Source organism: Vidua chalybeata, chromosome 28 (assembly GCF_026979565.1).
Source record: "Vidua chalybeata isolate OUT-0048 chromosome 28, bVidCha1 merged haplotype, whole genome shotgun sequence".
NCBI lineage: Eukaryota > Metazoa > Chordata > Aves > Passeriformes > Viduidae > Vidua > Vidua chalybeata.
Window position 1 is genome coordinate 4,107 of NC_071557.1, and position 118,966 is coordinate 123,072.

General features: G+C 42.4%; 6 protein-coding genes across 13 annotated transcripts; 4 read left to right on the plus strand and 2 right to left on the minus strand.

Annotated features, from left to right (window-relative positions):
• The first annotated feature begins 3,062 nt into the window (after positions 1 to 3,062).
• POLB (DNA polymerase beta) lies at positions 3,063 to 12,413 on the plus strand. The gene is made up of 14 exons (XM_053966445.1): positions 3,063 to 3,690; positions 3,768 to 3,825; positions 3,900 to 3,966; positions 4,491 to 4,565; positions 5,108 to 5,166; positions 5,854 to 5,903; positions 6,314 to 6,365; positions 7,349 to 7,403; positions 7,492 to 7,564; positions 8,049 to 8,119; positions 8,793 to 8,879; positions 9,760 to 9,821; positions 10,356 to 10,495; positions 11,111 to 12,413. The coding sequence occupies exons 1-14, from the start codon at positions 3,630 to 3,632 to the stop codon at positions 11,203 to 11,205; spliced, it is 1,005 nt and encodes a 334-aa protein (XP_053822420.1). The 5' UTR covers positions 3,063 to 3,629; the 3' UTR covers positions 11,206 to 12,413.
• A 1,257-nt stretch (positions 12,414 to 13,670) lies between these two features.
• VDAC3 (voltage dependent anion channel 3) lies at positions 13,671 to 26,197 on the plus strand. 2 transcript variants are annotated; one of them, XM_053966447.1, is made up of 9 exons: positions 13,671 to 13,931; positions 15,324 to 15,412; positions 16,520 to 16,569; positions 20,580 to 20,732; positions 21,784 to 21,836; positions 23,145 to 23,372; positions 24,310 to 24,460; positions 25,360 to 25,417; positions 25,708 to 26,197. In XM_053966447.1, exons 2-9 carry the CDS (start codon positions 15,346 to 15,348, stop codon positions 25,797 to 25,799), a joined length of 852 nt encoding a protein of 283 aa, XP_053822422.1. In that variant the 5' UTR covers positions 13,671 to 13,931; positions 15,324 to 15,345; the 3' UTR covers positions 25,800 to 26,197. The 2 variants fall into 2 exon arrangements, with proteins under 2 accessions (XP_053822422.1, XP_053822421.1); XM_053966446.1 differs by having other exon boundaries at positions 13,848 to 13,931; positions 15,341 to 15,412.
• Positions 26,198 to 26,467: 270 nt separating this feature from the next.
• IKBKB (inhibitor of nuclear factor kappa B kinase subunit beta) lies at positions 26,468 to 36,914 on the minus strand. 3 transcript variants are annotated; one of them, XM_053966436.1, is made up of 21 exons: positions 36,796 to 36,914; positions 36,629 to 36,723; positions 35,786 to 35,903; positions 34,951 to 35,020; positions 34,453 to 34,541; positions 33,907 to 33,996; positions 33,423 to 33,547; positions 32,985 to 33,092; positions 32,590 to 32,719; positions 31,934 to 32,128; positions 31,555 to 31,669; positions 31,093 to 31,216; positions 30,700 to 30,851; positions 30,525 to 30,586; positions 29,971 to 30,080; positions 29,663 to 29,712; positions 29,048 to 29,147; positions 28,715 to 28,862; positions 28,399 to 28,526; positions 27,577 to 27,667; positions 26,468 to 27,032 (listed from the first exon to the last, which is right to left on the minus strand). In XM_053966436.1, the coding sequence occupies exons 1-21, from the start codon at positions 36,898 to 36,900 to the stop codon at positions 26,964 to 26,966; spliced, it is 2,274 nt and encodes a 757-aa protein (XP_053822411.1). In that variant the 5' UTR covers positions 36,901 to 36,914; the 3' UTR covers positions 26,468 to 26,963. The 3 variants fall into 3 exon arrangements, with proteins under 3 accessions (XP_053822411.1, XP_053822409.1, XP_053822412.1); XM_053966434.1 differs by having other exon boundaries at positions 29,642 to 29,712; XM_053966437.1 differs by lacking the exon at positions 33,907 to 33,996 and having other exon boundaries at positions 29,642 to 29,712.
• Positions 36,915 to 36,983: 69 nt separating this feature from the next.
• On the plus strand, positions 36,984 to 52,055 carry PLAT (plasminogen activator, tissue type). 3 transcript variants are annotated; one of them, XM_053966438.1, is made up of 15 exons: positions 36,984 to 37,100; positions 38,705 to 38,941; positions 43,161 to 43,262; positions 44,272 to 44,311; positions 44,717 to 44,848; positions 45,239 to 45,352; positions 45,726 to 45,900; positions 46,471 to 46,562; positions 46,834 to 47,008; positions 47,347 to 47,432; positions 47,874 to 48,069; positions 48,538 to 48,674; positions 48,763 to 48,903; positions 50,314 to 50,462; positions 51,306 to 52,055. In XM_053966438.1, the coding sequence occupies exons 3-15, from the start codon at positions 43,182 to 43,184 to the stop codon at positions 51,462 to 51,464; spliced, it is 1,677 nt and encodes a 558-aa protein (XP_053822413.1). In that variant the 5' UTR covers positions 36,984 to 37,100; positions 38,705 to 38,941; positions 43,161 to 43,181; the 3' UTR covers positions 51,465 to 52,055. The 3 variants fall into 3 exon arrangements, with proteins under 3 accessions (XP_053822413.1, XP_053822414.1, XP_053822415.1); XM_053966439.1 differs by lacking the exon at positions 38,705 to 38,941; XM_053966440.1 differs by lacking the exon at positions 44,717 to 44,848 and having other exon boundaries at positions 36,986 to 37,100.
• A 1,729-nt stretch (positions 52,056 to 53,784) lies between these two features.
• On the minus strand, positions 53,785 to 61,581 carry AP3M2 (adaptor related protein complex 3 subunit mu 2). Of its 3 annotated transcripts, XM_053966441.1 has the most exons (8): positions 61,225 to 61,578; positions 59,746 to 59,917; positions 59,127 to 59,264; positions 58,506 to 58,591; positions 57,830 to 57,963; positions 56,813 to 57,020; positions 55,921 to 56,065; positions 53,785 to 55,487 (listed from the first exon to the last, which is right to left on the minus strand). In XM_053966441.1, the coding sequence occupies exons 1-8, from the start codon at positions 61,495 to 61,497 to the stop codon at positions 55,387 to 55,389; spliced, it is 1,257 nt and encodes a 418-aa protein (XP_053822416.1). In that variant the 5' UTR covers positions 61,498 to 61,578; the 3' UTR covers positions 53,785 to 55,386. The 3 variants fall into 3 exon arrangements, with proteins under 3 accessions (XP_053822416.1, XP_053822418.1, XP_053822417.1); XM_053966443.1 differs by lacking the exon at positions 55,921 to 56,065 and having other exon boundaries at positions 55,431 to 55,487; positions 61,225 to 61,580; XM_053966442.1 differs by lacking the exons at positions 53,785 to 55,487; positions 55,921 to 56,065 and adding an exon at positions 56,072 to 56,630 and having other exon boundaries at positions 61,225 to 61,581.
• Positions 61,582 to 62,822: 1,241 nt separating this feature from the next.
• On the plus strand, positions 62,823 to 99,642 carry KAT6A (lysine acetyltransferase 6A). Its single transcript, XM_053966424.1, has 18 exons — positions 62,823 to 62,927; positions 64,776 to 64,818; positions 64,933 to 65,700; positions 76,446 to 76,554; positions 77,121 to 77,236; positions 77,489 to 77,570; positions 78,335 to 78,470; positions 80,325 to 80,638; positions 81,817 to 81,935; positions 83,479 to 83,594; positions 84,438 to 84,579; positions 85,024 to 85,185; positions 86,118 to 86,211; positions 87,470 to 87,701; positions 88,807 to 89,017; positions 89,658 to 90,350; positions 91,057 to 91,375; positions 94,571 to 99,642. The coding sequence occupies exons 3-18, from the start codon at positions 65,098 to 65,100 to the stop codon at positions 97,150 to 97,152; spliced, it is 6,030 nt and encodes a 2,009-aa protein (XP_053822399.1). The 5' UTR covers positions 62,823 to 62,927; positions 64,776 to 64,818; positions 64,933 to 65,097; the 3' UTR covers positions 97,153 to 99,642.
• Positions 99,643 to 118,966: the final 19,324 nt, after the last annotated feature.

Below are 118,966 nucleotides of genomic sequence, written 5' to 3' on the forward strand. Positions count from 1 at the left end.
CTCCAGGGGCCTGTGACCCTGACTGGCCGGACACCTCCAAAAATCCAAATGATCGAAGATGTGTCACAGACCCAAGTTGCCCCCACCTCAAACCTGTGCTGCCCTGACAGTCCCAAGGGAACCCTACAAACTGACATCAAGAAGATGGGCTGGCCACTTTTCTTTCCGAAGGAAAAAAGCTGATCTTTGTTTCCATGGGCCTGTGGCCCTGAGTGGCCGGACACATCCAAAAATTCCAAACGATCGAGGATGTGTCACAGACCCAAGCTGCCCCCACCTCAAACCTGTGCTGCCCTGACAGTCTCAAGGGAACCCTACAAACTGACATCAAGAAGATGGGCTGGCCACTTTTCTTTCCCAAGGAAAAAGGCTGATCTTTGTCTCCAGGGGCCTGTGGCCCTGACTGGCCAGACACCTCCAAAAATCCAAACGATCGAAGATGTGTCGCAGACCCAAGCTGCCCCCACCTCAAACCTGTGCTGCCCTGACAGTCCCAAGGGAACCCTACAAACTGACATCAGGAACCTGGGCTGGCCACTTTTCTTTCCCAGGTAAAAGGACCGGTCTGTGTCTCCAGGGGCCTGTGGCCCTGAGTGGCCGGACACCTCCAAAAATCCAAACGATCGAGGATGTGTCGCAGACCCAAGCTGCCCCCACCTCAAAGCTGTGCTGCCCTGACAGTCCCAAGGGAACCCTACAAACTGACCTCAGGAACCTGGGCTGGCCACTTTTCTTTCCCAGGGAAAAGGACCAGTCTGTGTCTCCAGGGGCCTGTGGCCCTGAAGTGGCCGGACACCTCCAAAAATCCAAACGATCGAGGATGTGTCGCAGACCCAAGCTGCCCCCACCTCAAACCTGTGCTGCCCTGACAGTCCCAAGGGAACCCTACAAACTGACATCAGGAACCTGGGCTGGCCACTTTTCTTTCCCAAGGAAAAAGGCTGATCTTTGCCTCCAGGGGCCTGTGGCCCTGAGTGGCCGGACACCTCCAAAAATCCAAACGATCGAGGATGTGTCGCAGACCCAAGCTGCCCTCACCTCAAACCTGTGCTGCCCTGACAGTCCCAAGGGAACCCTACAAACTGACATCAGGAACCTGGGCTGGCCACTTTTCTTTCCCAGGGAACAGGACCTGTCTGTGTCTCCAGGGGCCTGTGGCCCTGAGTGGCCAGACACCTCCAAAAATCCAAACGATCAAAGATGTGTCGCAGACCCAAGCTGCCCCCACCTCAAACCTCTGCTGCCCTGACAGTCCCAAGGGAACCCTACAAACTGACATCAGGAATCTGGGCTGGCCACTTTTCATTCCCAGGGAAAAAGGACCGGTCTTTCTGTCCAGGGGCCTGTGGCCCTAAAGTGGCCGGACACCTCCAAAAATCCAAACGATCGAAGATGTGTCGCAGACCCAAGCTGCCCCCACCTCAAACCTGTGCTGCCCTGACAGTCCCAAGGGAACCCTACAAACTGACATCAGGAACCTGGGCTGGCCACTTTTCTTTCCCAAGGAAAAAGGCTGATCTTTGCCTCCAGGGCCCTGTGGCCCTGAAGTGGCCGGACACCTCCAAAAATCCAAACGATCGAGGATGTGTCGCAGACCCAAGCTGCCCCCACCTCAAACCTGTGCTGCCCTGACAGTCCCAAGGGAACCCTACAAACTGACATCAGGAACCTGGGCTGGCCACTTTTCTTTCCCAAGGAAAAAGGCTGATATTTGCCTCCAGGGGCCTGTGGCCCTGAAGTGGCCGGACACCTCCAAAAATCCAAACGATCGAGGATGTGTCGCAGACCCAAGCTGCCCCCACCTCAAACCTGTGCTGCCCTGACAGTCCCAAGGGAACCCTACAAACTGACATCAGGAACCTGGGCTGGCCACTTCTCTTTCCCAGGGAAAAGGACCGGTCTGTGTCTCCAGGGGCCTGTGGCCCTGAGGGGCCGGACACCTCCAAAAATCCAAACGATCGAGGATGTGTCGCAGACCCAAGCTGCCCCCACCTCAAACCTGTGCTGCCCTGACAGTCCCAAGGGAACCCTACAAACTGACATTAAGAACCTGGGCTAACCACTTTTCTTTCCAAAGGAAAAAAGCTGATCTTTTTTTCCATGGGCCTGTGGTCCTCAGTGGCCGGACACCTCCAAAAATCCGAACGATCGAGCATGTGTCACAGACCCAAGCTGCCCCCACCTCAAACCTGTGCTGCCCTGACAGTCCCAAGGGAACCCTACAAACTGACATCAGGAACCTGGGCTGGCCACTTTTCTTTCCCAGGGAAAAGGACCGGTCTGTGTCTCCAGGGGCCTGTGGCCCTGAAGTGGCCGGACACCTCCAAAAATCCAAACGATCGAAGATGTGTCGCAGACCCAAGCTGCCCCCACCTCAAACCTGTGCTGCCCTGACAGTCCCAAGGGAACCCTACAAACTGACATCAGGAACCTGGGCTGGCCACTTCTCTTTCCCAAGGAAAATGGCTGATCTTTGTCTCCAGGGGCCTGTGGCCCTGAGTGGCCGGACACCTCCAAAAATCCAAACGATCAAAGATGTGTCGCAGACCCAAGCTGCCCCCACCTCAAACCTCTGCTGCCCTGACAGTCCCAAGGGAACCCTACAAACTGACATCAGGAACCTGGGCTGGCCACTTTTCTTTCCCAGGGAAAAGGACCGGTCTGTGTCTACAGGGGCAGTGGCCCTGACTGGCCTGACACCTCTAAGAAATAAAAAAAAAACCCAACCCCCCCCCCCCCCAAAAAAAAAAACAAACCAAAAAAAGACTAAAAAAACCAGCACAAAGAAGTTTCCTCAAAAGAGTTAAGTACATGCCTTGTCTGAGTTCCTGACCAGGCATCGTGTCTTGAGGCACGGATAGACTTGCCTTGAAATGCAGTTTTAAACCCTTAAAATGCTGAAAAAAAGCAGAGCTCCCTTCAAGGGAAGCCTTTAAATTGCGGAAAATCGGGCAGTGATTTCTGGTGTAGAAATTATTTTTCCCAAAATTATCCTTGCATTGTATTATCTTAAACCCTTTCCATTGGGTAGGTATAACTGGGAGTGCTGAAAGCCCCGGAAAGCTGACCCATTGATTACTGTGAAAAAGGAAGAGGAGGAAGTGTTGGTTTTACAAACTGGGTGTGTGGCTGTATTTTGGAACTTGATAGTCTGGTATTGTAAAACTGGATTACTTTGGTATTCTGGAACTCGGTATTCTACTGTTTTGAAACTGGGTTACTGTGGTATTAGACCACAGCTGCCGGTGCAGCCTGGAACAGTGCCGCTAAAGCAGACTAGCCAAAAATCTCATATAGGTGAGGGAGAAGCGTGCGCGCTGTGCGCGAAAAGAGGCGTGTGAGTGGGCTGGGTCGGTAAGTACGGACTTTCGAGACCCAGGTGATGTCACCTGAAGCCCATGATACTTGGCTACTTGGGCAAAAAGAGCTACGATTGCATCAAGCCGTGAGGAGGGCCAGGGACACGGCAGACTAATGTCGAGCAGCACACCGACCGCCGGCCGATCCCCTCCGCTGCCCGCGGCCCCAGCCGCGCACCGGGACCGGACGCGCCGTGACGCCACTGCCGGAAACGCCTCCCTGCGATCGCTGCCTGCCGCTCCCGCGGGCGTTCTGTGCCGGTGCCGGCCATGAGCAAGCGCAAAGCTCCCCAGGAGAGCCCCAACGAGGGCATCACCGACTTCCTCACCGGTAGGTGTGTCCGCTCGGTCGGTTCTGTGGGTGGGAAGGGCCGCGGCCCGGCTGCTCTCACCGCGGTTCTCCTGCAGAACTGGCCAACTACGAGCGCAACGTGAACCGGGCCATCCACAAGTACAATGCGTACAGGTACCGCTTCCCTCCCGCCGCGCCCCCGTCCCGGGCCCCAGCCCGTTCGGGCGCTGACCGGCACTGTTCCGTAGGAAAGCGGCCTCGGTCATTTCTCGGTATCCGAGCAAGATACAGAGCGGGGCCGAAGCCAAGAAGCTGGTAGGTGCTTGTGTCGGGGTTGCCGGCTGGAGGATCTGGGGCAGCCGGAGCGGGGACGACGTGCCGGGGGTTCCTGGGAAGCGTGGGAGCAGCCCCGCTTCTGCCAGCGCCTCCTTCCGGTACCCGAGTCAGAGTTCGGGGACGCGGATGAGGTGTGGCCACTGTGGGGGTTTCAGAGCTGGAACTGGGCATCCCATCTGAGCCTCTGCCTGTAAAAATATCTTTCCCCTTTGCCCTCGTATTCCTTTGTTAATTCAGAGATCTTGAGCAGTAAGAATCAAAGCCTTGTTCAAACTTAATGCTTCGGGGAAACTTGATATAGCCCTTGCATTACAGTGTTTATGCCATTTATATTGTACCCTTGAATTCTTGTGCTCTTTTATGATCCAATATTTTATTGTGGTCTTGGGTGCCCCATAGTTCTTTCTGGACTCTAAATTCTAGGGAGTTTTCCTTGCTTCCAACATAAAATGACTTTAAGTGATTTTTAAGTTAACTTGTTTGTACTCACCCCTAATATTTAGGATGGAGTGGGTGCTAAAATAGCTGAAAAGATAGATGAGTTCTTATCCACTGGAAAACTACGTAAATTGGAAAAGGTGAGTTTCTTTCTCCTGTTCTGTATTTCTCAATAGCTGCTTTTCTTGATAACTTGCAAAGTAGCCTGTTTGTTCTGCACATTGCTGTTGTTGTTCCTGGAGAGTCTTAGGAGTGGTGAACACAGGAGTGTATGGTAAGTAGAAATCAAGGATTGAGAAGCTCAGCCAAAGCCTCAAAACTGTCTATTTATTAAAATATTTTAGCTTACATAATCAGCATGTGCAGATCTTCTGTCAGAAGTGGAAATCTGTTGCTGGAAGGCTGTGGAGTTTTGTGCTTTAGGCCTGCTGTTCACCTTAGCATGGCCAGTTGGGCGGTTTTCAGGCTAGTTACATGTGGCATTATTGTGATGCGCCACACTGCCCTTGGTACTGTTTTGCAGTGACTTATAGTGAACCTCCAAACCAGAGTCTGACTAAGCTATTTTATCTTCTCAAGGCTTCTTTTTATTTGTTTGTTTATTGCAAATGGAGTAAAGAAGGATTTGGGTTGCACTGGTTTGTTTTTTTGGTTTTTTTTTTTTTTTTTTTTTTTTTTGTAGATTCGACAAGATGATACAAGTGCTTCTATCAACTTCCTGACACGAGTCACTGGCATTGGGTAAAAGTTTCTTGGGGTGTTTTTTGGGCTTTTTTTCCCTGTTTCTGTTCATTTGATAGACTTAGGAGCAGAATTTGGGTGATTGCACATAATGAAGAGAATGAGCCTGAGCTGATAATGTAATGCCCACACTAACACACTGTAGTCATGATTAGGGGATGGAATGAGGCAGAAGGGTATAGAGTGATGATCTACAGACTTTGTGGTAGAGGAGTGGAAGTGGGAAGCTTCCTGAGAGGGGAAGGACAGATGCAGGTCAAGAATGGAACTGTGGAAGTGAGACTCTGGCCTTAGGGTTTTCATAAAAGGAGAAGCAGAGCCTCGAAGGAGGCAACAAAACAAAAACAAACAAATAAAAAAAAAAAGCCCATCAGAACTCTGCTGCAATGTTATAATGCATTTGGTATTACTGTCTGAAGCAATATTGCCTCTTTGCTGTGACTTTTTAAATTTCTTATACATCACTGTATAGTTATATCAATGCTAAAAAATGTGCAGGCCAAACTTTGGATCTCTGCTGACCAAAAGCATAAACTGAAAATGAGTATGCTGAAAAGATGTAAGCATCACAAGGAACCTCAGTCTTAGTCTTTAAGAACCTACACAGTTATAAATCATTCTGATGTCTTGTTCAGTGTTGCAAGATTCTTGCTGTTCCTGATGCCAGGTTGCCTTGTCTCTTTGCAGTCCTGCTGCTGCTAGGAAGTTTGTCGAGGAAGGAATTAAGACTTTAGAAGGTAGGTGTGAATATGGGGCCTTGGTTCACACTCCAGTAATCTTTTTTTCTGTCAAGCTGCCTCTCCTACAGTGGTACTGTGTTAGCATATATGCCCTAGGCTTTGAGGGAGGGCGTGTAAGATGCTAAAGCTAGTACACAGGCTTAAGGCATTTCATACATATCCAAAGTAAGGTACGTGCAGGTTACATGAAAGGTAACAAGGATTTTGGTGGTCTATTAAGTCTCTGTTGGAAGTGCTCTGTGCATTTGTGCTCATCCTGTCAGCTGCTGTGTAGGTAGTTTGAAATTCCCTCCTTTGAGGTTGTATTCTCCTTACGTATTCTTTACGTGCATCATCTTTGCGCTGATAGAAACTTACTGTAAAATTTTTAGTCCTCAGTTAACTATTTTGTTTGGATTCTTTTCTAGATCTAAGAAAAATTGAGCACAAGCTGACCCATCACCAGCGAATTGGGTTGAAGTAAGCTTTCTTGGGTACAAGTGGTGGTGTTTCTAATGACTCCTTCAGACCAACAGGATGTTGTAAGGTTACACAGGCTAAGTAAGGTTCTCTTCTCTCTGTGCTCTACGTGCCTTTTCAGCAGTTATTTAGAGCTTTTGTTTCATTTGGGTTGGAAGGCTTAGTCTCCATTCAGAGGGAAGTTAATACCAAGTGACTTCTTCAGTTAGCTCATAGAGAGTCACTTCAGCAAGGTTGTGGAGTTGTTTCTTCACAATCTGCATAGAAGTGGCCCAGGCTGGTTTTTTACGTGCTGTGAACAGGGTAACCTTTGCATGTCTGAACGTGAGAATGCTGCGCAGAATGTGTGTTTGTCCCTCAGTATTCATCAGCTTGATTGCTGTTTGTTGAGTGTCTCTTTGGTGTGGTAGTTCTGGAAGAACTATAGCTGTGTTTGTCAGAAGCTGCAAGTGAACCAAATAAAGCCAAATGGTGTTTCACTTGCCCTCTTTTTCTCCACAGTCAAGCAGCATGCTGACAATTTGAGTTTTACAGTGGAAGGCAAATCTATCTGGAGCTGTATTTGAGTTGCGAGCTTCCATTTAGCTCCTTCCAACATAGGTCACCTCTGACCATGGGTGGGGAACCTGTTCCTCCTGCTCGCTGGTCGGCTGAATTGTGTCAGAAACCTTCTATATTTTCAGAGGGCTATGTAAATATTAAGCATTTGGTTATATAGTAATACTTCTCCTACCTCATAACAGCTCTTTGCATACAGTGGAAATACTGAAACCTTGTTCTGAGCATTGTCAAACTCACAGTTGTGAGTCTTTACTGTCACCTTGCAAGATGTTTTCTAAGATGTTTGATGAGAGTCAGGAGCTTTTTGTGATGTGACAGTAGTGTAAGTTACTGTTATTTCCTCTGATATACGTTTAATTGACTAAAATTTTAAAATGCTGCCCCAGCCACTCTTTCAGATACTTCTATTTTTATATTTACAGATACTTTGAAGATTTTGAGAAAAGAATCCCAAGGGAAGAAATGCTGCAAATGCAGGTAAAAATCTCATTGTTAAGAATGTGATGTACTGATGGCCAGTGAATGACTGGCCACCTCTAAACATGCTTCTTTCCTTTTTACATAGGAAATTGTGCTCAAAGAGATAAAGAAACTGGACCCAAATTATATTGCTACAGTCTGTGGCAGTTTTAGGCGAGGTTGGTACTCTGTGATCTTGTTATCTTTATTTTGGGATAGTAAGCAAGACAAGTTACTGTGTAGGTTGTTCTTCTTGACAGACTCTATGCTGGAACCTGGCCTTTCCTGTTAGTATTGTCTTGACTAGCTAGTTCAGTGATGAGACACCTGCATAAATCCTTGCTTCTCCATCCTTCCCCCGTAAAGGGTAGTATCTTGTAACAAATTGTTTGCTTTGTTTTGGACAACATTAACAACATTTGTGTTTCATTGCTGTAGAGTACAGCAAGAAATTATTGGATATTTTCTTATGTATGGAGAATATAAACTTTTGATGAAAGAACAAGATTCTTTTACTTTAAGATTATTTTTTGTTTTGCTATCTCTAATAGTGACCATTCCCTGCTAGAAAAACATGTTTATGAGAAGAGGTAAGATGTATGTACACCAACATCAGTATACTTTGCCACACACGGGATTTTTCTTTGCTTCTTTCTTGCCTAGGTGCAGAGTCAAGCGGCGATATGGATGTTCTCCTAACCCATCCCAGTTTCACATCCGAATCATCCAAACAGGTGCATTTCTCAGATGCCACAGATCAGAACTGTACATTGCATATAATCTTAGACTTGTATTGCAGCTTTTTGTGGTTTTGTATTTACTGTAATATAGACCTTTTCTCTTGGATCGCCATGTTTATTTTGAGGAGTTAAAATTACTTCTCAGGTCCATGTATTACGTTGCATTCCTCTTACGGAACTAGTCAATATACTTATTTTTACCCTTCTCTCCTTCCTCTTCCTTCCCCTTGAATTAATGTGCTTTAATAATGCAGAACTGTAAAGCTAGCTGGATTAAAGGTAGACTGACTATTTCTTTATGTAGCCATAATCATTTAGATGATAAGAAACTGTCCTGCTGCCCTTGTCATCTTTTGGCACTAACGCTGAAGTAGTATTAATGATAGTGGGGTTTTTTTTCATTGCCTTCCTTCTATAGATTTGTTGTTTAGAAGCTGAATTAGATTTTTCATTTCCAAAGGCGATCTCACTCGGAGGTATTGGTGAAAATTTTTTCTTATGTTGCACAACTGTAATTTTATTAGCTTTTTTCCAGTATTATTGTTACATATTTTTCCGTTTGGGTCAAATTTCATGTAGAATAGTACATATAGGAGCCTCTATCTAGTAAATAGGTAAGACAGTCTTTTATTTGTAATTTCTTCTTCTTTGTTACCATTGTTCCTAGTCAAAACTTTTGCATCAGGTTGTAGAACAGCTGGAAAAAGTCCACTTTGTCACAGATATGCTGTCTAAAGGTGACACAAAATTCATGGTAAGAGCTTTTTTGGTGGTGAAGGATGTTTTGGGGGGGATTAGTTTTCCTGCCAGAAGCTAGGATGAATACAATTGCTTGGGTTGCTGGAACTGGGGGTGATGTGTGTTTGTTTTTTTAATTCTCCTGCTTGCATCTCATAAGAATTTCCTGCAGTTAACTCTGAGGGAATACATTATGCTAAGATTTCAGTATTAGAAAGTGTACAGATATTTGTGTAGTTCTAAACCCTGCTGACATAACCTTCATCACATATTGTCAATTGCGTCTGTATTGCTGGATGTTTCCTGGAACCTCAGCACAAAATCACTTCTTCAATTGCACCAGTGACCACTGCTGTAACTGTCTCCTCAGGATCTTGGAAACATTTAGCTTTGATCTCAGAATTATGTTTACCTGATTTTGTCTCATGTAGAATATATTTTAGTCTCCTTTTGTGTCAGTTTTGCTGCAGAACAGATTAAATGGATAAGCTGCTAAACTTAGGATATAATAGGGATTATGTGGGATGCCTAAAGCAAGTAATGAATTACAAGAACATTAATTTTTTATATCCCATGGGGCAACCTGCTGATATTCGTGCATGCTGAAAAGCCTGATAATAATGAGGACAGGGAAATTAGGGCCCTTCCTGGTGCAATAAAAATGTGAGCAGTTGTATGCTATAACAGTTCTCACAACAAAGTGTAAAATAGTGATTCACTGTATGCTGATATCTGGCTGTTCTAGTAAAATATTTATTCAATTCAGCAGGGATTTAACTTTGCTTTCCAGGATGGCTGAGGACTATTTAGAGGTTGTTTAGGGGTGGGGAGGTAAAGATGGTTCTCAAATCCGTTTAATTTCATCTGAATTTCTCGCTTGCCTTAATTCCTCATAGGGTGTCTGTCAGCTGCCAGATAAAGATGGAACAGCTTATCCACATCGCAGAATTGATATCCGGTACATGCATCAAAATCCCCCCACCCAAACCCCTAGTTTAGTTGTCTGCTACAGAGTAGGCATTTGCATCAGTTTTTTTCATTCAAATCTCTACTTCCATGTTCAGAACATGGCATTTACTAGGTTTCTAATGTCTTTGCAGTGTGGCAGCCACTGGACAACTGCCAGTAATTACAACAGGTTATTAGCAATAATGCTGTGCTTCAAATCATGATAGTCTGTTCAGATTCAGAATTGTGTCCTATTTTATCATTCTGCTTTGACACTGATTCTCAGCAGAAGTGCAAGCACCATAACCAGGTAGTGGCTGAACACCAGTAACTTCTGGTGTAGATACGCTGAACCTTTCTTTCATATGCAGTTCCTTTCACTTTCGCATCTGGCTTGTGGGAAAATGAAATGTACGGAGTTGCAGAATGTAGATGCATAAATACAAAGTAAACCTACAAGCGTCGGAACTACTGAATTCTAAATGGCTTGTTACTTCTTTGTTGTATATTTGTTCTAAGTCTTCACTTCTACTTTTTATTCTAGGCTTATCCCGAAAGATCAGTATTACTGTGGTGTACTGTATTTCACAGGAAGTGATATATTCAATAAGAACATGAGAACTCATGCTCTGGAAATGGGCTTCACAATCAATGAATATACAATACGCCGCTTGGGTGTTACTGGTCAGTCTGAGTTTTTGCACAGAGTATTCTTTCCAGTTACGCACTTTGTGTGATCTCCTTCAATGGGTTGCAATTGTTTCGGAAATACTTCTGATAAATGCTATAGTTTGTGAAATTTTTCACGGTGTCCTTTTTGATTATTGGGCACCGTTACAGCAAGAAGGGGCAGCCTACTTACATACAGGCAGCTCTGTGGCACAAAGTTACCTATTGGGCCTCCTAATCTACTTAAAGTCTTAGTGATTTAAAGATTTTTTTCTGTGCCATGCACAGCACATATTTGGTTTCCTACTCTTTTCACAGGGTATGTCATGTCCTTCAGTTGCTTTGCTTTGGAGGAGATGTGATTATATATACCCATGCACAATTATAAATTTATTTAACTGCATAACCACTTGGCCCCAAAGTTAATTCATTACCTTATTTCCTTTGACACTAATAAGAATCAGTATGTAAACACTATGAAAATTTCACAGAGGGTGGGGACGTTGTTCTGGGTGGATTCTTCAGGGTTTTTTACCTACAGCAGTTTTGTCTTAATCTTGCAATGCATTTGGCATTTCTGAATGGTACAGACTTTCCACCTTTCAAATATCCTGTGTAATTTGCTTGCAGGAGTTGCTGGAGAGGCCCTGCCAGTAGAATGTGAAAAAGACATCTTTGACTATATCCAGTGGAAATACCGAGAGCCAAAGGATCGGAGTGAATAACTAACTGCTTGTCTAGGTTTATGGCCTACAGAGATATTTTCATAGCTTCTTATGAAGATGTGAAAGTGCACAGTCTTACTTCAAATGTTACTTGAAAAACGGTATATTACTGATGTCTAAAGCAAATCCATGGCACTTGAACAGAATGTGTCGTGAAGATAAATCCTGTGAGATTTCATTTTCATATAGTCACAGAATAATTTGGGTTGGTAGGGACCTCTAAATGTCATGTAGTCCAGTCCCCCTGCCATGAGCAGGGCCATCTTTGACTAGAGGAGATTGCTTAGAGCTCAGTCCAATCTGACCTTGAATGTTTCCGGGGATGGAGCATCCAGCATCTCTCTTTGTATCTTCTATATATATATATATGTAGATACCAGAATGAAAAAGCGGGCTATATCATGAAGTATTCCTGAAGAGTACCATTTTCAACCACTCTCTGTGTCTTGTCATACCTGTGTTAAGTGTCTTGGTGCAGTGCTGAAGCTCATGACGAGTTGCTCCTGTGTACTGACTTCTAAAATCTTTCCGTATGGGCTATTGGCTAAGGTGGCCATTCTCCTGTTGCATGTGAACTGTGAATTTCGTTACTAGATATGTTGTAGTACTATTGATTGCAGTGCTCTGTGTTTCGTTCAGCTTGGTCTGATTAATTGATGCATTGCATTTTACACCTCCCCTTTAATTGTTGGGAAAAGTAATGAGTATTTTGGATGTGAGACAAGGTCTCTTCAAGAATGCATTACTAGGGATTGTATTTGGGACAGGGATTCTGTTGGTTAACTTAAAAATTTTCAAAGTAGTAAGCTACTAGCTTCCATGTTTTACAGAGCATGAGCATGGAATATATTGGTGCTATTGTATTTGAATACTATTTCTTATTTTCATCTCGCTTAAGCCTGCAGAACAACTAAATTTTCAACTTGTTCTTATACAAGGAGAGTTGATCAATCTTAGTAATGGAGATTACCAGCTGATGCTCTTACTTATCCATTTATTTTCTTCCATTTTACTTGTTAGGAGTTTAATTATTTTCTGGGAATGTTCCCCTGTGCTAATGCATGCAGTAGTATGTAAGAAAACTAGAAGTTAACTTGGTACTATGTGAAGTATTCTGATGCCTCATTGTAAAAATATATATATAGCTGATATATTTAGTATTTACTTCAAATCAATAGGAATAAACAAATTGAATATTCCATCATGAATATGTGATATGTTTTCTCCTCGAGCCAGGTCTTATGAGCTCTCAGAGAACCTATCATACCCAAGATAGCCCAGCTACTTCAAATGGCATAAAATTAGCAGGGTGGCTTCCGAGATAGTGTTGGAAACAGAAAAGTTTAAATAAAAGGCAAAATAACAAAGCTCTTACAGAGAAAAACCCGAACCAGGGGTAAGAGGTTCTTGCTCCTGCTAAAACACCCCACAAAAGCGATTACATCTTTTGTTCTCTTCTTTTTCTAGTGAATTACTTAGGTGGGACCTTTTGGCTTCTGTCCAGTTGGCAGCCCTAGGTTTGAGGTGAAGTCCCAAAGGTCCATGAGGTGTCTTTTTACCAAACTGAGGAGAGAAACTTCTGGGCTTTTTTTCCTTTTTGAGGAGAGAAAGGATAATTTGGCCACTCTCTCAACAGGGGGTATATTTGAACAAATGTGTAGTGGTGTTGATTATTATTTTATTCACTGTCACTTTAGAAGATTAAAAAGCAGTTTACCACGTTTACAAATGTTTCCTGGACAGCACACAGCATTACACTGATGCATTCTCCATCATCTTCAACGGGTAGCCCAGAAGACTACTTTGTCTTGGGCCTTGACACAGAATTCCTTGGCTTTGCAGTCTCTCTCTATAAAACTGAATTCTTCTATGTGCAAAAAAAAGAAAATATCTTCTTCAGAGAGCTTGCTTGTTTTTTGTGAATTATATAAATATACATTGTGTCTTTTTTTTTCCCTCTCCTTTCTCTCCCCACTCCCTCTATCTCAGTTCGCTGGCTTTTCTTCTAGACTTGTACTAGACCGCAAGATGTCTGGTAATCGTGGGAGGCAATAGCTGTGAACTTTATCACTGGGAATCTGTGTAATTGGGCATGTACTATACTCTGGGTGCATACACAACCTTATTTATGTGCAGAATAACAGCTGAGCTTTGTCAGCGATACCAGCTGCAGCATTCTGTGTTTGGTTTTGTCCTAGTTGCAGTCTTACCTTAAGATTGGGTGGGCCTGTCTCATTCCTTCGATTCAGGGCTATAGTGGCCCTAAGGGGTTTGTCTGTGCAGAAGTTCCAGACGGGGCTGACAGTGAGTTACGGAGGTTTGCTGATAAGGTAGGTGAAGGGTTTGAGACGATCTTTGGTGCCCGCTGGAGTCTCGTACCGACTCTGACAGGCTGGGTGAGGCGGGGCTGCCCTGCAGCTCCCTGGGCGCGGGGCCTGCGGCACTGAATACCTCCGCAGGCCTCCTCCGTCCCTCCGAAGCACAACTCCGTATCGCCGAGAGCGGAGGTGGCTCCGGCTGCAGTGCAGCCCTTCGTCGCACCGGCGGGAGGCCGAAGCGCGCTCCTACGCGCGCTCCCGCCACGCTTTGACCGCGCGCAGGACAGAGCGGGGCCGTGCGGCGGCAGCCCCGGTGGGCGGGGCCAGAGCCTGGGCGCGTGCGCAGTGGCGCCGCGCATGCGGGCGTGGGGGCGCCGAGAGGCGTACCGGAGGCAGCGCGGGCGGCAGGTAGCGCCGGGGCCGCGGCGGGGGCCGGGCCGGGCCGGGCGGGATGGGATGGGATGGCATGGCATGGCATGGCATGGCATGGCATGGCATGGCATGGCATGGCATGGCATGGGATAGGGCCTCGCGGCGCTGTCCGGGTGGAGCCCGGTGCCGTCCTCTGGGCCTCACCGAGGCGGAGGCGGGCGTCCCCCGAGTCACCTTGCCGCGGCGGGGCTGGGCCAGAAGCCCGAGGGGGCGCCGGCCCCTCGCTCCAGCGGCAATTCCTCGTCCGCAGGCCCCCGGGCTGCTGAAAGGGCAGCCCCGGGCCGGCCCTCCCTCTGAGACCAGGCGGCCGGAGGTCTTGCCAGCTGCTCCGCTTTCTCGGCCGGGAGGCACGAACTTACGGGGCGGCTGCGACCGAGTGTTCCCACGGCGCCGGCATTTCATAAGGGAGAGGGAGAGGCGCCGGAGCGCGCCCGCTCCGTTACCCGTTGCGTAACGCGGGCAGCGCCGGGGCGGGGGCGGCGCTCGCGCTCCCGGGGCCGCGCAGCCGTCGCCCCTCTGGTTCCACCGCGAAAGGTGCGTGGCGGTGGTCGCGGACAAGGCCCGCCGCATCCGTCGGGAAACATGAAACCGGCCTCACGGTTATTGTTATTTCTTTTGCGGGGATGGGGTGGTGTTTAAGGGAGTTTTTTGTTTTTCTGCAGACTCATTTTAGAAGAGAAAGTCTAATTTTCCGCCGGGGAAGAGTTTGCCTTTTTTTTTTACTTTTTTTTCTGATGCAGAATCCCTAAATTGTAGTAACTAATAAAATGTATCATCTATGCTGCAATATTACGTGCCCATCCGTTTGAGCTATGGTCTCCTATGTAGTTGTAACAGTATTAGGAAATGTACCCCTATTAGCAAATTTAGTTTTTGCTGCTCTGTGTGCACAGTGCAGAAATACTTACTGATGGCTACTGGACAGTATACAGAGATCTCTTTCCTATTTTTCACATCTCTGAAAAAGCTTTCTGTGGAGTCACAAGTGCAGATGGAAGTGACACCTGTTTTCCTTTGGGATTGTTAAGCATTGACATTGTTTGCCACTTGAGGTCCCTTTCAGAAAGCAATATTTCCTCATCAGAACAGCAGTAAGGCTCCTATGAGTTCTTTTTGCAACGTAAGACTGTAAGGCCAGCATACGTAGTGGAATGTAATAGCTGGGGTTCAGTGATTCTAAATGGATTGGCTTTTATAAATTTTTTTGAATCTAAGCTTGTTTTGGACAAAGCAACAATGATGCAAGGATGACTTTGATGAACATTCTTCAACAATCTGGCAGTTCTGTATCGGTGACGTACTCAGAGACTACTAATCATAGATGTTTATTAATGCTTTGGATATAGTTTACATTTTATGCTTTTACAGCTTGCTGTGTGTTTCAGATCCAATGGCTGTCCCACCGTCATACTGTGACCTGGGAAAGTCTGCCAGGGATGTTTTCAACAAGGGATATGGTAAGTAAGATGAGGATGGTTTGATCGCCTTTCATATTTTTCCCTTAGGCATCTTGAAAATGAGAGATTCCCTAATAGCTTACCAGCAGAGCCCTGGAGCATCTAGTCCCTTCTGATTCTGAACTTTGGACATGTGTTATGATAGTACTGCAGTGGCAAAGAGTTCAAGGGGAAGAGTGCAAGTTTGACCTTAATATGCACTCCAGAACAGTCTCTGAAAAATGCTGTGTCCTTTTTTTACCTTGTGATTTTTCTATTTAGAGTCATTAAATCAGGGATACTGATGTAGATTGCTGTAGGAGACCACATGTGGCAGTAAACAGGTTCCTGAGGAAGAGTGATCTTTATGTTAATCAGAATAGCTTATTGTTAAAGCTGGAGTGCAGATATTTTCACAGTATTTGCATTTGTCCCTTTTCTGGAAACAGTACTAGAAGGTGTTGATTTTGTGTGTAATAAAGATTTCATTTGTATCCTAAATCCATATGCTGCATAAAACTAAAATGCACTATGGTCTGGTCTCTCCCACCCTGCAGTTCAGGCTTTGCTAAGAATCAACTCAAGTTCCCTGCTTTAGAGTCAGTTACTTCAAGCTTTTCTACTTAGTGCAAGGGCCAGATATTTCCCTAGATTCAGAGCAGATAGAAGAGGAAGAAAGCAGTAGTACTTCTGTATATGGCACTGATTGAAGTAAGTTGAAACTTTTTTTTTTTGGAGTAGAGAAGAAAAATTTCCTGCCTGAAATCAGAAATAAAATGTAGACTAAGTAAATCAGAAGAGATGGTTAACTGTATTGATGGGTCCTAGACTGCAGGTAGCTACAGAAGGTGGAGGTACTTCATGGTTGGTATCTGTTGTGACTATAAATTATAGTCATATTATATGTTATGACTATCAATTATAGTAAGGCAACTTACTTTGAGTTGTCAGAATTCCTTCAATCATTCTTCCCATAATCCTCGTAACCCTCACTACGATCAACAACTGTTTAAACATGAAAAATGTTTCAGGTCAGTGTACCCTACCTGGCATACTTTAGGTGTGTTGAAAATAAGCCTTGTTTGTATCTTTCAGTGAAACAGGTGGTGTGTGCTATTTTATTTTCAGGATTTGGAATGGTCAAGTTAGAGTTGAAGACCAAGTCTTCCAGTGGGGTGGTAAGTATTTGGGGCTTTCAATATCACCAGCATAGCAGTGGAAGGACAAATTCCTGAACTGATAACAAGTATTAAGTTGGTAGCAGGTGTTGCTTCTCTCTTTCATTTCTCATTTTAAAACTCATAGCTGACTGAGATATTTCTACAGTAGTATGAAGCTGATGTAGCAGTACTTTTTTTCCTGTGGCATGCAAGAATTTTTGTACACCTTGTTGTTACTTTCCTGCCTGTTCCATTGACGTATCCCAAACATGAGTTTCTTCACCTTACATAGCTCTCATTTCTACTTATGAATGCAACTGAGTTTCCCTGTGGTTACTAGTTTTCATAGGAATTTTAGTCCAGAGGGACTTTTATCCAAAAGGTCAAGGGACAAGTAAGCACCGGAGTTTAACTTAACTGTGTTTTCACTCATTTCCACTGTGCTTAAAATTCAGGACTTAATTAAAACTGAAAACAGTCCTGCAGTACCCTGTATGTAGAATTTGAGAGCTTAAGTAAGCTTTAGCATTCCAAGTAACAAGAATATCCTGTGATCCCCATTTTAATGATGGAGAAGTGGAGCTTCCTCACAATTTCACAGGAGGGCTGGCAAAACTAGGAATGAGTGTCATAATTTTGATCTTTAACCACAGGCATACATTATTTACTAGATAATATTTTTCTTACACTGACTTGGAGTTCTGCACGTCTTACCGCTCAGTGCTGTTCTGATTGGTAAGACGAGTCGCTTCTCAGCCTACTTTGTAACCATATTTGCCTGAGCTCCCTCCTTCTCTTGCATTCTTATTGTGCAAATGGTGTAAGTCCTTACTTCTGTATTACTGCATTCTGTCTCAGTTGAGCTTTTGATGATTGCTTGCATTGTGCACCAGGAATTTGTGGCCACGAGGAACTATGTGGTCTCCATACTATGGCTGCCTCTGCTTACTGACATCTCTTGATAGGCAGTTTTCCTGGCTGGAAGTTTTGATTCTCAAATAATATGCTTATAGTTAATTATGCTGTCTTCTGATTGTGATGGAACATGAACAACTGTATTAAGTTCTAAAATGGGCTTTTTCTTTTCCATGCAATTTTCTCTGGATGTTTATTCAGTTGGTAAGAATGGTGACTGTTTTGACATGTTGGCTCGTTATTGCTTTGTCTGACAAGCCTTTCTGTGCTGCATACTAAGTCATTTGTAAACTGTTGAATTGTTTTTAGTCGTGTTGTTATTCACGTTGTACAGTTTGACTGTGTCCATAACCCTAGATCTGCTGTATGATCCATGTGTGTAAAGCCATTTGCAATCTTTGTCCAACAATCCACAAGAAGAAAAACAGCAAGAGGGAACACAAGATAGATATGGTATTGGTACAGTTGTCTGTTGCTTCGGGTTTTGAGCTTGTTAGTGATTCTGATGCAACAATAATAGAGTTTTGGGGATGGAGATGAAGTTAGGAACAAAGTGTGAGAACTAGTTCATACATGGATATTAATAGTACCTCAGATTGTTGCGACACAAACGTTTGGGTGTTTTTCCCGTGGACTTAGAAAACCACAGTGATAGTGTCTATTGATTATAACTGCTTCATAGATTGCAAGTGGCTTTGCCTCCTAAGTGCATGGCATTCCTGCAGAAGCCGGGCACCATGAACTAGAAGGACAATGAGAAGCTATGCTTATCTGCTGATGCAGACTGGCGTGTGGCGTGGAGCCAGAATGAGTTTGATTTTTCAGCTAAAAAAACTTCAAGAAATTATATTTGGTGAGATGTTCTAGTTTACACAGATAAAGACTGATGGCAGCAGACTTCTGTCTCTGTGGTGTCTGCTTCCAGAAGCAGATTGAGTTCTTGATGCCTGACAGAATGCTTTGGCTCTTGATCATATGACAATGCAGGGTTTTTATTTCCTTTGGCTTTGAGACAGATGTTTACAATCTGTCCTTTACTTGATCTGAGAAAGAAACCAAGATTTTTAAATCAGTTTCCTATTCTAAGATTAGAAGAAAATTACTTCTGAATTTTGATGCACATCTTTACACTGAATTTGTGGAAGTGACATTAGAACAATTACGACAAAGACTACTTTAAGACATAGCAATTATGTCTTAAAGTAGTCTTAACACATCCTGACTTCTGTCACATGTTTTGGTAGCTGGCTAGATGCGTTATAATAACTGCTGTGCTTTTGCAGTAGTGCATTATCTTAAGTAAGTGTCTCCTTCTGCCCCAGCAGCATCCCTCACTACCCCAGACTGTGTGTAAGGAGTGTGACCTGTCTCCCCAGCACTTAACAACCATTTAAAGACAGTCTTTGTATCCATGTATATACTCTGCAAAGTCCAGAATTGTCAAAGTAATGTACATCCAGGAATACAGTCCTGGAATGAGAAGGATCTGGAAAGTCAGGGCTCCAAAGCTTGGATATGTTGGAAATGGATCCTGCCATCTCTTAAGCACTGTATCTTTCAATACTTAAACTTCAAGAGAGACAAAACTTGTAAATGTAGTGACAGATTATTTATCTTCCTTCAAGGGAAATATTGGAGAGATTAGGATAACAAATGAGAGCAGTTCTCAGATGCTTCTTAAAACCAAACTCGTACACCTTGAGCTTACTACTGCTGCAGTGTGCCTATTCACTGCTTAATATTCAGCTGTGCGTGAAACACTGAGTAGACTACCTCTTGTGCTATTCCAGGAGAGATGTATATTGAGATTTCAAGTCCACTAAATAACAGGAAGCTCTGGTGTGTGAAGAATTGACCGAATAGCATATTACAAAATACATGTTACACAAAATTCAAAGTTGTTCATTTCATTACACTACTGAGTGAAGGACCAGCCTGACAGAGTGATGTCAAGGTGCTCAGGTCAGGTTACTTTCTGATACTGTAAAGGAGAAAAGGTCTGCAATTTGAAGGTGCCTTATGAAGGGTGACTTAACTTCTGAAGTGGAGTTACTGGCTGAGGGAATGAAAGAGAAGTTGTGGGGGAAGATACTAAACTCACCACCACAGTATATGAAGAGTCTAAATGACAATAGCATAAATGGTAGGGGGAACCACAATGTTAGGGTGCAGTAGTTGGCATGAAAAGCATCAGTTCTCCAGAAAAAATTTTCACTGCTGAAACATGGCGGGGGGAAATGACTACAATGCAGAAACACACAAGATGTTCGGAGAAATGTGAGAAAAGACTTTTTTTCTTTTTGCTATTCACCTAACTTGAATGGAGGATGGCTTTTCCTAAGGGGGAGCGGATTTCCAGGACTGCAATAGGTGCTTTTCCATCCACAAATGGGACAGTACTAGTAAGATGATAAAGGAAATTAGAGGAGATTGTGAAGAAAAATCCAGGAATATATACAGCTTTGTATCCCAAGCAAGTATCTTTTTATATCTGGATATAGAGTCACGTGAAGGTACAGAGCAAATTGTGGAGTGTTGAAATAACTGCCACTTTGGCAGTGGAAATCAGAAAATGGATTTTTTGATGCATAAGCTTGGGAAAATGTGCGGTAAAGTTAAGATGTGGGGTAGCAAGTAACCAAACTCCTGTGATGAGAAGTGAATGAAGGTGTCAGGTCTTGGTGTAACAGGGCTTTTGCCAACCTAGGCAAGTTCCAAGGCTCTATTAGTACACCTCAATAAAAGAAATATTCAGAACAGAGATGCCAGAAGGAGTAGCATTTTGTGAAGCAAAAGAAATTATTTTAGGTGGGGATAGGGAAGAGGAGCATGATGATTTTGAGGGTTCTGTCAAAAGGCCTAAGGGTGTGAGTGCTGGCACTTGACAAGTGGAAAAGCTGAATGTAATTAAATATAAAGACTGCTAAAACTTATGATTAGCTGCTTAAACCCTGTGATTAGCTCAGTTGATTAGAGCGTGATGCTAATAACGCCAAGGTTGCGGGTTCAATCTCTGTATGGGCCGTTCACAGAAGAGTTGGACTCGATGATCCTTCTGGCTCCCTTCCAGCTAAGACTTGTTTTGTGATTTTGTGATACTGTGCTCTTGACAGGAATTCACTGCAACCGGTTCTTCCAGCACGGACACAGGCAAGGCTTCAGGCAGTCTAGAGACCAAATATAAGGAGAAAGACCATGGACTTACATTCACTCAGAAGTGGAACACAGATAACACACTGGGAACAGAAGTTTGTGTCGAGAATCAAGTAAGACCGAGTAGATACTTTGGAAATGTGTCTGCAACTGGTATGAGACTGTATTGAGATGAACAGAAAACACTGGAGAATGAAAATTGCACAAAAGTATCTGGAGTATTAAAAGAAATTACATGTATTTGCAGAACACACAGGCTGGGAGTGGGGGGTGCTAGGTAATGATTTGGGGGTACAGTTACTGCAGTTATAGGTGTGTGGAATTACCTAGCTCAGTTGAATGAACCTAACTATGTAGAACTGTCACTGCTGCAGCCAGGCAGAGAAACCAAAGACAGGTCTCATAATTTTAAATGCTTTAATGTATAAGAACTCAAGTTTGGCTGCCTTGAGATCAAATATATTTTGTAAGGTTGAAGAGAAAGATGAATGTTTGCAGCTTGGCACTGCTTACACAAAGGGTTGCTAGCGTGCAGCACTCTCAAAACACAGTTCTTTTTGACATTAATAGGTTTATGCCTTTCACTTAATGCCTCAAGGTAATGATGCCAAAGATAGTACAAATTCTGTAGTGCCATCTGCCATGTATGGCCATTCATGTTTGTACTTTCACCTGTGCCTTAATATAGAAAGTGCTGTCTAGCTAGTAACAAAGGTGGGGGAAAATGAGATGGGTATGTGCTTTGGCCTGTGAAGAAGTACAGTGTCTTTAACAGAGTATCTGTAGATTATGAGAGAGATTTTTGAGCTACAGTATGGACTCTTTGAACTATAAAGAGTAAGGAAACACGACTTGAGCGGTTTTCTTTCTGTCATTATTCTGTGAATAATTTTCTTGTGGTCAGCACTAGATGCGTCATCTTCCTGTATGTAAAAACAAGAAGGTTTTACAAAGTCTCTGCTGTTAAAGGGCTTCCTTGTGGGAAGAAAAAGTCTTATTTTAATCCTTCATCATGCAGCATCTTCAGATTTCATTGTAAATCATGAGGGAGACATTATAGTTCTATTTTGTTTTCTCTTTAGACAGGAAGTAAGAGTTCTAGTAGTGGAATATAAGAATTATGTTTCAACTGATTTTTGAGCAGATGTGTATTTTTCTTTGCAGTTGGCTGAAGGGTTGAAGGTGGCTCTTGACACTACATTTGTACCAAACACAGGGTAAACATTTTCTATTACCTTTATCTACAGACTGCTAGAATTTCCCATAACTTCTAAAAATACTTACTCTGCTCATTGTGTAAAAGCTCAGCATTTATTGGAGAAGATTCTGCAGTCACTGTAGAATCTTCTGCAGGCAGTGGATAATACTTTACTCAGAAGGACAAATTCTGCTTGAAAGCATTCTTCAGCTTTTTGGCCAGTGGCAAATTTATTGTTCTGCAGTAGGTACTAATCTCTAACGCTCCCCTTAAACGACTAGGTCGTCATGTTCTTGACAGTCCTAAGGCTGTCAAGTCAGTAAAGCAATTTTTTTTTTTTTTTTTTTTTTGCTGATGCTTTTGGCCAAATGTCTGTGCGCAGTTGAATGAGGTAGAATGGGCAATGGAATAGCACTTAGTTGTCTTTCTCAATTCTCATGTACTTTAAATTTGGTAAGTAGCAGAGCAAAGGAGGGCTGTTTATGTCTGAATAATGCATAAAGATTGAGACTGCTTTGCAAATAAGGACTGGTATTAATTTATTGATGGGGAGAGCCTGTCAGAAGACTCTTGAGTTTGAAATACTGCTTGGATATGAGGAATTAGAAGCTAAGTCAAAAATGAGACCCCAGGCCTAGGTGTGAGCGACAGGCAGCACAAGTGTTCTGCCGTGTCTTGAGTGGAAAAGAAAGGAGGTTGGGGGGGAGAATTAAAGAGATGGTAAAGTTTTGTCATAGTTGTATTTGAATTGGTAGCAAAATCAACAGAGATCTGCATCGGAGGGAGGAAGAGGTATCATGAGAGAGACAGAAAAGGCAGACTAAGTGGATGATGTCTGGAGGATGAAAAAATCTGGTTTTGGTAGAGGAGACTGCTACCCAGCAGTGAAGAAAGGAAAGCAAGCACTGCACAAGGAAGGAACAGTGGAGAGAACCAAACAGACAAAAATTCATTGAAAGACAGCCATTGCTGCAGGTTTATGAATGCTCCTGAAATAAACTGATGATGCCATAATGCATTATACTCACAGAGAGAAAAAAAAAAATTGAAACCAGATGGGTTTTAAAGCATTAAGGAGAAACAATTTTGTCTTTCTTGCTTCTTGAGGAGTGTGTGGAGTTTGAGGTGGTAGGGAGAAAAGCGGCACCAGGTGAATATACCTAATACCATAATCCTTATCCTGTGCCCTCTTTTCGGCAGCAGTTAAGTTTCGAGTAGGGAATACAGTAGTTTCATTAACTGGCCTTAAGGAACATGCATATTGGAATAAAACTACATATATTACATACTTGTTTACTACTGCGGATAAAACTGCATGTTTCTGCAGGAAGAAGAGTGGAAAGTTGAAGACCACCTACAAAAGAGATTATATACATGTAGGCTGCAACGTAGACATTGATCTCTCTGGACCAACTGTTTATGGCTGGGCAGTGGTGGGCTATGAAGGCTGGCTTGCTGGCTACCAGATGGCTTATGATACAGCCAAGTATAAGCTTTCACAAAGTAACTTTGCCTTGGGATATAAGGCAGGAGACTTTCAGCTGCACACTAATGTGTAAGTATTACCTGAGCCTAGAAAAAAAACAGAGGAGTCACACTATAGGAATAGTTAGCAGTAATGGCTTTAGGTCAAAGGTGGGTGAAGGGAATAGGATGCTGATTTATTTCCAGTTAATTTATATTCAGTGTTTTCATTTCCAGTACAACTAAAACAGGGGCAACTTCCCATCTCTTGGCTGTCTTGACACCTTGTTTTCTTGACACCTTGTTTCAGAGTAATTTTGGGGTTGTATATCTAAGATGGTGATGTAAAGGCCCTTTATGGTAATTTGTAATTAAAAGCTGTGAGCTTTAACTTCTGTAATGGCACAAGACAAAAAAAGCCTTCATTTAAACTATTGTACCTTCTCCCCCTCTCCATCGGACAGAAAGTTTCTCCCTGAGAAATGGCCAAAATGAAGGAGAAAGGCAGCTGTAGCATTGTGTTTGTTTCCAGCTGTCATCCCTGCATAGCTCTAGTCTTGGCATTCAGATGGCCTGAGATGCTTTGAAGATGGTGTATTTAAACAATTGTAATGCCATAACGTGGTTTTCAGTCTTCTCATTTCAATAACTGAAGTCTCCTTTATGTGTTACTACACAGTGGCAGTAATCACTGCCACTTATCTGGGTGGGTTGTTTGTTTTTTTGTGGTTGTTTTTTTTTTTGTTTGTTTGTTTTTTTGTTGTTTTTTTTTGTCAGAACCTCAAACTGTAGGTCTCTGGCCGTTGCAAAGTCCTGTTCCATTCTGCAAAGCAAAACATGTTTTGTGTAAAAAAATAGGAGCACCAGTCTGCCAGCTCCAGTTAGGAAGTAGTGAGCGTGGGTTCAGGGAAGTATTGGATCTCTTGGTTCAGTTTAGGAGATAATGATCAAATGATTGTGGGGAAGGGTTAATCTAAGGAGTTACTAAACAAGGCAAGGCTTGACATACTTGCATCTATTACAAACAGGAATGATGGCACTGAGTTTGGTGGGTCTATTTATCAGAAGGTTACTAATAAGGTTGAGACATCAGTCAATCTTGCATGGACTGCTGGCAGTAACAACACACGTTTTGGTATTGCTGGAAAGTACCAACTGGATGACAAGTCTTCCGTTGTGGTAAGAATTTTGTTACAGAAATGAGTATTTCAAGCTTCCCTAAATACTGAAAATTCATGTTATGAAGCAGTTGCTTTAACTAGTTTCTGAGGAAGCATGGTAGATTGCAAACTGTGGCTTCTGTTGTGGTTCAAATTTAAATTGGGACCTCACACATCACACTTGTGAAATTATGGGGCAAAAGATGTCCTAAATATAATTTTGTCCATAGTGAAATAGTCCGACTAGTGTGCTTGGAATAGTGCGCTATTGTGCTGCGAAATGTATTTTAAAAGGTAATGAAAGGACGCAGTGTCCTTTTAATTCTGAAATCCATAATGTAAAACCCTATTAAGGTTACAATGGTGGAAGTTCAGCTGAGCTTACAGCCCTCTCCGAAGAGTAAGCTAACCCTTGAAAGTCAGCTGACAAGTGAGTATTTTAATACTAAGAACTGAAGTAACAAGCATTTATGTTTCAAAGCAACAATTAGTTCCAGGACCATTGAACCAAAATTAAAGATGAGAAATAGTATAGTAAAGAGCTCAAAAAGTAGTAATGCAGAAAGGGGATTGCATATTCATGTATTTCTTGCTCATTAGAAGAAAAAAGAAAATCACTCCTGAGTGATGTGAACAGGCTCTGAGGAACTGTAGTAAGTAGCACTTTAAAGGCTATAAAGACATAATAGAGGAGGCAGTGAAGAACAACATGGCATTCTGTGTAGGCAGAATTGGTTTAGGACTACCATTTACTGAGAAAAGGAAAAGATTGGAACATGCTTCTAATAGAGGTTCGTCTACAAGTAGCTGAAGAGCATTAATGCCTAAGCCCCGTTCTCAGGGCACTGGGACACTTCTGTAAGAATACTTAAATATTCAGTTTATGAATACTGTGATTTTTTTTTTTTTTCCTTGTAGGCTAAAGTGAACAATGCCAGCCTCATTGGAATTGGTTACACTCATGCCCTCCGACCTGGTACGTAATTCTCACTGCAAATGGGCAAATAGCATTAAGTACTACACTACGGTTTAATTCACTGTCATCTTAAAAACAGAATAGCATTAAGTACTATACTATGGTTTAATTCACTGTCATCTTAAAAACAGAACAGATGAACATAGGAGCTAGAAGTTTTTACACAGACTCAGAAGTAAAGGATGTCTATGTACACAAGTTCCTGTGGCAACTAAGCCACATTAGTGAGGTCAAGAGAGCACTGTACAGGCATCTCAGTGTATGATGGTTCTCATGACTTGCTTTTATAGGTGTAAAGCTGACACTCTCAGGCTTGGTTGACGCCAAGAATTTCAGTGCTGGAGGTCACAAACTCGGGCTGGGATTTGAGCTGGAAGTCTAACACAGCTTTAAGTAAAACAACTGGTGGTGCTCTGGAGCATGAAGGAAAAGTGTACCCCATGCATTTCAGCCTTAATATTACTCTGAAATTTGAAGAAGTGTGAACTTTCTACTCTGCCCAAGAATGACTTTAACCCAATGCTGAAGTCCAGAGTGTGCCAGCACAACAAAGGAAGACATGTGAAGGCATGCATGGAAGTTGTGATGTTTGTGCCACATTTCAGTTTCCTGTATTTTAAATCTGTTTCAAAAAAAAACCAGAAGAAAATCCAACCTCTCCCCACTATTGTATTGCATTTTGCATGTCCTATACTCACAGGCTTTTATAAAAGGTGGTCTCTGTGCCGTAGTGGAAATTTGGGGTTACATCAGAATGAAATAAATTGGTCACGGTCAGAACACAGGGTTGGTGTGTGTTGACTCTTACCAAGTTTCCATCCAGCTGGGGGTTTTTTTGTGGGTTTTTTTTTTTGGTTTTTTTTTTTTTTTTTCCATGCAACTGTAAGCACAGTTAATAGATAATTTGCAAATGCTTTGTTACAATATACCTGTACACTGAAGATTTCCTTCTCCTGTGGTTTCTAGGATAACATTCTTACACCTCTCACGTTTCAGTGACCTGCACAGTGAAAGCAGCTTTTTCCATTATAGTGTTACTGAGCGCATCAAAAAGAGCAAACCAAAAGTTTACATGTTTTAGATAAGTTCGTTCCCATACAGGAAACAAGTATTAGGTAAGTACAACCATTAATTACACTTAAAGAAAAAAAGTGCAAATCAGCAAAGTTAAGAAATTAAGTTCACAGTTCATTAGGAAGGTGACATCTACCAGTGACTGGGTTTTGGGTATTGGGTCCATTGTTCATTAGAAAGCCTAAAATGCAGCAAAACAGCCACAGGTGATGCCTAAGGGAAGATTTATCAGGACAGAATATCTGCTGTCTTAAGGCACAATTAAGAACATTTTCCAAGCAGTTAAGAACAGGCATTCCCTACTGTATCTTTGTGAAAAAGTGACAAGTGGATACTAAGAACTAGGCCAGATGTATCACATAAGCAATTGGTGACAGTAGAAGAAGGCAGTTGATACTCCCTTCTCAGAGGCAGCAGCTTTTCACAGTTGGCTTCCCAAAGTAGCGTGGCTTCAGAGGCAACCAAAGTGATTTTACATCTCGGTTTGTCCTGGACTGTTTGTTTCTTCTACCTGAAGCTGCAGCCAGCTCCAGTCTAGAGCCTAAAGAATAAATGAAGTTCAACGCTAGCTTACAGTCGAGTTTTCTCTAGAATAAAAGTGAAGCATGTTAATGAGTTTAAAAAAAATTACTATGAACAAGTTGGTCAATATAATTTCATGATAAGCCACATGACTGCTATCAAGGAAACACTTAACCTACTTGCACTCTACTATTTTATAATCATTTTAATATTCTGCATCATTAAATTAAGCATCCATGCCCACCACTGTAATGCCACCCAATTTGTACTGCCACACAAAGTTAAATTTGTGTGCAGTTCTGCAGTATTTTTGTACAATGGCCAAGTGCTTTGCCCCATCCTTTACTGTTCAGCACAAGTTCCCAGCATGTGGCACCCAGTCTAGGCAAGTCAACAGATTATGAGGGAACAGGTGCTTCCTATCTCTGCAGCTCCTACTTGCCTCTTGTCCAAGAGTAAATTGCAGATTTCAATTAGCTATATTAGTGGTGGCAAAGTTGCAGAAGCAGAACTTTGAAGCCATGCACTTCCCCAGTCCATTTATAGAAGAATGAATACATTACCAAGAAACTCTGCTCTTGATCCTTCATTGTGTCATGCATCACATTTTCTAGTTGGCTACAAAGTTTCTGAGATTCCAGCAGTAGCTCCTCACTGAAAGGGGCAATTATTACACTATTAATTTCTATGACAGTTTAAAGAGATGTTGCCTCTATCATGAAGAAATATTTCTGGCAGATATGCTGCAGAACACTGAACTCAGTCAGGTCATAGGCCTGTAATTCATACTGCAACTTGAAAAGTTAGTGGCAGCCCCTGAGTTACTACACAGGGGAAAGGAAATGTATTATTCCAGGATGGGATTGGGTTCTTATTATGTGGAACCACTGTTGCTAGAGAAAAAGCTGAGAAGCCTATAAACTTAAGGATGGAGCAATATGCAAATAAACAAACCAGAGTCTCTCATTCCAAGGAGTGACCCAGTTCATTTAGGCAAGCCAGAACTACATGTGCTTCGTCACAGCAGTCTCCTCAAAGATACAGCTCAGCTACTATGATGTTACATGACAATGCTTCAACAGTTCTTGCTGGCAGTGAACTTCCAAGTGAGCCCAACCATCTCAGATTAAAGAAGAAAACCAAAAAAACACCGTTATTACTGAGGCAGGGGGAAGTGAAGCTATACATGATTCCCCATTTTTTGTAAGAAAGATCTGCAAGCCTCAGGAAGTCTTAACTACTAAGTAAACCAAGACTGCTGACAACGCAAGCTGAACATGAAGTACAAAATATGAGAAATGCTGTGTGCCATTATTTCATAAAGTAGGAAGCCCAGCTTTGTAGTGCTGGCATTAGCAACTGAAGAAGTCCAGACTTTGCCTCACCTTTTTCTTACAGAGTCTGATAAATTGTATGTTCCAGAAGGGACCTGCAGCAGCAGCTGACCCGAGCTACCAAGACGTGATGTGTTCGTGCTCTCTGGACTGCCAGTAACAGGACCACGTACTTTACTCTGAAGAAAACACAGAATATTCAGAGTCCAATTATTTCCACTAGTTTTCAGCAGCCAGGAACATGAGACAACCTGGAACTTGGCTTTAATACAAATTCAAAATAACCATAGGACATACTCAATTTACTATTATTTCAGTAACCTATGCTACAAACTATATTCTTGGGTTAAAGTGGAGTTTTACTTACACAAGCGATTTTCAGCAAGTTCCACAGTTCTTTCTGTCGTTTCTCCTGAAGCCTAACAACTGTTTCCTCATCTTCACTCATCAGAGTCATCACTTTCTCCACTCTGGGGAACAAGTCCAATGCCTTCTGTTTGCAAACTACAGTTTTACTATTAAAAAAGTAAAAACTTATCAGATCACATGTGGGCCACTGCAGTAGGACAACATTCCTGAAGTTACTTATTTCCTGTAACACTGCAAGATTTCATTAGCTGTATGCATTGAGTTTTAAACCTTCTCTTCCTGGAAGAGAGAATGCATTCTCTCAGCTCTGAAGAAAATCTACAAAGCTCACCTGAGCTGAGCATAAATGACTCGAACTTTTTTTTCAAAGGTCTGGATTGCCTGTAGGAGCAGTCGTACTATTTCCTGGCTGTCACCGCTTGTCCTCTGATCTGGAATGAGAGTCAGTATTACACAAAAAGGTAGGTTTATAGGACAGAGTGTGAAGATTCTTAGTGGCTTGTTTCCACTACTGCTTCAATCCTGAAGCATCCAAAGTTCAGGATATGCAAATTTGTGTGGGATGAATTACACTGAATTTTGACCACCTTCTTCAAAATTTAAAGAACTTGAAAAGGAGAGTTGGGACTGTATCAGAGGAACAGCCATGTCTTTTATCCTTCCTACACAGAAGCAGCAGCATATGCTTGTGGCAACAGCCTGCTCTGAGAAGAGCTCCAGAGGAGTTTTGAGAACAGCTTACAAAGCACCAAGAAAGGAAAGCTGGCCTAGTGTGAAACTGACTCCCTGATTCCCCTCTGGAGAAAAAGGCAAGTCCAGGAGAGTCCATGTGCTGCTAGTGTCTGGGCAGGCCTAGAAGGCAGATAGTTTTCTCAATGATCATTACTATATCTCTAAAGTTACTATCCACACAAAGCAAGCTGACCTTGAGTAAAGTGTCTTTTACCTCTTGGCTTCTCTCTCAGTCTTCGGTACAGCTCTCTGGCTTGTTCTTCTCTAGAATAAAAAAGCAGGAAAAAACAAAGGATTTCCAAAGAACCAAAATGAAGAACAAATAGTTTGAGAACTCAAATCTTTTCTATACCTGTCTGCTACTTCAGACCAATGACAGATGAGTCAAAAGCCATCTTTAGTGTTAAAGTCCTCCCAGTCCCCCATAATATGGGTGGAAGTAATAGCCCTTTCATTGTCCTGTAGTAAGTAAGCTTAGCTAGAAACACTCCTGCATCTGAAGCTCAAGGCAGTTCAACTCACAAATCCTCCAGTGTTCCTCCTTGTTTACGACCTAGTGGGCTTCTCTGCAGGTCCACAATGTCTGTCTGCAGGGCCATCATCCTTTTCACTAACTGGTCCACATCATCCTCCTGAAAGCAGGGTAGAACATAAGCAACAGAATAGTCTCATACTTAGAGACACTACCACTCACATTGGTTCTTCCTTTCTCATTCATATTTCTAAACACATATTTCTTGCTGTTTGCAAGATGCAAACAGCAGCCTTGGCCAAAGACAAATGAGAATATGAGTCACTTCAATTCAAGGAAATTAGGTCGGTGCTCTTGGATAAAACTTCCAAGACATTTTTGAGGTTTCCCCAAGATCTCCCTCCTTCCCCTAAGCCTTACAACAGAATAAGCTTCAGGTAGTACAAGTAATGTACAAAAATGGTGCCACACAAACCAAGGCAACTCCGAACACAAGGAGTTTCTATTGAAGGCAGGGACAATGAAGTAAAAGGGGGAGGAGGGGAGAGATAATAAACACAAGCCTCTTTTTCTTTATGATAAGCCATTAGATTTAGAAACATACCCGCCCACAAAGTTCCACAGCTTGCTCCATCTCTTTCCAGGCAAACAGCAGCTTCTCAGAAGCTACAGGAATCAAAGAAGAGTGACTGGCTTTCTCAGGTTCACAGAGAAAGGGGTAGGTGTTTTTGTGAGCATAAAAGGCATGAAAAGACCTGTTTGCAAGATGCTATACTCACTAATTCCGAATTCAATCTGCTCTTTATACTTTTCCAGATCAATTTGGATGCTTGTTTTAAAGAAGTCCAGCTTTGCTTTCAGCTGCTGAGAAAGGGAGGCCATTGAATTCTTCATCTTCGAGAGGGTACTATTGTAACGCAACAGATTCATCCTGCATGGACAAGAAGGTCCTGTTAGCCTCTAAAAATAAAAATCCACCAGGCTTCCACTTACATCCAAAGTAGACACTTGAGATAGCAGTGAGGACAAATGCAGTTGTGCCAAAGGGCTAACTCTCAGCTTTTCATTAATTGCTTACAATCATGGGCTTCCCCATTCCAACAGGGTCCCATTTCTGTCTTCCCTTTCACCAGAGCACAGAGATAAGTATTTTAGAGAAACTGCCACCGTACATGGCTGCTCGCTGCCCCTGCTGAAGCCGGTTACAGTCCTCTTTCAGCATCCGGATTGTGTGCCAGATCTGACCCCACACTTTCCGCAACTGGAAAAAGTGGAGATTCTTCTTTGGATCCTGAACTGAAAACAGAGGAGGTGGGGAAAAGGGAAACGTACGTATCAACATGAAGCCGGAAAGTTGCGTTATCACAAAACAGACCAAAACATTGGTCCTTTGAGGGGCATGTTACCACCTGCAAAGCCTAGAGCTGGATAACCCCTGTGCAGTTCCCCCAGTATATCAAAATCCAGCACTTCCTTTTTTTCAGTTATTCTGATAAATTGAATGAATGACAGTCTATTTTACTTGCTTCTTGATGTAAAAGCTCCCTCTACTCTTTGTACATGACACAGACTGCAGAACACGGACACCGCTCTCAACACAGACCCCCGCCATTCACATCAGAGAAAGTCCTTACGGATGCAGTCAACACTTTCTGGATGAGGACGCAAGGCCACCTGAGCCTCATAGGAAACTTTCTTGTTATCAAAGAGGAAGAGAAGGTCCGTGTCTGCAGCTGCAGTATCATTCACCTGCAGAAGACAAAAGACCCAACTAGGTTTTCTCAGGAAAAGCAAGCCTTGGTAACACCGTAAACAGAACAGTCCTCCTCAGCTAAACAAAGAACAACATCAAAGGCAACAGGGTGCCTATGCACCTGCATAGGTGCCTATGTTACAACGGCTGTCAGGTCTGTGAGGTTACCATGGCAAAAGCATGCCAAGTCCTGTGATCCCAAATTGAGAGCAGTGTCTTCTGATTCACTCAAAAGCAAGAAAGGGAGTATCCAGACTCACCTTGCTATCAGCTGTATGTTTAGTGATCAGCTTCTGAGAAAACAATGCAAGTCCTGCTTCCTGCAGTAGTTCCTGGTCCTGTTCTGGAATTCCTGTATCTGACTGAATCCTGGCCTTCACACTCTGCAGAGTCTCTTCCTCTGTCACAGGGTAGGTGTGGACAGTTCCCGTAACCATGTTCAAAACATGAAGCAACTACAAGAAGAGTAGCATGGCATGAGAAAGATGACAAATATATCTTCAGCCTTAGAGCAGAGATTGAGGGACTGAGACAATGATCACCAAAAAACTGTTCAAAGCACTTGGCAGACTCAAGAAGTCACTCTGCAGCTACTTCCTAACATTATGGCAAAGTTCTTCTCCTCCATCAAGTGAGAGGACAAGAATGGCAATTAAATACCTTCAGCTGTAGAATCCTCTATCAGAATATGGAACTAAGAATGCACAGAAGCATTTCACTACTCCTAATAAACTCAGGGACTATTTGTCCTCAAAGAAGCAAGAGGAAAGCACCCGTCACTAACTGTCAGGAGACAGTTCTGCCAGTTTCTGCCTCACTCTTCCTCCTAAGTCTATGATTCAAGCCTCTCCTCTCACAGACTACAGGCAACTACTCTCTGGGAAACTTTTCAGGGCAATATGGACCTACTGCTTACCTTCAAGTTCAAAATGTCATCCAAAGCTTTGAAACACCCATTGGGTCCATATGTAGGATCTGTACCTCTCTGACGTGGGTGCCACATTAACATGAGTTGCAGCCATTTCTCCAGCCTCCCAGACAAAACACTGAGCAATAAAAACCAGAAGGAGATCAGAAGAGGTAAAAGTGCATTTGCAGTAACCATATGGCCTATTCTGTGTGGGAGGACTAACAAAACTCCCCCCCACTTCTCCCTATCACAAAGGCAGAAACCAAGACTATACAAGTCTGACAAGCGATAATAGTACTGCCTGTGTTATGCACTCAATTTATTCACAGATTAACACAGTAAGGCTTGGTCCTTTTGCAGAAGAATCAGTTTATCTCAGCACAGCAATTTCTAGTACTCACCTGTTCAGATTGTTTGGGCAGGGCAGACGGCTAGAAAACTTGACTTCTCCAGATAAGTCCTCTGAAACAACAATATCCAGCTCACTCTTCTGACGCACTTTTGTATGCCTAATGTAAGCAAGCACAGTGGTGAAATAATTGCCTGCCTCTCCCATCCTGCAAGTTAGTAGGCTCTTAAAGCTACTCTTGACAGACATAATACAGATGCCACTTTGATTTCTGTTATCTGCCCTGCAGGAGTCAGCCCTTATCCCATAGAGCAAGTATCAGGAATGTTGAACTTGCTCAGGTGGGTCAAACTCCTGTGAAGGGGGTCAGTTTCCATAAGGACAAGGAACATAGGGATATTATCCTCAGAATCAAGGGACCACACTTCTACTTCCTGTAAACAGGAAAGTCACACCATGCCCACTTATCACCCAGCCACGGTTCACTCACCATTGCACTGGCTGCCAGTTGGGTAGGAATGGTCGGAAGCCTGTAATGCACTCAAAGGCAAGCGTGCCAAAGCTCCAGTAATCCACTGTCACCGTATACTTCTGCTGTTCCAGCAGCTCTGGAGCCTGATACAGTTTACACACATGAGACAAAGCCACCCAGCTCTGAGCTTTCTCTATCCCTTAACATCTCATTAACATTTGTACAAACCATTAAAGACATTATTGAACACTGCCTCTCACGCGCTTTAAGACCCTCTTGGAGTGAGCAGCATTCCTGGTTACTGGCACTCCTGCTTATTTATAACAGAAACAACTAGCAGAAAACCCAGTGTCAGCAAAAAACCAGTCACCTTCACTAGCTTCAGCACCACAAACACACCCCATACCATGCAAGTACTTAATCCCAGCCCAAAGCTTGATAACAATTAATTCTACCCCACTAGAAAGCAGTAGCTGCTCTTCTACCTGAATTCCTTTCTTACCAAGTACTGCAGAGTCCCAACAAAGGATGTGCATAGGCTACCCTGATCCAACTCCTTAGCATAACCAAGGTCAATGATTTTGTGTATTAACTGAAACACACAACAGAGAATAAGAATGCTAGACCAAAGTCCTGTTAAAAGAAAGAAAAGGTTCAGCTCTTCAAAGCTATACAGGAAAGGTGCCAGTGAACAGACAGAAGTAGAAATGGGAGACTACTGTAGATTCCTAAAACCGCAATGAATTTGAAAGTGTCACAGCACACTTAGCAGTTCTGCATCTATCTCCTTCCAATCTTAGGTCAATCAGTACAGTCTGGCTCTTTCCTTAATACCTGAAAGTCGAAATGTCAGGTGTTAACAGATGTCTAATACAATGTCTTATCTCAGCTGCACACAGAATACTATTCATCTGACACAGTGACCTGAGACAGGTGTTATCCTGGGCTGAGTGCTCTTGCAGAGGGACCATGTAACTGCATGAAGCACATGCAAGTTCCTTGTAAGCTTACTCGTCTGTGCAAGCAGAGACAACTGCTTCCTGCTTACCCTTTGTTCTCCTTGCTGCAGCACAATGTTCTCTGGTTTCAAGTCTCTGTGGATGATCCTGTTCTCATGAAGGTATCTGAGAGCAGAAGCTGAGACACAAAAAGCCAATTTTAAGAGCATAAGTAACAGTACCTAGCATGAGCTCAGTAAGGATTCAGCTCTATCTAGTAATAAGCATGGCTTTCACATAAAACCTTGTACAATCAAACATACAATGAAACACTAAGTGTAAGGTGTAAACTTAACATCATAGAACTCTGGACACAAACTGAGTTCTCTGAGTGTTCCCTCACATTCTTCCTTTTAAGTGTAGTAACACTGGCTAGCTTCCAGTAGGCAAGGACCTCCCCAGACTGCAACACTTTGGTAGATGATCAAGATCATAAAAGGTCAGTCTAAAACTGAGTCACTAAGGTCACTGCTGTATATTTGGAGAGTGGATTCACGACTAAAAGAGTTTCTGTAGCTCAGACAACTGAAGGTACTGCTACCACTTACCAATGTCAGATAACAAGATAAGAATAGCTTCTTCCCGCAAGCCACAGCAATTCTCCAGCTGGTTCAGGTACTGCAAGTAAGCAACACAGAATGCGGTCTTTCCTTCCTCTATCCTGAGTGAGGCCCACAGTCCCGCAAATTCTCAGGGATACAAGAAATTTCAGCAACGGCAATTAAATTCTCCAGAAGCACAAAATTGTATGGACTGTGACCTGTGGTAGCAGCAATTACAGCTTCGTAATTAAATCAGCCTTAGTTTAATTGCATGGGAGGATAAAGGAGCAGGTGAAAGAAGTCACTGTCATCCCATTCTCATCCTTCTGTTTGTTCCATCCCTCTTTGCCATTTCCCCTGTGCCTGCCAATATCAACTCCAATATCAGGGCTAAAGTCTGTGTTTTAGCTATGGGCAGATTATAGCAAAGGTCAGAAAAGCCTTAGGATTAGAACTATCATGTGTTATTTCTTCCTATGATAGACAGGAGTTAATCACTTTCAGGAAAGGTACAGCCTACAGATGCACCTACCCTACAATGGTCTTGGCCATACTCACATACTGTTGCACATCCCTTACGCTTGCCCTCATTGTTTATGTGCAAACTCCTCACAGTGTCACTTGCATCCAAAAAAAATAAAAAGAGTTTCACAAAGCATTTAAGTCTTCAAAAGCTGAACATAATATCAAGGACCAAGCCACCAACACCTGTTGATGCCATGACTAGAATTGGGAAGCATCAGGACGTGAAAGCAAAAGTTTTAAGGGAATACTTCAGTAGAAAACCTAGGGTAAGATTAGAAGCTGATCCATTCCTGGGTTACCACCCCAAGGACCTCACCTTGCGGAGGTCTCCACCTTGGCAGTACTCCATGGCCAACAATGGCAAGTCATTTGGTGCAAGCTTCTGCATCCCTTCAGGGACATCGCGGGCAGCCACCACATTGGGATGGTTCAGTCTGCAGAACAAAAAATTAGGCAAGTATACGTGATGTTCTGCAACTGCTATACAGTTTCACATGTTCCTGGTCATCACCTGAAGTCCTCCATGGTCACAAATCCTTTTAGAAACTAAATTAGTGAATTCTAAAGGTTTGCATCTTTCATGGATCTAGACTCATTCCAACTCCTGGCATTTCACATGCAAGACTGTGTTTCTTCAACACACATGCATTACAGATCTGTCTAGAAGGTACAGCAACAAACCTTGCAAGGAGTGCAAGGCAGTCTGTTGCCACCGTCCAGAAAAGACCCACACTGCAATCAGACCACTACACCCGAAAATGTTAATCTAACACCCCAAGGGACTGCCCCAGCACAGACATTAAGTCAGGCAAAGCAGCGGTTAGGTAGCAGCGTTGTTGTAGCGCTGATGGCACAGCAGACGAGCCGAAGACGGCAGTGTGAGACCCAAGTGTCAGCACAACGTGAAGTTTTCTTACGCGTCAACTTCCACGCACCTGCCGCAGCGGACCGGGCACCTCCCGGAAGGGGATCCCTTGGCGGCCGGCGGCCGAAAGCCTCTCCCACCATTTCCCTCAGCGCACCCGTCAGATCCGCGCTCCAGGGCCGCCTCCGCCACGCGTCCCGGGGCACTGACGCGACACCGCGCAGCGACCCCTCCGCCCGGCCCGGCGCAAGAGGGCACCGGCCTCGGCCCGAGAACACCGCCGCCCCGCCTCACCTCTTCATGATCTGTATTTCCAGCGCCCAGCGGTCGCGGTTGCGCGGGCTCAGCTCCTGCCGGCACTGCTTGATGGCCACCTGCTCGCCGGTTTCCTGTGGACACAGTAAGGGTTGGGCTGAGCCCGGGTCCCGAGCCGGGGCGCCGCGAGCCCGGCCACCGTCTACCTTGTTGTGCCAGCGGATGACGTTGCCGAAACCGCCGGTGCCGAGGCGCTCCCGCATCTCCCAGGGCCCGCAGGTCAGCGCCTGCAGCGCGGGCGGGCGGCTCATGGCGGGCCCGGCTCCGCTCCGCGGGACCTGCGCTTCCGGCTCCGGCGCGAGCGCCCGCCCTTAAAGGGGCCGCGCCGGGCCGGCACTCGGCCCGCTCGGGGCCGCCCCGGCGAGGAGCGGGCGAGTCGCGATCGCCGTGGCCGCGATACCGCGTGGAGTCAGGGGCTCGGGAGGAGAGGCGAGAACAGCTCCTGGGCTGTGTAAGTAAAATTGCAGAGTTGCCGTCTTCTTCCCACAGCATCTCCAAGATCTGCCAATCCGGAATGCACCATTTGCTTTTCCCACCGCACCGCCCGAGCCAAAGCGCTATTCTGGGCATTACATCGGGTTTGGATATTTCTTCCTTCTGGGCTGGCTGGCGTGAGGTGCTTTAATACCACTGCAAAGACGCACAACAGTACGGGGGTGGAAAGTGCACTCCAAGTTCCACGACAACTCCAGTCGCCTGCGCTGGACCTGCCAAAGCCACCGGCCACAGAGGTTCCCGTCAGGGTGACATGGGCCTGCTGTGGGATGTCATGATGTCACACTTCGTCACTGCCATTAAACAGTCCTGCTGAAATTATCCTGAGGGTCAACTTAGAGAAAAGCCAGTAGATGGTGCTTGAGAGAGCACTTTTACTGCTGGCTCTCCTAAAATATGTTAAGCTCTACAAATGGCACCACACGGTGTAGACAATTATAGCTGTCCTTAAGCTGTGAAAAGACAGGAAATAATTTCTGAAATCTTCCCCCATGGCCATCAGTTTGTTAGCATCTTTAATCTAGAAATCAAATGGCTATTATAGCCCCTACTCACTCAGCAGTGTTCAATCTCAACAACTGGAAGTCCCTTCCAGAAACAGTCAAATGCAGCTACACTTAAATCAGATTTATGGCAGTAATGTATGTTATCACCAGCACTGTGACTCTTGGAGAAATAAATTTGATAATCTTGACATAGATCTCCATGCAGATACAGAGTACTCAGTGTTTCATTACCATTATGCAAAAAAAACAGTGCTGTGCTTTCCAAACGAGGACTCCATGCAGCTGCTTCTGAAAATGGAAGTCCCTCACATACTGGTTCTTACATCTTATACTAAATTCTGTCAGGAGCTTGATTGCTAGTGTGTCGCACACTAGTGAATCAGTTTCAAACAGGTAGGACACATTCATCACTTAACAACTGCAGCAATGACTGTTTTCATAACAGTGCCCTAAGATCAGCTCTAAAACTGATCATCACATTTGTCTGCCACACTTAGATAACTGAATACCTCATGACCACATTCTAGTAAGTAGATCTTCATTTTCTAGGATGAGTAATATCATTGAATATGTAACTCTGGCCTTCAGCATGCTGTTCCTTATTTGTATCTAAAGTTCTAAGAAGTTTTGCTCATTTAACTTGAAAACTTCCCTGACTGTTTCTTTTCCCATGGCTCTGTTCAGGGCATGCTTTGCTCCACAATCATCAGGGCCTCTCTGCCAAACATCTTAATTAGGAACACAGCACACTACACTTGTGTGTGAAACAGGAGTTTCTCGTTTTTAGGACTAAGTCTACATAATGCAGACTTCTAATTATATTAGAAATAATACAGCTGTGCATTCAGTCACACTCCTAGAAGCATAATGGGACGGGACAGTTCATTGTAAGGGATACGTACTATTTTGTCATTGAACAATAAGGTGTTCAATGGGGAAAAAATTGTTTTGAAAACTGAATCTGCTCTCTGACTGGAAAAGAGAAAGAACAAAACAATCTGGCTGTAAAATCCAGCAGCATGCCAGCAAGTAGCTTTCCTCCCGTCCCGCACAGGGCTCCGTCCCCGACAATCCGGACGCCAGACGCCTCCCTGGACCATCCCCTAGATGCTCAGGAAGGGGTGGGATGCGGACAGCACGCCCCATGGCCCAGCTCCATCAGCACGCTCCACCCCCTCGAGTGGCGCTACAAGTAGGACAGAGAGATCAGAGCAGACACACAGGAAACACAAACCCAGACTGGTCTGGAAAGAAAATCATCAAGACAATACAGAAGAGAAAAAGCAAAAAGGTAGGCATTACTCTGCACCTGTTTCAAAAAGGGCATTTCCTGTTTTCAACATCAATGGCAATGTTATTAAATAGTATTAAATATTATTATTTAATAAATCCCAATTTAATAAATGAAGCACCGTGACAATTAACTAACTGAGCTATTGCCTTCCTGCTTTTGAAGAAATTCATAGTGTAGGTAAAGCTAACTTTCAGTTGTTTCAAGAAAGCTGAAGCTTTCCAGAGAAAGGGCTGACAGCGTTAGGCTCTGACCAGTTAAGCAAGGAGTTTCCTGCACGAAGGACATTAGCAGAAGAACTTAAGAGTTATGGACAAATAACTTGATGATAAAGTGACACAGAGAACTAGCTGCGAAAGGAGAATTTATCTAATCTTCCCAGTAGGAGATGAGACTATACCTTTCACCCCAGGTTCCAAAGCATGATAATGGAGGGACACAGAGGAGGAGGAGGGTGCGTCATCTTCACTTCTCCCTAAATATGCTTCTCCTTAAATGTGGCCAAAACCACAGAAAATACTGAGAATGATTCCAGAAACAAAGACTTTAAAATATTCAGTTCCTCCAATGTCTTCAAAGACTACAGCATCTTACTTTTGTTTTCTTTTGGGTTTTTAGCTCTTTCCCCCAGAAACAGAAGTCTTTTTGTTGTATTTTTAAAGAGAAATAGTTGAAATCTGCTATTCATCTGCTTGGTTCAGAAAAGGGATACAGAAATGCTTTATCCAGAAGGCAGGAAAAGGCAGCAAGGGTCTGCAGTCTGTTGCTTCAACCATATCAAGATAGCTGATCATCATCAAGAAAGCTATGAGGGCTATAGATTCAGAAACAACGTATTTTGGAATAGATGCATTATGTCATTGGGAGGAAAGAGAGCTACTTTTAATTTTTGCATCTATAGATGTTGCACTTAGGGACACAGTTTAGTGGTGGATTTGGCAATGTTAGTTTTACAGTTGGACTCAATGATCTTAAAGGTCTTTTCCAACCTAAATGATCCTATGGTTAATGACTTTTTGTTCACATTTGATAAGTTAAAGCTCTTTTTTAGTCTTATTCCACATAGGTAAGATAATGCTCACATTATTACTGTTTAGAAAGGCTGTTAGTAATAATAGGTTAATATGTGGGATTTTAAGTGTTCCTGTTGATGATGCTTTATCAAAAAGAGACAAATTTAAGGTATCACATATTGTTATGTCCTAATGTACTTGAAAGTGTAGAATCAAAATGTCAGAACATCACATCTATTGGTCTAGTATTTTTGATCAGAAAGACGCACCCTGTTTATGAGAGTCCTAACAGATGCACATTGCTTGCAGGTTTCTGCTTGGAGCTTTGTAAACATACTTTTCAAACAGTCATATGATTTCAATTTGACAGCTTGTCCTTCCAGTTGACTGGCCTAAGTTGTACCTTTCCCAAAACTGAAAATTAACCTATGGTGACATCTGTTACCAGTTTTCCATGCATAGTGGGACAGCAGCCATCAGTGGATGGACAGGTATCCCAGGGGGAGAGGTGGGGGAAAGGCTGCAGCACTATAAGCTAAGATAGCCTGAACAGGGGCAACAGAAATCAGTGGAAGAGAGGATGTGACATCTGATGCAAAACCACTTTAGAGAGACTACAGCATTTTGCAGTATAAACACTTGCTGTGTATGGCTAGAACCTACTTGTACAGATGAATGTATGAGATGAACTTGATTAAGCCATGCAGGTGCTTTTTAAATAGAGATTCCTCATGTCAGTCTTCCAGGCAAAGAAAATATAAAAAGGACATTTTTACGTTTAAAAGATGTTTCTTGCTATCCCCTGAAAATGATCTGCAGTTTCCTGCTGGTTTCAGGTAGCTAGGACTTCTTCCAAGATATCAGTTAGGCCAGCTGTCCTCCCACAAAAAGAAAAAAAAAAAAAAAAAAAAACAAAAAAAAAAAAAAAAAACAAAAAACTCCCACAAACAAACAACCAAACAACCACCCAAAAAACACAAAACAAAAAAAAAACTATTTTAAAATTTTTGGGGCATCTTAGCAGGTACCTCAGAAATAAGGTCTCAACAGTTCTTTACCATGCTTCCCAGGCAGGAATTCTAACAAGGCAGCTCAACCGCGATTCAAGTAGTTTCACTGAACAAAGCTTTCCTTGAAAGCATCTTAGCTACCAGAATCTTGTTTCTTACAGTTGTAAGAACTTCAAGCCTTCTCCACAGATAACAACAAAGATCCTCTGTGATACCAACAATTTTCAAGTTAAAACATTGCCACTGTGGGATTCAGAACACAAACCAGCGTAGCTGTAATAATGAGCCACAGCTGCAGGGAGTAAGTATACTACGCAGGGTTACAGCAGAAACCAAGCGACTGGATGGCAGTTCAGATCATTCACTTTGGCTTTGGGAATGCTGCTGATTTAGTTCAGACTCAATTGAAGTTGAAATTGAATGTTGAAAATCAATTAATTGAAAATGACTTGTACCACTTCTAAAAAGGCTTGCTATACAATGCAAAATGTTTCCTAAGAGGTGAAAAATAGCTTGAAAGTATATAAAAAGCATACTGTGAAATCTATGGACCAATACAAATCACTGAGAGATGCACCAAATTATAAGGATTTTATCATCAAGATGTGACTCAAAGATAAAGTGTGGAGTAATTAAGGTTCTCGGAAGATGTTCTTGTGAATCTTTTTTCAGTGTGACTTGCAACTTAAGTCCCCTCTTTTTGCAGCCTGATGATGAGAAATCACATCCTAAAATTATCCTGTTGTACTCCTGATTCTGCTTCAGAAACTGGACTATTTGTGCCTTTTGCTTTGAACAAATTTTAAAACAGACAACCAATGAAAGAAACCCAACGATAAAACTACTAAAAAACCACAGAGTCTTTTTTACTGAAAAACCATATTAGCCTTGAATCCCAATTTATGACTCATGTATCATACTTCAATTTCACCAGCTGTTATCCAGCTGCCTTCTCTGGCTTTATATAAACAGAGTCTGAGCTCATGATTTCTGGAAGTAGTAGTTTTTCTCAAATAATTGGGTTAGCTTTCTGCATATAGCATAGATGATAAAAAGGTGATAGTGTGGGCAACAGTGCCTGAATATTATTTCAAATATTTGGAACTTCAGGGCAATCCTAGAGACTGGAAATTAAATTGTATCTTCTTGTCTGTATCTTGTGCCTGCTATTGTATCACACTCCCAGCTCTTGGTTTGTAGAGGAGGTATTATATTTTAAAAGGAAGAGAGAAAATGGACTTCTGGTGTGGGATTTGTTCAAAGCAGGGGGGGTCGGTCCACCTCATCTACATCACACCCTCACAGTCTCCCACTAGGGATCAATGAAGGTTCTCTCCCAAGAGTACTGATATAGGAGTCAGACTATGTAAATTGATTTGGAGAAAGTAGGAACTCTTCCTGGTGGACTGAGGAGGGCTTTGAAGTGTAAAGCTGCTGAAGGGATTAGGGGGAATAATTATAGTTGTGACTGCATAGAAGTGACATACAGAAAGATGCTGCAACAAATAAATGACACTATCATAACAAAAGCTAGCCTGCTAGACCATTGCCATGCTCTGCCTTTTTTAGCAAAAGCATATGATAATAGTAAAAACTAAAGGCTTATAAGAGACACGGCAGTACTGTCCCCACCTATCATCAAGCAAAGTCATTTTGCCTACACATCCTCTACACAAGAGAGAAGCCGTCACTCTCACCCAAAGCAGCAGTCATACAAAAAATGCAAATGACTCCTTAACTGACCATAAACTGACCCTTCAGTAGATGTCTGTGTCTCCACAAGAGATCTCTTAAGTAGGTGTCAGTAATCTGAATATCAGTTAACTCATTCAAATCACCATCAGACAAGCCCATCTTTCTAATACTGCACACGGTACTGTTGGCATCCTGCAATTTAGGGAAGAAGTACCTGGAATTTACTTCTGTCTTATTCCCCAGAAAACACCTTCTCAGTTTCCTCCAGACATAAAAAGTGTGCTTTAGCTTCTAAGTCTATCAGGTAAAAGCACATCTGGGTCCAGTCTAGCAGTTTCCCCAGGAAGACCAGGATAGTTAGACCAGACAGCTGAGAAGTGAGGGGTTGAAAACGTGTAAAAAGAACTTTCGTAATTTAAAACTTTCATTTAAAGTTACACCTTGAACTCTGTTCACACCGTAAAACTTGTTTGTTCAACATCTTTTGTTTTGTCTCTGTAGATAATTTGAGATTTGGACCTGATGTGGAAAACACTCAAAATGAAAGGCAAACTCCCATGTCTCCTTCTGCTGGTGGGAGCAATCATGACTGCCCAGTGCCAGGTAAGAGGCTAATGCATCAAATAATTCTCTTGCCATCTTCCTGTGTTTTCAGCAGCACTTCCTTACCATTGACTCCAGCTGTCTGCGTCAGGCAGAAGGAGAATCTGCTTAGCTCACTAGAAATCAGAGGAATAAATGTTACAAAGTAGTCTACCTCTTGTTGTGGATGTGTTATGTGTTATCCTGGCTGGTTTTCATGTCAGTAAGCAAGTGGCTTCTCCAGATAGTATTCATGTATTCACTGTCATCTTTCCTTGTTAATAAGAATTCCATTGTAACCAGCCTTTCATTTTCTGTGGTCATCATCTTCATCACTACTCTCACTTAAAACTGGACATCAGTGGTTCCCTTGTCCCCTCACTTTAAGCCTCACACCGCACACAACTTGAGTAAATTCTAAAATGTTTACTCCCTTTCTCAAAAAATTGCTAGCCCACCCTTCCTCCTTCTTTTCATCTTCTTTCTTTTGTGGCCTACTCAAAGAAGCTTTCTAAATTGGTTTCTTCCATAAAACTTTATCCAAAATATTTTATTTAATTGGCTGCAGGAAACACATCTCTTAAAGATAATCAAGCTACAAAGTCTTATGGGGAAACTGCATGTCAGTGAGCAAAAGTGACTGCTTTTTGAATTTACCTTGGAAATTATTTGCTTGAACCTCCTTCAAATAGCAGAAAGCTGACAAGCTTTAGTTAGCATTTGCAATGCCCCGAGAGCGCATAATGACTTCACACACAACGTGAGTACAACACATCTCAAGTTCACATCACTCAGATGACAAGCAATCACATGGTAATCCGTGGCAACTAAATGTTTTACAATTCTTAGGAACCCATAGTGAGGTACTAGAGGCCCTTTTCACTGGACTGTCTGACATGAGGGTAGACAGTTCCTCAGAGCTTCCCTGATTTACATGCCCTCAAGAAAAAGACTGAGTCTTTGAAGATACTTGTTCTCTCATATTTTTAAGAGAGCAGTTACTCACAGAATTAACCTTCTTTGCTTGCAGGGCTTACACATGCGTTTCAAACGAGGAGCCAGATCTAGAGGTAAGCCAGGCTAACTAAAACCATGTTAGCTGGAGCAATATGAACACAGGAGAGGAAAGCAAATAATGTTGAAGAAACAGAGCCTGAAAGCTTTTTGTCACGGTTATGTGGATGAGAGATTCAGTAGGCAAAATACCAGACCATTAATACCATCCACAACAAAGTTTTCCCCTCCGTCTGCTCTTCCTGAAAGAAAAAAAGGCCAGTCAATAGTGGAATAGTACATCTGGCAGCACAGCAAAGAAAGAGATGGGACAATTGTGGTCTGAGAAGGAGAAAGGGCAACCCATTAGACAGATGCTCCGATCACAGATACTTTTCTCCTGGAAACAGAAGGGAGTCCTTTTGCTCAGCCAGGTCTTTTCCCTTAATCTCTAAAAGAGGATTTCCTTTCTCTGATTACAGCCATTTGCACAGATAATTCATCTGCAGAAATTTACCAACACAGGGGGACCTGGCTGAGGCTTTCAGGGAGCAGAATAGAATACTGTAGGTGCGACAGTGGTCGGAGTCGCTGTCACACTGTGCCTGTCAGAGGTATGTATGACAAAGAAAAAAGAAATGGTGATTGTCCATCTAATCATCCTAAAGAAGAACTCCACAGTCAGGGCCAGAGTTACTGAGCAGAAAATTTGTCTGGGAATAGAAGAGGATAGAAATGAAAACACTGTACACTGTCTCGGGCAGGATTAAGTGGGAGTGGGCACGGGGCTGAGGAAGTCTAATAAAATATATGGAAAAAATGAAACAAAGAAAGAATGGAAGCACTACATAAAAAGGCTGTAAGAACATGGCAATACCAGGTGGGTAGGGAAAAACAGAACAGGCTAAAGGAGACTGACAGGAAAATGGAAGATGTGTATACATTGCCAGCTTCTTGCTTCTGTGAAATCTAACAGTATTTCCTGGCTTTTGCTTATTCCACAGTCTGCACTAGAAATAAATGCTACAATGGGGGCCAATGTTCACAGGCATATTATTCCCCACAGCTCTTCATCTGCCAGTGCCACCAAGGTTTCTCAGGGAAGCAGTGTGAAATAGGTGAGTATATCACATCAACTGCTGTGAGCAATGCTGTTGATGTTAGCTATGCAGTGCACAAGGATAAGGTATCCAGAAGTTCCTGCTGTTGGCTAAGCTCTCTAATAAGTTGTCTTTTTTATTCTAAAGCTAGAATAACCAAAGAATTTTCAAGGACACCTGGGTTGTTCTAGGTGTCTCTTAATAAAACTGTAAATTTTGCAACTGAAGACCTTCATGTACACTTACAGTCTGCCTGACAGAGCAGACTTACATTTTCACTGACTTACTAGACAAGATGTCTGAGAGCCAGATTTAAACAGAACAGAGACTGGGGAAGCTGTGTGGGAAAGACTTTGGATGCTGTCCTTACATTTTGTTCCCTTTTGTTCAGATACTGAAGTGAAATGCTACAAAGACACTGGAGTAACATATAGGGGTACCTGGAGCATGACAGAGAGTGGAACTGAATGTTTAAATTGGAATAGTGATGGCTTGGTGAACTGGATGTACAGTGGCCAAAGAGAGGATGCTGCTGAGCTGGGATTGGGCAATCACAACTATTGCAGGTGAGAGCTTGATGGCACACAGGTCAGAGCCACAGGAATCAACCCATTCAAAGAGCTTGGAGCAAAGGAATGGCTGCTTGCTGTAGTCTGATTCCAAGCGGGGAACATTCTGCACAGGTGCAGATACTGTGCAGCCCATAAGCAGTAATTGCAACATCTGCAGACATATCTGAACTTCAGGTCTTCCTAGACTGGATGTTTATGGCAGACTACAAAATGCAAGTATCTCTCACCCCACAGGTTTCCCTTGCCCCTTCCCAGCCCTCCCTAAACTCCATTTATAATTCAGTTTCCTACTGCTTCATATCCTGGTCAAAACTAAAAACATAGTGTTTCCTGTACATGACCTAAACTGCACAAACATGCTGTCCACTCCTGCTAGCTACTTGACATCTCATCTTCACTTCAATGTATTCAACAGTTTTATAATTAAAATAGGAATTCTAGCAACTTCTGACGGTTCAGCCCACATCTTCACTGCAGAGCAGGACTAAGTTAGTGAAGTAGATGGCCTACATGTCACTATTGGCAATAGCTTTATAATGATGCATAATATTGTAACTCTTTCAGAAACCCAGATGAGGATTCCAGACCTTGGTGCTATATCTACAAAGGGGGAAGGTACACCTGGGAACACTGCAGTGTGCCTTCCTGTTCAAAAGGTACATGCAGGGTACATACAGGGAATGGACTTTGGAATTTCCATTATTCACTGCATATATAAGGGTTCTTTGTGAACTTGGGCTATTTCTGTAGCCTAAAAAGTTGAGACTCTCATGTTATATCATATTTAGGCTTTTAGTATTTATGACACTGAGAAAATGAGATACATAGGGGTAATATATAGATGCCTTGATAGAAATCACACCTAGGATTTCTATCTGAACTCTCAGGTCCACATCAGTCGGTTAATGTGCAGCTTTCTTACTGAAGTTAGGAACATCAACTGCAGATCTGGAAGAGGCACAGATTACCGCGGCAGCCACAGTGTTACCAGTTCTGGAGCTACCTGTTTGAAGTGGAATTCTCGAATCCTTGTCAACAAGCTATATACTGCTTGGAGAAGAGATGCCTACCAGCTGGACCTTGGTAGTCACAATTTCTGCAGGTATGTAGTTGGTTATAGAATAAAAAAAACCCCACCAAACTATCTTGCAGTAGTCTTAAGGCAAGCCTCTAGTTTTTTACATGGATTAGTAAACACAGGAAGTACATTACTGGTGACAATGAAACTCACTCCCAATAGTAATTTTATTCCACCTGACCTATTTATGCTTCTCTAAGATCAGACTCCGCAAGTGCAAATTTCGTGTGTCCTTAGGGCCCTCTGAATCTCTAGAAAAATGAAAAAGAATACACTTGGGTCACAGTCTGACATCTTTAGGTCTCTGCAAACTCTCTGCAGATCTGATAATAAAAACAGCTCTTCTCTCTGTTATGCTGCAGGAATCCTGATAATGACAGCAAGCCCTGGTGCCATGTCCTGAAAGGAAATCAGCTCACGTGGGAGTACTGCAATGTGCCTACTTGCTGTAAGGATACCAGCACTCCTGGTTTTTCTCTTTCTTTGAAGCATTACTGTCCTGCATGTCATCTGTATTAAAATAAGATCTGGAGAGAAAAAAAAGCTGTATTATACACTCAAGCGTCTTCCAGTTAAAAAAGAGCTGGAGTTAAACAAACAAGAAAACCGTTTTGGAGCAGAAAAGAGATTCTGTAGCTCCACTCTCACAGAAGTGCCTTTTGGTCTGCCAGAAGGGAAGATTGCAGAAATGGAGAACAGGAAAGGCAGGGTTTCCTTACTGTATTTTTCAAATCAGAATACAAGTTTCCTAGGAAACAGGGATGAGTCAAATACTAAACAGTTTGTGGCAGGCTGCCTCAACATGGACTGGTGACGAGGAGGCTCTTAACCCTAACTCAAAGCAAGAGTGCCTGAACAAAAAGCCTATTTTTGGGTTTGTCATCCACAGCCACCTGTGGCTTACGGCAGCGCAGAGCACGCCAGTACAGGATTAAAGGTGGTTCCTACGCAGATATTGCGGTTCACCCATGGCAAGCTGCCATCTTTGTTAGGTATCACCGAGTACCTGGAGAGCACTTCCTCTGTGGAGGAATTCTGATCAGCTCCTGCTGGGTTTTGTCAGCTGCTCACTGTTTTGAGGAAGGGTAAGTTGAGGATTCAGTACTATTTGGGGGAAAAAAGTTTGCAAAATAGAAGCATCCAGTATAGCTTTACTGGAAGGGTATAAGACTTGGAAAAAAAAACCCTCTTTATCCCAGTAAGTCTGCATTAAAAGACTATAGTTAATTGTGCTGAGCATTACAGAGAGGCATTTAATTGGGCAAACTAGCAGGATGGCATTAAGGTACCACAGGGGAGTATCAGATACTTTAAGAACAGAGTTGTCAACACACAATGCAGAACCATCTGAAACTTGAGAACAGCAAGGGGCTGGCAGAGGAGCTTTGCCCTGATGGCTGTAAGCACATAGAACAAAAATGAAGGCAAATAGGTTACTTTAAAGTAAAAAAAAAAAAAAAAAAAAAAAAAAAGAAGCAGACTTTCCAATAGCGCATCTTCAAGGGAAGGGTCCACTCCAGGAAAAACAGGAATAGACACTCTCTTTTCTTCAGCTTTAGTACAAATCAGCTGAAGATTGTGCTGGGTAGGACTTCCCGAGCAACTCCCGAGGAAAATGAACAGAAGTTTCAAGTGAAGAACTACACTGTGCATCAGAGATTTGACTCAGAAAATTTCAACAATGATATTGGTAAGCACTTTTCTGACTCTGTGACTGGAAGGTCATGGTTGGCTCAAGTTTGTGATTAATGAAGTGGGGATATTTCTTCCTTGTTCAGCTCTGTTGCAGTTGAACTCAGAAGCAGATGACTGTGCTGTTGAAACAGGCACTGTCCGCACAGCCTGCCTCCCCACGCCAGAGCTGCAGCTGCCTGACTGGACTGAATGTGAGATCTCTGGTTATGGCAGAAACGAAGAATGTAAGTAGAAGATACAAGTCTACATGTCCAGAGCTTGAGTCCTCTACCCTCAAAGAATTCAAGCCTTTAGCATCACTGAATGCGTAATGTATCATATTGGCTTATAGGAGCACTACAAAATGTACGTAGGAGTTACTCAAAATCAAGTTTTGCTGTAAGTTATTCATCTCAGTTCTGTCAACTGCAGGGGTTGGTCTGTCAGTAGTAGAGTCTTCCTTGATACTCTCCACAGTACAAAACTAAAAAAAAAAATGGCACAACGAATAAGGTAGGAGAGACATAAGATTCGCAATCAGGGCTGACACATCTGCTGTACTCAGTACATTTAGATACTGTAATTTTGACAGAAATCCATTTCTGTTAAGCCTTGATATACCATATAGTTGCAGATTGATGCATTATTCTAAGAGACATTGGTTATATAGAGATTAGCAAAAAAAAAAAAAAAAAAAAGCTAAAGAAATAACAATCCCAGATATACATTGAAAAGCTGGTTAAATTGTTTTTAAAGTGAACTATAACAAACAGAAAAAAAGCTGTCTGAAAGTGTACAAAGGCAGACCTGTATTTAAGCAAACAAAAAAACCCCAGCCCTTACTTTATTTTCTTCCTTTTCCATTTTCTTTAAATTCTCTAACTTGTAAACTTAGTAAAACTATGAAGCATCCATCATGCAAGACCTAATCAGAGTTTGGATCCATGGGGGTTTTGGAACAGACCTAAAGACATAGCATGTAAGGAGGGCATAAAGTATTTTTAAAGTGCTTTTAAAGCTGGTCCTCAGCACTGCTTACAGGGAGTACAGGATAAACTCTGAGAGGGAAATGATGCTGCAACTGTAATTCAAAACTCTACTGAATAACAACAATCCTGCCAACTTTCAGTTTTGTGCAATTGTAGCTATACAGGAGAATAAAACCGATATCCAAAACTGACCACCCAAATCTCTTCCATTCCAACATAAGTGTACCAGTTACTCAGTATTATGTATGACAAAGCATCTAACTTTTGTTAGTGCAAGTCTAATGTTAAAAAGTTAGGATCCTGTTTCATACAGTTAAGGAATTTTCATAGACATTTCCCATGGCTTCACTTTGATTGCTGTAACTATGCAAAGATGACTTATCCACACAAGAAACCTGGCAGTCTTTAATTTGGAGCCTGCATAAACCTCTCTAGCTTGCTGAAGAAACAGTATTGTTTCTCAACTAGATTTAAGCTGTTCTGATTATTGAAGTGGAATACCCAAGATATAAAAAGACCCTTTAGCAAGAAAATTTTAGTTTAGCCACAGAGCTACTTCTATTCGCTCTCCCCTAAACTATGGAAATGGAATTGCAACTTTTAAAAAACATATATATGCACATACGCAGACATATATACGTATTTATATTGCCATTTTTCTTCCAGTTTCTCCATTCTATTCAGAGCACCTGAAGGAAGGCCATGTCAGATTGTTCCCAGCCAGTCGGTGCACGGCACAGTATCTAGACAACCGGACAGTTACAGAAAATATGCTATGTGCAGGAGACACAAGGAACCTTGATGATGCCTGCAAGGTAAATCCAGTTCTGTTCTTTTTTCTTTTCCTTGTCTCTTTTCTTTTCTCTGTACTTTGAGCTAACTAAACAAAAAGCTTCAGAAAATAGTTAAAAGAAGTTACGCATTTGCCTACATGGCAGTTCTAGTAGGCTTTTGATGAACAGAACTGGTGGCTCCTCTTTCATTTCTCTTCCCCCACCACTCATGGAGAGGAAGGCAGGGAACCCTTAAGCAATCAAACCAGAGCAACACAGACTGAAAATCCCAAATACAGGAAATACCACAAAACTGAACAGGAAAATCCACCCCAGCATTTCCTAGTATTTTCTGTTATGTGAGCATGCAAAACACTCAGCAGGAGGTTCTGTAGAAGGAAAGGGGTGCCCCTCTACTGTAGAGAAAAGAAGAATAAAGGCTGAAAGGTGGTAGAGAGCAATGGCATGAGGAAAAAGGAAAGCATGCATTCAATCCATATCCTTTCTGTTTAAACAGCTATTTAATAATTTTGCTTTACTGTTACACGCAGCAGTATAAAACCCTTTGGATCTTTATAGCTTGAATAAGGGCCTTCCTCTCTTTGTTCTTTTCAACATTTTATCTGCATTTCATAAATGAGCTCCATACAAAGTTAGACACTTTAGTGTTACATTTTTCTGTGTCTCTCCCCATAAGAGGAGCATTGAGGGAGTCTGGAACATAAAAGTGACTTAGGTAAAAGTACTGTTACTAAGAGCTCTTGATTTGTGAGCATGCTACATAGGGTATTTCTGTAAACACTAATGCACCCCTAAAGCCAGTGGGGGTGGGAAAAGCAATGCAAAACCAAAAGAGATTGTTACTAATCTGCTACTTCTCTGTAGGGCGACTCTGGAGGGCCTCTGGTCTGTATGAAGGATGATCGTATGTATGTGATTGGAATCATCAGCTGGGGAATAGGCTGTGGCCGCAAAGACATACCTGGTGTTTATACAAATGTGACTCGTTATCTTGACTGGATTCAGGACACCATGAAACTCTGAGAATGAAAAATGAACCCTTTCCAATCTTGCAACCATGCCCTCACAGCTTCCTTCTGGGTGCTTTAAGTGTGCTGACAGGGCTTCCTGTTTGTCCAGATGCTTATGACTTCTAGTACAACAGGAAGACAAACTGCAATGTGTGGGAAGGGCATGTTCTCATAATACTCTCCCTATTACAGGTTATTAGAAGCTAATCATCCTTTTCCCCAACATCACCAAACTTTCATCTTGCATCAAAGCACATAAGTACAATAAAAAATTATTTTTGGCCCCGAGTGAATAAACTGAGAGAGATCCTGCATCTCTTTAGCAGCTAAATTGTTTTAGGAATGGGTGTGAAGTGAAGGGGACATTTAATTTCCTGAAAGCTTCATCTCCCTTACTTGGCTGTACAACTGGAAGATGTTAAGCTCTGTCCTTATACCATCTGACTTTGCTAATTTAAGCTGGTTTCAATAAAAGCTGGTTCCCAATAGAAAAAACAAAAGCTGTAGGCATGGGCTGCTTATTTCCAGATCAATATACTACTTACGTCTTCAGTTTGGAACCGATTAATAAACTGAGTTTGAGCTTAAACTCTCTGAGCAAATTCAGGATGGCTTGCTTATTAAGACATTTTGTTCTTTCACTTGGTTTTGCTCCTGGTAATGGAATAGGTAAAAAATTTAACACTGGCTTGCTCTGCCACAGAATCAATGCATATTTTTTGACTATTAAATTTCTATGCATCTGATATGGAAGGAGAAAATATGTTTTTTAATGAAGAGTCACAGTTCAGGTTTTTGGTGTGATTTTTTTTGTTGCTGTTGCTAGTTTTATTTTATTATTAAGCTAGAGAAAATTTAATTTCCCTTCATTTCCCCTAAGCCCACTCCCAAGCACTCTTGTGCCTCACTATCTTGGTATTCCCAAGCCTGCTAAATACCTGCAGCCTGTAAAACAGTCTAAACTATTTCACTGAGTAATGCAAGTCACAGTCCTCAGGAAGGCAACTTTTGTTTTGCCATTCAAACAGTCTATTGAATACAATATTTGAGCTCAATGCGATCTAACAGCCGCTGATAAAATGCAACTGAACCACACCTGACACAGATCTCCTTTAGAAAAATAGAACCTACAAAATTGTAAGCTGCAGAGAACAGTTTTACCTCACAGCTATTACCAATTCTTGGAAAATACCATTATATGAAATATCCAAGCTGACAAAGAATGCTAGATAAGCCCTAGCTGCCATCTCTGCACTTGTTCCTTCCTTTCATCCCGGTCTGTCTTCTGAGACATCTTCTCTGTAGCTGACTAAAAGAACGGCCCGGAATCAACCCCAAATTTTTACAAATGCTTCCTTATCCTTCATTTTTTAATAGATCCTTAATCTGGGAGAATTACCAAATCCTTGTCCAATAGCTAGCATCTAGTATTCTCCAGCCTTACTTTAACTTGCATTTCATTTCTCAGAAGTTGCTGCAAGCTAGTTCAGTGCATTTAACTGCCTTTCTCTGGCTTCTTTACCCATTACATCCCTCCCTGATAAAAAGAAATCCCTGAGATGGTTTCCATCTTTACATCAACTTTCCCAATTCTTACAGAGTTTTTATCCCTAACTTGTCCTCTTCCAACAACACAGTAGCACCATCTTGAGACAAGGTCTAAGAATAACAACTGCCATCTGCCTGCTGGCTTTCATCTGACTTTGCAACTGACATTGTCATATTCAAGTTGTTTCAGAACCCTAGTTGACATCAGCATCTTTTGTCATTGAAGTACACAGCTGCTCCTCATGCTTCCCCCGCAGAAGTCCTTCTTATGTCCCACTTATATCATTGAAGTCGTTGTCCATTTCCCTTCATGCCCTGCTTCATCTTCCATAGGAAGTTGCAGTCATCTCAGACTGGTATGTCATAAGGGCCTGATGCCCTAATGTATATAAGAAACCTTTCAATATCTCGAGTAACATGATTCACTTTAGCAGTAAATAAAAGATCCTTTAAAATTCAAAGCTACAAAGCCAAAGGACAGTATCAATACTTGAGGAGCAGGAAGGTGATGAGGTATTTAATTGTCTTCATAATCAAAGCACTGCCCTTAGCATGCTACCCAGCCCAGTAAACAAAAATGGTTCAGCTGCGTTCCTAAAGACATTTTCACTTGAGGTTCTAGGAAATGCTCAGCATTCCTTTTGGGAAACACTTAAGAAAAATGTCCAAGAAAGCAATTAGTTTCAGTTTTTCAGACAGCAATTTAGTCCCAGGTTTACAATACCAACCACATAAAGACATTTATCTCCCTAAGGCACCCACTATATACAAACAAATTGGCATAATTTACATTCGTCCTCAAAAACAACTTTATTTCTTATAAAGCCTGCACAAACCACTCTGAAATGACACAGATGACATGTAAAAATTTTATTGATGCCCTTGTTGAAGGTTTTGTTTGCACTGAACATGCTCAGCAGTAACGTCACCTCAGCAGAATGCCACCTGCTATGGAATTCTTCAGCTGCACGGGAACTAGTAATCCCACAAGCAAGATGCCACTCATCCACTGGAAGTGTCCACCACATGCAAGGTGGAATGAATGCTATCCCTCGTTTAGGGTCACCCGGTTCTGTTCACAAGCATGAACTGTACATGCTGGACTCCACAGCCACATATGTGTGGTCACGTGTACAGCAGCTTAGGTGCAAGTTCTGCTACCAAGAAAAAACACATTGGCATGTAGTGGCCAAAGAGCCTGTGACAGGCAATATGAACAGTGCAGGAGCCTCTCATTTCCTATTTCTGCTGTACAGAGGGATGTACTGCAGGCTGGAATGGACAGATATAGCAACAGCTCCTGAGGAAGAGATGATCCAAGTGAAAAATCTGGCATAGGTTTGAATCCATCTGCACAGCACCTGACTGGTACAGGAACTGAAATGAGGTAGGACAGGAGGAACACTACAAAGGTATCAGGTCACAATTATCTCAAAGGAAGACATCAGTGAGCAGGAAAACAGCAGTATCACCGTCATTAGCAATAGGCAAGGAGAGGCAAAAAGAGGTTCCAACAAGTTACTAGGACAGTGGTTATCTTCATGTAGCCACAGCTTCAAATTCCATCAGTGCTCTCTCCACAGAAGTTCCCCTGTCTGTCTCTTCTGATTCCCCAAATAAGCTAGGAGAATTCCTACCTTGAAACACTGATGAAATAAGAGGAGAAGCAGAATTACATGGAGATACCACCGCCCATCAGTTACAAGATCTGAATGTGTTTCAAGTCTGTGTTCAGAGACTCAAGATCCTTGATGAACAGGATGCCTTATGAAGTACCTAGAGAAAGAATGCATTTCTTCCTTTTGTGGCACCATTCCCAATCTCAGGCTTCTCAACTTCCCATCCTGGGTAGAACAATCTACCCTCCCACTTCTGCCAGTCCTTTTGAGGCAGAACAGCTACATGTTCTCCCTGCTGGCAAGAACAACACAACTCTACACCCTAACACCCAGTGATACAGGAATGCAGATGCTGGATCATCACGTTGAAGTTTGTGGAAATTCAACTTTGTATCATGTACAACGGGATAAAAGCCAAACAAAATATAAGGAAGAGGATCTACAAAAGGCCATAAATCCCTAGAATTTCCTCTAAGACAGCCAAATGAAGGTGATACAAGCTTACATAGCTGACTCGCTAATCCTAAGGGACCTGAGTAACTCTCCCATCTGCTATTGTTACGAATACTTCAGACTCAGGTAGGGATGAGGTGGTTTCAGGTCAACCTTACTTTTCCCTGCTTTCCAGCACTCTGAGCACTGGCTTTCCTGCTTATGCTACTACAGACAAGGGAGCAACCCTAAACAGATGGATGAGATAAGAGGCTGCATCCAACAGCCAGGGACAGGGAAAATAGGAAAAGTGCTCTTCCTCGCAATCAGCAGCCTCTAGGTTCGGACTTGGAACTTGCCAGCCTTAGTCATGTATTTTATCCCCTTGAATGGCTTGTACTTCTCCCCATACATGTCCAGGCGATTCACCTTCAGTCCTAGAGGCAAACAAACACAGCATAAGACTGACTGCTGCCACAAACAAAGCTAACAGGCCATTGGGATAAAGGGACAGAAGATCATACTGGTGGTGCAGAAAGCACAAGGGAAGTCTTAGCAAGCAGTAGACAGAATGGAGAAAAGCTGACAACTGCTAATTGTTAGAATCATTCTTTACAAACACATTCATACCCTTAATTTCTTTAGAGGTCTGTAAGCACAAAATGCAAGGAAATGCAGGTAAGTTGTTTCACGGACCACTAGAAAGAACAAATCCATATATCTGTAGTCAAAGCACACAACTTTTTTGCTTGAAGAACATGTTTCAGGTAGGGTGTACTTCAGAAGGTTTGCAAAGTTACTTCAGCTACATGCAGAATGAGCACCGGCACAGCAGAGAACTTTCCACTTCTTTACCTCAGACTCACTCACCAGATATAGCCAGCTGCTGAATTTTAAACTGCAGGTTAATGGTGGGGTTTTCATCTGGTTTTGATGTCCCAGCTTGCAGGCTCACGCTTCCCTTCAGACTTGGCAGTTTCTGGGGATTTATTTTCCCAACATCCCATGACAGTAACTTTAAGAAGCAGAAAATGCAGCAGTGAAACTCAAATGCTGCACCTTCTAAAAGAAGAGTCCCCTTCCAATGACAGCTTTTAATGTTTCTCTATGAAAAATGTCTTTTTCTTAGTATCTTGCTTTTCATATTGGCCAGACACAGGATTAAGGAGCGGATACCTCACTCTGAACTTTTGTCCTCCCTCTCTTTCCATGAGGCTCCCCAAAAGCCTACTATGAATGATATTTCCACTACCTGTGCTAAAGGCCACGTGGGTAAGCCCATCAGAGTAATGTTTGCAAGAAGAAAAGAAAAGTTACCTCCTCAGGTTCAAAAAACAAAACCAGAACACCCCAAACCAAACCAAGCCAAACCAAACCAAACCAAACCAAACCAAACCCATTAACCAACCCTCAGTGTTTGCAAAAGACCAACATGCAGCACTGGGCATGACAACTAGATATGCAGACGTTTGTAAGCCATCCACAAGATTGATGTCCCATTATACAAGACCAGTGCTTGGATTTTCTTCAAACACCAAGTAGCCAGAACTACAATCCACTCAGACACCAAGGTATTTGTCCTGGGGATTAAGAAAACTCCTAGTATGCCGTTGTTCAGAAAAAGTTCTCACCCCAACATATTGCCTTCAGCGAAGCAATGTTTATGGAAGTGTTCATGTAAGCACGAACAGGTTGACTGCATTTTCTGATAGATAAGAAAGATTTTTTTAAAAAATTATCTAATTTCTCTCTTTCCTCTTACCTTTGTAACTGGATCAAAGACATGTGTTCCCTGAGAGGGTGTGAGGGTCATATTTAAGACACTTTTTGGCATCTGGCTAGTGACCATCACTCCCTCTACAGTCTTCCCCATAGTCTGCTTTGGCCCCACTGTGATCTCAAATCGTCCCAGTGAGCTGCTATCACGAAAACTGATGTTGTGCTTAACGTAGACAGGAATTGCCACAAGACTAGAATAAAGACACAAACAGAAAGTCCTTGTCGATCTCTTGTCTTCATATTTGCTTAAAAGAGAAGGAAATCCTACACTCATTTGTTTGAGCTAGGAGCAAAGTCAGGATTCCATTCTCAAGTCTTAATTACACTTTTTGTAATCAAGCTTGCTGTATCCTATTTTATCAGAACAGGGAACTACATCCAGTAAAATAGAAGGCTTGACCAAAAGATGAGAAATCTTTTTGCATGTCACAACCAGGTTGGCAATTAGTTCCTGGCAGTGCATCACCACCTGAACTTCACGTTTGTGCTTTTGGTTGCATTTGCCACTCCTTTTCACCTACTAGAGATAAATCTGACAAAGGTCTAGCAAAATTCTTTAGCAGCTGTAACCCCAAACAGTACTTGGCAAGCTGCTTCTAGAAAAGAGTGTAAACCTGGACAAGAACTTGTGGTTCCATTAAGAGAGATGTCAAAAACCTAACAGGAGCACCAAACTATCTTCTTGTATTCTAGAAGTTTTTATAAACATATGAAATCAACAGCTTGGTTACTCCACACTGTCTAATTCTTTCACTATCTAGTTTGTTTATATGCTAGCAGTCTTTGAAAAATGCTAGCTGGCCAGAAAGAAATTACAGAATCACTGCTCCAAACAAGGAGAAAACATGTAATTTAAAAAAAAGAAAAATGCAAGTCACCATGCACCTCTATTTCACCTGGCTCAACATGCCACCTCATCTTTAAAAGATCCTTCTTTTATCCTTTTCCTAGCGAGAAGGATCCAAATTTCATAATTTACAGCACCAGACTCATCACCTACTTCTGAGCACTGACATGGTAGGATAGCAAGCGGAAATTTCCATCAGGAGGAATGAAGGAGAGTATTCTCTCTGACTCCCAGCGCTTAAAGCGCACACATGGGTGAAAGCTGACATCATCCAATAACCGAGGGTTCTGAAACAAAAAGAAAGTCACAAGGTTTGTGAAGACAGTACGACTTAAAATGACCTCTACTGAGCAATCTTCTATCCATGAAGGGCCTACCATTTGACACACTCTTGACCACTTGAAGGTGTCTATATTCAGACATGTCTGATGCTGTTATATCCATGTGAAAGCAGTACTCAATAACCTCTATCCTTTTTTAGGATATTTTTAATCCTATTTTAGATAACTTCTTCATGTCACATAATTACATTGGTGTGTACTCATAGTAGAGGTGGCCCTTCAGGATATCTGCTTAAAGCACCACTGTATCTGAAAAACTTAGTCACAGCACACATCACCTGTCCTTTTAAACAAATAATCTGAAAAGGCCTTTTTAGGCTCTAAGTTGCTGAAGTTCCCGATGAGTTCCCATTGTCATTTCTTTCTCTTTTCGTCCGGCAAACCCAGATTCTGATGTACTGGGGTCCATCATCACAAGACCATGATCTTAGCAGCAGGACTGGGAAACCCCTTTCAAAATACTTAAATGAAGATACATCGAGCTTTACCATAAAGGAGAGGGTAAGGTCTGGCATCCCAGTCAGCTTGACACAAGCATCAATCACTCCTTGGATTTCAGCAGTAATGGTGGAACCTGTAACAATAAGGTAAACACAGGTGGTTTTGTGAACCTCATCAAAAAAATCCCAAAGTGGAAAAACTGTGAGTGAAGAGGAAGGAAGTCTATTTTCTTAATGAAATGCCATGGTTCATTATGTTGCCTGCTCAACATTTGTATCATTCCCAATGACTCCTCTAGAAGATTAATTCCGATAAGAAGCATGGACACCAACAGTGTCCATTTTAATGGCCAATGACAATAGCTCCCCGTTCTACCAAGACTAAGAAGCACAAATACTAAAGAGAAAGTGCTATGCACAATTTTTACTCATCTTCTATTTTCCCAATATAGAATTACTTATGAGACCTCAAGAACAAAGAAAAGTGAAAATCTTGACGCCTCTGTAAAATTTTTGACTGAATAGGACACACAAGCAACATTCCAGAGTAAAAATAGGAACAGAACTTCCCACACTTGGATGAAGGTGCACCTATTTCAAAACCTAACTCTCTCTTCAGGCACTATCAGGACAAGTTATCCTATTCTTAACCAGGAGCAACTTCCATACCCGATTTGTCAATGATTGCATCTATCTCCTCAATCACATCAAAATAGGCCTCATTGTTGGTATATTTTACACCAGTGCGTCTCCAAGGCACCACTGAGAGCTGTCCAGTGGGAAGCTGGTCACCCACATTAGTGCTTCCTGGAAAAAGAAAGGGAATTAACACCCACAGTAGTTAGGCAATGCTGCAGAGCAAGTCCTTGGCCTTATAGAGCTTAATTAATCCCTGAGAACCTCTGTTTCTTTGTAGGAGAGCAATTACTCTTCCAGACTCCCAGTACTCCAAAAATGTACATCTCTCTTTCACCCAGCTCTAAAACTGCATTTCATAGTAATGCATGGGGATGTGTAAACTCACATCAAACTAACTCATCCTGGAAGTCATGTCATGTCTGTAACTGAAAATGTAATCTAACTTTTTTAGGTTAAAATACCCCAAATCAGATCAAAACCAAATGCAAAATCAAAGTGCAGCTGGTGCTGAAATTGGAAGAAACCTCAAAGCAAAGCACTAACACATTACTCCCTAAACACACCTGTGCTGCATGAATGGTATGGGACAATATAAATTTTCTTCACCCATGTCCTAATTTACTTATGCAGGAATATTGTTTCCCTTTACCTGTGATGGTGTTGACGACTGTTCGCAGAATAGTAGGAGGCTTTATCAGTTCCTTAAGAATATTAGACTCTGTTGCCAATGGAAAGCCATTGTCCAGCATCTCCTCCAGCACCTCATAAACCACCACAACATTGTCCTTGATTATTACCTCTGAACAGACTCCAAAATAATCCTGTGCAAAAGAAAGAATTACTCAATGGTCTCTGAAAGAGAATCTTCGTGATCACTCAGTCCAGTGCTCTCCCACACAGGAATAAATCGAGCCTCTTCTTTGCCTCGAGGAGGCAAAAAACCAGTGAAACTCCCTGTATTACTACAAGCACACCAGACACGCCACTCCCACAGACACATACAACTCTGAGCACACCCCAGCCACTGCTCCAGTAAGGTGGCAAATTCCCACATCAGCTGTCCCAACTAATTCAGCAATTTTTAAAACTGAACATTTAACTTACTTACTGTCTTATTCTATGTGGACTTCAAGCATCTTACAGGAGAGAGCAAGTGCGTGTGCACAAACACAAACCCGAGCTTCTAGTTACTTACAGAAATTAAAGAGATCGGGCATTTTGCATAAAGACTGAGCATAGGTATGCTGTGACAGTAGAGAAATCCTAGTTCTGCATTACACACACTCTTTTTCAGACATACCAGATTTTAAGATACATCTAAGCCAGTGACAACACACTCACGCCTCATACCCTCATAAAAAACAAGACCTAAGGGTCTGACACAACCCACCGCTGGCCTGAACAGCCAATCCACTCCCTAAAGTCAGAGAAACATAACTCAGAATACAGCTTCTGACTGACATCTTGCAAGCAAAAGCCTCCCATGACACTTGTTTGGCCAAGCACATGCATTTCCTGTATGCTGGCAATATGCTGGTCACAAGACATTTCAAATCCAGACAACACAATCCTGTTGTTGGCAGGAGGAAGACAGACATCTTTGCCATTTTCCTAAACTGATCAGAAGATGTGTCAACCATAGCACAGAGGGAATACAGCTACTCTGGGGCAACTCCTGCAATTCACTGCTTTAGGAAGCTTCCAAGAAGCATCACTAGATGTAAACACACGGGTAGGTTGTCACTAATTGATTAAAGTACGTGGCTATGAATTGCAAAAGCTCCTTGTGAGAACAAGGCCAGCTTGGTCTTAGTTCACAGTTCCCAGAGCAGATAAGGCTGCAAAACAGAAATATTGATTTACGAAAGGTTCATCCTGTGGGCACACAGGTAGATCCCGAATCCATCGTAATTCCTAGGCAGTAAATTCCCGACTATGGCAAGCCCTGTTTACATCCCTCACAAACGCAGGATGAAAATTACGCGATAGGAAACAACAACAACAAAAAAAACCCTAACAGGTGCAAACGAGAGGGGTTCTTTGCGCCGCCCGCCCGTTCTGCCCCGTAGCGCGGCCGTAACGAGGCTCCCGCGCTCCAGCCTGCGGGTCCCACGCCCCTCGACCATACCTGGAACGTGTCCACGACGCGGTGCAGGAACTCGATGACGAAGAGCGGCGGCACCTCACTCTGGATGACGGCCACGAAGAAGATCTTGTGGCGGTAGACGCTAAGGAGGTAGTGGTGCGGCGTGGGGATCACCGGCGGCACGTTCTCCGCCTCCGAGGCCCGCTCCTGCGCCTCAAAGAAATAGTCACAGACGGAGCGGCTAACGACGCTCTTCCAGTGCTTCTCCAGGAAGATGTCCCCCGAGGCGTTGATCAGGAACAGACTGTGGATCATGGCTGCGGCGGAGCCGGGCTGTGCCGGAGCGGAACCCCCGACACTGCTCCCTACGCAGGCCCCGCCCCCACGGGCCCCGGCGCGCTTCCCCCACTGGCCCAGCCCCGCGCGCGCGCAGCATGGCTGCCGCAAGCACCGCCCCCGGCGCGCGGACAAACACGCTCGCGCCACTCGGGACGGGTCTCCGCAGCGAGCTCTGCCATTGGGCGCCCCATAGGCCGAGGAGGCGCGCGGCTCACGACGCAGCGAAGCGGCGCGCACACGCTCCGTAACTATCTCGGCAGCAGCCGGACAGCGATCTAGGCGGGTACGGGATCGCGCCCGGCAGAGCCCGACGCGCCACGTGTCCCTGTGTCCCATGTCTCTGTCCGGCGACCGATTCCATGTCCCGTCCCCCCCCCCACTCCGTTACACACCTGACAAGACAGGGAGCGACGCGGGGCCGGCCCGCGCGAGTCCCTCAGGCCCGGAGCTACGCAGGGCGCCCCCGCTAGGCGGCGCCATCGCGACCCGGGGACGTCCCCTACGGCGGCCGCTGCGCGTTCCCCCTCGTTCGGCGGAGTGCGCTCGCGGCGCGCCTACCCCGCCTGCTCCTCGCCGGCGTTTAGGGGTCCCTTTTCTAGAGGGCAACTGGACTATAGTCCATGAAATGAGGAAATAACCCGGCCTTTGCAGGGAGGAACAGCTAGGGGAACGTTTTTCACTATTTTGCTGGTTCGTTCACCACGGAGTAACACCCCAGAAAACATCCAGCTGGCATGAAAACAATTGTCATGCCAAATTTACCTAAATTCTCTAGCAAATTATTCCTTTGCATAACTAGAACTAGTGTTTCATGTTCATATAGCAGATCCTTGGACTTCTGAGTAAAACATGCCATGACAAGTAATTTTCCTACTACACTGCCGGGAATATACAAAAACAATGGAAATGCAGTCCTTTGAATCCCATTAAATAAGCTGCTTGAACACACAGCCTTTCTTATGTGGGAGGAAAGTCTCCGTGCACCAGCACGGACAGGCTGAGGTCTGAGATTTCAGACCCAACTCTGATTCAGGATTGTGGGCAGACCTTGGTATCTGCCTCACCTCGCCTCGCCTCACGTCACGTCAGCTCACCGCCGAGCCCGGCGCGGCCCGGCCCGGCCCGACCGTTTCCCTCACCCGCTGTCCGCTCCGCTGCGCGCGGCCCCGGGCGTGGCCCCGCCTCTCTGTGGCGCAGCTGCGGCTCCACAGCGCCCCCTGGCGGCCGTCTGCGCCCTGCCGCGCTGTTCCGTGGCCTGGCCACCCCCCTCCCCCCGCGGGCTGTTCCACCTCGCGCCCCTCCGCCCCCCGCCGCAGCGCGCCGGGCCCAAGATGGCCGCCGTGTCAGTTTCGGGCTTCGCTGCCGTCCGGCCTTCACCTCCCGGGTCCCGGCGCTCACGGCCCTCGGTAAGTAACGCTGGCGGAGCCGCGCCGGCTCGGGTGGTTGATGTCGAGGAAGTCGGGGACAGGCGGTTGGCGAGCTCCGTGGCCTGGGGAAGGGGAAGGCCCAGTTGGGCGCTCCAGGCTCGCGGCCTGTTCCGGCCCCGCCGCCGCTCTGCGCCAGGCCCGGCCCCGCCGTCCGCTCCCGCGGTGCTCGCCAGTCCCACGCCTCGGGGAGGTGGCGGTCACGGCACGGCACGGGTGATGCGGGCGAAGGGGTCGGGGGTCCGCGAGCTGAGTTCCGATCAGTGTCTGGCGCGAGAGAGCGCGGCTGAGGCGGGCGCGGGCCCGGCCGTACCAGTGCGAGGAGCTGGCCGGGCCGCACTGCCCGTGTCCGGGAGGACAGAGAGCTGCATGGGGCCTGGCTGTCTGCCGCGGCTGTGGCCTGCGCCCCGCTTTTCCCGAATTCGCCGGTGCGAGTCTCCGTGCTGAGACAGTGCGCTCCTTGGGGCGCCTAGTGCGGGACCTACCCGCGGTAGGGATGGGGACGAGCGGTAGCAGGTGCAGGGGTCGCTTGTCACCCGGAGAGCCAGCGAGCGAGTGACCCACCGGCGCTGGGACCGTCCCGGTGTCGCCCCAGCCTGGCCGGACGGTTGCATAACGTCCTGCGCACGGAGCTCGGCTGGGGACAGGGGACAGAATCCTTCGGGCCTCGGGATCCAGGGAGCAGGGGTTAGGGGAGCGCATCTCTGTTTTGCGAGGAGGGCAGGTGTCGAGGACCGTATTTCCCTTTACATCTGTTGTTCGCAGAATAAAAGAACTCTAGGCAAGCACTGCATCTCTTCTGGTTTAAGCAGTCGTTCAGAGTCTTTCCAGTACTGGCCGTGTGGAGCTCTGCTATTGAGTCTGATGTCTGTATGCAAATGTGCTCCGTGTGTTGATAAATTCTTCAGTACTTACTAGAAAGCAGAACACGATAACTGTGTTACCAACTTTGCTCTTGTCTAAAACTCCCTTGTAGAAAATAATTTTTTCTTGTCATAAACACTTTTCAGATCCTTCTTGGTTAGTGTACTCCTGAAGTAGAACTTCAGCACAACAGACAGTTATCACACCCAGAAAAAGCTATTATAAGGATAACTTATAGGCTCTAAAGTAGATAACTAAAGGCTCTAAAGTAGAACCTCATACCCTTTCACCAGCATCGTTAATTAGCAGTGTCATAAGCATTCCTTTTACGCTGTGTATGGTCACCTGTTACTTTGTCCTGAGGTGTTTTCAGTGGGCCTCATCAATACTGAAAATTATGTTGTATCCTTTTTTCTGTGGCCTCTAAAAGTAGAGCATTTAATTGCAATCTCCAGCTGTGTTTCTTCACTTTTTTCCCTTATGGAACAACTGTCATAGCTTTTCTTCACAGACGGGAAACCCATGATTACACTCCTGAAAGTGCTCTGAAAGTTTCTTGCTGCTTGCTCAAGAGTCTTAGTTATTCCTGTTTTCTGTTAAAATTTCAGGCAATGTCTTCCATGTATAAAAATTAAGAGAGCTACTGCTCTTTTATGATGTTTGTTGTGGTTTTCTTTTTCCCGCCAAATATTAATTTATGTTGTGCTCAGCAGTGATACAAATCTTGGTATAGAGTAATGGATCAAAATGGAAAGGACACTTTTCTCTAGGTTGTATGAGGTAATTTTAGTGCTAAAGTATGCTTTTATTAGTAGTGAAGATAAAACCTGAAGTATTACTTTAGTATTTCACAAATGTAGTGGCTTAAAACTCTGCTGTGTGTTCAACAAATTAACGCTGTCTGCTACTTTGTTTTTCTTTTCTTCAAAAGTGTTTTTTTTAAATGTCTCTCTTGTTTTCTTCTAGGCCTAACATTAGAGCTCTTTTTATTGTGAGACCAGAAGCTCAGGTGAGATAATGCTGAAATCTTTATATGTTTGTGTAAAATCTTTCTGTGATGCTGTTATGGGATTTACTGGACAGAGAGTAGAAGTTTCTAATTGTTTTGTTTTCTTCTCTTCAGTGTGAAAACAAATAATGTTTGAGAAAGGATTAATTCAGAACAGAAAACGTGAATGCTATGGTTAGCTGGTTCCCATCATTCGAGGATCTGTTTTCTCATCATTTGAAACTTGTTCAGCATCAGGATAAAGGATAACGACTCTATGGATATACAGAATTCTTCACCATGGTAAAACTCGCCAACCCGCTGTATACAGAGTGGATTTTGGAGGCAATCAAAAAGGTAAAGAAGCAAAAACAGCGACCTTCAGAGGAAAGGATATGCAACGCAGTGTCATCTTCACATGGTTTGGACCGCAAAACTGTTCTGGAACAGTTAGAGTTGAGTGTTAAAGATGGAACTATTTTAAAAGTCTCCAACAAGGGTCTCAACTCCTACAAGGATCCTGATAATCCTGGGAGAATAGCACTTCCGAAGCCTCGGAACCATGGCAAGTTGGATGGTAAACCAAATGTGGACTGGAATAAACTTATTAAACGGGCAATTGAGGGCTTGGCTGAGTCTGGTGGCTCATCCTTGAAGAACATTGAGCGCTTTCTGAAAGGTCAGAAAGATGTGTCTGCATTATTTGGAGGTAGCGCTGCCTCCATTTTTCACCAGCAATTACGATTAGCTGTCAAACGTGCTGTCGGCCATGGTAGGCTCCTTAAGGATGGACCTCTATACCAACTCAACACTAAAGCAACCACTAATGCTGATGGGAAGGAGAGTTTTGAGTCTCTTTCCTGTCTCCCTCCAGTATGTCTCCTTCCTCATGAAAAGGATAAGGTAAGACACAGTTTTTGTATGGTTGTTTTCTTGTGGTCCATGGAATGTATCAATACAGAGTTTGAATTTGAGGCCAATAATCTTGAATCTGGTATGTTAGGTGTTATCACTGTGTATTTAGGATCCCATTGTATCCAATTTTCTAAACATGAGAGGAAATGTAATGGATTGTAATTTGTACTTTGGATCAGAAAATTGCAGATGAGCTACTGTGGGGAATTTACAATGCTTCTGTGCAGTGGAACTGAAAGTATGGTAACAGGCTTACTGTAGGTGTGTCAGCAAAACATAGGAAGTAAGCCTGCTCTCTTGAAGGTGAGATGGATTTGCAAAGCAAACTTGAGATGATCTCTTACTTTCACATTTTTATTTGCCTGCCATTTCTCCTTTCTATTTGCATTCGAGTAATGTAGTGAGGGGCTGGTTAGCAATTGCCACCTAATGCTGTCTTAGAGGCTTTCTTTATAATGGGCAAAGAACTTTCTGTTCCAGAACCTCTTTGTTGTGAAATAGGAAGAAACCTGGTCTAGTGGAAGGTGTTCCTACCTGTGGCAAGGGTTGGAACCAGATGATTTTTAAGGTCCCTGCCCACCCAAACCATTTTATGATCTAGAGAGCATGGAGATCCTGAAAGGAGCACTCAGGGACTTCTGTAACCTCTGCCCTCTCCTCTCTCCCTCGTTTTAAATATACATTCTTTATAAAAAAACAAATAATTTTTCTGTTGCTTTCTCTTTTTTTTTGTGGTTTTCCCCTCCTTTCTACCATACTTCTGCGTTCCTAAGGTCATTGATCCTCCCCTCTAACCTCAAGATGAAGTTGTTGGAGTGAAATTCATACCCAGTCAGTACCTTTTATTCTTTCTGTTACTGTGAATGCAGAGTAGAACAGAAGCTTGTCTTTCTTTACTGAAGATCAATTTGCCAATGATTCCTATATTTGTGCTACTTGTCTCTAGGACATCTAGAATGTGAGAATTATTCTTTTTTATCCTAAAGAGATACATTTTTCGGCAGAATGGGACATTTTTGGTTGTTACAAATATCCTGTTCAGGGATGAGTTCTTTGGGTGTGTCCCACTCATGGTTTTTAAAGTCAGCTTCACTCTCTGGTGAGAGATGCTTTAATGATCTATTAGGATTTGAAGATTTGAAACTACTGTACAAGTCTTCTTCATAAAGAAAATAAAATCTGCACAGCTGCTTTATCACCAGTAAATTTTCTCTGAAGTTCTAATTTAACTGTGGGAGCTTTACTGTGGACACAGTACTTAACTTGTCAGTGTGTTGTGCTGTGGGCTGGTGTAATGTAGGAAGTATTACTATGCTGAAAATTCCAGTGTTCTGTCTACAAATGTTTCCTGTGTAAGTCTCCAACTTTATCTATAATGAAATCAGTATAGCTGTACAATGTTATGAAAACTGGATATAAACAAACCTGGCACATGAGGTGGCGGGATTGAGAGTGTTGGTAACAGTGGATAATAGGGCTGTGTGTATTATTAACACGGTATGTTTCACAGCCTCCTCAGTCTTCTTGTAATGTGCCGAAACTCAGGAGCAGCTTGATATTCTTTGAGATGAATTGTTCCCTGCGCTTTTCTTAAAATGTTATAAATCAGAGTGGTGAACGGTAGTATGAGCTACTATAAATACTGAATTTAGTCTGGGATTTGTTTTTTGTCCCCCTGGAAAAATATAAATTTTGCAAGGTATTCTTTCAATAAATTCTTCTGAGTTTTTGTGTCTGTGTGTGTCAGTGTTTAACCCTAGATTTCTGATCTTCATGTACCATCTCTGTGCTAGGTAACTCAGGCGGAGTTTCATACTAGTCTGAAGTAGTATTGAAGATACAATGTTAAAACATGTAGGTTCTGCCAGCATTAATTGACTCGCACGTCAGTGGTGGCTCAAAGTTCCCATTCTCCAGGATTTTTAAGACAGTTTGATTTTTGGTTTTGTTTGTTCTTGGTTGGTTGTTTTTTCCATGCAGACAGTGCAATGACCTTCAATCCACTGCTTTCTGTTAAATCTCAACTAGTTTATGCAGGTGCAGATGACATACTCTGCTATAGTGATTTTCTTGACTTAGTAGGCTCTTGAGAGTGATAAGGGATTTTCTCTCTCTTTTTTTTTTTTTTTTTCTTTAATAGAATGTACTTGGTACAGATTCTTTGGAAGTATTGGGACAATGTTTCCCTTGATTCTTAGAAGAGCCTTGGCAGTAACATGAACAAAAAAAAGTTCAATCTCCCACCTGCCAGTTGATGGCCTGACAGTCCGTGAGCAGCAGCCCCCCCAGACAGCTTCTCCCCAGTTTATGTACTGAGCGTGACACCATATGGTCCAGAATAGCTCTTTGGACAGGCTGGGTCAGCTGTCCCGGCTGTGTCCCATCCCAGCATCCTGTACCTGCCAGCCTCCTCACTGCAGGTGGGGTGAGAAGCTAAAAAGTCCTTGACTTTGGTGTAAGCCCTACTTGGCAACAACTGAAACATCAGTGAGTTATCCAAAGTATTCTCATCCTACAAAACACAGCACCACACCAGCTACTAGGAGAAGAATTAACAGGATCTCAGCCAAAACCAGGACAGCTGTTCAATAGTTAATATAGTATTACTACAATGCAATAATTACTTTGAGAGACTACTACAACACAGTAATATTTAATACTGTTGAAGAGCAAGGAGCTCTTTCTTGGTACACCATTGTGAGGAACTTAAGCTGTAGTAAGTTGCAGGTCTTAAGGCTGGATGCCTTAATGATAGCTTGCTCTGCTTTTGTTTTGTTGACACTTGTTACAGAAAGAATCTTTATAAAATTGTTATTATTTTTAAAAAACAATAAAATATCAGCTAACTGAAGGAGAAGTGGAAGCAATTGCTCTATGTGTTGGAAGTTTCCAGAGCATCTGAAATTTGATCTCAGGACATCAGAAGGACTGTTTCTTCCTCAATTAGAAGGAAAATACAGGTGGTATTATTTGATATCCATTTGCACTGTCCTTGAAACTCTTTTATGTCAGTTAAAACTGTCTGTGGCTGCAGCAGTAAATATCTTTAAGTAAATATCTTAGTATTATCCTGCAGTACAGGTGAGAGTATAAAGCCAACATTCAGGAAGTGCTTCCTGAAAAAAGAGAGGAACTTCTGTGGCTGAAAAGTAGGAGTAATGTTTATAGCAGATTCCCTGTGCTGCTGTTTTGCATGTTCCTTATGGCATGTCTGTTTCCTAGTTTTGTGTTGTTATTTATATCTGTTGGTACTTATCAATCAGTTTAACTGATTGGGCTATTATACGTGCAGCATTCTTCAGGCCTTTCTTCTTACCAACAGTAATTCTAGATCCCAGTGTGCACTCATAAAGTCACATGAAGCCAAACTTCTTGTATCTTTTTAGAAAGTTCATATGCTTTCAGGGCATCATAGTTGTTTTGAAGGCCTTTAAGCATACAATAATTATTGCTATATTGTGCCTGTTTAAAGTTAGTAATTGTAAATTGCACGTCTTAAATGCAACAACTATCCGAGTACTGGTAAAGAGGTTATTTTTGGATTGATTTGTATGAGGTGGAGTACATAAATGATCTGCAACTAGAACACTGTAATTACATCTTGAGAGCTCACCGATCTCTCCACGGCACTGTTCAAGCTTAGACTCTCAGCTGGAGGAGGATTAGGATTCACTCCTTTCCAGCTGGTTCTGGGGAAGAGAAGTCTGTAGTTCTGTCTAAAAAAACCATGTGGTTGATAACAGATGGCCTCCATCTGTACACTGTAACTCTGGAAACCTAAGTGTTAAAAAATTACTTTGAACTTTATTCACTCAATTAGTGAACAGGTGAGTAGCTCATAGTAATTGAGCAAATCTAAGCAGGTCCTAAATGCTATTGCTCAAGACACCTGTGAATGGATGTTATGAACTGATGTGTTGAGTGTGGCATGGGGTTGAGTGGTACCAAGAGTGGTGTTGGCAGTGTCTGGAGTCATGATAACTTAGAGGCAAAGCTTGTCACTGTGGGAAGACATCAGATGTTACAATGAGTACCTGTGTCAATGGGTACTACTGTGGAGGAAGTCTTTTTAACAGTGTTCTGCGATACAATTTCAGCAGAAGCTGAGTGTACTGGATTAAAAAGTGGGAGATTAGTCCAATACCTTGCCTGGATCCCTGTTGTCAGTCCTTTCTGTCCAGCAGATTATTGACAGATATGGAACGACATTTTTTCTGAAGATGGTTTAGGTTAATAAAGGAATTATATTAACTACAGAGCTTTAAAGGCTAGTCAGACAGGGAGGAGAGTGGATGATGAAGAATATTGATAAAGAAACAACAGCTTAATTCCAGTGTTAGCTTTGTTATGTAGGAAGGGAAGAAGCAGCAGAGAGAATGAGGACAGGTAATTCTGTCCCTGTTTTTCTCCTAGTTTCCCAGCAATTTTAATTTCAGTCATAGTGATGGTGAAAAAACAGTTAAAAAACAATAGTTATTAAATTAAGTACTGCCATTTTAGTTGAAAAATAGGTTCCATGTTCTTAAGTCCAAACATGCAGTTGACAAAATCTGGTGAACAAACACTATGTGTGACAGACTGCTGAGTCCTTGAGCCTTTGTGAATTAGATGGATTCAAGGATTTCAAACTACATTTATCCTAGTGAGTTGTGATTAAGTCATGTTCGCCTCTAGTCCACCTATTTAGGTTTTCTCTGTATTTGGTGTATAAATCTTAATTTTTCTTTCCTCACCAATATTTTTCTGACTGAACACCTTTCCTCGGAGCAGCTACTAATACTGCTTCTGGCATTGGACGAGAGGTTGTAATGTTGCTTGTTTAAATGTTCAAGAATCTGGTAGTCGTCTACCCATTGTTACTGCTATTATGGTAAGTCGACTTGTAGTGAGATGCGAAAGAAAGGAGAGAGAAGGGTGTCCAAGCAGAATAACCCTTGAGTAGAAAACAGAATTCCATTTGTAATATATTTGCTTGTTTTGAGGTACTTTTGAAGGTCACTTAACCAGTCTGTGAACCTATGCATGGACAATGACTTTTGGTTTGAAAATACAGAATCTTCTAATCATGCTTCTGTGAAGACCTATGAATTACTAAAGCTTTTAATTACTAATACCTCTATTAGTTCACTGGATTTCGGAAAATTGAAAAATTTCCGTTGGATACAGCCTTTAGATGAGTGCGTGTATAGGTTTGACTTAATTTAGAATTCATGAACAGTATACAGCCTTTCAGTATTAGGTTTTGACTCAGTTCTGGATATTTAGTAATGCATGTTTTGATTGTAGTGCTGGATCTCTGAACTTATCTGGACTCACAGTGAATTCCTTGAAAGTGTGCATGGAAGGAGAGAAAGTAATTCTGCTTCTGAGCATTGCAATGACTGAAGTTAGAAGCTGCTAATCATTAAGCTGCATGCAAAATCTTTAGTGCAATCTCAGGAACAAGCAGATGCACTTGCTTAGTGCTGTCACCAATGGTATTTTTCCCTTCAAAATGTACAACCATAAGATATTCTGACTGACTTCACCTGACTTTGCAAATTCAGGACACCTTTGTATGGATGGTCTCTCGGCAACAGACCTGTTTGGAAAAGGTTTTATCTGCATGTGTTTGGGGTTTTGCCACACTTACTGTATAAAGCTGCTCATGTGAGAATGGTCTGTCTGTGCAGATGGTGCAGGGAGAGAAAATAGCATGTAATGACTATGGGTCAAGAACATGGGACTTTGTTATATCTTACTGTCAAGAGTGTTATATTGAACAGTGAATTTTGACAGTGAAGACTTACATATAGAATGTTTCTCTTGTTCTCTCCATTTTGTGCTCAAGGTGGTAAAGTTTCAAAAACTTTACAGGACTTTGTCTCACAGTTGAACTTGTGTGGGTGTCCTAGGTAAACTACAAGTAGCAGCCTTGAATCAGGTAGAGATCTTTAATGTGCATGAAATGCTCATTGACAGTTCCTTTTGTATCTTCACTGGTATCATGTTTATGAGGGGCTCTGCATTCTGTTAAATACGTTTTTTCATTTTCTAACGTAAGTATTTTCCATTCTTTTAGGGATGCTGCTAATCTTGAAGTAAAGCAGTGTATAGTATTTTAAGATAGAATAGTTACCTCTAGGCACAGACATTACTTTGGTTTTAAGAAAAATCTCATCCCCAAAGTAATTTGTTATTTCTAGAAATTAAAGTCAATGTTGACGTTCCTTATTTTTTGTGACCATCTAAGTATTGTGAAATGCAAGGTTTTATGCAGTGAGAGGAATTAGGATTTCCGCTTACTCTTGATTTGAGTGCTGTGTTTTTCTTTTGCAGCCATGGAAGTCTGTGGCTTCTTAGAAGTATCTTTTGATCTAAAATAGAGTAATATCATCATCTGTCACTCCCAAGACAGCATCCTATATTTTCTTGAAAATTATGAAGCTGGGACAAAGTGTAGGTGAGAGCTCAGAGGATATAACCTTGGGTAAAGAAGACTTCAGTAACTTGAACTATTAGATTCCTGAATCAGTGTCAAGTGAAGTGAGTTTCTTTATACTGCAGAGAAGGAAATCTGAGCCTCTCTCTTCCCTCACTGCCCTGAGTTTGCAGTCAGGAAGTCTTGGCATGTGATTGTGATCGTGACTAACAAATCTTGAATAGTTTTAATCCTCTGATTAGAGAACTTGTTAGTTCTGGGAAGGTTATTTAACAATTGACTGTCTAAGCATTTCCATTGACATTCTGTGAAGTTTTTACCATGTGCATATCTGATAGTAAGATAATTTCTTTAGTTTGATTGTCAGCCCCAGATACTATTCACATTATTTTTTTGCATTGGTTTCCAGATATCAATAATCCCTGCAGAAAATTCAGTCAGTATATACACCTCACTAATGTCCAAACTATTGGCCTTTGCACTTGACTCTACTCTTGTAGCAGCATTTCAGATTTTTTCTCCGTTGTATTAGTCCTCCCTCAAACAGCAGCACTTATTTTAAATGTTCTTTAATTTTTCTATTTAAATGACACTAGGTCTTTTTCTTAAAAAGAGTTATGTATTTCATGCTTATTCCTTTCTTCTGTATGCTATTTTGTCTTTTCTCCCTTACATTTGTTTTAATGTAGTCTCATGTTGTAGGCCATCATTCTGCCATATAAATATGCTTCTTCCTTTCAAGTGAGATTTAACAAGTGATTTGGAGACAATATCCATTTACACAGACAAACATACATGTTTGTGTTATGGTAATAGCTTTTCTTGGGTGTATTAAAATATTTTTTGCATTGTTTTCTTGAGTAAAAACAGTATTTTAAGGGATTTCTTTTTGTACTCCCAGTTGCTTTATTTTTTTCCTTCACTATATTGTCTGGAAGGAACATTAAGAGTTTTGATTTGGTAACTTCTATAGAAGAAGAGTTAGTTACCAACTGTTGCTGCTAAAAGTTGATATTATTTAATAGTGTTTCCTAAATTCTGCAGTTTTCTCTATATACAGCAAAAAAGCCCACATGATTTGCAAAATTACTTTGACAATATGAAATTCATTGATTCTGATTTTATTGAGGCGTGGGACTGAAGCAGTTTTCTTTTCCAGCCACTGATCCAAAAGGCATGGAATCCAGGCTTTGTGATGCCGAGCTCACTGAAACATGTTTCCTCATGTTTTAAATAATTTTTTTCCCTGTGGTGTAGGTTGTACTTTCCCTCTGTCTTTTCTGGTTCATCTGCTCTTGCCAGGAGCTACAGCTTTTGAGGGAGACCTTTGCAACAGAATGGGCTATTTGAAGTGAGGAGTAATGATTTGTCACTTGCTTAAAAACAGACACACAATAAAGCATTATCTAGTGTGAATTCTCAGAAGCCATCTACCATTGCTTTTAGGGGGCTCACATTCAGGGGATCTTAAAGAGCAAAGCAAAAAAAAAAAAAAAAACATTGGTGTGAGTGTGTTTCTTTTATGCTGATTTAAATTCTGTACCCACTCAATTCCAACCACAATGGCTACCAGATGATGGGACATAGTCCTGATATCTAGTGAGCCTCAGATGGCATTAAAACCTCTATAAAGTAAAGTGCTTTAACATTCATGGCAAGTGACCATTGTGACATTGTGGCTGCAGACTTGACTGTGAGTTTTGAAGCGTTTCCTAACCTCACCTTTCCTAAATTAAGAAGACTACAAAGCGGATGGGTTTGCCAAAAATGAGATTGTAAAATTACTACACACACGCTTTTTCTGGAAGCACTTCTCCGTAGTTGCCTTTAGGAGAGCATACAGTCTGAGAATCTTTAAGGCACATTTGGTTTCTAGAAACCCTTTGTATAGTAACAACATGTGCAGAGAGGCTGGCAGGCTGCAAGACACTGTCAGTCCAATTTGTTCTGGCTCCCTCCCTCACTGAATCTGGTGACATCACACAGATAGATGTGCTTGCAAGCAAAACAGCAGAAGGAGTTGAACGTCTGCCAAAAATTTGCAGTATGAAACTGAGCTGCCTGCTCCCAGTCTTGTTTTCACTAATCTTTCATTGTGTGCTTGCATTTTTCGCTTGCCAGGATGTTCTTTGCTGAACAAACACAGCAGCAGAGAAATCTCTCCATACTTAGCATAACAGTCTCACACAGAAGCTTTGGAAGAGTAGCCTGATCTCCACGTTCAAAATTGTTCCAATGTAATTAATTACTCTAAAACATTCTGAATTCTAGTAGAGCCTTCCCCCAAACTGTAGATGTTTTGGTTTTTTTTTTTAATGTGGTAAAGTGTTTGCTTGCAGCTTGCTAGGGTGGTAAATACAGGAAACATTGAAACTGTGAAGGTCAGTCTTTGATCTTGTTCTTCCAAATCTAGACAGCGTTACGTGTGGGCATCCAAATTTGAAGAACTGTGGGGATGAACAGAGTATGCACAAATACTGGCTAAACCAGAAAAGAACTACTATATTAGGCTATTGACTGTCTATAAAATTCTCTTTGATGAAATAAATTGCTCATGCACTTCCTGGAGAGGATACATGAAATAATTTTATTTCTCCCCTAAAAAATTGCATGAGTGTTAGAGCTTTCCTTTTAAAAGGTAGAAGGTAAAAGTAATTCCTGAAATCTTGATTCCAAAGAAATTGAAGCACTGATTGACCCTTCATACACAAGTTTTTTTTCCCCCCAGTAAACCTCATACTGACTGGAAGCAGCTAGCTGTCTGGCACCTAGAGTCCAGTCATGAACAGAAAGAGAACATTTTATGTACAGTAGATCCCCTCCCTCTGTTGAAAGAGGATGGGGAATCCCTGCATAGCTGATTTCAGCTAATGTTGCTGTGGTGACTGTGGCTGGAAAGATACTGCCTGTGGGCAGTGAAGATGCTAGCTTGCCCCTCCCACTTGGACATTAATGATTTGTATGCTTGGCATAACTATCTACAGTTGTCTTGTTTCTCTGTTTCTCAAAAGGACTAAAAACTGCAATCCTTCAATTAACGAATCCTGTGAATATATTCCAAACTGAAGTAGTTTGACAGGCAGGTGATTTCATATTAGTTTATACTTCAGCATCATTTGGGATTTACTCAAAGGCTAATATAAATACTTGTATTCTAAATGAAGAATGTCAGGCTTTCATTCCTGTTGTGTGGCTTAATTTTGAAACAAAATTAATTTTGAAGCAAATTTATAAGGTGTTCAGATTGTTTCCTTCTAGTGGGTGCTTTAAGGACCACACCTCATACTGGAAGTGTACTGTGTGTGCTATGTCTGTACACTGAGTGAAAGGTAGAGCTTTCAAATTTTCAGTTTCTTTATTACGGTAGTATAAACAAACCTGATTCCTGCAAGAAACTATTCTAGATACAGCTTTGGCTTTGGCTTAGGCAGAGTGAAGGTGCTTGAAGTTCTTCTGGCATATGCTTTCATGCCATAATTAACAGTATGTACATATGTACCTGTAGAATAGATTTTGAAAAGGCATGTTCAAAATCACCAACTGTAACTTGATATAGCTATGCAAAGAATGTTTCTCAAAACTTGCCTTAATCTAACATTATTCCCATCTCCAGTGTTTAAAATGTGATTTTAGCATATTTTTATTGTATTCTTAAATTAAATTTTGTGTACATTTTTGCTCTGGAAACTATAAATCACAGGATTTAAATGCAGAATTGGATTAGAAAGAATTTGCTAGATAATGATATCCAGCACTTAATGTTAAATTAGGCTATACTTTTCACTCTTGTATTAGTTGATTGAGTACCACTTTAAAACAAACAATTATTGCACTTGCTACATCTTTGATGAGGCTGTAGAATGTCAGTTCTTAAATTTAAAAATGTCCTGCTTATTCCAGTCCAAATGTATTGTTGGCTAGTTCATATCTATTTCTTACTTTGCTAGTGCTGTGCCTCATCTTAAATACATCTTTTTTGGTACACAATGTCTAACTTCCCCCATAAATTTTTCAGAGAGAGCACACCTTTTTATCTGCATGTGATTGCTATATAGCATGCTCACACAACTTTCTGCAGGAAGATTTTATTTTAGTTTTTCATAAAGTGTTAACAGTTGCACAGTTTTTGTACTTTGGAGTACTAACTTCTATTCAGTTAGTGCTGTATTGAATGTGAGAGCCAGATAAAATCTTTGAGACATGATGTGTATTACATCACGTTTATGCGATATATAAATGTCTGTGTCATTTTGTATATTACAGTTTGCTCCCTTGAGATAACCAGTGCTCTTACTGTCTGTTTTCCTTACAGCCGGTTGCTGAACCAATTCCGATTTGCAGTTTCTGCCTTGGTACAAAAGAGCAAAATCGGGAGAAGAAACCTGAAGAGCTCATCTCTTGTGCTGACTGTGGCAACAGTGGTAGGTGACCATTTACAGGGCTGCTGGTTTTATCCCCTTCCCTTGAGACAGAAAAGCTGGTACACTACCTGGTGCTGCCCCGTGAAGACAGGGAGTATGCATCTAGTAAGAATCTTGCCATTTAAGACAGAGAAGTCTAGTGTAGTCACTCCTGCTGGCCCAGACATGTGAGGAATATGCTTCTGTGGCATACAATACAGTTCAGCTGAATCTTAGGCTTCCAGAGGGGAGGCAGCTAAGTTAACCTAGCACAAATAATTCATTTGGCTCCTGGAAGTTTTGGGTTTTTTTTAAATGTGGCAATGAAGACCAGTTTCACCGTGTTTCTCAGTTCAGTTAGGAAGAATTTGGGTTCTTTTTGTATGTAGGCCTGCTATTTCCTACCCAGGGCATTAGTTTGTGTTATAAGTAAGTAAGAATAGAAGCACCTAAATATAGGACTATCTGGATAACCAAAATTCTGCATGGGAATACTTAATTGATAAAGTAGTTTTTACATGAGCTATCTATGGCCATTAACAGAAATATAATTATTTTACCAGTAACATTTTCTCTTTTTTCTTTAGGTCATCCGTCCTGTTTGAAATTCTCTCCAGAGCTGACAGTTCGAGTGAAAGCCTTGCGATGGCAGTGTATTGAATGCAAAACATGCAGTTCCTGTAGAGATCAAGGAAAAAATGCTGTAAGTATAGTGAAGTATGGATTGATTGAAGTGGATACTAGTTCTGTGGCTGTTACGTTAAACTGCAAAATAAAATTATATTCAAGGCAAATATCTGCAGCTTTTATTTTAGTCTGGTACTCTTTCTGAGACCTGTGAAATACCTTGAATTGTCCATAGTTGAGAACTATGTGCCTGTTTTTTGAAATGGTGACAGATTAATGGAGGGCTTGATGCTGATGCACATATAAAGAGAGTTTATGTCTTTAACAGGATAACATGCTATTTTGTGACTCCTGTGACCGTGGCTTTCACATGGAATGCTGTGATCCTCCTCTTACCAGGATGCCAAAAGGTGAGGACCTTGTGGTGAAAAGGATAATTTAAGATGGTGTTGGAAGAGATCAGTGGGCAGGCAGTGCTTCCACTTATTTGGTCCTCTTTTAGCTACATTTAGCTCATTTTTGTATGGAATTACCTTTCAGGTATTAGAAACCAAAGGGTCAGAACTTCACATCCAGTTTTTTTCACTATCTCCTGTTTCCTGTAACTTGCTCTCTGTGAAGGGTTTTGAAAAAAAAATTCCTGAGGGTTGAAGAAATAGAAGTGATCCCTACAGATGAAGATGATCAAGCTTTCATTTGCTTGAATAGCCTTGTACAAAAGAAAGAGACGGCTCATATATTTTCGAAATGATATCATATCCATTTGGGCAGTAGAATATTCTGGACAAATTAACTTCTCTTTCCAATCAGAAAGCAGATTATCTATGGAAGATTCTTCCTTGGCAGTTAGAAGAAAACTTGCGTATATAAGATAGTTGGAAGAAGTATAGTTGTAAGCAGATAATGGGATAATTAACCATTAAATTATGGTTTTCTGATGATGTACTGCCAATTAAGGAGACTTCCTTTGTGCTTGGAACTCTTTGGGGGCTGGGGAATATTAACAGGGCTTGAGTTTAGATTGTTGAAGCATACACACAATTCTTCTTACACATATATGTGATAATCAGTGCCTTTGGTACTGTTCCTACCCTTAATCTCAGAAGACCTGTGGACTGTATTTCTCCCTTTTAGATGTCTTTTGCATTCGGTGATGGGGACTTGTGTCTTATAGGTATGTGGATATGTCAAATATGTCGACCACGGAAGAAAGGAAGAAAACTTTTACAGAAGAAGGCAGCACAGATAAAAAGACGCTATGCTAACCCAATAGGACGTCCTAAAAACAGGTTAAAGAATCAAAACACAACGTAAGTCTCTACGAGGAAGAGTAAGATGTGAAATTCTGTAGGACAAGGGGGTATTTCTCGAGTCTCTAGTCTACTTTGTGAGAAGTTTCCTTTTACAATTAAGAGCTGTTCATTACAGATTTTCTGAAAAGGGCTGTGAAACACTACGTAACCTTAGTGTTTCTTTTGGCCAAGATTTTTTACTCTTTGTAGTAATTTACTATTTATTTTTGAACTGTTCTTATAGTCAGAGACAAATTTTGCTGTTCATGTGATCTCTTTTGCTGGATGGTTCCTTCTTTCAGCATAGTTGCCTTGCTTTGCATTTCCCAAGAACCTTTCCTGTTGTTTAAATAAATTAAATAATCACAATAAAGCATATGAGATTGTTTGACATATATTTAATCTGAAACTGCTGCCAGAAAATATTTGGCCCCTTTCTGCTTCCATTCCACATGTTTCTGCATTTGTGGAGAACTCTGTTGTGCTGACACCGGTTGTGTTCCTGCAGCCTTGTCATGGTTGTTGTGGGACAGCTAGCTAGTTGTCAGGGAATTGGATTTGAGTAGGCAAGAATTCTTTGGATAACTGTTCAACCAAAGCAATTTCCTTGAATTAAGATTGCTGTGCAGTGCTGGTTGTGATGCAGCACACTGGACTCTTCAGGGTGCAGAACAGTGAATGAGCATGTCACAAGAACGTCTGTTACGGACATCAGATCAGCTAGAAAAAACAGTTGAACCACCAGTTGATTCTAACCAATAGCACCAGAGGATGTTCTGGAAAACAACCTTACAAAATTTAATGCTTCTAAAAACATAGAGGGAAGTGTCTCTATTAAACGTGTTTTTTTTTTTTTTTCCCAGTCACTACAATAACTTTGCTTAGAAAAACTCTCAGTATAATTCAGAAGAGCAAAAGGAAAACTAGCCGTCTGCTTCTACTGTTTTGTCTCTTTTAACTATTTTTTCATGATTGACTCAATTTTTTTGCCTTTTTCCCAAGAAGACAAACTACATATCTTTGCACAAATCTGATATATTTTGCACATGAAAAAATATATGTTTTCATGTGCAAAATATATCAGAATTGTGCAAAGATATGTAGTTTGTCTTCTTGGGAAAAAGCTGCCTTTTTCTGTCCTCTGTGCTTGAAAAGACTGTAGCTAAAAATAGTCAGTCTAGGACACTCCTTCTGAGAAGTGTTGAATATTCAGTTATCTCATAGAATCATAGGATCATTAAGTTGGAAAAGACCTCTAAGATCATTGAGTCCAACAATTAACCCAGCATCCCTGTCTTCAACACTACCCATATCCCCAAGCCACATCCACACACCTTTTAAATACTTCCATCTCAATAGAGTTTTAAAGTTTATAGTCTTAAAGATGGCAGCTGATTGGAGAGCAATGCTGTTTTCAGCTAAGGTGACCATCAGCTGTATAGGTTCTTGGCTAATAGGCGCATCCTTCGTGTATTAACTTTCTGTGGAATTTTAACAACAATTTCCTATCAGTACAAAAACTATGGCAAATGACAAGTATAAATGTTTCATGATTGCATAAATTGAAGCCTTCTATGCAATGTATTTGTCTGGTTACTGATTTTAAAATCTAATGTTGTGTTAAATTTGGTGCAAATTTATTGTTCATACTCAAATTAGTTTGACAGAGTGTTCAGTTTAGAGAAAAATAGTACGGTACCTTCTATCGAGATGTTTAAATCCTGGCTCCTCTAGGGTACACAGACTCTTGATGACTCCTGTATTACTAAATTCTTCAGCTCACGTTCTGTGTGGTTGGTAAATAGGTTAGAGAATATGGTAGGCCACCTTACCACATCTTTTGACCATATCTTTCCCCTTCTCATCCTTTAGATCAAAAGGTCCTTTCAGCAAAGTTCGCACTGGTCCTGGTCGGGGTCGGAAGCGTAAGATGGCTCTGTCCAACCAGTCAGCATCATCAGAAGGAGGATACCTGGAACAGACAGATGTCTTGGACTTCTGCAGAGATGGCAGCAACACCTTGAAGTTTAACAAGAAAACCAAAGGGCTTATAGATGGCCTTACTAAATTCTTCACTCCCTCCCCTGATGGACGAAAAGCTCGAGGAGAAGTGGTAGACTATTCTCAGCAGTATAGGATCAGGAAAAAGGGTACCAGGAAATCTAGCACTTCAGAATGGCCCACAGGTAAAGATTTTTCACCCTGCCAATGTAAGTATCCTGCATACCAAGCAAATGTTCAAAGGCTAGGATGTTGAACTGACTGGAATTGTTAGAGGCTGGAAACTCTGAGCTGAAAGTTAACACTGGAATGCACTTATCTTTGGTGCATTGAGGTAGAATACGAGCTGGAAAAAGGAAGTGATCCTAGAGACCTTAGCCTCTTTATATATGATGGCAAGGTGTTATGAGGGGTTAAATGCTTACAGTGAGGTAGAATGTGCATTGGTAAGGAGGCATTTGCAGACAGCCTAGGAAATGGGCTAAATAATGTCACATTTGAAAGAAATAACATAGGCAGTGGTTCATAAAAATTAAGAGCAGCAAGGTAGAAGTATGAAATGGAAAATAGATAACTAAAACCAGTCTGACAGACCTGGGAGTTTCCAATCTATGGAAGCATGTAAATGTTCCTTAATTTTCTCACGACAGAGGAGCCTGTTTGTGCAGCTTGACATCTTCTTGCTGAAAACTGTCCCTTCCCTTTGGAATGCAGTTCTGCTTTCCTTGATTTTTTTTGCTTTTCTAGCTTAAGATATTATCTGTGCCTGGACCTTTGTTTAATTTCTGTATTTGGATATTTACAGTTTTGTTGGATGGTCCTGAATTGTTCCTAAGCAGGCAGTGGGAAATATTCCCACTATGTTTACAGCTTTAGAATGGTTACCTGCATTAACCTGGTTGATGCTGGAAGAACAGCAATGTGACTTAATGCTTTGGGAGTGAGGTGAAGTGTCTAGAGGGTTTTGTTGGGTGTTTTGTTTAGGCTTCTTTGTTTGTTTTTGTTGAAGGAGTATTTCTAAGGTGACGAATGTAGGTGTCCTGTTTTTGGTTTTAGGGTGTTTAAATAGTTGTGATCGTTGTTTGTGAAAAACAGGCTTAGTGGTAAGCCATTTATGCCTTCATGGTACTGTGAATATCTAGGTGGCAACATTTGGACCTGCTTAAATGTAGGACAGTACTACTTACATGGTCCCAAATCTAGAACTTGTTCTTCCTTTGTGGTCCCAAATCTGAATAGAAAATCCATTCAAAAAAAACTTGGCACAGTGTATGAATACAGCCAGATGTTGTTTGTCACTGCACTAAAAGCACATACCTTTTTTGTAAATGTATGTAAAGCCAATTTTATCTCTCATTTACAGACAATCAGGATGGCTGGGATGGAAAACAAGAAACTGAGGAGCGTTTTTTTGGAAGCCAGGATGTCTTAAATGAAAAAGACATGGAGTTGTTTCGAGATATTCAGGAACAAGCACTGCAGGTAAAGTTAATTTTTTAGTGTCTGGCAGTAAGTACCAAATCTGTAAAAGAAATTTAAACAAATCTAAAACCACCACCCCAGCAACAAAATAACAGCAAGAAATACAGACTTCAGATGAGTCAGTCACAGAAGCTAATGTGCTTGATTTCTGCTGCTTGAGAGTAATGGAGAACTGACCTCAAGAGAGCTGGAGGATAATAGAAAAGTGAGCATAAGCGTGTAAGAGGTTAAGGTGGCTAAAAAACCTTGGGGGCTGTGGCTTTAGTCCTCCGAGAACTGTTAAATAGCTGGTAAAACATGTGGACTATAAAAACAAAAAAATATAGGATGGTTTGCTAGCAGCATGGGTCACATAGAGTCTCTGAGTACTTGAAGCATTCTTTTTCTAGATACTTTAACTCCTTATGAAACAGGATAGAGCATTGCTGTTTGTGTCTGTGTACACACTGATAGATGTTTACCAACAGAAGTTGCTGTTCCTTTTCATCTAGGGCTCCACAAAATACAAATATCTAGGATTAGATCCTGAGGTGACTCTTGCCAATACCAGTCCCACTTTGGAAGCTTAGCAAGCTGTTAATGTGGAATGTTACCTTTCAAACACTAACCCATTGTCCTGGGTATAGCTGTCTCATTCTGCTAGCATATATTTGCATATAGGTAATTCACTGGTACTCTTCACATTAGTTGCTGACCTCCTGCATGAAGTCTTCTCATTTGTTAGTAACTTCAGTCCAGGTGGTTCATATTATAATGCAAGGCTAGTGGGAATACTTGGATTTCTGTCATTCTGTGAGTGACAGTCTTTTGCGATAAAATCTTCACGAGTTGATAAAGCATTTGTTTTATTTGAAAGAAGAGCATTTAGTATCCTTATTTTTAGTTGCTATAAAATATACAGTTACTATCAGAGGGATGGGGAAATGAAGGTTGTAAGTAAATAAGTAGTTCAAAATACTCTATTTTCTGTTTTTTTCTTCTAATAAATGTGAAGTTTTTCTCTAATTTTTCAACACTTGTGATGATAAGCAGGTTGTCGCATCCTGAATGTTGGTTTGGTAGCTGCTACATTCACAGTAGTCCACAGTAGTCCATCTAGTCTCAGAACTGGGAAGACACTAAAGTGTGATGTCAAATACTTTCATATTCTAGTCTTTAACCTCATGAGCAGTTTATGTTTCTGTTCTTCACTATTGAAATAACAAGTAAGAAAATTACAAGAAGACTCAAAAAAGATTGTATTAAACTTTGCTTTCTACTAATTTGTATTTAAAACTATGACATGCAACACTGTGAATGGTAGGGGAGATACATGGCATGATAATGCTTATTAATTCTTTCTTTTTGTGAATCACATGGTTGCTTGAAGTGTGACTGGTACTGGTTTTTAGTGTCAGAGAGCAACATCTGCATCTTCCTAATTCCCAGTGAGTTCGAGCAGGATGTACTGTCTAGATAAAAATGTTTTAATTTATTTAATCTTAAAAGTCCTTCGCTTGGAAATTCATGAAAAAAAACAAGGGTTTTTTTCCCCCTTGCATAGAAAGTAGGGGTGACTGGGCCTCCTGATCCACAAGTCCGCTGCCCTTCTGTTATAGAATTTGGCAAATACGAAATCCAGACCTGGTACTCCTCCCCATATCCACAAGAATACTCAAGGTAAGACACTTTGTTCTTCTTCAGTGTTTATGGGAAAGCTGTACTCCAGCAGGCATAGAAATCTGGTGGTTCCTACATTTTGGTGTCTGAAATATTTTTCTGCTGTGCTGCACATATAGTTGCTTTGCTGTTCTCTTGCTTAAGAACTTTGCAAATTGTCTATCAGTCTAGCAAATTGCAATCTCTTTGAACTTTATTCAGAAAGAGGAATGACTTCTAAGGGCTATAGCTAGAGGAAGAAAATTAAGTGAAACTCTTTATTCTGCCATTTAATAAGAACATGTGGTCTTTCATGAGGAATTATTCTAGCTACACAGACATTCCTGCTGTAGCTATAGTATATAAATGGAGTTAAATCACAAGAATTTTGGGATACTTGCATTCCAGTTGTTCGTGTCAGTGTAGTATGTAAAACAGTTTTAAAGTAAATGGGTAGGTGGTGATGTGACCCATCACTCAAGGGTATGAACATACAGCTGGGATGTTGTCTGTGACAATGAGGAGAAGGGAATAGGAACTATTTATTTCATCCCTCCTAGCATCATTAGTGCAAAACTGGGAAGGGTTGCTGTTTAATTCATAGGATTTTAATATATTTCTTCTAGCATAACTTAATAATGTAAATGTAATTATGCAGGGCATTAAGGGCATTTTTTTAATATGCATTTGTTACAGAATAAGTGTCATGACTTTAACTACGGTAGTGTGGTTTTGCCCTCATTAGCACACACACAAAGTGAGTGTATATTGGGTTTGTTTTCATCAAGCTCTCTGTTGGCAGGAGCGAGCAAGTTTATACAAAAGTCTCTTGTCTTCAGTCTCTGTTCTTTCTTTATCTTACAGGCTGCCGAAGTTGTACCTTTGTGAATTCTGTCTAAAATACATGAAAAGCAGAACTATTCTCCAACAGCATATGAAAAAATGTGGGTGGTTTCATCCTCCAGCCAATGAAATTTACAGAAAAAATAATATATCGGTCTTTGAGGTAAGTTAGAAAATGAAGCTGCTAGCTCTTATCTATAAATAAGGGTCCTCAACACCTAATCATGTGATGAATTTTTCATAGTCCTAAACAGCTTCATTCTCGAAACATTGAGTTTCCAGGAGTGAAGAGCAACAAGCAAGCAGCCAGTAGGAACTGACCTTGTGTATAGATTATTCGTCTGTAAAACACAAGACTCACTTTGTAAAAATATGGGGTTTTTATTTTACAAAAATTAATTTAAAGTTGTCTCTTAAGCTATTGAGTGTAACAGTGACTTGGTCACAGCCTCTGTTCTGTGGAAGTTTTAAGTCCTTTGCGATGCTACCTGTGACAGAGAAGTCTTCTCTCATGTTAAGACATTTCAAATGTACAGGGATACTCAAGTGAAGCCTGTCCTTGCATAACAGTAAATGGAGTGACAGAATTTTTCTTCTTGTCTCAAAGGTTGATGGCAATGTCAGCACTATCTACTGCCAGAATTTGTGCTTGTTGGCTAAACTCTTCTTGGATCACAAGACTCTCTATTATGATGTGGAGCCATTTCTTTTCTATGTGCTGACGCAGAATGATGTTAAGGGCTGTCACCTTGTTGGCTACTTTTCCAAGGTAAATATTTGGGTATGAATTGTTTGGTATGATGAGCAGTGTTGCTTTGGATTCTTTAAACTGTTGTAATTTAGGCTCTTGCATTTTATATAATAAATGATGTAATACAGGTATAGACATCTGTTGCAACCAGGTTGTATTTATATTGCATTAGGAGACCACCAATTAGTAAACCCAAGTTTTCTGTAATATTGAATAGCATATACTTGCTAAGGAACTTGTACTGCAGCTTAGTGGTTAAAAAAAACTTTTCAAATTACTTCCTGCTCTTGGTGGAGATTGGGTACTACTGTTTGTGAGAAAGAACTGTTTGGTAATTCTGTTTATCTCACCTTTTGTTCTGTATATACATTGTTTTCCAAACAAGTTTGGCAACTTTGCAATGATTTGAATTTTTTTTTTTTTTTTTTTTTTTTTTTTTTTTTTTTTTTGAGGGAACAGGGCCAAGATTTCAGATAGAACTTTTAATAAGGTTTTTGTCCTTAATTATTTAAATTATTTTTAAGCAGTTTTATTTGAAGCTTTTTCTTTAGTATTCAGAATAGCAGATATGAGGCTGGATTTTGGTATGTTATGCTTGTAACATTTAAAAAATCACTGGAATATTGCAGTCTTTTGCAATGAGCTTAGCTGCCTTCAGATTTATTCTTAGAATTTACCTTCTCTGCAGCCCATGTTCTTTACTGTATACTATCAAAGTAAAAGGTTATGTCAAGTTTTCATTCTTTCTGCTTTTTTTTATCTGAAATGATGGTAGAGCTTTAATATTGTCTCTTCAAAGTCTTCCCTTGCCTTTATCGTTCCTGAGAAACTTGGACTGTGACTTCCTATCTCACTTTTTGGTATAGAACTACTTAGGCATTCTTACAGAGGAACTTAACACTAGTTCTTACTGATCTGTTTTTTCAATATGATGCTTTTTTTTCCAACAGGAAAAACACTGCCAACAGAAGTACAATGTTTCCTGTATAATGATTCTTCCACAATACCAGCGTAAGGGCTATGGCAGGTTCCTAATTGACTTCAGTAAGGAACTTTTTCTTTACTTTTTCAGTCTGTCTTTTCATATTTTAAAGGACTTAACAGTAGAAGCAGATATTTTTCAAAATAGAACACATCTCAGGACAAAAGCTTCTAAAGCTCACAAAATCATCTGAACTTCACCATTTACTCCTTTTGTTGGAACTTCGGCTCTAAAGACAAATTGATCATTTTCCCCTTAATTCCAATGTTTTACGTGGAAGCAGCTTAAGGTAGAAACTAAAGGCATGTGGCAGTATAGTGATTTTTATAGCAGAAGCTTGTCTTGTGCATGTAGTTCCTTATACAGAAAGCCAGCTGTAAGACTGCATGGTCTGTGGAAATCTTCAGCAGTTTGATTAGGTAAATGAGTGTCTTAAGCAAAACTGTCTTACATTTTAATTTAATTTTGAGAGCAATAAAACCAGACATACTTAAGCTCTGAATACTCATGTAATTCTGAGATTCGTATGTGTTTCTCTGGAACGTCAGGGGAAACTTCCCCTGTAACTATACATTGTTTATTATGCCTAGGGCAATTGAATACAGCCCTCCCTATGGACATACAAATTTTGGAGTTAATGTTCAGAGGAAAACTCTACTGGCAGACTTATATCAGAATGATGTCTTTTGTAGATAAGTTTTTGTTCTCCTGACAATACTGGTGAAGCAAAAGAACTCAAGGATGTATCTTGAGAAATCAACAAAAGCAATTTATGGTAGAACAGCAGTGAGAAGGCATCATCTTCTTTAATCCATCACCTTTTATATCACTGGGTAGAATATAACCTCTCAGCCTTTATTGAACCTGTGCAATGTATCACAGTCTTAAATTAATGAAATGTCTGCAAATAGAGCTTGGTACTCTCCAGTATGGTCCTGAAGTTTGACAGTAGAGAATCTTCAAGAAAATTATTAGTCATATTCGTTTTAAGAGTGTGTTTTTCCTCTCTCATTTCCAAAATTGCTATTGCAATTGTGCTTCAGGCTTGGTGTAATTTCTAGGTAGGCACCTGCTGCCATCTCGTGGCTTTACCTATAGTCAGTGTCTGATGGCAGCAGAGTTTAAAAATATCTTACTCAATCATTGAGTAACAGGAATTTAAACAAGAAATAAAAAATTGGCCCGACAACTCAAAGTATCCTTCAGAGTTGTTGTCTGCATCTTGCAGGCAGCACTAAGCTATTATATGAGGCCTTTGTAGAAGTCAGGGTGGAAACAGAAACTAATATTTTTAAATTTTTTTTCTTGTGTCTCTTTTAGGCTATTTGCTTTCAAAGCGTGAGGGTCAAGCAGGATCACCAGAGAAGCCCCTGTCGGACCTGGGGCGCCTGTCATATATGGCTTATTGGAAAAGTGTAATATTGGAGTGCCTTTATCATCAACGTGACAAGCAATTAAGCATCAAGAAATTGAGTAAACTGACTGGAATCTGCCCTCAAGATATCACTTCCACTCTGCACCACCTACGAATGCTTGACTTCCGTAGTGATCAGTGAGTACAGGAGTCCCATTGTAATCCCAAATACCTTCAGATGTATTTCATTGAAATTTAATGGTGTTTGAAGACAAGTCACATCTAATAAACTTGATTTTACTAAAGACTTCAGTGTCCAAATACTGAGACTATGGTACTCATGTGCAATGCAAGAATCATTCAGTGCCAAAGCTGGTTCACGTGTCTAGCTGAGCTGTGTGGCACTGCAGATGTGGAATTTTGAGTAATTTGCTGCTGTGAGAGAGAGCAAATTGGTTTCTTGGTCAAGTTTTCTTGGTATCCCTCAGCCAAATCAGTCTAATACACTTGCAAATAGAGCAAAGAACAGCAACTTCCCTTCTCTAGAGGCAGATCTGCTCCTTATTTTCAGTCAGTGAGCAGACAGTTGGTTCCCTCCTTTTCCCTATGTCTGAAAAATGTCATAAACTGTGTGGATTGACATGGAATGCTTGAAGAGTGGGACAGATCACTGGGGGAGAGATGAAGTGTGTTGGTACAGAATAGAGATAGCCTGCTTGCTCAGCTGACAAGTCAGGTGAAGTACTGAGAATTAGTCTTGTTTCAGACCATAGCAGTTTGGTGAGTGGGGTTGTATTCTGCTGTGTTTGTGTTAAAGTTGAAACTTATTTGGAAAACCTGAGAATAGTTTTATGTTCTCATCTCACAGTATATCTTTAACCCGTGATATTTCTCTCAGGCCCTTAAACAAAATGCACTATGGTAGTGAGACTGCAGCTTTTCTTGAGCAGTCCTTTTATTTCTCTTCAGTAGCTTTCACCTTATATTGCCCATTCCCCAAAGGGTATACCCCTTGTCCATAATAAAAATTATACTCTGCAGCTGAATGTTACCCATGGAAGGATAATGGCTTCACCATTAATGAAAAGTGGAAAGAATTTTAACATTCCCTCAGTTGTGAGATACTTTCTCCGATAGTTAGATGCTACTGCAAACTGTGCTATTTTAATGAGTTTCTGTTCTCTCTGAAGTTACTTGTGGCAGCAATGATTGAGAGTAATATATTTTCTGTAATATATCTGTTTCACATGGCAACATGTACAGTATGTCACCTGTTATTGATTAGAGTATTATTGCTGTTCAGATTTGTGATCATTCGTCGTGAGAAGCTTATCCAGGAACACATGGCAAAGCTTAGAACTAACGTCCGACCTATTGATGTGGATGCAGAATGTCTGCGTTGGACACCTGTTATAGTTTCCAACTCAGTTGTCTCTGAAGATGAAGAAGAGGAAACAGAGGATGGGGAAAATGAAGAGCAACAAAAGCAGAAAGAAAAGGATCCAGAGACCAGTGTAAGAGTGAATCTCTTATTTCTGTGTGGCATGTAGTTTATACTTAATGCTTTTGGAGGCAGTGCTAACAAAATTTCAAATGTGAAGCTTATGCATTTGTCATAATCATAAAAAGCAATGCAATCATGGTTAGCTTATGTATCTTATGGTTTCAGATTAGAAAAAAAACCTCAAGAAAACATCAAGGCATAGTCTAGAGAGCAATCCTTGAAGGGGTTGCACTCTTGCATCAGGTGGTGAGCACTGAGTAGAATACTAAGAGGCAAATTATCTGCTGTTACTGTATTTACATTAAACTAATGGTGCATTTTAATGGAAAAATACCTTCAAGTTTTTCTCAGTTTTTTCTTGAAAATTGCACAAATACTGGGTTTGAATTTAGCAATCTGGCACACCACCGAATGGTTGACTGAAGTGACTTGCTGGGAAGCTAAGTGAGGTACATTATCACCTCTGAGGAAAGGAGTAGCAAGTAGCACTACATAAATCTCTTAAAGGTCAAATCTTTGTTTAATCCCAGATTTTTAAAAGGCACTTTTGTTAAACTTTTTTTCTCAAACACTTTTGTGGAGTCAAATTCAGGATAGACATTTATGCTGAAATCGGAAGTGTGAAATCTGTTTGTTTTTATTTAAATCAGATGGTAAAATCTGTGTCATGGGAGAAGAAAGAGCAAGAGCCCTACTCACCAACAGAGAGTGAAAAAAAGCCAGACATTGTTGCTCCAGCCAATTCTGCACGACCAAATAAGCACATTTTTTCCCTGGATAGTCTTCCTGCAAACAGTCAGCCATCACGAAGAGGTCGATGGAACCGCAAGAACAAAAAACTTCATGAGCCCTTTTGTGAGAAGGAGCCAGCATTGCCCATCGAGGAAAAAACAGCAGTTCCCAGTGGACGATGCAGTGAATGTGAGGAAAGGTCAGCAGCCTCACGAGGCCGGTGCAGTGACTGTGAGGAGAAGTCAGTGGCCTTGCAAGGAAGATGCGGTGAATGTGAGGAGAAATCTCCAGCCTCGAGAGGCCGGTATGCTGAAGATGACGAAAAATCTGCAGCTTCCCAGGGACAGTATGGCAAAGGTGAAAAATCTGCAATTCCCCGTCGGCAGCACAGTGAAGCTGTGGAAAGGTGGAGGGGGCAGTTGAAAAAGAACACAGAGCCACTGAAATGTAGATTCCCAGAGGACTGCGACAGATTACCCCGGCGCTACAGTGATAGTGATAGGGCACTGCTGAGGTGTTTTAGTGAGAGCAGTGAAGAGGAAGATGATGAGCCTGTGAGTCCTCGATCAAGCTCTCCACCTGTTCTCACCAAGCCAACATTGAAACGAAAGGTGTGTGCCTTATTTCTTGTTCTTTTTGACTGTTATCCAGTCAGTTTTGTCAGTGTGTTAGGGCTTTCTGAAGGATGGTGCAGTTCACAAGGTCTGTATTAAGTGAACAGGGAGCACTCTGGGAGTGTTCCAGAGCTCTCTCTGCAGGGTACTTCCTGCTGACTTTTTCTAGTGGTGGTTTTTGACGAATCAGAGGTAGGAGTGTGAGGGTTTGTTGAGTCTAGCCCCTCGATCTTGTGCTTTTGATTTTTTTCCTAACTTAATTATTGAAGCTTTTCTCAGTCATGCAAAATAGAAACAGATACAGTCCTACTTATGAAAGAAGCTTGCAAAAAACAACTGCTGTCTAAACAACTGAAATTAGAGTGTAAAGTCTGTGAAATTGTTTGCCATGGAGATGTGAATTCTATCAGTCTGTCTAAGTAAATGCTTTCTTCACTGAAAAGTTCTCTACTGTATCAGTTTTGCACCTTATTCTAAGCTATTCACATCTGTGTTGTAGTATGTCTAAAGTTCCAGCTGTTATGGATAGGCCGTTAGCTTCAGCTGTTTAAATTCTAACTAGTGGCAGGTGCCAGACAGTATTTCTAGTGAATTCTGGATTCTAGAAGGGAGCTCTCTGCTGTTCATGTTTTGTATTTATCTAGTGTTTCATTTCTACTGCACATGATAAAATATCTTCTCTCTTCCCACCTTCCACATTCAGAAACCAATTCTTCATCGGAAGAGACGGGTCCGCAAGCGTAAGCACCACAACAGCAGTGTTGTCACTGAAACGATCTCAGAAACCACAGAAGTGCTGGATGAACCATTTGAGGACTCAGACTCTGAACGACCAATGCCTCAGTTAGAGCCTACATTTGAGATTGAGGAGGAGGAAGAGGAGGAGGAGGAGGATGAAGAGGAGGAGAGTGAACTTTCATCCAGTGGATACTTTCAGCACTTAGCCCAACCAGACACACTCAGGCATAGACCCTCTTCTAAGAGGAAGTCCAGAGATGAAGAGGAGTCTGATGACAATAATGGTATGTATGGTGGTACACTAGTGAAAGTTTGATAGATTGTGTTGGATGATAACAGCTCATGACAAAACCAGCTGCTTTCTTTGGCTTGTAACTTCCAGCTGAAATGTAGGTTAGGCATAAATTACCAGTCAAACTAGCCTCAGACATTGCCTAGTTTTATGAAAACATGGTGCATACATTTAACTTTCTTATTGGCAATGACCTGATCCCAGGCTATCCTTTTGATTCAGCTTTCCTAATGGAATTAGTATCTGTGATTGTGGAAAAACCTATGCAGCAGAGTCACTTACAGAAATAAAACAGAAATGAACTGGCAAGCCCCCAATTTTCCATAACAAAGGGAAATATTTAATTGTCTCTTCTGACATTATCTTCTTCATCACATTGCATGTTCACCCTCTCAGCTTCTCATATCTCCTTAAAGTTCTCTGAACCTTCAGTTCATAAAACAAAATAATTTGGTTGTGACTGGTTTCTTAGAGTCCACTGACAATTCAGAAGACACATTACTCCATTAGCAATCTTCTTTATTAGATGTCCTATTGTTTTGATGGGCTATACAGTGCAAAGCAGTCAGTGAAATAAAAATTAACAACTGTGTGCAAAACAAGTATGGTGCCATTATCCCACAAAAAAAAAAAAATGTTGCCTCATTAATTGATGACTTTCAGTTAGGCTGTGGTTACCAGAGAAGAATTTTTCTTTCAAAGTACTTTAATACTAAAAGCATTAATATAATAATAGCCAGCGTTACTATCTATTTAGCATCAATAACTCTTAAATCCTTACTATAGCATATAGCTATGTAGATTTAGTGCAAACGTGCAGACGGCATAAGTTTGTTTGGTGGGAATACATGCACAGTCATCTTACACCATTGTTTTTTTACAATTCTGTTGTGATTAGATTAGTCATTAAATAAATTTTGTGATACTCCATCACCATTAATAAGACTATGGACTCAGAGACAGATCCATTAGATCTGGTGTTCTACATCTTTTTCATTTGTGCTCTTCTGAATGTTTTCTGATGGAGATACAGTGGAAGCCCCCTTTAGAGATTCCACTCACACATGTTCTTTTAAAAAATAAATCAGTGATTTTCAACCATCTTTTTCAGACTAGAAATAGTCCTTTAAGTGCCCAGGGATCAAAAATGGTACTTGAAAGCCACTGTTTTAACTCACACCCATTTAATACTATAGTGATAAATTTCTGGCTCACCTGCTTTATAAATAGTCGTCATTTAGTGCTTTCTGCTCCCTTGTCTCATTTCTGTTCATTTTTTTCCCCCCTGAACTTGTGCAAATTAGTCAGAACCCCTGAAGTAATAAAGCAGTAACCATACTATTTTAGGATATTGCTGCTCCCAACATCACACAGTATCTGTTGACTGCTTTTGCCTTCCGTGCAGCCACCTCTGCGTATACATATTAAAACTGGTTTTTAGAGAAAATACAGTGTGCTGTCAGTTACCTAAACATCTTCATCATAAACAGTTCGCTTTTTATTTGAATAAAAATCAGGCTGGGTGAGAGGAACAGCGCTGTCTTATGACAATTCAAAAATATAGTGTTGCAGCAATTAACAAATGGTTCAGATTTAGACTATTTTAATCATAACTGTGAGGTAGAAATGTTTACAAGAATCTTAGAAAAAATTTTGTAGGTTTTCCCATCACTACAGAAACCTGCTTGTGATTTTTTTTTTTTCTTTTCTTTTTATAACTTTCTGACTAGTGGCCAGATTTTTCTGCTGAGAACTTAATGTCTAGCTGAGGCAATGCACTGAAAGTGTTTTAAGATTTCCCTGAAATGCAACATTGCATTTTCTTAAATGGGTGTCTGATGAAAATTTGGGTAGGTTCTGATTTCTGTCAGGACAGCAGTGAGAATGGATAGTGTAGGGTGGTGATTTGAGGCCAGTTTTTAAGTAAGGGTTAGGCATTCTGGAAGACAGGAGGTGCTCTGTGGTGTCAAAACTAAGATTTGTTTGTCTTTAGTCTACCAAATCTGTGCAATTTGAGTAGTGTTGTGTAGGGAAGGATGAAGCTTGGTAATGGCTGAGCTGTATTATTTTGCTTTTCCTAGTTCTACTTGTAAGTTTTACTGTGAATGTGGGAAATCTCATCCTCTGTAGTAGATATGAAATGTGGAAGACAGGGAAGAGAAATAGTGATGGGTTTTTTAAGAGGTGGGTTTTATTTCTAAGGGTTGAAGTGTTAATGCTTTAATGAATACTATGAAAATAGTGGGACCCTCTTCCTGTACAACAATAGGCTGGCTGACTGTGGCAGACCTTTTCTTTATGCACATTCCAAATATTTATTTTTGGATGACATAAGGAGTTACTGATTTTTAAATTCAGTATTCATTTTTTTAATACCCAGAATTTTTTCAGAATGCTTATCATTGGAGGGAGGTATTTAAAGTAAATGACTGTCTGAGCAAAGGGCAAGGGTATCTCAGCTTTTTACAGTTGTATAAAACGTCACTGACTGTCCTAATTGATAGGTTCAAACCAAAATTAATTCAGGGAATGCCTTATGCTATTCAGTAAGTTCTCAGTAAGCGATCACATTCCTTTCTGGCTATATAAGCTCTGAACCTATTTGAGTGTTTGGAAAGTCACTGAAATGCAAATCTCACTTCATCAAATAAAATATGAAAAAGAAATTCAGCTTCCTGTTAATGATTTCTTCAATTTAAAAAAATACTAGCCAAATCCAGGCATCTGTGTATTTCTATTGGCAATAAAAAGCATAAGGCTATCAAAAGTGTGAAATTGCTTCATTTCTTAAGCAGTTACACAGATCTAAATGGAAACACGCTTTTATTGCAACTTCATATGTTCCTGTACGCTACAACACGTTCATTTCTGAACATACTTTATAAATAAAATTTGTCTTTTCAGGACTTTATTACATAGCTTAGAGATTAATTTGAATTGTGTATTAAAAGCTCAGAGCTTTGAACATGGAAAATCTTTAAAACATTGATGTTCTTAGTGCAACATGCTGCTAATGAGCAGACCTTGATCCTTCTAAACTAATATTTCTAAGCTAATAAATAAATGCTAATAAATTTCTGAGCTAATACTGAAGTTGATAAACATGTTGGGCATGCTTGGAAGGCTTCCATGAATGCTTAGGTCAAAGAAAAATGTTTGAACAGTGTCTTTCAATTTGTATTTTCAGGTAACCCACCCTTGAAGCCATTATCTATGCTGAGGAATAGTGAAGCAAAAGATTCTTCACTCGAGCCAGATACTTCCACACCTATGAAAAAGAAGAAGGGATGGCCAAAAGGGAAAAGCCGAAAACCAGTCCACTGGAAGAAAAGACCTGGTCGAAAACCAGGTTTTAAACTGAACCGGGAAGAGGTGCCACTATCAGTTCAGGATGAAATAGTTGATGAAGTGGTAGCTAATTCAAAACCAGGGCGTAAGGCCAAAATTTCAGATAAAGAAGAATGTGTTGAGCAGAAGGACCTGCCTCTCACTGAGGAAAGGAAAGAGGAAGATGTGAATATGGAAGCAGAAGAGGTAGGAGAGGGAGAAGAGGAAGATACAGCCAGCAGTGAAGTAAGAGCAGTTTCTCCTGTGGACAGCAACAGCAGTCCAGTGCCGGAAGTAAAAGAACCTGAGATAGAAGAGGAAGTAGAGGAGAAGCCACGGATTTTAGAAGAGCAGAGGCAATCAGAAGAAGAGCAGCAAGAATTAGATGAACCTGAACATGACCATGAGGAAGAAGAGGAAGTTGCAGTAGTGACAAATCAAAATGAAGATCATGATGCTGATGATGAAGATGATGGTCATCCAGAGTCTTTGAAGAAAAAAGAATTAGAGGATCAGCCTGTTAAGGAAGGGGTGAAGGAGGAGCCTCAGGTGCAAGAATGTTTTTTAGAAACAAGCATACCAAGCAGTAGAGAAGATGCAAAAGAAAAAGATGAAGCAGATGCAGATTCTGAGGAAGAGCAGGCTTCCAATGAGACATCAGTGGGCTCAGAGCATGTCCCTGGGTCTGAAGATGATCACGAAGAAGAGCAAAGTAATAAAGAGGGGTTAATTGAATTAAAGGAAGAGGAGGAGATTCCTCATAGTGAACTAGATCTTGAAACTGTTCAAGCAGTCCAGTCCTTGACACAGGAGGAAAGCAATGAGCATGACGTAGCTTACCAGGACTGTGAAGAAACTCTTGCAGCCTGTCAGACTTTGCAGAGTTATACCCAGACTGAGGAGGATCCTCAGATATCAATGGTTGAAGATTGCCAGGCCTCAGAACACAACAGTCCAATATCCTCTGTTCAGTCCCACCCCAGCCAGTCTGTGCGTTCTGTCAGCAGCCCAAATGTGCCTGCTCTGGAGAGCAGTTACACACAGATAAGTCCTGAACAAGGATCCCTGTCCGCACCCTCTATGCAGAACATGGAGACCAGCCCCATGATGGATGTGCCTTCAGTATCGGACCACTCTCAGCAGGTGGTGGATAGTGGCTTCAGTGACCTTGGCAGCATTGAGAGCACTACAGAGAATTATGAAAACCCCAGCAGCTATGACTCCACTATGGGAGGCAGCATTTGTGGAAATAACTCTTCCCAGAGCAGCTGTTCATATGGAGGACTGTCTTCTTCTAGCAGCCTCACTCAGAACAGTTGTGTTGTCACTCAGCAAATGGCAAACATTGGCAGCAGTTGCAGCATGATGCAGCAAAACAGTGTCCAGCCTGCAGCAAACTGTAATATCAAGTCACCTCAGAGCTGTGTAGTAGAAAGGCCCCCAAGTAACCAGCAACCAACAACACAGCCACAACAGCAGCAGCCTCAGTCCCAGCAGCCACAGCCCCCACCTCCACCCCAGCAGCAACCTCCATTATCTCAGTGTAGCATGAACAACAGCTTCACCCCAGCACCTATGATCATGGAAATACCTGAATCGGGCAGCACTGGTAACATAAGTATCTATGAGAGGATTCCAGGGGATTTTGGTGCTGGGAGCTATTCACAACCATCAGCCACATTCAGTTTAGCCAAGTTGCAGCAGCTGACAAACACCATTATGGACCCTCATGCCATGCCTTATAGCCATTCTCCTGCTGTGACTTCCTATGCAACCAGCGTTTCTCTTTCCAACACAGGGCTGGCTCAGCTGGCTCCTTCTCACCCCCTGGCTGGCACCCCACAAGCACAAGCCACTATGACACCCCCACCAAACCTGGCATCCACCACCATGAACCTCACATCACCTCTGCTTCAGTGTAATATGTCTGCTACCAATATTGGTATTCCCCATACCCAGAGGCTGCAGGGGCAGATGCCAGTCAAGGGGCACATTTCCATCCGCTCCAAATCAGCCCCCCTGCCCTCAGCAAGCGCACACCAGCAGCAGCTGTACGGCCGCAGCCCCCCCGCCGTCGCCATGCAGGCTGGGCCTCGGACCTTGGCTGTGCAGCGGGGAATGAACATGGGAGTCAACCTGATGCCAACCACCCCGTACAACGTGAACTCCATGAACATGAACTTGAATGCCATGAACAGCTACAGAATGACACAGCCCATGATGAACAGCAGTTACCATAGTAATCCTGCCTACATGAATCAGACAGCACAGTATCCTATGCAGATGCAGATGGGAATGATGGGGAGCCAGGCCTATACCCAGCAGCCTATGCAGCCAAATCCTCATGGAAACATGATGTACACTGGCCCCTCCCATCACAGCTACATGAATGCTGCTGGGGTGCCCAAGCAGTCTCTTAATGGACCATACATGAGAAGATGAGCAAGATCAACTTGCATCCTAAAAACTGAAATAAATATAAATAAAGGAACCTTTTATACTGACGAACCAGAGAAAATGGACCTTTTTCCAGTTAAAATATTGCTGTAGATTTAGAGGGATTTTCTTTGGTTTATTTTATTTTTTAGGAAGCCTGGTCTTTCTTTTTTTTTTTTTTTTTTTTTTTTTTTTTTTTTTTTTTTTTTTTTTCTTGTTTGTTTTTCTTCACAATCGTCAAACATTTTACAGCTAAAATCACTTACAGATTTTTTTAGAGGGGAAACATGCACAAAATCTTCTCATAATTTAAAAAGAGCCTTACTTTGCTGACAAAGTGGACAGACTATGTGTAACGTGAAATCATCTTCCTAAATTTTTTTTCAATATATGTCCTTTTCCCTCCCCTGTGCCCCTCTGTATGCAGTTTCTAGTGCTGCAGCCATGTAAAATGTTTGACATCTCAAAGAATAACAACCCTTCCCTCTAAACCCCACCTAACATTTCCTACTTCTAGCAGGAGGCACTTATTGGGAGATTTGGAAGGGGACACAGAGGATAAAGGAAAATCTTTATTTCTGCAAGTCAGGAAAAAGCTTTAATTTTCCTTGACTCCCTCACCCTCAGTAAAATTTGGGGTTAAGTGTAAACAATAAACCATTCACATTGGTGTTTTTGTAGATGAGTTAATTGAAATTGTATGTTTTATGCTGAAAATATAATGTAACTTTAAAATGATCCCATTCACCACCCAGACATGCACGTGAGCACACATGTGCATGCATGCACACATGTTCTGTCACTGAACTGCTGGAAGCATCTCAAGAGAGAACTTGTTCTGTATCCCTTCGGCAGTCGTGAAGAGGACAGGGTGGGTAATGGTCTGTTAGGACAAGAAAACAGTTACAGGCTCTTCTGGTGACCTGCGAGTCAGACACAGCTCTGAGATCCCAGACTGCTTTAGTACATACTTGGAAATGCTGAGGGTTTTGCTTCTGAGCCTTTGAGTCAGTCTGAGCTCAGAAGCAGCTGTTTCCAGTTAATCTCTTGGCTTGGGAAATGCTGGAAGAAAAAGTGTGCATTTGGTGACTGGGATGAGAACTCTGTGGTGTCCTTGTCACTCTTCCATTCCTGGTCTGGGGTAGGAAGTTGCTGAATGTGCTGCTTTCTGGGGGTCAGTGATGTTTTTCCTGATTCCCTTACTGTGTTTGATATCCATTTTGTAGAAATAGCCACACATTTGATCTAGTGTGGGAAAAGAAGGGAATCGGCCTCTTTTTCAGCAGTGAAACCGTCCCAACACCATAGCAGGACCTAGGCGGCAGGATTTTGCTGTTTATTACTGCAAAATCCAATTTACATTAATTTTGGCTACACTGCTGGCATGTCACCCAATACAAAAAGGGACAACCCTTTAATGTAAAGTTCTTTTTTTTATTGTATGTGAAGTAGAAATGCAGACACATTAATAAGACTAATTCCTTTTGTTTTTAAACCAAAAGAATCTAAAAGTTGGGGTTTCTTCAGATGCACTAAAATGGACTTTCCTTCAGTAACTGTTAACCATAAAAGGCAGAATTCAAAGGACTTCCACTTTTTATTTCTGTTTAGTTTTGAGCATGTACAAGGCTATGTAGGACCCCATTTCTCTGTATATACTATTCCAGTTCCAAATAACCCGTGTAGAAAGCGCACTGTGCTGCCCTCTCTTCTTAGATCTTCAGCTGTGTCGCTGCTTCCTGGGGGTGGGGGTGGGTCTGAGACAGGAGGAGAAGCTGTTGAAACGAGGGCCATGAATTTAGTTTGTTTGCCTTTATGTTTGGTTTGGTTTTGTATGGGTTTTTTTATCAATTGGGCAGCTCCCTTTTCCACAAACCTTTGTGACTGTAGAACTATTGTAGAAAAAAAAAGTTCTTTTCTATATATAAAAAGAAATTATCCAACGCAGTAATATTGGTACCTACCATTTTTTCACTTCTGTTTAAAAAAAAATGTATTTTTAGCAAGATAACTTGGGTAATCTTCTAAAAGAAATTAAAAAAAACTCACTGTTAGTGACTTCGATGCCTTTTAAAAATAAGAGCTTTTTCATTTCATTCCATCTTTAAAATTTTTTATCTTTGTTGTAGAATATTAAAAACTATTTTAAGAAAGATAAAATTCTCTTTAAAGAGATCTCTAGAGTGTGTGAATAGGAGCTCCAGATGCCTCTAAAAGCCGCATGTACAAATGAAGCTGAGTCTATTCCTGTCTGTTTATATTTGCTTTTCCTGTTTTGTAACCTCTTTGTACTTCGTTCATGGTGACTTGTAAGCTAAGGGGAAGGGGGTGCCTAGATGCCTTTGTAATTCTCCATGTCATACGCTCCTGGCTGGATGGTCTCCCTTCCTCTCCTTGTATGTAATATCACTTTTTTTTCCCCTTTCTAGCAAGTACTTTCAAAAGAACTCTGTACATTTTAACATAAAAAAATAAATTATGTTGAGCCATTTTGGATGTCAGTTGTGCGTGTAAATTTTTTTTCTTCCATTTGAGCGGTGAATGCTGTCCCTGATACTTGGTCCTGGGAGTATGATTCCCTGTGGGCTTTTTCACCTGAAAGAGAACTCACTTATGAGATCTCTTGATCATGTTAATTTTTATCTAGAATTTCCAACTAGAGAAAAATTAAGAAGAACAAACTTTAAGCTTTTCCAGAAATCACCATCTTCAAATTCCTCTCTGCCAAGGCTGACCAAAACCAAGTGTGGGTCCTGGTTTTTATCAGCTTCAGTTTGTAATTTTGACTTGCGTCCTTTAAAACTGGCAGTGTGAGTTTGAAGTCTCCTCCATCCCTTTCAGCTGCTCTTTCATCTGTAATGAGAAGCTCGAAGAGGAGGAGAACAATATATTTTACCCAGCAAGGCTTGCCCTGCAGCTTTGAGGCACAACTAGATCATTGGGATGCCATCCTGCTGTGTTGCTGCACATTCTCCACAAGCTCAGAGCTGTGACAACGCTAGAGGGAAGCACAGTTCCAGCATGTGTGTGATTGATGCTTGAGTTTCCCTGTGACGAGTGTGGTAAGTCTCGGCAAAGAGCCGCTGACTCGGCCTCCTGTGGTCCCAGGGCTGGCCCGAGCCATATAAACATTCAGTGGCTACAAGAACCTTCCAAAGGCTTTTCCACAGATGTGCTGTCACAAGGTTGTTTTCAAGAAGGTAAGCTGCTTATAAAAAGCATTATTTGATCAAAAAGGCTGAATTGCTAACTGGTTGTTAATTAAAAAGAAACAACAAAAAACCCAGCCTCGGTTTGTGTGGTCTAACTTGATGACAACCACGCTTGGGAGCCATGAACAAGGTGACGTCTGTTTTAGAATCTTGACCAACAAACTATCAAATCCTACCATTAGAGAAGGGTTTGGTTTGGTTTGGTTTGGGAGAGTTGCCAAGCCAAAACGGGTTTGAAATCTGGCTGTTTTGAAGAGCAACAACCTTTGGTACCACAGAGCATAGTGTGAAGAGCTGCTCCTGCAGGTTCTGCAGTGCCACAGCCAGGTATGGACATGGGGAGAGTTGCTCTGTTCAACACTGTCAGGTTTGCTCTAGTTGACAGGTGAACCAAAATGTCTGCTTCCAGCTCTCAATATGCAGGGAAGAGTTGGAATGCAGCCTACGGCAACAAACCACTGCCTGGGAGACTAGACTTGTGGTTCTTGAAGGAAACTAACTGAAAGGAGAATGATCTTAAAGGGTTACAGCAGTTCTGAAAGCTCATCAGTGAGATAATTCAGAAAAGGCTAAAGAGAACTGAACCATCTTAATTAGCTCAGGGAAAGAGCTCCTTGCTGAGATCCGATCTCTGCAAGATCTCTGCAAGTAATAGAGGAATGCAGATTGACAGAGGCAAACCAGGTTTACAGCAGCTGAGGTGAGGCCTGCAGCATCTTTTATCATCACAGCTTGTCAGCCAGAATAATTTCCCTAAAAATAGATGCCTGAAGTTGAGCTTTGAATGTGAAATTATTTTGCCCCGAATACAGAGAATTTCAGCAACTTCACCAAACATTGATTTCTCACCTGGAGCAAGGCAGGACTCCAGCTACATGCTTAATCTCTTGAAACAGGTGCAGTACCTTGCAGAGAGAGTCAGGAATTTGTTTCCATGTTACCTTCCTTGTGGGAGGTTCTATTCTGTTGGACAGCTCTGTATGTGAAACTGGCACATAATGACCTTGTTCATTTTGTGTCAATATTTTCCTAAGGGTTCCTCTGTTAGTATTTGTTTGTTCTCTCTTGCCAAATACTTTGCCCTGTGAACTCTAGATAGTGACTGTTGTCACTATGTCAGTATGTTTGTCATTTGTGTCACATAGTAGAATCCCAGTGTGTGATTGAGTTATCACAGTAAAAAAAATCTGTTTTCTAGGAAAAAGTGATAAATATGGTGCTGTGTGACAAATAATTAAATAAAATTATTGAAAATTTTCTACTAACATGTTGGCTAATATAGGCTCATGGTACCTGTCAACTAAAGGAGAAAGTCTGTCATCCTGAAGCTGTCATCCTCATTTTACGCAATAGGAACAAGCACCAACAAGAGATCATCTGCAATTCCAGATACTTCCCAAACAACTTCTCCAAAGAAGATAAAAGTTGGACCAAAAAGAAATATTATGTGGTGAGTTAAGTGAAATTACTAAGTCCATTTCCTACTTTTCTTGTCCTGCATCCTGCATAAATGTTGAAGACAATAAGCTTTTTTTTTTTATGTGCAGCAGATCTCTAGGATCCCTTTTTTACCAACCAAACACCGACAGCACATAGAACCTTGGATGCTTCCTATAAGTGTATGCCCCTGCTCAGGACAATCTTACATGTATGGCCAGAGGTACCTACTTCCAGTTAACTTGACTTTTAAATCAAATGTTGTCAATATTCAAGACAGATGTTTGAAAAATAGCTACAGAAAAAAAGACCATTCTTTTGGCATGCTGCACATCAGAGAGCTAAGCATCAATTCAAATCCTAGCAGCTAGGGAGGTACCGAGACAACAGCTCTGAACACATAATTTGGTAGGGATGAAATCCTCTCTGGTGTCTTGGGTAAAAGGTAAAAGGGTGTCACATAGGAAGAACTGAATTGTTACTGGTCACCAGATTTCCTGGATCAGGGCTTCAGTCAGTCCCGCTGGGAGGAGCTATTCTCCAGGGGAGCAGGTTCAAGTTGCTGTGTGTTCCCTTCCAATAAAAATCTTCTGCAGTCTGAAGTAGGCAAGACTGCAGTTACTTTAGGAGTGTCCTTGTCCTCCTTTGGATTGTGTTAGCGAGCATGCTCTTGAGACCAAAGCAAATCACAGAAGTTGGTCTGCAGAAAGTGATCAGAACTGCCTGAGTATATACAGCAAGGGGTCAGTAGGTGATGGCTGAAAGGCTGGGGACAAAGGAAAGTACTGAAAAGAACAGTGTCTTTAGAGGCCATTGCAGACACCCTTGATCCTCTCTGTCTTTCCAGCTGTGTGACAGGCACTTTGATCTGTTTGGAAACCTGACTGCTGTCCACAAGAACCTTCATCACGGATTCTGCACAGGGCTCAGGAAGGCCAAGCAGGAAATGTTGGTGCAGAAGGAAGTAGAAAAGGGAATTGTGATGCTATAGGGTAGCACTGTCTGGAAGCTTTGACAGCTTATGTACAACTGGACATAACTGTGTTATAGTCAGGGTCTGAAGAATACAATATTGCTCTAGGTAGAGTGATAAGGAAAATTAGTTTTAACAGGGAATCGTTTCTAGCCCTAGAAAAGTGCAAGTATCTCCCAGCTGCACTGGTAAAAGCTATTCATCTACTCAAGTGCACCTTCCTTTTCTGGGGATGGCAGATGATGCTTTTGGTGTCTTCCAGGCTATATCTGAAGTGCATTAGATCAATAATCCCTCTGATTTACAGATGGAGTCTGAACCTGGGACTATCTGAAGTCTTGCTAGCTAATTCTCTGCTCTGCTTTGTGGCAAGGCAGGAACTTAGTGGTATTTTGCAATTCACATGTCTAGTGGTCTTCCAAGTCATGATTAGTTATGCAGTAATGCACCGGGCCACAGGGCCAGGGGTTTAGGATCAATGCTATGGCCAGGAACAGTATTTTGAAAGTTCCCTGCATCTCATCTTCCCTTCAGCCCCCCTTTCCAGCATTATGATGAACCTGTGCTTTAAGGGCCTCTAGAGAAGGAGACTCGGCCCAAACCGTAGAATCAGAATAGCTTGGATTGGAAGGGACCTTAAACATCATCCTATTCCACCACCCTGCTGTGTACCAGGACTCCTTTCACTCAGATGGGTTGCTCTGAGTTCCATCCAGTCTGGCCTTGAACACTTCCATGGATGGGGCAAACATAAATTCTCTGAGCAACCCATGACAGTGCCTCACCACCTTCACAGGAAAGAATTTTATTCTCATATGTGAACTAGGCCTATTCTCTGTCAGTGTGAAGTGACCCCCTTGTCCTGTCACTATATTATCTTGTAAAACATCCTTCTCCATCTTTCTTGTAGGCTCCCTTCAGGTACTGGAAGGCTGCAATTGGGTCACCCCTAAGCCTTCTCTTTTCCAGGCTGAACAAACTTAGTTCTCTGAGTCTTTTCTTGTAGTTCCATCATGTTCAATAGTCTGTGATGGGCCTATCCTTCATAAATGTATCTACCTCATGCATTTCTTTGTTTTCACAGCATTCCATAGGAGTGGATTCCACATTTCATTAGTATGTTGAGTAGAAAGATTATGGAGGCTTTTTTTTTTCTTTTTGTTATTTTAAATATGCCATCTCTGATTCTCTTTTGTGCAAAAAACAACGATTTTATTTTTCATTTTGTGTGTTCTCTGTATCAGTCACAATTTTCTGTGCTCCATTATCGCCTTTCTTTCAGTCTAGAGTTTCTCTACTATCATGTGCAGTCCCTTCATGTTTCACAGAATTGCAGAATGAGTGAGGTTGGAAGAACATCTGACAGTCATTTGCTCCAACCCCTGCTCCAGTGGGGTCACCTAAAGCAAAGGGCATACAATCCTAATGCAATTCTGTGGTGATACAGAGCTGCCTTCTGAACTGTCTGCCTGCAAGTACATGGGAGATTCCTTCAAGCCTCACTATACGCAGTTTGTGCTTCTTTGTAGAATCATTAAATTATTTTCATTATTTTTGTTCGAATGAATGCCTCATTGTGCATTAAACAGAATTGCAGCCAAGCATCCAAGTAAACCTGTCTGGAGGCTTTATCAGGTATAAGCCTGCAGGCAAAGTAGAAGAACATTAGGCTAGATTTGCCTAAGCATATCCAGATTCCAAGAATGGCCACTCAACTAGTTAAAGAGCGTGCACTTGCAGAATAGCCTGCCAATGGCACGAGGCTTTCTTTGATTTGGCAGCTAGGTACACCCATGTTAATGAGATTTGCACCTCTGAAAAGTGTCTCCTTTATGGTCACTCAAAGCACTTGCAAAACTGAGTTCTTCTGAGCCCTAGAGTTCTGAGCTGTTCTGTTAACTTGGAACAGTATATTCCAGGCTGATTTTTGTGAGTAACTTCTTTCTTAGATGGCTTTAAAACTCTACCCTCTGAGTTCATTAAGTGTCCCTATTCTTTAATGCAGGTGCTTTTTATTCTGGCCCTTTGTTTGGAGCATCTGGTAACACGGCATAAGGCTGCCTGGAACAGGAAAAGAGGAATAGATAACTGAGGTCTCACACATTCCCCTTCACATGCTTCTCACTATTCAGAAAAAGAAAGAACACAGTGCCTGATGCATAAGCCAGCAAATAGGTTAGCGGGTTAAAAGCAGCAGTGACAAAATAAAAAGCTTTTCAGGAGACTCCTAGGAAGTGCCTAGAGGTGGTGGGCGCTGCTCCTTGTTCCAAGAGCAAACCTAGGAATTTTGCTTTTAAGCAGCTGAGACATCTCAACTGCATGCCCACAGTGTCCTCCGAAGCTGTAAGCATGCAAAGCCTGTCTAGCCTCAGCAGCCTCTTCATCAGTTCCCAGTTATTTGCCTGCTCCTGTGCTGTGCGCACTCTGCTCTGGCTTCTGAGGAGTTAAGAGGCGGGATGTGTATGTAGGAGGAGGCCGTGTCCTGCCGCAGACAGGCGGAGGGAGGGTGCTGCCGCTGCCTGCTTTCTTGACATCGGGGAAAAAAGGAATGTTGTGCCAAAGCCTGGCATGCAGCACAGCCATCCTTTGGGTGTCAGTGTGCAGGCCCTGGCACGGAGTGGGCCTGGATTCTGAAGTCTGACCCTGCTTAAACCTTGGAACCCTGAAGGAGGGACTCGAGCCTTGCTGGGTCGCGCAGGGAGCTCAGGGCGGCTCCTGGCTCTGAGCGCTCGATGCCCAGACTGCTTCGGTGCGTCTGGTGGGAAACGAGGCTGCTGCACGTAGCAGAACTTGGTGTCATTCCCGAGTTCCCTGTTCTGAAAAATTAGGAAATTCCACAGAAATAAATGCAAACTAGCAGAGAGCTGATTTAGGATGTGAAGTCCAACATCTAGAAGTGAGATGTACACGCTCCCAGTGTGTGATGGTTAATTTTGACAACTGCCGTGTGTGCACCTGTTGTTGAACAAAGGTAATGTTTCCTCAGCCTCATATGGCCTGCAAAGGACTTGTGTGGGGAGGTTCAATTAGGGTGATAGTCCTACTGAAGGGAGCTCCCAGCTGCCTTCTGCCTGTGGAGCATTTTAACTCTGCAGCTTATATTTAATTTTGTGATTTTTTTTTTCATGGGCATTGAGAGAACATTGCTATAAAAAGATGTGCAGCTGTATCTAGACTTGAGTGTATTATTTATCAATGTGGGTAAAATACACAGAACTAAAGCTGTACTATGAAGCACATTGTAAATTTTTATGATTTCCTGTTCTTCATATTTTATTAGGACCTTCTCTATATTATCAGTGATCATATTCTTTAAAAATTATATGATGTGCCAGTCTTTTTTCCTGATGTTAGCACACTCCTTGGTCTATGGGTAAAGCAACAGAACTGGGGGAACTTCAAAGGGAAAAGAAACAAAGGGGGGGGGGGAAATGCAAGAAAACTTACTCTAGCAAAAAAGTGACCTACAATGTCTGTACAATTAAGTTTGCATTTCAGCTTCTCACCAGTCTAAATAACCTGTGACTGTCAGGTAGCTGTTGAGGAATTGACATTAATCCCTGCTTTGCCATCTTTTATTGCAAAGGGACCACGACTGCCTAGAATTTGGGGAGCCGGTTCCAGAAAAGTGCAGCATTTGCAGAGCTTCCTGTGCAGATAGTTTTCCCATTGGTGCTTTGCCCATGGGTTTGCACCTAGGCAATGTTTTTTCCAAGGGACAAGAACTGAGCTGATAAAGGCAGGGCTGCTCAGAAGTACCTGAACAGATAAGCACACTTTGCTGCAGGTGATGGTGTGGTCCAAATGAAGAGCCCACCCCAAAAACCCCATCCTGGTTTTATCCTGGCCCCCATACACACTGGTGCCGTGTGCAGGAACCAAAGCCACTCCTCCAGGCCTCACCCCTGGGTTCCAACATGGAATTGTTTGGGCTGTGTGTAGAGAAGGGATGGCTGACTCTGGGAGTCTTGCCTAGGTACCCTCAGAGAGGCTATGAGCTCTGGTGATTCCTAGGTAGGCAGGAGCTGGTAGCTTGGGTTTACTTTGCTGCTGCTGTGTAAAGAGCAGACTGAACCCTTCATTTCTGTCTCCTGTTCACCGCTAAGATCCCTCCCCTCCTCTTGCTGCTCAGTCAGCGGAGAGATGCGAGGAGGAAAGGATGCTGCTAAGCTGCACTTTGCTCCAGTACTTGGCACATCCTTTGCAGCATCGGCTGTTTTCTGAGCAGAGATGCTGCCTGCCTGCTAGCCGATGCAGCCATTCCCTATTGCTCCCTTTGCAAGAAGATGGAATCGTAACTGAGAGAGTGAGTGAGTGATGCGGCTGCTGCACAGAGACTGACTGTGAGGAAGAAAATTGGAGAGACTGGAATATGTGCCTGCCTCAGCAGCACTGCAGTGGTAAAGCCCCTGACTGAATACATGCAGGTTACTGCTCTTCAGGCATTGCTACAGAGAACTCAGGAGTCGGATGAAATGCATCGGCCTCCTTTTTCACTGCTTCTCTATTGTCATCATGCATTAATTGCTGGGAGTTATTTTCCTTCCTGTGGCTGACTGCCTGCATCTCTTTTCCTACTGCAGGAGAAACAGTGAGGGAGAGAGCACAACACCAATCCAGTGTCCTGTCCCACAAGAAGGCTTCTGCGTGATGTGCCAGCACAGTCAAGGGCTGGTGCAATGGTGCATAGAACCTCTGGAACACCTGGATTTGGGATTATTAATGGTTTATAAAGTGGTCCCAGACTGCATCTAGCAACTACCTGGAGACGTTGGCTGTCCTTCGGGGCTTACTGACTGCCTTCAATTTTCTTCTCATTGCTGCTTTCACACTCATCTAGGTCGACAGCATTTGAGTGAGGGGAACGTATTTCCTTGGCCAGGAATTGGAGGGTGCTGCACGGAAAGTGCAGGTGTGAGCTCTGGAGGGGACTGCAGTCTGACCAGCCATGGCTCAAGCAGCTAAGCAGCTGAAGAAAATCAAAGATATTGAGGCTCAGGCTCTGCAGGAGCAGAAGGAGAAGGAAGAATCCAATCGCAAGCGCAGGAACCGTTCTCGGGACCGGAAGAAAAAGGTCAGTGGCACTGGGGCGAGCAGCCCTATGTCCAGGTGCCTGTGGTTGTGACAGTGAGTGCTGTTTGTGTTTGGGGGGATTGGAGGGTGGGGAGAGAATGACAGAGGGGCAGCCTGGTCCCTGTACAAACCTGTGTGCAGTCAGCACAAGAAACAGTCTGTCAAACAGAGGACAACTTTTGGGACCAGAAATCTGCTGTTTACCCTGACAGCTTGTGGGGAGGGGGGGGAGGGAGGGAGCATGGATATAAAAAACCTAATGAAGGGGTAAGGGAAGTGAGGGGTTTATCACGGCAGCTTAATAGACTCACTCAGCCCAGTAACAGATTTGATCTCTGAGATAAAAATGCTGTTTTCTAGCTTCCTTCAGTTTCCCACAATCACTTTTTGTGTTCAGAGCTTAGGAACAAGAGACCCCCCCCATCCCTTTGTCTAGTGAAGGACTAATTTTGTTGTCCACTCCATCCCTTGCTTAATGTGCACCAGAATATTGAAACCAGGGCACAGCAGGAGCAGACTCCTAACAGAGAAGGCATTTTTGTGCAGAGGTCTGTGGGTTCTGCTGCTCCTGGGGGTAGGCTATATTTGTGCATGGGACGTGGGTCATCCTTCCCTGCTGGCAGCAGGTGAGGGGAATCAGGGACAACTAAGAGATGTCTGTCCCTTCTGCTAATACCAGCATGCTGGTGCCTGGGGTCTGCCAGCTGTTTTGAGCTCTAGCTCCTCTCTGAAAAGTCACTGGCAGTTTTTTCTTGCTGCCAGCTTCCTGCACGAGTAGGCATGTTGCTAAGATAGCTTTGCTGCCCCTTGAAGACCTCTTGAATCTGAATATTCTTATCACAACATGGTCTGAGGGTATACGTGCTATGCACCAGTGCAGAAAGGCAGCGAGGAGAGAGGTGAAACCAAGGATAATCAAGGATATATCCAATAGGAGGTTATGATACAGGAATTCTTAGGTGGGCTTCTCCTCTGCCTTTACTCAAAGTGTTGGAGAGTTTCATGTGCCCCTGTGAGCAGGAGCCTCACAGCAGAGCTCTGCTCTTGGAACATCTTGGTAGCTGGGCCCTGAGAGTACTGAGGAGAGTCTTGCTTTTCTTAAAGCTGGGCCAGGACAGCCTGGAGAGGTCTGTGTCCACAGAGGTCATCGGGGGGAGATGAGTGGACACATCAGGACAGATGCAGGGTCTGCAGGCAGCAGATGGGGAGTTGAATGTGGGGGTCATTCAGCTGCCACACTGTCATGTCAGATGCCTCCTTCTCCACTGATAATAAGTGCTCGGTGCTTGCAGGACCATGGCTGTTCCCTGCAGGATCTCTTGTACTGCAAGATGATGGAGCAGCTTGCCTCTCACATTGGCAGAGGGTATTAAAGGGGATCTGATGTGAAGAACCACCACATCAGGACATTTTTCTATTGGGCCAGCTGTCTCCTGTTAGCCCCTGCCCCAAAGCCTCAGTGTCTCTAGTGATACTGTTTTTCCCGTGCAAGTCTCCTTGGGACCTTGGATGCCTACCAGGATGTATTGGAATCTCTCATCCTGTTTTGCGGCAGCAGTTGTGGGGATTTGATTTGGCTTAGGTCAGTGTCTGTTAGTGCCCTGTGAGCCTGCATGGGACTCATGTCGTGTCCATGCCAAAGGCCCTTGCACTGTCTGTTGGAATGTACTGAAACCACTGTGGTGTCACTGACTCCTTCTGTTCCTCTGCCAGTGCCTGCCAGCTGTATCTTGCTTTGTACACAGACCCAGGCTCTTTGGGGCAGAGGCTGTTCATTCACTTGGTGTTTGTACAGTGCAGGGTATCAGTGGTTTGATATCTAGTTGAGCCCACCAAGCATAGCTGCGATGAAAGTTAGTAGAGGCATGACCTATGATCCAGGGAAGTCTTAGAATGACACAAAGCAGAGAAGATGGGCAGAGGGAAGGAGATGATGGCCTCAGCAGAAATATCTTCTCATCCCATTCCATGTGAGCTGCTGTTATGAGCTGTTATGTCTTCAGTTTAGTATCCATTAGCATTTCCTGGAATTTTTGTGTGGTTGTATGTGTCCCATGAACTGCACGGTTGTATCCTGCAAGAACCTTGTATTCTGTGATACTTGGAGGCAGTGAGTTCTGTTATTTAATGCTGTGTTGCCCAATAACCTTCTTCTTGGACCATGATTGTATTTGTTGCGTTCCAGTTTCCGTAGCAATTTCTTGGGTTTTGTATTAAGTGCATGTAACAATAACCTGATTGACCTTGTACTGTCAATTTTTGTTTTCTCTACCTCTTGTTTGTCTCTTGGCACAAGGACAGTCCAGATGTATAACCTTGTCACTCCTCCAATATTCCCTGCACCCAACCTTTGTAACTCAAGATGATGACAGTTGAGCTTTCATTTGACAGGGGCTGCATCAAGGATTTAAGGAACAGTACCTTGTCACTCATCCATGCTCCCTGTCCAGCCCAGGCATACTTCTGCTTTGGGCAGAGCTGCAACATGAAACAGCCAGGCATGTCCTGAAGTGTTCCTACTCTGTTCTGTGTGCACTGAAGAGTGGCTGGAGGTTGTCTCAATCTTAGGATGACCCCAGAGACCAAGTGTTCAGTAGTCTTGTGTGTTCCCACATTTAATGCAACTGCTGAACTGTGAGGACTTACCAGGGCCATGGCATGATGGGTTAGTGACTTCTGATGATGCCCTGCAGACAGGAAGGTGTGATAGAGAGCAGACGTGAGCAAAAGAGAGTGTGAATTAACAGAAGTGCACTGCTATTAGAGAATGTGCCAAGCATTATCTGGGTTGGCTTCTTGCTGTTCCTGCTGCAGGATCGTAGCTTCAAATCTCTGTGTGTTTTCCTTAGAGGGGCAGTTTATAGGGGACCAGAGCCATTCTGTCATTGCTGCAGGGCTGCATGTGGAGTTTCTGATGTGACTATCTGCACTGACAGGGAAGTAGAGATTGACAGGAACGATATCTGTGCTTTGGATGCAGCTATATGTCTCCTTTTTGTGGTTTTGAGAGGTAGTCATAGACAAGAACACTTCCTTCCTTTCCCTGCAGATGTGGTAAGGCTACCTCAGCAGGAAGCCCTCACTGGGAAGTCATGCAGATCACTTCAAAGACAGTCCTGTGTTTGTCAGGGTCAGTGGGCAGCAGCAGAACACATTGGAAAAGTGGTGTTCTGACACTGTTTATGAGGCAGCTCTGTAGCTTGTTATGTGAACACAGTTATTGAGTCCTTTTTGAGTTGCATGTGACTATTGTGGCTATGTGTTAAAGATAGAAAACGGACCAAATCCCTTGCCAGGAATTCTGGAAGCATTGGCAGAGCTCACCAAATGGGTTGTTAGAAAGGGCCCAAACTGTCCAACCCCCAGACTGGGGCCCAGAGCACTTGGCTTGCCCTTTGTCTCAAACATGCATAGCGACTTGCAGCTGTACCAGGTGGTCCACAATCAATGGCTGGTGGCATTGTAACCTGACATGCTTTGACTGAGACTAATAAATAAAAGTTAGTACTTCTATGAAAATCTTTCTTCCTATTGAAGTGTACTTATCCTGGTACTAAATTCAGCCTAATATTTAGTCAAGCATAAACAGGGGCAGACACCTTCATCTGCCTCTCTACAAAGATGCAGTTTCCAGCTGCACTTCTCAGTGGACATACAGGATTCATGGAGCAGGAGGCTGGAACCTCTAAAATGTCTATGACAAGAGTGCTGTGCAGCAAATAGCAGGAGGACTTCAGTAGCAGCAGCAGTGCCAATACTGTCCAAAGAACTCGTCAAGTGACATGTAAGAGCATACTCAGCCTGTGTGCAGCATAACAGGGGCTACAGTATTAAATAACATTCTAACCAAAAGCTTGAAGGGAAATTCTTGTGGTGATTCCTATCAGCATTTAAATGATTAGTATGAAAGTTGTGATTCATCCTCTCAGTACATTCAGAGCAAACTTTGCTTGGGAACAAGGCTGCCTGAATTTACCACTTTTTTTTTTTTTTTTTTTTACCTTTTTTTTTTTTTTCTGGCGTGGGGGGTATGGAAGGTACAATGAGGAACAAACCTCTTTTCTCTTTCTGCTTCTGTCTACTTTTTTTGTCTTGGAAGTGTTCAAGGGTAAGACAGTCTCTTGTTATGGATTTGTAGAGCATCTCCCACAATACGTTCTTGAATAGTAAGTGATTCCTAATAAGAAACTCCCTGCATAAAACTCCTTGGCTTTTTTCTAGTTGATAGTTTCCTGAAAACAGCATGCAGATCAGCCTGAGGGCTCATGGATCTCCACATTACAGTCTGGCACCCATCCTTAGTGCTGTCTTTCTCCTGCATGCTGCAGCAGGAAATGTTTTAGTGCTCAAGATTACACACTGAAATACGTCCTGCCAGGAGAGGTTGGGAGGGTGCTTTGGAGAAGGGAGACAAGAAATTTGTGAGAGTGGGTTTGAATTTTGTGGGAAAGCGAGAGCAAGGTGTTTCCATTTGGCTGGAGCTCTTCCATTTGGCAGAGAGAGAGCTCTTTCTCCAGCTGGAGTGAAATGGTGGGAAAGAGCTAAGGGAGGACAGAGGATCAAGTGACCTCCTTCCTATATTCAGGCATGGATAAGGGGTAAATGGATAAGGGGTAAAATTAAAAGGCTGATAATGACTGTCAGAAGAGACTCCGAGCTGAGGTGTGTGAGGTGACTGGGTAGAGGCAGCACTGAGATAATTGCAGCGACGTGGAGGATGCCAATGAGAATTCTTTTACATGGATTAATTTTTCCATCCTTTGGAAGCTAGGGAAACGTGGTAACTAGAACAGGTCGGGAAGGGTTTGGACCAACAGCCACAAACTCAATCAGACAGAGGAGCAATTACAGATGATTCCTTAGAAGGACAGTCACACAGTTGTATAGGGTGACCGTGCTTGTGCTTGTTATGTGACAAGCAAAAGAGGTCACAGTCACTCAATGACTGTTCACTTTTAGGGTGTATCAGGGTGGTCTGAGCTTAGGATTCTGAGACAGAAAATCAAGACACCTCTGTCAGAATTATGCAATAAGCACATGAGAAACTGGGGTGAGAAATCGCTGCTGGAGTGCTGCCAAGGAGCAGCCACTGGGTTTGTTCTCTCTGCTCGCCTGCATCCTTTCAAATGGCTGTTTCTTTGCAGCAGCCTTCAGCTTGCTCTGGGTTTAGAGAGGATGCAGAGAAAAGAGTGATGGACAGAAGGAGGGCAAAGGATTTCAGCAGACACAGCTGCAGATGGCTCAGAACATCACAATGATAACTGGACTTCTGAGCTCCACTGTGTCCTGCTTCCATGGATATCTGGCCACTGTACCATCACTGGATTAGGCTACTGAGATTCTTGCATTCAGTGGCAGTAGGTCCTGGCAGAGATATGACATGGCTGGCTGTCAGCCACCTGGGTCTTCACTAGCTGCTGGGAGGTATGCTGGTATCTTACCTGCAAGCTGGAGCTCAGTAGGAGGAGAAAGGACCATGCTGCCTGCAGAGTCTTAGAGCACAAGCTCTTAGAGCTGCTTTGTTGCCTTCCCCGTGATGGGCAGAGGGGGGGGTGGAGCGGGGTGAACAGGAGCGGAATATGGGCATCTGGATGTGAGGGATGTTGGGTAGGGGCAGAATCCACTGCTGCAGGTATTCGCTGTTGGGAGAAAGCACTGGGGGGGATGTTGGTGCTGTTTTGCACTGCTGCTCTGCAGGCTCTTAAATTATTCAGGTAATAACAGCATCTGTATGTGCTTGGTGAGCCCACTGTGCTGAAATGAGGTGAGCAGTATCTGAAACCTTGCAGCATTCAGAAATTTGTTTCAGGAGCAAGTTCTTTCAAGCTGTGCCCTGTCCTCTGTGCCTTGCACCTCGACCAGGAGGTCTGCCCCAGGAGAGCACTGGCTGAATGCAGGGATGAACCTTGCCTGGAGCAAATGCTTGCAGGAGTGTGAGCACAAAAGACAGTGCCTTCATAAAAGTCCTGCATGTGACAGCCTGGTGGGCTTAGTCTATCCACCATAGGAAGCCACCTGCAGTGTGGTGAAGCTGAGGTACAGCAAGCTAGATCTGAGCTCAAAGGAAAGCAGATTTACAGAGTGTTAAAATTAGAAGTTTAGTCTGAATTATGCTAATTTGTTTTAATTGTCGAAGTGTGTCAGGGTTGTTCAGAAATGTAACCTCTCTGTCATGGTCTGGAAAGGTGTATCATCACTGGTGGTATGATGGTAGGATGGATCGAGGGTGATAGAGATTTCTGGGTTCCCTGGCCTACTTACTTTCTTGCAGTCCTCACCTCCAGCTCTCAAAACGCCACGAGAGTAGGTTCTGAAAGCCTTAGCTCTGGATGGAATAGACCAGCCTTGTTAAAACTTTCAATGAGTAGAGGGCAGCTTCCTAGGTGGAGGGAAGTTCCCGACACCTTCTCTCTAAGGGCACTTCTCAGCATGACAGAACCATCTGAAAATTCACATTTTCTTTCACAGATTATTATGTCATGTTTTGAGCCTCAACTCAGCAAGCAACAGCAAAAATTCAAGCTCCCTTCCTATTTGCAAACCAGATTTTGCTGACTGGGTGAAACTTTAAGCCAGAGCCATACATCTCTGTGTAGGGACTGCAAGTGTAGGGGACTGTGCTAAATCTATGGCTTCAAAATATTGCATCCTCGGTGAAAAATCTACAGCAGAGACAAAGCAGCAGGTATTCACTGAAGTGTCTTGGGAGGCGGAAGGAGAGAATGTAGCAGCAGGAGAGCATTTAGAAAACAGACAAGGTTTCTATATTTATACAGAGATGAGGAAGGAAGGAGAGAGTGTGCGCGCGCATGTTCGTGCGTGTGTGGCCAGGCCACCAGGAAGATTCCTGTTTAAGAGAAAACGTACTCCAGCAAGACAGCAAGCAGAAGTGAAGGCTATGGTCCCTCACCACACTGTGGTGACAGGACTTTGCAGACTTTGTAGGGTGCATTCATGTGCCTATGTTGGAACTTTTAAATGGGAAATGCAGAGAACAGCACACTGAAACCCTCTGCAGAATATAAACTATGCTTGATTTTTAACCAGTGTGATAGTCTCTGCAAAGGAAAAATAAATATTGTCACCTTCTTACAGTGTCATTTCTCCAGCAAACTAAGGTGGCTAGATACTCTGGAGGAAATGCAGTGTATTGAGTCCATTCATGATGCCATGCTTGGAATGAGGAGCATTGTGTCTTTTCCAGGACTTGCTGATTACAACACCAAAGAATAAGATAAATACTATGAGAAAGTGCTGTTTGGTGGGTGTGATAGACAGGTGTGGGGTGAGTGAAACACAGGTTCAGCTTTAACAATATACTTGCCTGTGTACCAAGCTCTTTATTACATTGATCTGAATATGGAGGGGAAGAGTAAAAGGTCTTTCTTTGGTCTGCCTGGAAATCAGCTGTACCTTGCTGATGACTGAAGTGTGAGCTTTTACCGTGTGCTATAACCATAAACATATATCTTGTAGGTTCTCACACTGCTGTTTGAATCAATAAGAATCTACTGTAAGTGCTTTCCTTGGATTTGATTATAGTAGTAACTAATTGTGTCCTTAAATAAGATGCTAAACTTCAATAATCCAGTTTTCTTGATTTGTGAATCTCTGCATGGAGTTTCTCTTATTTTGGAGTGATTTTTTTATTTATTTCCCCTCTCTATTTCCCTTGTGGTGAATGAAAGTACTCAAACTGACAGTGGGAAGAGGGAGTGGACTACAGGGATGTGGTGGTGTACTAGAGAGTTCTAAGAAAGGTAAATCTTACTGAATTGGCTTTTGATGTTAGAGTTGCCTTTACTGCAGTGGGGAGTGTTATAGTTCTTCCCATCTTTAATGCTGAAAGAGAATTTGCGTCTGTGGAACACTGGTTTGGCTTGGGGAGGGGGAGGGGGTTCGGCGCTGGGAGATGCCTGCATGGGATCAGTATTTGTCCTGAAGGCTTTAATTTTCTATGATTTTTCATTCTTCAGCTCTTTTCCTGGCAGAATCATCTTAGCTCACAGTGACAGTAGGTTTGGTCCAAGCAAGAATTGCTCAGTGGAGCATGGCATGGCAGCTCTCTTTACACGCAGCTTGGACGTGCCACTGCACTGATGCATAGCAATGTGCTCCTGTTAAAGAGCAGCGTGATGGTCAGCAGGCTGACCCCCTTTCTGTGAGGACTGGGAAAAATGCTTCCCATCAGCCTGCTGTCAGATGGCTGTGGAGCTGAGATTGCAGTAAGAGGAGCTGCAGTATCACAGGGCAAAAGTATAAAATATCTGTTGCCCACCAGTACGGTATCAGCAAAACTGCCTTTCAAAACTTGTAAACTCATCCCTGCCAGTGGTGAGACGTGCTTCTCAGACCTGTCAGGGAAGTCCTCCAAGGCCAGCAGCATTTCAAAAATGCATAGCGAAAACACCTTCTCTCCATTCAGAAGGTGAGGCAGCAGCATTTGCTGTCTCCTGACAACATTTCACAGGGATCAGCAGCACTTGCCTGCAGGGCCTCTCAGTATATTGTGTGGCACCACCATCATTTTCTGCCCAGGGTCAATGAGGGACATCCATTCTGCCTTTCCTGTATAGCCAGACACTGTGGCTGTAATTCCCAAATTGCAGATATTTGGGAAGAGGAGCTGACATCTTTCGCTAATTCACTTTGCTTTAAAGCCATGCCTTAGAGCTAAGAAAGCTGTGAAGACACTTGGAGCAGCTGATTGAGAGACTCTGTTCACAGCTGCAATGATGATGCAACTTCCTCATGAAACTGGGAGATAAAGGTTATCACTGAGAAGGGGCATTGTATATTGAGAGAGCTTTAGTCTGAACAGACTTTTTCTGTGCAGAGGTGGTGTGGGTTTTGTCTGTTTTGTTAGGAATAAATGCAGTATTTTGCCTGGAGAAGGTGCACCGTAATAAGATATGAACCTGTAGTTTGTTCTTGACAGTAAAAACCTATTGTAAAACACTGAGGAGAAAAAAAAAAAAAGAGAGATTAGAAAAGGAAGAAGCTTCAGAGTTTCCTTTATTGTTCTTTGGAGATTTCTGGGGAAAAAACCAAACACCACAAATTAAGCACGTAACATGATTTTTGTCCTCTTTCTGGAGCTGCAGCTGCTTCAGTCATCTCCCCACCCTCAAGCTGTCTGCGGTTTACTGCCAAGATTTGCCAGCAGGTTGCTGGGATAATATTAGGCTTCTTTTAATGACAAAAAGTGCCTGGAAAACAGATATATATAATTTTTGCATTTACATTAAAAGAGGTATATGACATGCCAGAGATCTGACTGGGAGGTGCCAAGAAACAGCAAAGAATCAAGGAATCTCTCTAAGTGCCCAACCATATAAACAAGAACCTAAATTTGTTTTTAAAGACCAGCATGAATAAACATGCATGCAAACATGTTTGGAGGATGTTATGCCTCTGAAGAGGCACTAAGGGTTGCAATAAAGTGGAGGACAGAGTAAAATGCTGGAGGCTTCCAGCAGGCCCATGTTCCAAACCATGGTCAGTAGGTAACACAGCAAAGCAGCTGTAATAGAATTGGTACTCTCACACATCTGCCACAGTGGGCATCCTGGCCAAAGTGGTTTCTCAGCCTCTGCCTGCTGGCAGGTGAAAATGGCTCGTCTTTTCTGTTGAAAAGAACTTGAAGAAGTCAAAGGAGGAAATAATAGGATTTCTTTACTGTTTAATTCCATTCATAGACAAGCACAGCCTTAGTAGTCCCTGTAAAGCAGATACTTCGGCTCCCTCAAGAAGTTAAGAGGAGGAATTCTAAAGTTTTATGTTGAACTGCTTTTGTGAGCCTGATATCCAGCATCCTCTATAGTTGCTGTCAAAGATGCTATTATACTTTTCACAATAAAGTGTTTGCCTGCATGGATTGACTCTTCTGTTCAGCAAAAATCTTTCTTAGGTAATTGCATTCTGCTTCTTTTGAGCCACTTCTTTCCCCAGCTCCTAGAGCTGCTGTAGTCCGCGTATGGGATCACTACTTTAGCAAGAGGGCAAAAGAATACAAGGAAACTTTGCAGCTGCAGCACAGGCTGAATCTTAAAATGAAAGTGGGGGGAACGACAAAGTGCAGGACACATGCAGTTGTCTATGTAGAAGAGAGACTCCTCTCTGAAGCAGGAAACTACTTCAGTTTTCTGTGTTCCATATTTTAAAGCAAATTCTGTCAGAAGTCTGGCATAAAAATCCCTCAGATGTTTCAAATCTTTATCTCTGCCCCTACACTTCAGAGCTTCTTGGCTTGTACTGAACCACCCTGACCTGGCAGCTCAGTAAGGTAGGGAGTTGCAGGGTCAGTAAAGCATTTACTGGCACTGACGGCACTGTTTTTTTGCAAATCCTCAGGGAATCATAGTGCTGAATGCTACAAGAGTGTTAATTTTATAAGGTAAGCAATTGTGCAGTCATAAGCTCGGAGGTGTCCTTGCCATGCAGGGGATCTCTGTGCACTGCTGGAGAGGGGATCAGACCACCAGCTCCTCCTGTGGTTGGCACAACTTGTGTGTCATGTGGAATTACTTCCTCCTCTCTGCTGTGATGCAATGGAAGATGGGGACTGCGTTGTGCTGCATCCTCCTTGGCTCTGCTGGCTCTTCTGGCTGTTCATCCCTTCCCGGATTCCCTGTTAATGGCTCTGGGGCCAGCACTCTCATGGGGCTCAGCTCCCAGGACTGATAAAATGGAGTACCAGCATCCTGTTCTTTATCACTTGGGGGAAGGGGGATTTTTTTATTAATAACCCAAATTAGCCTGTGAAATGGCACTTGTCTGATGTTAAATATTAAACTCCCTTAAGTGGGTGAGCTGGAGCACAGAAGCAGCAGTGTGCTGGTAGTGATGGGCTGTGGCAGAAGATGAAGTGGTGCTGGACAGCATTAATACTTTCTCCCTGGAGGGCCTTCCAACCTCAGGGCAGCCAGGTGCTCTTGCACACAGCTCCCCAGCTTCCAAATGGCATTTTTCACACTTTAAACATTTTGCATGCTTTGAGCAGATCTGAACATCAAAGGCTGGTGGATCCTGGCTCTGGCGTTACCATGGCAACAGCAGCTGAGAGGATTTGGATGTTTCTGGGATGGGATTTTGCTGCTGGGTGTGTTGGGCAGAGTGGGGCTGC

Bases quoted from the DNA above. Each gene is read 5' to 3' on its own strand.
- VDAC3 (XM_053966447.1), top strand. From the start codon at position 15,346: ATGGCTGTCCCACCGTCATACTGTGACCTGGGAAAGTCTGCCAGGGAT. The intron at 20,733-21,783 runs GTAAGACCGAGT...TTTTCTTTGCAG, and splicing joins AAGTTTGTGTCGAGAATCAA to TTGGCTGAAGGGTTGAAGGT. The intron at 23,373-24,309 runs GTAAGTATTACC...TATTACAAACAG, and splicing joins TTTCAGCTGCACACTAATGT to GAATGATGGCACTGAGTTTG.
- PLAT (XM_053966438.1), top strand. From the start codon at position 43,182: ATGTGGAAAACACTCAAAATGAAAGGCAAACTCCCATGTCTCCTTCTG. The intron at 45,901-46,470 runs GTGAGAGCTTGA...TAACTCTTTCAG, and splicing joins GGCAATCACAACTATTGCAG to AAACCCAGATGAGGATTCCA. The intron at 48,904-50,313 runs GTAAGTAGAAGA...TTTTTCTTCCAG, and splicing joins TTATGGCAGAAACGAAGAAT to TTTCTCCATTCTATTCAGAG.
- AP3M2 (XM_053966441.1), bottom strand. From the start codon at position 61,497: ATGATCCACAGTCTGTTCCTGATCAACGCCTCGGGGGACATCTTCCTG. The intron at 57,021-57,829 runs GTAGGTGATGAG...TCTTTATTCTAG, and splicing joins TACCATGTCAGTGCTCAGAA to TCTTGTGGCAATTCCTGTCT. The intron at 55,488-55,920 runs GTGAGTGAGTCT...GTTTGCCTCTAG, and splicing joins TCAGCAGCTGGCTATATCTG to GACTGAAGGTGAATCGCCTG.
- POLB (XM_053966445.1), top strand. From the start codon at position 3,630: ATGAGCAAGCGCAAAGCTCCCCAGGAGAGCCCCAACGAGGGCATCACC. The intron at 6,366-7,348 runs GTAAGCTTTCTT...TTATATTTACAG, and splicing joins CACCAGCGAATTGGGTTGAA to ATACTTTGAAGATTTTGAGA. The intron at 9,822-10,355 runs GTACATGCATCA...TTTTTATTCTAG, and splicing joins CATCGCAGAATTGATATCCG to GCTTATCCCGAAAGATCAGT.
- IKBKB (XM_053966434.1), bottom strand. From the start codon at position 36,900: ATGAGCCGCCCGCCCGCGCTGCAGGCGCTGACCTGCGGGCCCTGGGAG. The intron at 33,997-34,452 runs GTAAGCAGGAAG...TGTGTGTTTCAG, and splicing joins TGCAGCAAGGAGAACAAAGG to TTAATACACAAAATCATTGA. The intron at 31,670-31,933 runs GTGAGTCTGGAT...TGTCTTCTGCAG, and splicing joins AACATACAGCTGATAGCAAG to GTGAATGATACTGCAGCTGC.
- KAT6A (XM_053966424.1), top strand. From the start codon at position 65,098: ATGGTAAAACTCGCCAACCCGCTGTATACAGAGTGGATTTTGGAGGCA. The intron at 83,595-84,437 runs GTAAGACACTTT...TTTATCTTACAG, and splicing joins TATCCACAAGAATACTCAAG to GCTGCCGAAGTTGTACCTTT. The intron at 87,702-88,806 runs GTGAGTACAGGA...ATTGCTGTTCAG, and splicing joins CTTGACTTCCGTAGTGATCA to ATTTGTGATCATTCGTCGTG.